The sequence below is a fragment of the Dermochelys coriacea genome, chromosome 3 (assembly GCF_009764565.3).
Source record: "Dermochelys coriacea isolate rDerCor1 chromosome 3, rDerCor1.pri.v4, whole genome shotgun sequence".
NCBI classification, from domain to species: Eukaryota; Metazoa; Chordata; order Testudines; family Dermochelyidae; genus Dermochelys; species Dermochelys coriacea.
The window spans coordinates 195,163,008-195,307,186 of NC_050070.1; the positions used below are offsets into that span (position 1 = coordinate 195,163,008).

Sequence of the window (144,179 nt, forward strand, 5' to 3'; positions counted from 1 at the left end):
TGGTGAACTGATACTGGTCAGTTCCTCCTGTTCTCTGCCTGTGGCATGCAATTGTCTCTTGACAACTGTAATACTGTGGTTTAATTCTGATCCTTAGTCTTGGTGTGAAGGTGGCTGGGTAGAGTTTAGTGGCCTTTGAGATACAGGAGATCAAACTAAATTATCTGTAGATCCTTCCAGCCTTAAGCTGTATTACTTTCTGACCTTGGCAGGGTAGTCATTGAAAAATGTGTTCTGATACCATCTGCTCCGATAGTTAGGCCATTCTGCAATAGATCAATTCTTTTCCATTCTGATACCAGTGGTAGAATGACAAATACCATCCTGGCCACTATGGATGTAGAAGCCCTCTACACCAACATTCCACACAAAGATGGACTACAAGCCGTCAGGAACAGTATCCCCGATAATGTCATGGCTAACTTGGTGGCTGAACTTTGTGACTTTGTCCTCATCCATAACCATTTCACATTTGGGGACAATGTATAACTTCAAGTCAGCGGCACTCCTATGGATACCCGCATGGCCCCCTAGTGTGCCAACGTTTTTATGGCTGACTTAGAACAACACTTCCTCAGCTCTCGTCCCCTAATGCCCCTACTCTACTTGCGCTACATTGATGACATCTTCATCATCTGGACCCCCATGAAAAAGAATCTCTTGAGGAATTCCACCATGATTTCAACAATTTCCATCCCACCATCAACCTCAGCCTGGACCAGTCCACACAAGAGATCCACTTCCTGGACACTACAGTGCTAATAAGCAATGGTCACATAAATACCACCCTGTACCGGAAACCTACTGACTGCTATACTTACCTACATGCCTCCAGCTTTCATCCAGCTCCATTGTCTACAGCCAAGATCTGATACAACCGCATTTGCTCCATTCCCTCAGACAGAGACAAACACCTACAAGATTTCTATCAAGCATTCTTACAACTACAGTACCCACCTGCTGAAGTGAAGAAACAGATTGACAGAGCCAGAAGAGTACCCAGAAGTCACCTACTACAGGACAGGCCCAACAAAGAAAGTAAAAGAACGCAACTAGCTGTCACCTTCAGCCCCCAACTAAAACCTCTCCAGCACATCATCAAGGATCTACAACCTATCCTGAAGGACAATCCCTAACTCTCTCAGATCTTGGGAGACAGGTCAATACTTACTTACAAATTAACCCCCCAACCTGAAGCAAATACTCACCTACAACCACACAACAAAAACACTAACCCAGGAACCTATCCTTGCAACAAAGCCCGTTGCCAACTCTGTCCACATATCTATTCAGGGGACACCATCATAGAACCTAATCACATCAACCACACTATCAGAGGCTCGTTCACCTGTGCATCTACCAATGTGATATATGCCATCATGTGCCAGCAATGCCCCTCTGCCATGTACATTGGTCAAATTGGACAGTCTTTACGTAAAAGAATGAATGGACACAAATCAGACGTCAAGAATTATAACATTCAAAAACCAGTTGGAGAACACTTCAATCTCTCTGGTCACTCGATTACAGACCTAAGAGTGGTTATCCTTCAACAAAAAAGCTTCAAAAACAGACTCCAACGAGAGACTGCTGAATAGGAATTAATTTGCAAACTGGATACAATTAACTTAGGCTTGAATAGAGACTGGGAATGGATGAGTCATTACACAAAGTAAAACTATTTCCCCATGTTATTTCTCCCCCCACCCCACCCCACCCCCCACTGTTCCTCAGATATTCTTGCTAACTGCTGGAAATAGCCTACCTTGCTTGTCACCATGAAAGGTTTTCCTCCTCCCCCCCCCCTTGCTGCTGGTGATGGCTTATCTTAAGTGATCACTCTCCTTACAGTAAAAAGAAAAGGAGTACTTGTGGCACCTTAGAGACTAACAAATTTATTAGAGCATAAGCTTTCGTGAGCTACAGCTCACTTCATCCGATGAAGTGAGCTGTAGCTCACGAAAGCTTATGCTCTAATAAATTTGTTAGTCTCTAAGGTGCCACAAGTACTCCTTTTCTTTTTGCGAATACAGACTAACACGGCTGCTACTCTGAAACCTCTCCTTACGGTGTGTATGATAAACCCATTGTTTCATGTTCTCTGTGTGTGTATATCAATCTCCCCTCTGTATTTTCCACCAAATGCATCCGATGAAGTGAGCTGTAGCTCACGAAAGCTTATGCTCTAATAAATTTGTTAGTCTCTAAGGTGCCACAAGTACTCCTTTTCTTTATCCTTACCTTTTGTTCTCGATGGTCACCATTCCTGCTATGAAAGGCTCATGGAAAGACTTTCTGATGTGGAGTCAGTTTGCTTTTAAAATTCATGAGCTATTGAAAGCCCCCTAAACCACAGCTATTTGGCTTACAAATACCCCACAAGTGTGTCTGCAGAGTTCCTATGTTCCTTGAAGACAAGCTAGATCTTGCACAGATTAGAAGCTCTGAGGACTGTGACAGACGAGCTTGTAAGTTCTGCAAGGCTAATGAAGAATTGTGCCATCTATCAAGAGCTAACCAGCATTATCAGCAGATCACTTCAATAACTCACAATATTCCACCTAATCTTATCATTGTGCACTAGTTCCCTTTGAGACTATTGAATAAATCACATTTAGACTTTTTAAATAGATCAAGCTTTAAAAACAAAAACAAAAAAACAATCCCTAACTTTACAAAATGCGAGGCCTTTTTTCTCCACTGTCTTGCATCTAATGTCAACATTTACGCTGTGCAAAGTGGGTGTAATACACTACCGGATCAGAATGATGATGTCTTACATTCACTCTGCACAGGTCTAAATGACTACACAAGGTGCAAGGCAGTGGCGAACCAGATCTTTTAGCCTTCTCCCAAACCTCCCTTGTCTGATTAACCTCATATATTATCATTACACCTGTTTATTGCATTACGTGTCTTAAAACAAAAAAGCTTTCTTAAAGTACATTTTACAGGGAAACATGTTTTCTTCTAATTCACTGTATCTTGAAAACTATTATAATATTTTTCACACTTGTTAACAGGAAAACATTGTAGACGTGTATTGTAAAAACCATAAGTGATGCTTCTTTACTCCCTTTTCTTTCTCTTGGCAGGTGATATTTGTGCGGTAGTGATAACTACGCATGATTACAAACACTATTATATAACTGCAACCATATTGTGCCTAATCCAGTCCTACCTTTCAGCCTTTGCAACCCCAATAAAGAAAGTCAGGGCAGAACTGACCCATTTTGTCTGCTATATTACCCATATTCCAGAGGATGTGGCAAGCAGTAATTCACGGCATTGTTGTGGGTAGCTCACTAAAGGGAAGAGTTCCAGGAAATATGAGAATATACTTGTCTGTACCTTCATTATTCACTGCCATTATGCCAAGCTCAAACATATTTTCCATAGGAGACAAACCGGGGTGGGGGGAGGGGCGGGGAAGGGAACGACACACGCACGATATTGGATTTAGGCAGTTTGTCTAACAAATTTCTATTAAAATTAAAAAAAATATTTTAATTCTCCCCACCCCCCCAAAAAAAATGTTACAGAGCTAATAACTTAGAAGACACACCACTGGAGAATAAGAATGGTTGCACTTTGGTCTTTATTGTAACTAGACACACATGAAAAGTCACCCAGTACTTTAGACTTCCTCAAACAACTGGGCATGATTCTGAATATGCAGATAGAATGCAGCCTTAGGGTCTGAGCCTGCCAGGAGATCCATGCAGACAACCTCTGGGCCCAGGCCTATCCTCACTGGTTTCAATGGGGTTCTGCCCACCCAGAATTCATTGAAGGGTCAGGTGTTTCACTCTGAATGTCTTTAACCAGTTTATTAGATAGCTAAAACTAAGGTGTTAAAATGTTAACTTTTTTAATTCATAAAAGTATGAAACTGAATTCTCCCATTGCTAATGGAACAGCCATTGCACCACTATGTACACTGGAACTGGCAATGGGCACTTCTGCTGACACAGTGACAGCCTGCTTGACTTTTCTTCACATTGTAACAGCACCTGTACTGACAGCGTAACAGCTGGGAGGAGTGTTAGTGTACGAGGAATTTCCAGTGTAAAACAAAGCAGAAATTGTCATGTATCAAAACTAGGAATTATAATGGTTCCATTTCACTTTTATCACATATGAAGAGTAATTAATACTGACGCCTAGACATTGCAGTTTAGACAGGCTCAATCCTGCCAAGAGCTCTTTATGCACATGTGCCAGTGGAGCAGATGGACTTGCAGGCTAGGGACCCAAGTATCTAATGAAAATAACATGGAACGTTTATTGGATTCCAAAGGGAAGGGTGTTTTCTCCCAGTACACAGCATGAGTCTGTTTTAACTAGAGCTGCATAAATATTAGGGTCTACCCCCAACCATGAGAATTAACATAACCATTTTAGTTCAACAGGGATTATCTCTGAACTATGGAGATCTGGTTTCAAAACAAACTCTGTCCATTACTCAAAAAGAAAAGGAGTACTTGTGGCACCTTTCCTCTTGTCCCCATGTGTCCCTGCACATGCCTCACTTGTCCCCATGCACCCTTCTCCCTCTGGCCTCATGTGTCCTAAACCCCTGCTCAGCCACCCCCTGCTCCCTGTCCTCATCTGTCCCTGCACCCACCTTGCCCATTTCCATGCACCCCCTCCCCATCCCATGTGTCCCTGCCCCTGTTCCCATGTGTCCATGCACCCCCACTCAGCCACCCCCCCGCATCCCTATGTGTCCCTAAAACCCCTGTCCCCATGTGTCCCTGCCCCTCCTAGCCCCCAGAGTCTCTACACTCCCACACAGCTCTCTCCATCCCTATCTGGCCCTTCACTCCAACTGAGCCACCCTGCACTCCCACTCCCATTCAGCCCCAGTCCTGTCTGTTCCCCCAACTAGTCCTTCTGAACCAGCCTATGTGATTTCCCCCCTCTCCCCCAAGTAGCCCTGTGTACACCGCTCTGTCAGTTCTCCCCCATATCTCATGCTTCCTCACCTAGCCCCACAGGCAGGGAGCTGTGAGGAATGCAGCCTCTGCTCTCTCCATATCACTGTGGACTGCTATGGCAGGTGAGCAGTGAGCCAGCTGTCTCTGTTCTGATGCCACAGCAGCCCCTGGTGGGCAAAAGGTGTAACTGCAGAGCCTCTCCAGCAGAATATATTTTCTGCAGAGAAAAGGACACATGAATTCTGCACGTGTGAAGTGGCACAGAATTCCCTTAGGAGTAATAAAGGCATATGGATGACCACATAAATCTTGCCATACTGTCCTCATTATGTTCCCTCTCAAGTGAAATCTCATGTAACCAGTATCAAGTTTAAGTGTTTTTTGTCCCATTGCCATTTAGTTGTTTTAGACTTATATTAGTATATGTTTTAAATTTTAATTTAAAAAGTACTTAAAATGTGGCATAACACAATTCCTGGAAAAAATTTTACATTGTGGAATATAGTACTATCAAATGGCTGGATTATATTTTAAACTAATCTCATGCTTTCAAAATATGACCTTTTTATGTGGTATAAAAATAATCTCATTAGTTAATGAATGTAGGCAATGCGTAAATTATATAGTGATGGTGTCCTATTAAACTGAATTGTGTATTATTTGCTCTTTAAATAGATTTTTTTAAAGCTAAAAGGATAAATAAATTTAGTAAATTATCTAGCTAATTTTTCACCACAATAGCCAGTGAAAACTGCATAGTTAGTCTTTAATTAGTGATGAATTTATAACTGCTAAAATTAGGTATCTATTTTTATTCCTTTTGTTTTCTGTCGTAGGGAGAAGCGGGAGCTGCTTCATCAGTTCCATTTTGATATTGCATGTGGTCTCAGAGGAAGGACTCCATAGAAGAATTAGTGCAACAACCCTACTAGAGATGAAAAAATATTGTAAAAGGTCATTCTTCTGTCATACAAGCCAAATTATGAACTCCTTACTCACAATGGTGAGCAGTTCCATTAGTCCCTTTGACTGTTTGTTTGATTTAACCGAGATGCATACTAAATAATGTATAACCCTTTCTCTGAATTAATTGCTCAAGGATTTAAAATATAGTTACCAACTACAGGTCTATAGGTTATAACTGACTAGTATCAACAAATCAAGGGTAGAATAAAGATGATAGCATTTCACTCTTCTAACAGATTATCCAAAGACTGACTTGTTTTGGGCTTTGTCAGTAGATACAACAAATCTCATGCTTAACAAAAAATCATAATTTAAAAACAAATGCATCTGGTTTTCTGTTGTTAGTTTAATGTAGTATATGACTTTGGCCAAGGTTTAGTCTATCAACTAAGGAAACTACCCAATTATAATTATTGATAAGATAAACCAGTTATACAACCTTCTTTTCAGATCTCACCAAAACTTACAAAAGTTCCAAATCCTACAATGCTCAAGCAAAACTTTTGAGATGAAGGTCATCCATGTGCAGAGGTTCAGTAGAAGGCCTATGCACAACTTAAGTCCTACATTTAGGGCTTAAGTGGGTCATGATAAATAGGCCTTGTGCTGTTTTTCCACACAGGGTTAATTTCATCCCTGAGACAGAAACAGGCCTGAGGAGCTCAGGGAGAGAGAGAGTGAGCAAGAAACACAGGGTTGAGAGAGAAATTTTAGGGGCAGAGATCTGGGGAGGACCAAGGAGTAACAATATAATATAGGGAAAAGCATAGAGGAGACTGAAAGATCAGAATGGGGGAAGTAAAGGGGATAGGAACAAGCTGTATCTTTGAACTAGAGCAGTGTTTCTCATTCTAGAGGTGGGGCCTTGCCAGGGGCTCAGACTAATCCGGTGTAGGGCACAGGAAAGCAATAACGGAGGTGGTAAAAGTTGCATGACCTCAAATGTGTCCTTCCTCAATACAGATGCACTTCAGTAACTGAGTAAAGCAATAAGTGACTCCTTGAAAGCCACCCACCTTCCACCCCACTCCTACAGAACGACTGTACACCTATTACAGAAGAAGGTGATATATACAGAATTTCAGGCACAGGTGTATCCCCAAGATGCAAGATTCTCTCATTTACTCACCTGACACTAACTTAGCTGTATGGGGATGTGTGACTTCATGAAGTGATCAGTGGATGCTCCACTCCAAGCAGGCTCTAGCCTTCTGCTTCATGGGACTGACTGCGGGGGGAGCCACAAAACAAAATAGATGGCAGGGGGGGGAAGGCAACCATTTTGCCAGGCTATAGCGGAAAGGGATGCCCATCTGCCATTCCATCACATGGTGGAGCTTCACCAGAACAAGGATTAGGTCCAATGAGCTAGGCATATCACTCCTGGCAAAGAGGACAGATATTAGCAGAGAAAAGAAACCAAGGGGACATGAGACTGGCAAAGGGGAGGACAACAAAGAATGTGAATATAAAAGGGAGAAAATGAGAGGAAAGGGTACTGCTTTTAAAAGTAAAAAAGCAGGTGGTAAGAAAATAAAGTCAAAAAGGGACAAATAGCATAGAGATGGAAAACGAAAAATAAAGGGATGAAGAAACAGAAGGGACAACACAAGAAAACCATTACATGTTAGTTTGGTGAATTTCATTTGTGCTCCTCTTGGCAGGAGTCCTGTGTTTTGTTTATTTTTAAATGTATTTTGGTGCCCTTTTACAAATACTTTACATTTATAAAAACTATTAGAAAATACCAGCCTCTGATTTTAAGGATTAACCATGCAAACCCCCATTCCAGAGCAACAACATAAAAAAACCCAATTCTTAGTATTATGTGAAAGCAAACTAATTTCAGTGGGTTGACCAAACTAAGTAAAACCCTGTGCCCTGTAGAGAGAAGCAGTCCTCTTGGATAACTATGCTAGAGCATTTAGGGCTTTGTAGGTGATAACCAACCTAATAAAATTGCACTCTGATGCAAATAGATAGCTGGAGAGTAGTGTGCTGGGACCAAATTCTGCCCTCACTCACGTTTTCTGCAACCCCACTAAAGTGCTCAAGGTTGCACACAGTATGAGTCAGGGCAGAATTTGGCCTTGATGTTATGCGCCAATATGGTACCTTGACCCCCAATTAAGAGGCATTTTTCAAAGGTAGCTCCAAGTGCACTGTGTTACAATAGTCCACATTACGGTTTACAAAGGTCTGAGTCACTATGCCAGGGTCTGCATCATAAAGAAAGAGGCACAACCTCTGGACCTATGTTAGATAGAAACAGGCACTGTGTCCAGGACCCTGTATATTCCATGATTCTGCATCCATATAATCTAATCTTTGCTGCAATTTCATGTTTCAGAATTTAAGCTTTCATTTTAAAAAACAAACTAGCTAGATCCTCAGCTGACGTGAATTGGCATAGATGCACTGAAACATGGGCACTATGATAACTTATGCCAGCTGAGCATCCAGCTCAATATTCTCTTTGTCCTCATGGCTGTGAAAACATTGAAAATGTGACCCAAGTGTAACCGATGCAGTGATGTCTGCCTGAATCTGCAGATGATTGTCTGAAAGAAAAGCTCATAGAAGTGTGAACTCATTTGTAGGGGGTAGTATCTCTGAAAACCTAAAGATAGCTTAAAAATCAGCGTTGTTAACTGAACTGAATATCAAACCAAATAACACACTAAGTACTGTACTGGTTGTATTGTTTGCTTTCATACTAATTTCAAGAAAATCTTCCATTTTCAAATTTAAACTGAAGCTGCCACAGAATTTCCAGTCTACTGTTCTACAAAGCCATAGAATCCAGGGAACTTGTTGCAGAATTAGGGTTCAAGTTACTACAGAATACATGGAGCCTTGTCTGTGTCCTAGAGCTGCTACCTGAGAATTTAAGAACTGAGATGGCCCCAATCTCTTGGCAAAAATGAGACATACAGTCCCAAAGGAAAATACACTGAGCACCCTTGCTCGTTCCCCAAGATGATTCACACCACCTATCATCATTAGTTCTGCCTAAAATCAGGATTGAGTCAAAGCCAGTTTGGAGTCTATCCACTTCCCCTGCCCATACACCCCAGCATGCACTGGAAAAGCACAGAATCTGCTGTATCAGGACTTGACAAAAAGGAAATGTAGATCTGAGAGTCATCCACACATTGGTGGCACTGCAGGTCAGAATGTTTCACTATCTTTCAGTGGCCACAAGTGCATATTGAACAGGAGGGGTGACATGATAGAATCATACAAGTCCAGGTCCTTGGAAAGGAATATATATTTGTTATGAATGCATGGCCAGCTGTTTTTAATCTCTGGAGAACTGTGATCACCCTCCCATATAGAATTACCTACAGTCCCTGGCCCACAATGATACATAAAGTTAATATAGTAAGGTCTCCCAAAGATATTGCAAGAAACTGCAATAACTTATCTCAAAGCCCTTGAAAGATTAAAAGCCCTATATTTGTACTAGGTAGCATGGGAGAATTGTGAGCACTTCAATAGTGGCACCATATTAGTAATGTGCTAAAATCAACATTTTTTTTCTGGTTTCAGAGTAGCAGCCGTGTTAGTCTGTATTCGCAAAAAGAAAAGGAGTACTTGTGGCACCTTAGAGACTAACAAATTTATTAGAGCATAAGCTTTCGTGATGTAGCTCACGAAAGCTTATGCTCTAATAAATTTGTTAGTCTCTAAGGTGCCACAAGTACTCCTTTTATTTTTTTTCTGGTATCAATCAAATTTATTGCAGTATTTCAACTAGATTTTATGTATCCAGAAGTAAATTTGTGACCTTCCCCATGGGTGGATTATATGCAGAAAAAAAATAACTATTTTCAGCTACTCTGTTTTTATCTAAAGTGCAGGGAGGAGAGAACATGTTGACATTTTAGGGTATAATCACATTTTCCCATTGCAGCATTAATGTGGGCTGTTTATAATTATGCACTGCTTTTGTCATATGCATGCTGGTTTGGTTACGGTTTTGTTATGAGGAACAATTGTGATTCTTCTTCCTTTTTAGTCAAAAAACGCTACTCAGCAGAGAAAAAAATATTTCAAGTAATAATTTAGAATGTGTTAACAGAGAAAAACATTAAGAGAGCATTCCAGTCACTACATCCATGACAGCACGAGTCCTTTTGTATTGCTAAGAAAATATCTATGCTGATTTAAGAAAAGAGGAGGGAAACTCCAATGCAGATTACTGTTTTTGTCAGGCTAAATTCTGCTCTGATTTACTCCCTGGCAACCACACTGAGTGCAATGGGGTTGCATGGAGCCTATACCTATACCTATACCGATCATATCAATGGGAACTTTACAATACGGGTAGACTCAAACCCAAAGTCCGAGCAGAATTCAGTCTTCAAAAGTTTACAAATAATATTTCCTAAATAGCATAACTGAATCCAAAATAATGAATGGCTCCTTCCTTTGTGACACAGTCATATGAATAAGAGATAGACAAGGCCTCTCAAACCATCCAGTGCTGCTTAGCATCAGACACAAGCTATGAACCCACAGCTCCAGGGGTCATAGCAGGGTATATTGTACATCAATCACCTCTCAGTTCCAGTTTAGGACACAGACAGGTGTCATGAGTTGGTTCACCTGGTTGAACTTATACATAGCTAGGGGACACACTAGCAATAAAGTGACTGTTGAATTTATTAGTTTCACCAGCCAGGAGAGAGATATTACTACTCAAATTATTATTAAAAAGAAAAGGAGTAATTGTGGCACCTTAGAGACTTGCACATTTATTTGAGCATAAGCTTTTGTGAGCTACAGCTCACTTCATCGGATGCATTTTTCTTTTTGCGAATACAGACTAACACGGCTGCTACTCTGAAACCAAATTATTATTATTATTTATTAATAAATTATGTTATTAATTTTTATCATTTTTGTTTGGTTATACAATTCAAATACAAACTTCTCAAATTCTAAAGACATAATTTGTCTGAGATGAAACATCCTCCCTCTTTCCCCCAGCCAATCTCCTACTTCAGATGTAAATTTAATTTGTGTCTTGCGTTTAGTAACTTCTATATAATCACTCTCTGTTATTGTTGGTTTGTCTGTGTGCCTACTCTAAGCTGTCAGGGGCAGAATGTATTATATGTTCGTACCACACCTAGCACAATAGGGCCCAAGATGATTGTGGTCTGTAGCCCATAGAGCTAGCTTACGTTTGAAAATAGGCTCTTCCTACAACTAATAGGTCTTTAAGCACTACTGCAATATAAACATTAAAAGATAATAATTATAACAACAACAATCAGGATACGAGATGGAACCTTTAATTTCAGTGGAGCAATGAAAAAAATGGGAGCACAACCTTGTGTTCTAAATGTTAAAAAGTCCACCTCCAAAATCACTCTCAGTCCGCCAGAGATGAATTTAGCATAAAAACACTACATCTTTTTCTGACTGACAATACAAATCACTGTCTGCTAAACAAGAATTGCACTATGGGACACTCCTGCACATCTCATCACCTACTATATAGTATATGTCTCAAGGGCCATATATGTACATAATATATCGACATTTGTTCCAAGAGGTTATGTGGCTATTACAAGAGTGGATGGGTGAGGTTCTGTGGCCTGCAATGTGCATGAGGTCAGACTAAATTATCATGATGGTCCTTTCTCTCCTTAAAGTCTGTGAGTCTATGAGAATTCAATGATTTACAGGGTTTTATAATAACCATTAAACAAGAGGACTCTATTTCCCTTTTATTATTATATATATATATAAAACTCCCTGACCAGTAATACGGGGGGGAAATCTGGTAAAAAATGTAAACAAATCCAAACCCCTTTCAACTAATGTTCAATATTTTTAATTATTAGTAGTACTTTTTACACTTCTTTATTGATTTTCTAAAAAACCCACCCCAAAATGGCATATAAAAACAAAAGTAAACGGAGAGGTGTCAGATGTATGACCTTCACTAACTTACTGAAACAAAAAGCAACAGGGCAGGGTGCAATTGCAATTCTCATTTGAGACTCAGTCCAGTTTTCATTGCTGTCAATAGAAAAACTTCCTTTGACATCAACAGTAGACTTTGAATAGTCTCAGGAAGTCAGTGTGTCTACTTACATAAATAATAGTTTGCAGGATTGTGAAATTGACTGTATCACTTGTTAATAGCTATGTTATAATTGTTGTGGTCACACAGTTAGTTTGTGGTCTGAAAATGGAAACATTACTGCTTATGTTTTTCCACATGGCAAGTTTCAGTGATCTTGCAATCAACCTGTGGATTATTCTCCCCCTTCTTAGGGCAAGTAGGAAGATAAACTTTGGTCAGCGCATTATACTGTGCCCTTTGTAATGAAATAACATAAGATAATATGTATTTGGTGGGGATTTAAATTCCTGAGCTGATTAAAAGGCGCTGTTAAGACTTGCAAAGCTTAAAAATGTCCTTGTAACAATACTTATGGCACTTTTTTAATGGTTTGTTCCGATGGACAATTTTATAGAAACTAATGCCTCATTTAAAAAAAAAAGGATAAGTATCTAACTGTCAGACATATAACTGGATATTGACTTGGGATTTGTTTTAAGGGTGAGAATAGGGGACTGGGATTCAGGAATCCTGAGTTCTTCCAGTTGTACCACTGACTTACTCTGCAACAGGTTTCAGAGTAGCAGCCGTGTTAGTCTGTATTCGCAAAAAAGAAAAGGAGTACTTGTGGCACCTTAGAGACTAACAAATTGTACTCCTTTTCTTTTTTACTCTGCAACCTGAACCATATTGCTTAACCTCTCCATGTCTCCATTTTCCCAAATGTAAAATGAGTGTAATGAAATGTTCCTTACCACAAAGGAGATTGTGAGGCTTAACTAACTAATACTTTTAAAGTGTTTTGAGGTCCTTTGATAAAAGGTGCTATGACAGTGCAACTTATTATTATTATAAAGAAGAGGTCCCGACTTCTACAACTATGCTGTGCTATCAAACATACTTTAGAGACTGTAATATAGCCAACCATCTACATCATCTCTATTTTGTAGCAAAATATTTTTCCATTTTGAGTTCCAGAATATTTCAATCAGTGGAATTAAATGGGATGTCTTATTTTCCCCCCCAGATGTTACTATTCTATTCCCACTGAGCATGGGCACTCATCAAACATTTATGGCCAATTTTTTAAAAAGTGACTGATTTTGGGTGCTTCAACTTTTTTGGTGCTCAGTTGAATCATCTTAAAGGTGGATGTTCAGCACTGTTTGAAAACAGGATCCCCGTAAAGCAGTGGTCCCCAAACAGTGGTGCGTCCCCGAGGGGGTGCAAAGGAACTTCAGGGTGTGGGGGGTGTGATGGGGTCTGGGCCAGCCCCCAGGGAAGCGAGGATGGAGCACCATCCAACCCTGCTATGCCCTCAGCCACAGCCCTGCCCTCATTCCCTCTCTGCCCCCAGGCCAGCTCTGCCTGTAGCCCCAGCTCTTCCCCCATCCCCAGTTCTGCCCCCAGCTCCACCTGCAGCCCAAGCTCCTCTGCTGATCCAACTGTGCAGGAATGGAGGGGGTGTGTGTGCAGAGTCCATTACTGGTAACAGGGGGTGCAACAGAAAAAGTTTGGGCACCACTGCTTTAAAATGTCTCAAGTTGGGCATCCACAAAACAGACCTGCCAGAAGAGCACTGATATTAGAACCAGCAATGCAGTGTATTCACACTTGCCATGTAGTTTTGGGTAGAGTTTTGCCCCTCATCCACATTTGTACTATATCATCACACTGTTCACTGCTTCCTGGATGCCTACTTCCCATTTCCCAGTACAGCTTCCTGAAGCAGTGATTTGTGGGAGACTTTCAAAGGCCCTTCTGAGAGCCCAGAGGAAGTGTCAGAGTAGTGGTCAAACTCTCATCAGTCTCTGGGAATCTCCCATAAATTCCCAGGAACTGGTGACATTTTCAAGTCCTGTTCTCAAAATGGAGGCCAGGCTGAGCGCTGAGGCCTTGCTTCTTGCTCAGAAAGAAAGGATTCTACTGGAACTTTTGAAAAGCAGTTGTGAGGCAGCTGAGATGGCTGCAGTGTTGCATGTTCTAGTCTGAGTACCTGTGGAGAGTCAGAAACCAAGGGCCACAATTCAGAGTTATTTTTGAAACGGTCTCATAACTCACATTGCTTTGGGAATATGTAGATCTGTGTGGAACTTGAGCAGGATGTTCCCTGTGGGTAGAGCACTGGGTCTGAATCAGACTGAAAAGACAGTTGTTCTCAAGATCTAGGAAAAACACCAGTGGCTGCATATCATCAGAAGGAATAAAATGAAGAGACTTCCCTGTACATGGAGTTAGACTCAACATTGATGAGGAGGAGAGCTCTATTCTCCACAGAAAAGAGAATGGAGATTGATTCTTGGAAGCTAGCTACTCCAGAGAGTTCATGGATAGTTGAGTACCAGTTTCAGGTTGGGAAGACCATGGTGAGTGTTGTTGTCATGGTCATCTTAACGGTGCTACATTGACAGGTTGCTAATGTGGTAGCAATCACTGAGGGATTTAAACAATTGCAGTTCCAAAACTCTGCTGCAGATATTCATGTCACTCTTCTGTGCTGCCGACAGGCTCAGGAGTTCATAAACGGGAAGGGGGACTGCTCAGTGGTGATGCAAGCCTCAGTGGATCATCACAATAGCCTTCTCACTGTCAACAAAATGAAGCACATCACACTAGAATTTTCAAAAATTGTAAATTTTTCTAGAGTGTTCAAAGAACTGTCTTCCCGCAGATCAACACTGGTCTTAATGGTGTGTCTATTCCCACTGTAATTCTGGATGGTCCCCAGACCCATCTTTGCTCATGAAAGAACTCACAGATTCCACAAACCAAAAAAAGATGCTGCTTTTGGGAGATTGAAAGCAAGGTGGAGATGAAAGTTCAGTGACTAATGTAGCAGTTACAATACCTGTATGTTGCATTTTTTTACAATAAATCTGAAAGTAAAGGTAATGTCTTCAGTACACAGTGGAACGAGAAAGCAGTGGGGTGTGTGGCAACTTATGGCCAGACACACAGAAAATGTTTTCCTCCTTACACTAATTACTATAACTGTCTCATTCTACTGTACTGGATCGCAAGTCTCTTTACTATTTCATGGCACTTCTTGTCAGTCTGAGTGTTGCTTATCTCAGCTAGACACATGGACCCCCATTCATAGGCCAATATGTTCAAAATGGTTCAGTTCCACTTGATCTGGATTTTGTTACTACCTTAGGCAGTGAGCAAGTGCTCCCACATGGCTTCTGACCACCTCACAGCATGCTCATTGATAGCATCTTCTGAGACAAGCTAGTGATCGGAATAGAACCAAGGAGACCCATGTAGAAGACGCTGATGCTGGCAAAAAATGGTGTGTTCAATGTTATGTGTACAGGTAAGTGGCTCTGCATCTCAACTTTTGTGAGAACCCAAAGTAGACAGCAGACAGGTGACCTAATCAGTGACCAGTGCATTATGGGACACTAGTGGGCAGACTATTTCCACAGTAGGGACTATTGCCCCAGTGGTTCCCATCCCAGATAACCATGTGCTGGTGGAGTTTGGCACAGAGAAGGACCGTGTGTAGTTGGCCTTGCTCACAACTACAGCAGTCCAAATGGGTGTGTAATTGCCTGGGCACTGCTAGGTGCATTGCTGCATTCAGGTGTGTTCCAGGCTGCCGCTTGCCCACTCTGTTCCCAACTGCTAACCCTATTCCTACCTTTCCCTTGCTGCCCCAATCCCACACTCCCTACCCTGCTCCTCTCTCCTCCCCTCCTCCTGCTGCCCCCTCACTCAGCCTCTCCATTCCAATAGTGCCCACTGCAGCCCCTCTGCTGCCAGGCCCTCCTGCCCCTGCTTCCCCTACCCTCCCTCTGATGCCCTGCTCCCTCCCGCCCCCTCTACCCACCGCTGCCCTGCCCTAGCTCCATCCATTCTACTGCAGCCCCGCCCCGCCCCGCGGCCACGCCCCGCCCCGCCCCGCGGCCACGCCCTCTTCTTTCAGTCCGCTTAGTGAGTCGCCCGAGCTGCCACGTCTCACGGCTGACGTTACCCGGCCGGCTCTCTCTCAGCCAATCCACTGCCTGGACAGCAAAGCAGAGTCAACCGGGGAGAGAAAAGAAAGGCTCGAGACTGCGCATGCGCCGGATAGGGGCGGGTGGTGCCGGGAAGGCGAGTTCCTACCCGTCAAAGGCTCCGGCAGGATGCAGGGGCCGCGCCCGTGGCTGGGAACTCGCTTTCCCAGCGTCCCCCGCCGCTGCCCTCCCACCATGTAAACCCTCCTTGGGGAGAGGTTCCCCTGTTTCCTGGTTCGGGGCTGGCAGCCATTTTGGGTTGAGGAGCTCAGAGCGGAGGCCGCCGCCTGCGAGGGGACGGGGGAGAAGCTGCTGCCTCCGCTGCCCCGTCGGACGCCTGCATCTGCGGAGCTCCCGCTGGGGGGGTCTGGCCGCCGCTGCTCCTCAGAGCGAGCTCGTTCTCCAGAGGCCGCGGGGTCCCCACTGACATGTCCAGCATGAATCCCGAATAGTGAGTCCGGGGGGGGGGGGGGCGGCACTGCACTGCGCGCCCGGTATGGGCGGGGGGGAGGACCCGCTGTGAGGCAGGCGGGGGGGGTGCGAGCCGGGGCAGGGATGAGATGCGGGGGGGGGGGCTGTCTGAGGGCGACGGGGGGCTGGGGGGGAAGAGGAGGGTGTGGGGCCGGGGTGTGAGAGCTGCCGGGGGGGGGGGGGGGGGGGGGGAAACGGGGTGTGAGAGCCAGGTGGCGGCATGCTCCAGCCAGGATGAGTGGCCGCGAGCACCTCTTTGGCCTGCGGGCTTGGCTACAGCACTTTGCGTTTTTGGTTGTTTTTTTTGGGGGGATAGTAAACGTGAGCGGTCTGCCTGCGAGGGGCAGGGCAGCATCTCCTGAGCTTTAACAGAGGGTGTAGGTCACTGGGGCTTGGGGAAGGGGGATGAGAGGGGGACGTGAGGTCACCGGCTAGGCTCTGGGACGCCGCAACTTGCCAGACACCAGGAGCGATTTGTGTACAGCCCTGGCAAACTCGGGTCCGTTTTGATTGGTTATTAACAGGCTGTAAAGCAAACGATCACCTCTTCCAGTCAATGTTACAAGTCGCTTTTGCTCCGTTCAAAATGTCACGGAAAAACACACAAGATGAATGAAAAGAGAAACCGATAAGGGCGTTTATGCTCTTTGGAGACTGGTTTCAGAGTAGCAGCCGTGTTAGTCTGTATCCGCAAAAAGAAAAGGAGGACTTGTGGCACCTTAGAGACCAACAAATTTATTTGAGCATAAGCTTTCGTGAGCTACAGCTCACTTCATCGGATGCGTTTGGTGGAAAATACAGAGGGGAGACTTTGGGTTACACCTGGCAATCCTCACAGATGGGGAGTGAGGAGGTTTCATGATTTGTCATGAAAAGTTAATGGTATTTTCTCCGCTAACCTGAGAAACGGTAGACCAGACGTTCATAGTAAACTTTGGTTTCAGAGTAGCAGCCGTGTTAGTCTGTATTCTGAAGTGAGCTGTAGCTCACGAAAGCTTATGCTCTAATAAATTTGTTAGTCTCTAAGGTGCCACAAGTACTCCTTTTCTTTTATAGTAAACTTTGTTTTTAACTTTTATCCAGGTAACCATTGCAGGAGAAGGAAGAACTTAATTAGATTTTTCAAGTAAATCTCACTGCCATTGTATGCTTAAGACACTACTAAGTCTTGTTTGGTCCCTATAATATTAAGTTTCACCGTGGAGAGGAAGGGGACCAAGGATTTAAAAACCTGGAAAAATCAGTTCTTGTGAAAGTGGATCTTTCTGATCACTTGCTGTTGGCAACTTAACATTCAGAAATCCACCCTTCATTTTAACTGCAAGTCATGTGTGGGTCACATGGCTCTTGCAAAACACATTCTTGCTTATGTAGATTTTGCAATACTGTGGCTTGATAGTGAAATATTCCTATTGGTCAGGGGTTCTCAACCTTTTTCTTGCTGAGGGTGTGGCCCTCTCCCCCCCATATGCTGTAAAAATTTCACAGCCCACCTGTACCACAATAACTGGTTTTCTGCATATAAAAGCCAGGATCTGCATCAGGCCCCCAGAAAACTACGCTACACAAGCTTCGGCTTCGGCCCTGAGTAGTGGGACTCGGGCCCCTGGGCTTCAGCCCCATGGGGTGGGGCTTCATCTTTCTACTCTGGGCCCCAGTGAGTCTAATGCTGGCCTTGCTTGGTGGCCCCCTTGAAACCTGCTCGCAGCCCCCAAAGGGGCCTGGACCCCTGGTTGAGAACCACTGCTACAGGTGATGCTTTGAACTGGAGATGGAGGCATTTATGGATGAAAAATAGTATATACTGGTTAATAATAGCACTGCAACCTAAGTGACAGTTTTTGATCAACTTAAGTGTGTGGTTTTTTAAATTTTAATGGTCACTACTTTGGGAGTAAAAAGAGAAGGAGTACTTGTGGCATCTTAGAGACTGACAAATTGATTTATTTATAAGCTTTTGTGAGCTACAGCTCACTTCATTGGATGCTCACGAAAGCTTATGCTCAAATAAATTTGTTAGTCTCTAAGGTGCCACAAGTACTCCTTTTCTTTTTGCGAATACAGACTAACAGGGCTGCTACTCTGAAACCTACTTTGGGAGTAGAGCTGACTGAGGTCCCTAGTTACTGTTGCCAGGAGGCTGCTGTTAAGAGTAGTGTGACTTTGCCACCTCTAAGAAGTTGGACAATCTTTTTTTGCTCTCTCAATTTGCCAGTGTACAAGAGAACAGAATCAGTGCTTATAATTAAAGAAAATGTGAAAACAAGCTCTATTATTTGTATCTAATACTGTAGTACTGAAGTGAATTTTAAAAATCCTTTATTTTCTTCTGGCATTCTTTGCATTTCAGCTTGGGATAATAAGATAGATTTACCTTTCTGTCCACTATCACAAAATTGCAGTGTTTTGAATATTGGAAAGCAAGGGTGATTCAGTTGTGGACTTAGTTTATTGGCTATGTCTAGATATTTTTTGATAAAATTAAATATCTGTGAATCCAGAAACAAATCTTTTATGATTCTAAAGGTTTGCTTCTACATAGTGTGACTACTTCTCTGTGACAGTGGCTTTTGAATTCCTTGGTTGACATATGATCACAACCTTGTGTTTTTTTTTGTGCTGTCTAATTAGAAGCAGCCTTGAAATGAGAAGCACTTCAGAAATCTCTTGATAAATGGTAAAAACCCTTTAAGGGTACATCATTGTTAAAAGAATTAATTTAACTCCCAAATTCAAGATTAGAATGGTTCTGGGTCAGGTTTAATCTTGGACTTCAAGACAAACCAGGATGTTTGGCTTGTTTCTGTGAAGCTGACTAGCTTTGCTTCTTGATAGGATTATGTAACAAGTTTTAGTGTGATTTCAGCAAAAACACTTCTCAAACAAGGTACTGGTTAAATATGATCAGTGAATATAAAGACTTGCAGATTATCAAAGCATTTTCACAATCATTTGACTTTTTGAAATATTCAGTAATCTGGACAACTACCTACAGCATCTAATAATTAATAGGCTAGAGCAAATGCTATGAGAGCTTGTTAGCCAACTATTGACGAGGCATGTGGGGTTTGTTTTTTTTTTACACTGTTTGTGATAGGTTTCAGAGTAGCAGCTGTGTTGGTCTGTATTCGCAAAAAGAAAAGGAGTACTTGTGGCACCTTAGAGACTTGTGATGTGTTTGGAAGGATGGGAAGTACTTCCACAGATTGGTTTTCAAATAAAACAATTTACACACAAATATTTCATCTTAATATAACTAGTTTTCCAGTGACTAAGGGACTCACTGAAAATTACTAAATTTTACAAGTTGGCAAGTAAACAAAACAAGGAGAAAAAAACATATGGTAATGTTACTTTAGTCCTAATTTTAATTATAAGGTATTTCCTAGAATGAATGCTCTGCATTACTGTGAAACCAGTGGGCAGAAACTCTACATAATGCAAAATCTCTGACTCTGTTAAATGTTTGAGTAGTGTTTTTTTTTTTCAGGGAATTGAGGCGTGTAGGTGTACTAATTTTCATTCTGGTTTTGTTTTGCTTGTGGGAGCAGTTGAGAGACCTGTATGTATCAGTCTGAATGTAAACCTACCCTTTCAGAAGAATAGCATCTCTAAAGAAGAGACCCAAAATGAGCTGTTGCATACTTTATTTTGAAAAACTGGCATTTAATGTTAGGAAAGCTAGCTTCAATATGGAAAAAACTTGTACAAATGCACACTTTAGATTGGATAATGCTGGCTTTTTTGTACTATTCAAAGCTTGAAATCTAAAATGAAGAGGGATGCAAGAGTTCGTTAATATCAATCCTTAGTTTTATTTTTAACACAGAAATTAGTTAACCAGATATCGCACTCTTCACCCCGTCACAGGGTTGGAGGCTGCTATATACTATTCTTTGGAGAATAAAGGATTTCCATTGACTTCCAAAGTGACCAAACAATGCCACTCTTAAATTAGAAAGTAACCAGTCTCTGAATGGAAAAGATTAAAGGGGAAGATAAAGCGCATCCCTTATAGGAAATACAACTTGTATCCAGAGGGTTAAATTCCTTTCTGGACTTCTAGAAAGTGTATATTCTGGAGACTTCACTAATCCATGGCTTAGAAATTCCTTACTCATTACTTTTCTCCTATGAAACTTCTGATACTTTTCAAACTTAGACTGTCTTTTCTTTACTTTTATACTCTTATTAGAATCGTCCATTATAATAATTCTTAGAACTTGCTTAAGGACTCTGTATTACTGAATTTCAGGTACATATAAGCAGGTATTCTTGCAAATAAGAAAAATGCTGTTTTCTCCAGTGTAGGGCAAGTTCGTGTTTAAAGTGTAAATATAGTGGGTTTTTCCACTTACTGTTGGAGTGCAATAAATAACTTTAATCAGTCATAAGTTGACTTGACTCTGCTTTTTATCTTCCTTTTAAATGAGATTTTCATCTTTTCACCTTTATTGTACTTCTAAACAGTGCAACTCTTCTCTTGCTGCCATGGTAGAACTAATGGTACCTCATTTTTCAGAGTAACTATCATGTTTGATCAGTAAAAACTGAGCTTAATGAGACTATATAAAAGAGAACCAACCAATCTCCCCTCCTAGTCAAAGTTTCTGATAGCAGAATAAAGAATTTTAAGAGACTTTTTTTGGGGGGGGGATTGCAGTAGATGTCTATCAAGAACACATCTATTCTTTTTATAACACTGGGTACAAAATCCTAAAGAATACTTTAAATCAGGACACAGATTTCCACTATGTTATCAATTTTGGTGTTGGGATTAGGGAACATGATCCCTTATGCATGTTCTTTCTGCATTAGGGTTAAAACCATGCTAGTAACTGTTATATAATCAGTGTGCCCTTAACTTGTGTAGACAGGAACACTCCTGTTGTGTTGCGAAACTGATCTAGACAAACCATGTAACCCCAAGCCCTCCTTCCCAATTGCCTTGGTCTGTCAGTTTAAGCCTGGAAGGACCAAAGAACCCTACTTCCACACTTTTGATGTGCATGTGCTGGGTGAAAACAGATGTTGGCTGATCAGAAGTCTACAGTCCAGTCTTTGTTGTACCCCATTTGTTGCTATTGAAGCGCATAAAACTCTTGAATGAGCTCCTGAAGGGCATCTGAGTGGGGTGCTGTTTCTCCATATCCCCACTTCATTTTCCCAAGCTCCCGGTCAGCCAATCCCCAAGAATTCCTTATGGCTGGCTAGACCCTCTGATTTCTACAACACTGTGGCAAACGAGAAATCTGGTGGCAGGCTTTTCATGAATCAAATATGAAAAAGTATAACATCAGCATAGTATTATATTTTAGATGCAGTTATGTACCCAAACTTTGTGTTGGCTCTTTTGTAATGTAAATGTATAATGTCATTGAAAGTACTGTCAGAAGTTGGATAGGGACACTTTTTTGAGAGGCAGCCTTGATACCTTTGCTACTGAGGAGGAAACTGAGGTTTTTGGGCACTGGGAGGGTAAGCATCTCCTTCCCCTCACCTCTTTGGCAGAGGGAGATTGGCCATAAACTTACCTTAAAGGAGGATTCAAAAGCCTTTGTTCCCTTCAGCCTAGTAATCCTTTATTGCGGTGGTTCTCATCAGGGGTACATGTATTGTTGGGGGTATGCAGAAGTCTTCCGGGGGATATATCAAGTCAGGAAAATGTTTGCTTAGTTTTACAACGGGCTAGAAAGAACAAGCAAAGTACGTACAAACTAAAATTTCATACAGCCAGTGACTTGTTTATACTGCTATGTACTTTTCAGTGAATAGTATATTCCAACTGATTAATTGTATTATTACATGGTAAAAATGAGAATGCAATTCTTCAATAGTGTTGACACTTTAAAAAAAAAAATTAATTCCTGATTTTGTGAGCATGTAGTTTAAGTCTGGTGTAACTTGGGGGTGTACAAAACAAATCAAACGCCTCAAAGGGGTACTGTAGTATGGAAAGGTTAAGAACCACTGCTTTGTGGCTTGGAGTTGCCCTGCTACGCCTCCCCCTACAACTTGCTATATCCCACAATGGACAGTTACACTAGCTTGTTTATCTAAGGTCCAGCATTGAAATAGTTGATGCTGAATCAAAGTTCACTGTTAACTCCCCATCATAATGACTGGGAGAAGTTCACACTTCCCAGCTGCTTGAGAATGTCTGACATCATTTCATCCACTTACATTCAGTACACTTCATGAAGGTCCTTTTCAACCAAAAGGGCTAGACTTAACTTTTGAAAAAGCTTAAATTACAGAACACAATTATGCAGCACTTACATTCGGGGCAATCATGGCTATCTGCAGCTACATGAATGCATTAAGCACAATTTAGCTAGAGTCCCACATAACCTGTCTAAAAGAAATTCACTGGTAGTGGTAAATGAAGAAACTCCAGCCAGATGCTTTAGCCAAAAATCAAACAAGATCTGGCAACCAAACATTTTATTCTAGCTTGCTAGGATTTAATTGCTGATCTTTTTGTGAATTCTGGAGAAACCGGATTGAAAATGATAAACTGCAGCTGTTCTCCTGTGGCTGTATTTTTCCACCCAGGTGCTCTAAGTGTTAATGGAAACTCTCCCCATTAGCCACATTTGTCATAACAATCATATTAGGCCCTTACTTTAATCCAAGTTCATTCATATAGAGAAACAGTCTTCAATTATTCTGTTCATGGCTTTGTGTCCACCATAGCTATGGATACTGAAGTCACTTGAGGATATCCGTGAACTTTCTTGCCTACATAAAGTGCTACTTTAGAGCACAGGGGCAGACCTCATGTTTACATCACACACCAAATTCCTTCCATATGGGTTGCATCATGATATATCCACCAATGCCATCTTCCTTTTGATAAAGTTTGATACAAGTGTCCAAACCTGGAAAACTTACCCATAAGGAAGCTCTTGGTGCTAGTAACATTGTCACTCTTTCACAGTGATGCTAATTCCTTCAAAGTGTAATGGGGGACACCCTCTTTTTTTATTAAATAATTGAAGTAATGCCTTGAAGCCTCAGTCTGCATCCCTTAGGACGACTTCTTCTCTACTAGGCAAAAACCAACACCAGCCCTGACTCAGTTATTATAAACTAAAGAGAGCAAACACATTATAAAATAGAAGCTATAGCCTGACGAGAGGTTAGATTCCCAACATTACAAAACAAGGAAATGCACAGCAGAAGTTGCCCAAAGAACCTTAGATCTTTCCCATTCCTGATGATTACAGCCCCATGTTTTTCCCAAATACAAAATTAAACACAACTTACAAAGCGAGATAAACTCACCCTGCAGCTGCAGTCCTGTCCCACAGGGCTGGGCCTGGCTCCCTACCCTGGAAGGTGAGACGTCGCATGCAGGGTCACAGCACCACTTGGGTTTGGCCTGGCTCGCTCCATTATGGGGGAGGGATGGTTGCCAGGCCAAATATGAGAGTTGCATTGTGACCTGCAAAAAGCTATTACAAATAATTATAGGGCTCTGTGGCTGATCATGAATGCCAGCATATAAGATGGAGGCGCTTTAAAGGAGTTTTTGATACTGTGTGCAGCCTATCCTGCCCATCTTAATGTGTGGTGACTGACATGAGGAAAGATCCTAGTGACAACCAGGCAGGTTGAGGTATACACTAGAGCAGGGGTTCTCAAACTGGGGGTCGGGACCCCTCAGGGTCATGAGGTTATTACATGGGGGGTCACGAGCTGTGAACCTCCACTCCAAATCCTGCTTTGCCTCCAGCATTTATAATGGTGTTAAATATATAAAGTGGTTTTTAATTTATAAGGGGGGGTCACACTTGGAGGCTTGCTATTTGAAAAGGGGTCACCAGTAAAAAAAAGTTTGAGCCACTGCACTAGAGCTTAGTTTATCTATGCCTGCTAACACATTAATTTTACAGCTGCCTTGTCTTTTGGCATTTAACTTCTTAGCTAACAGGTGCTAAGAACATGCTGTTTTTCTTCCCAGTGAAGACAAGACTATAGTGGATCTTTCAAAATCTTCACTAAGCTATTCTGTGCTCTAAAATGAATGTGTCCCTTCTAAATCTTAGAATTTTTCACAACAGTAATATCAAAGCACTAGCTTGTGTCTTGCTAGAAGCATCTTGCTGGCTTTGTAGAGGAGAGAACTATTGCATAGCTCACTTTACTCTACTGTTCAGTCTAAATTAGAAATGAGCAGAACTACTCCAAAGTTTCTCAATTGAGCTGTTGAGTCAGTCTCAAATTTCACTTACAGTAGCTGTGTCTCTTCTTGGCTTACAGCAAAGCTCTTTGACCTTAGGGACCTGAAGGCCTGACCCTTATGGCCAGAGGACAAATAGTGGGCCACTTGTCATGTACTTTGTCCTCCCCTCATTAAAACTGCCTGCCTTTCTGTTGCTCCAAACCTATTGCTAGTAGCAGCACTTCTCTTGGAACAGCTAGTTCAGGTGGTTGCCTGCCTAATCTTTTTGCGTGCTCCTTTTGTGTTGGTAGAGCATGAGGCAGAATTGTTAAGAAGGCTGGACGGAGAGGCAGAGGCTCAGAACAACAAGATTGATCAAAGTAAACATTGAAACAAACTCATGGACCAGTATGGTTTTCTCTTTAAAATATCGAAGTCTGTGGTTCTCAAACTTTTGTACTGGTGACGCCTTTCACATACCAAGCTTCTGATTGCGGACTCCCCCTTAAATATGTTAAAGCGTTGTTAATTTAAAACACCATTTATAAATGCTGGATGCAAAGCAGGATTTGGGGTGGAGGCTGACTGCTCATGACCCCCACAAGGGGTCCCAACTCCCAGTTTGAGAACCCCTGATCCAAGTCCTTGTCTAGAACAGAATTTAAAGCTGCTGTGACCATTTTGTTTTATGCATGCTAGCCCTAAGCAGTAGCTAATAGTCACATTTCCAGTAATCCAGTCTTTAGAGAAGTCAGATTTAGAAGTTGTAACAAGTTTGTCTGTAAAACTTTAATTATGGAGTATTGGCTTGTCTCCATTTCCAAATTGCTAGGGATTGTATTAAAAATGTTGGGGCAACACTTCTGTAAGCAGGTAAACTTACTTTATTTCTAGCTCTTATGAACACATGACTTGGTGGATGATGTACAAAATGCTGAGAACCCTTGAACTGTAAATTCCTGCTTCTCTTTCCTGATCTAGAAACTTCTATTCTTAAACTTGCATATTTTTACTTTTGATTAAAAACAAATCCTAGATTCTCACAAATCTGTATGTGCTTGGTAAATGTGATAGGTTATAGAAGCTAAACCTTAAAAGGGAAAACACCTCCTTGTACTTCTAACTTGGCTTTAGAATGACTAGCCTTTTTATATTTTAAAAAAAGAGCTGGGTGAAGGCATCATACACTTGCTAGTGCCAAAGTGCTGTCTCTGCCTGTTGCTTAGGAAACAAAAGCGGTGGGGATCTTAGTATTTGAATTTTGCCTACAGCTCTTTCCAGTGTTATGGAGACGGAGGGAATGTTTAAACTTCCTCCAGCTAGTTGGTGCCCAGCTGATGGGCAGTGCTAGGGGAATTCATATAGGTAGTACCAGTCAAGCTAATGGGAAGTTAAGACTACCCTTGACTTGTCCACTTGAGAAGATTCCACATGTCATTTCTATATTGTGAAACTCTTGTGGCTAAGTAAATGAGTGGTCAACTTCAAGTCTGTCTTCCTATCTCTGGCAGCTTACCTTAAACTTAGCATAGCCTCTTGTACATAGAGTAATAACGTGTCTCCTCATGTTGATGGCTCTAAAAGGAAGAACGCTGTAGTCTACCCTTACGAGGGTATAGGGAGCATAACTCAATACTCACCCCTTTTTTGTCTAGAACAGGCTAATTCTATGCTGCAGGACCATTCTAGAGTAGTTGCAGTCTTCAGTCACTTGTAGGTAATCATCCAATAGGCAATTTTAGTTAAAGGGCTATTTGATTCTCTTGTAAGTACTGAAGGACTCCATATCATGTGATTCTTTGCTTGTTGCTCAGCCCTGAGATTACGATCTTATTGTTTGAGGCTTTACTGACATGTAAGCTTTTGGGGAAGAGAGCTGATTATTATCTAATCAGACAAGACAGTTGGTCAAGTGTCTGATCCTGGAATAGAACCCAGGTCTTCTGAGTATCTGTCCATGCCATATCTACTAAACCATGCTGGAGTGGTGGAGGCGGTAAGAGAATACCGTTGTTTCACAACGGGGTCTGACTTTTTTTTTTGGTCTCCCATTGCTCAGGCTGGAATACTAACTTGAAAGCATAATGACATTTAAAATGTCAAGAACTTTTACTGCTTATCCATTCAACAGATGAAATGGAGGTGGGGTGGCAATACAACCCATAAAGATGGGGGGATCTGGGGATACTGGAAGGAAAGAAATGCAGAGGGAAGGTAGACAGAGGAGGAGAGTGGGCAGAAATAGTGGTGCATCTGTTTAAACATGTTTGGAAGGCTGTAATCTTTAAATGAATGCTTGGGTTCTACTGAAGTTGATGGCATTTCCCCCTCAGTGGTCAGGAATATCTTCTGGGCAAGTGGATTGTTCAAATGGTGGTGTGAAGAGTATGACTAAGCTAAATGTCCATTCCACTTAAAATATTGCAGTATAAATACTATCTGGTTCTTTGCAAGTTAAGTGTAGTTTAGGCCAGTGGTTCTCAACCAGGTTACCTCTGGCAGTACACAGAGGTCTTCCATGGGGTACATCAACTCGGGAAGATTTGCCTACTTTTACAACAGGCTACATAAAAAGCACTAGTGAAGTCGGTACAAATTAAAATTTCATACACTATGACCTGTTAATACTGTTCTATATCCTGTACACTGAAATGCAAGTACAATATTTATATTCTAAATGATTTATTCTATAATTGCATGGTAAAAGAAAGTAAGCAATTTTTCAGTAATAGTGTGCTGTTGCACTTCTGTATTTTTGTCTGGCTTTGTAAAGCAAGTAGTTTTTAAGTGAGTCATAACTTGGGGGTCCACAAGAGAAATCAGTTTCCTGAAAGGGGTACAGTAATCTGGAAAGGTTGAGAGCCACTGGTTTAGGCTGCTATAATACATAATGGCAATATGAAGAAAAACTGTATGTGATCACTTAAGTTTGGTATCTTGATGATGATCACTTTTCTCATAAGTAGGTGTTCCAGATTTTAACTTCAGGTTATGCTGTTTGCTGTAATCAACTTTAGTACAAATTTCCTTATACCAGCATCAGATCTGTGTAGCTGAGAAATGTTAATGTTTTAAACAGTTGATAAAATGTTTAATGAGTATAATTGTCATAAGTTCTCTCAATTCTATTTCCCTACACTGTTACATAGTCTCATGAAAAGTAGTAAAATGACTTACAAAAACAGTCTCAAATGGCACCTCCATGTGTCTGGAGAAGAGTAGTTTAGTTTAAAATAATCTCCCTGCCAGAGTATAGGAATGGCCAATGTACAGCTCCAGATCTACCAGAGATGAGCAGGATGTCTTTCTATGCTATCAAACATTTAATCACATAAATAGATATTTGAAAATCACTGACAAATGTGGCCCAAACTATAGTTCAGGGGTGGCTTAATGCCGCTGCCCTATAACCTTCATGATTGTAGGTTTTAAAATAGGGAGTTGTCAATGTAGACTGATGTTCAGGAGAGAACAAAATGCTACTCTTCAGTACAATGCATGTCTCCTACAGAAGCTTTGATCTTTTAGTGTTACACTGCCCTATTTATCTTGAGTTATGACTGACTTATATTTGGATCAGTAGACTTAGGTTGCTAGTATTTAATGAAATAGAATCTTCTTTTCTCTAAGTTGAAGCTTGTTTAAACAAAAGAATGGTATCTTAGACTTTTTTTTTTTTTTTGCCAAAGGGAGGAATCTCAGAACTCAAGGCTTTAACTTTCTTAGTTGGTTGTAACTGGTAGCTGTCTGGTATTCAGTCTTCAGTATAGTAATATTGGCATCATCAATACTGAAGTATTAAATCAATACCTTTTTTAAAATTTACAAGGTGTAGTTAATTTAGTTTCTCAGGTTTGAATCCTTAATATTGCTGGTTTCAAAAGTACAAATGCCTTAGAGCAGTATTGATTCCACATTCCATATTTGTCATTCTGGTGGCTGGGATCTTTAGCTAAAAAATGGTCAGTTCTGACCTGATACACTTAGCTAACAAGGATCAGAGTAAAGATTGGTTGACTACTGTGTGGAGCTTCCTAGAACTAATGTCACATTGGACTCCTTTTGGAGCATGAAAATCTCTGTTCTGGTTTGCCAGTAGCAAACTTTCTCTGCCCAAACTAAAGGCAACGTGAGTGGAATGGAATAGATAATGACTTGCTGTTATCTTTAGCTCATACTCAGCCAAGACTATCAAATACTCTTGTCTTCATTAAGACACTAATACTATCACTTGCATTTCAGTGATGGCTGTTGGCAAATCATTGAGGTGCACACTACACTGTTAGCCTTCCTTCTGAGGCTTAAAGACAAACTTCAGCCAGTTTAAAAAAAAATCCATTAAGATTTGACTAGCAATGTTCAATTTTTTTTATCAAGTGTGTACCTGAGCAAACTTTAGAAGGCACAGATTCTGTTTTGGTACTGAGTAGGTACATTGTACTGATCCAAAAGAGGTGGAATCAAACTTCTTACTTTTTTAATTTAGAAAAGGCAGTCGGTCCCCAGCTTTTCATTCTTCTGCTGTGACCAGGTATTTTGGTGTACACGCTTGCTTGAGTTGGCTCTCAGATCTTAGTGGCAACTGTTAATAATAATCTTTACTGACTTTTTGCTAGTTGACTCAGCCTTAGTACAGTTGGTACTAGGATAATAAATCCTTACTTGTGAGAACTTGTGCTATTTAGAACATGAATATACTGACTGACAATTGTGACAGTAATGTATTTGACTTGAGTGCACAAAGGAGAATAAGGTCTAGTTAAAACAAATCCTGTTTCTGTTACATGACACAATACTACATGAGTACTACAAATGTAAAGAACATACTTCAAACACTGAATCTTCCATTCCAACATGTGAGTGTTTACTTTTATTTAAAGTATACTGTACAAAACAGCAATCTTATTTCCTGACAGTAACAGTAGCTAATTGCTATTTCTCTGAAATTGTATTACACCAAAGTATATGGCCTGAGTAACTCAAGTTCTTCAAATATCTGATTTAAATTTGTGGTATATAAATACTAACATATCTTTTTGTCTTTGCAGTGACTATTTATTCAAGCTACTTCTGATTGGAGACTCTGGTGTTGGGAAGTCTTGCCTTCTACTTAGGTTTGCAGTAAGTTCAGTTATGCTTTCAAAGCTATTTTGTCAATGATGTAAAAAGTTTTATTCAAGCAGTTGTAAGTGAGGAGATAGACTTTCCGGGAGTTGGTATGCCAAGGGAAGATGAGTGGGTCCAAGAGGGTACTTTGCTTATTTTCTTCCCATATTTTACTGATACAGCTAATTGGATTGTTCAGTCACAATGACTTATGAAGGGGTAAGAACTGGTAATTCCCCATTTTCTTAATTAATGAGACCAGGAAAAACTTTCAAAAGTGACTTGGGTACCTAAGTCCCATTGACTTTTAATGAAATCTAGGCTCCCAAATCTGTCAGTGGGACTTAGTTCCATTACTCAAGTAACTTGAGTACCTGTGAGGAAAATTTTCAAAAGCTCCTATTTATATGCTGGTAGTGTTGAAGGGGCCTTGTTCAAGGTCTCATTATGTTAGGCACTGTTCAAACAGGCCCCACCCCAATTAAAACAATGTAGAAGTAGAATGTAGGCATTTTATGAAGCAATGTACAGGACAAGATTGTTTCTTCACCATAGGTATCTGATACTCCTACAGAGATTTAAGATTTCATTGGTTTGTAATCGGTAATTCTTTTCTTTGGTTCTAGGATGACACGTACACAGAAAGCTACATCAGCACAATTGGTGTGGATTTTAAAATCAGGACTATAGAGTTAGATGGGAAAACGATCAAACTTCAAATAGTAAGTATGTCTAACTCTCAGATAATATTCAGAGGCTATTAATAGTAATCTTGTAAATTCTGACTAATCTGTAACTTGGTAGATCTGGCACAGTGCACATTTTTCTGTATGCTTAGTAAAATATTGGGCAGATTTGCTTGTCAAATGTTTCAATAAGCAAGTACGAACTATTGTTTTTGAAAACCAAGTTGCATAGTTATTAGCATGTTGTAAGCAAGCATTTGCTTGAGAGTCAAAAGTAGTACCTCAATCTTAAGATTTCTCACGCAAATACCTCGCTTAGCTCTTGATAGGATTGTCTACCTGCACTTTTTACAATGCTTGTAGACAGTTGTATAGGATGCACAGAGGTGTCTCTGTCTAAGTTGAAAGGTTAAACAGCATCTCAGTTGCAAATTGCTTAAATTATGAACAAAAATGAAGCCTGAGGAAAACACTTGGGCTAAGTCTGATATCAAGATGGTTAAAGAATAGTGGAGGACACCTGTCATTTAACAAATGCAGGTTCAGATACAGATCTTTTAAGACACAAATAGCCTGAAAATCTACCTTGCGTTGTAAGGAACTGCTTTATAGTAACTCTTTGCTCTCTCTGCAAATGGCCGTAACTTCAAACTATTGACTATAAATTGCCCGATACATACACATGCTTTGCTGGTACTCTTAAATGCAGGAAGCTCAACTTGGTTAGTGTTTGGGTAACTGATCCTTAGTCTTTAGTGTACAACTAGGCCTCATAATGAAAGATGTGCACTGGAAAGTTCAACCTGAACACTTGAAGGTAAACACTCTTAACCTACATTGCTAAAATTCTTAATACTAAATTATTTCTGCTAGCAAGAATGTTCAGATTAACCTCACACCTTGAGTTTGCTGAAACACCAACTTGGGGATGTAGTATTAACACTTAGCCTTTACAGGCTTTATCTTTAGATCTCAAAGCCCTTTAAAACTGGGAAACGAATAGTTACGCACATCTGTATAGTGAAGTTAATGTTTAATTTACCAAAGTCAAGTAATAAGTAGGTAGATCCCAGTACCTTCTGTTGCCAGTGGATGTCTACCAAAATAGAACTCACAAGTTTGTATATAGTAGTAGCAGACTAAATATGCTTTTGTGGGAAAAAAACATACTTTACTTTGCACTAAGAGCAAAAATGGTCTCTTTGAAGTGTTAGGGCTTTTGGGGAGGGGGGAAAAAAAAGCTTGCCTAGGAAGCATGGAAACTGCAGACTAGATTGAGGGAACTGCCATCCACCCCTTCTTTGTGGGAAAGACAAGGAGAATGGCTCAGATATTATTGATTCTTCAGGAGAAGAGGGAAGGGGAAAGCAGTGGCCCATGAACTGTATCTCTGTAGAGAGACAGGTGCAGAGGGAGGAGTTGGGAGCTCAACAATCTGCATTTGTTTGGTGCCTGAGGGTGTCCTCAGTATGTGAGCCGCATAAAGAAGCAGTGGGAATTTTTGGCAGGGTGTAGAAGTGAAGGTGTAACAGTGAATTGTATATACCAGGGGTATAGTTATCTTCCACCTGGCCTAATAGGCTTAGTCTTTGTGTGAGGAGGTATTAAACACTTAGACCCCTGCCTTATATCAAGCAATGTGTGTAAATTTCACTTCTTGATTCTGCCAAACTGCAGCTTCTCCACTCTGACTTGGACTTTGCCATAGTTACATTAATCTAGCTAAGGTGAAATCGTATTACTCTCTGCTTGGAACTGAAGGTTCTGGATGTTCTTAAAGGAAAGTTGAGTGCAGATGCAGCAGCCTGTCTCAATTGCATTTTGCCCCTATTGGCATATAGAACATGCTTTGTACTAGCCACTTATTTGAGTAAAATGTGAAGAAATTTTCTTTAAATCCCTGAATGGCTTTTAGCTGCTTACCAGGAAACATGACTTTTCTCTCCTGTTTTTGCAACACTTATAAGCTGCTTTGGTTTTTGGTTCCTAGAATAGACCCAGTTTTCAATAGAAAGCTCTTGCCTACAAAATTTGTTCTCTTGTCCAGTCTAGGACAGGTCAAGGATGACCTGTCTAGCAAGGTATTAATGGCTACCATAACATGGAGTGCATGGGTAGGGCTAATAAATGGTGGTAACTAATTATTTTGGGTGACTTAAGTATTCTGTGTAATGTAAAGTGCCCAGATTCTATAGGGATAGTCTAGTCAACTATGTTGGCTCCTAACATAGTTGGGTTTGGAATTAGCCTAAATCAAGCATTAGCAATAGTCCAGGGCTTGAAATGCATGGACTACCTACGGCATATCTTCCTTGCACTATACTCTCTGCTCTTAGTGCCAATAGACAGGGGACGGTGACTTTCCAATCTGAATTAATATAACTGCATTGAGCTATACTGCAATAAAGGAGAGATTACTACTATGACATGGGCACTCTTAATATTGTTGATCTTAAACTTTGAACCAAAGTATTGCATTAGTACTGAAAATATTATGGGGGAAAAGCTTAAATCTAGAAGCAGCTCTTCTAGTGAGAGTAGGAGCCTGCTAGAAACTCATTCTAGCCACTTAAGGTCAGAAGTTGTCTATAACACTTCAGGCATACTTTAAAATAGAACTACTATTGTAGGTGATAGATTCATAATTTAACTTTTCCCATGCTAAATATACAAAGTTATTGTAGATGGCTCGCTAAAGTTAGCGACTAATACACTTAGACAAATTGATTTGCTTCTTTGAAAACCCTTGTGAGAAAACCAAAAGCTACAATTGTTAAGGCCTCATCTGTACTAGTAAAACTGTTGCTGGAAAGGGACCTTTCTTATCCCTGAGGGGTGCAAGGGCTTACACTTCCCTTTTTTTGGGGACTGGTACATCCTTCTGTGCAGTTTGTCCAGTCTTGCCTTATTGGGGTGCAGGATTGTCTTAGTCTTGTCCCCTCCTTCTCCTGGCCTGATTCTCTCCTTCCCCCTGCCCCTTCCCAGGAGCAGTTGTGGAGCTGTGGGTGTGCCCTCTAAATCAAGGCTATTACCAGGAGGGTTATGGCTGTCTATGAGGGGCTGCTCTTCACCAGCCTAGATGACACTTAAGCATTGTAGCAGAACAATAAATCTAGCCCAAGGGATGTCAGTAATAGCTGATACAGTTGAATCAGACACTTTGACAACGGTTTCTGAAATGATGCTAAACATAGCTTATTTTTTGGGTACACCTGCAGTTCAGCTGCACTTCTGCTGAAACAGCTGACAATAGTTGTCTTTGCTAATGTAGACAAGGATTTAGTGAAGTAGCTTGACATGACTTCAGCTGCCTTCAGTAGCATGCCCTTGACCTGTTATGATAGAAATTGGCTTTAAACTAGCTTCCACCTGCTTTCCAGCCTTGCCTATGCCTCAAAGGCAATCAGTTTTAACATTTTCATATCTTGCATCTGGGAAACAAAAGGCTTGACCAGCCATTTTTGAGTGGGCTGGGATAGGTGTAAGGTACTGCTGCAACTGATCTGTGGCCCTAAAGTTGGATGCCAGTTGAAGGTGATTGCCTTAATTTTCACAGCATCATGTTGGCTTTGGGTGGTGAGTTTTTCTTTTGGCTATCCTTTTATTCAGCTGCTTAGGAGGAAAGAGGATGCCTGGTTAGTAGCATCAAACTGTAGGAAGATGAGTTTTCAATCTACTTGTTATGGACTTACAAGGATCATTTTAGAGTCTTGTTCTGCTGCAGTAATCTTTCTCATATGGGGGAGGCTGCTTCATTGCACTGAAGTTCTAAAATGTGTGACAAGACTGGTGCTCAGTGAACAGTTATTGTGTAGGCTGTCTTGTAAAGCAGTGGTAAGATTGTCTTTTCTGAGGGTGTTCATTGTTAAGGGATGTTTCTACTCCAACTGATTGTGTATAATCAGGGAACTTCAGATGTGCGGCCATTAGATAGTCTCTTAACTGGATTGTAAAAATAAAACTTTAGAGTCTCTGGTACAGTTTTACACCTTTTTTTGTTTAGACCTCTAACAATCTTAATTATCACACTTTGCAGTGGGACACAGCAGGCCAAGAGAGATTTCGAACAATCACCTCTAGTTACTACAGAGGAGCGCATGGCATCATAGTTGTGTATGATGTTACAGACCAGGTAAGGTCTAAATTAGACGCTCATGTAGTGCTTTACACCTTGAGAAACAACTTAGGCCAATAGACATACAAAGTCAGTTCTCTCAGATGTAGATTTCTCTTGAATTATGCTCAGACACCTTATAAGCTACGAATTGGTATTTCTGAATGCTAAAAATCTAGTCATGCTTGCTGAATGTTTTTAACTGAGCAGTTTTCTCCAGACATGCACCAATATTACACACACTTAAGTTAGACACAGCTTCAAACTTCTTAGTTCTGCCAGACTTAGTTTTATGGCTGATTCCTCTGGGCCTCAAGTTGGGAGAGTGTGTCAGGGGGATGGGAAAAACTTTCAACAAAACTTGACAGGCAGCTGAGACGTGGACATGTTAAAATGTACTGGTATTGGCAGCAGGAACAAACACTAGCATGAAAGGGTTAAAACAACTTCTACTTCAAGTTAACTGAAGGAAAACTCCTACTTTCCAAGGGCAAATGCTCCTATTTTATTCCATATGTACTTAAGCTTTGTGTGGCCTAGAGTCAGAATTGCTGTAGTAGGATTTACTATCTGATACTCCCAGGGTGAGACCTGTCATACTATTTTATGTTCCTTCTGAACTGAAAGCTAGTTGAGAATCTTCAGTGACATGGGATTTATTTCCATCTCCTAAATAAATAGGAAACATCTTAACATCAGCAAATTAACTTCCATCACACATGCATGCATTATCTTGGCAAACTGTTATAATAGGCTTTCCTGAAGGCTTCTTTCCTTGTAGATTTGATGAGGGCATCTAACACTATGAAAACAAACCTTCTGTAATATGCTTGTTGCCCTGCTATTTAACTCTCATGAATTCAAGTTACTGCTCACTGATGCATTTTGCAGAATGAGTGCTTCCAGTGGCATGGCTTGTAGGGATTTTTGTTGGGAAGACAACTGAAGATGGATTAGGGCCCCTGGAGCCCAGTTAACTGAACAGCATACGATTGGTTGACCACTCCTCAGTACAGAGTACAAAACCACTTTCTCTAAAGCTTGCCCTAAAGGAACAACTCAAAACTCACTTGTCAATGTGTTTGACTTTAGTTGTCCAATGTCTGCCTTTGTAAAACAAAGGTGGAAAAGGATCCTTTCCTTTAGCTTACACTTGGTATGAGATGGTACTTGGCATATTTCCAGTTTCACTTATGTACTGCTTTGACAGCTCAAACATGTTCCTCAGTTACTTGGAGTCCAGGCTCCTGTGCAGAGCCAGTGGAGGACCTGGGGCAGGAAGCTCATTGGTCCAGTACATGCCCTGGAGGAAACATTTGTGGATGGGTGTACTAGAGACTTCCATAATGCTAGGGATAGAAGATCAGAAGCCCTGGATCTTTCTAGGGCTGAGTGAAGCATTAGGGCCAGGTCAGAGGAACCAGCATACACTAGTGCAGGATTGGGAGAACATAGGATACTCATGAGGAAATTTTGCACCAAATTTTTTTATTAATAAATAAATGTGGAGGTTCCAGTGTGGCAGTGGGGAACACAGGCCACTGGCCGCACAGAGGTGGGAGATCACCCTGCAACCTTCCCCCACCCCAGGGACACTGATTCAGCAGTTAAGCTGCACCCAATCCTGACAGTGCAAAGTCTGAACCTGCCCCAGAAAATCCCCCATGCTAGGCCCACCAGGTGTGGGTGGGCAGACTCAGCCTGGCAGGATCTGTGTGGATCTCTGTGTGGGGCCATCTAGGTGCAGGGTGCTTGTGGGGTGGGGGGATTCAGGTGCAGCTGGTTGGGGCTTGGTGGGGTGGTCCAGGTGCATTGGGGCTGGGTGCAGGGGGTGAGGCTTGGGGGAGGGCTTTGGCAGGGATCTGGATGCAGGAGGGTTGGGGCTTGACAGGGAAGACAGGTGCAAGGGGCTTGGTGGGGGTGTCTGGGTGTGGGGAGTCCAGATGCATGGGGGTTGGGCTGATGGGGGAGCAGCTCCCTGCTGTGACCCTGCCCCATGGCTGGGGGCAATGGCAGCTGGAAGTAGGGGGCAGGTGTGGAACTGGGGGTGGGTCTGACCCAGTCACTCGATGCAGAGGAAGTGTGCTCCTCACCCAGGTGGGACTTGCAGCTGAGCCTGGCGTAGGATAGGAGCCACTGGGTGGGGCTGAGGAGAGCCAGGTGCAGGGGACTCCAGATGCAATGAGTGAGGCTTGGTGGTGATGGAGGAGGAGGGTGGGGGGGTGAGACTTGGCAGGAGCATCTGGGTATAGATTCATGGGGTTGGGCAGACAGGGTGGGTCTGACCCAGCACCAGCTGGGGTGTCCACAGTCCCATTGCCCTCTCTTCCCCCAGCAGTGACTTTCCTCTCTGGGTGATTAAAATGACACGCCATGCTTCTGGGGAGGGGCATGTGGCTGCTCTTGTGGCTTCCCGTTGCTTCCCTGTCAGTGGATGAGAGTTCTGTGCATGTGGAGTGGCACAGAATTTCCACAGGAGTAAAAGCCACACTGGCTCAGACCAGTGGTCCTTCTAGATCCTATACAGTCTTCTGACAGTGGCCAGATGTTTCAGAGGGATTGGACAGAATAGGGCAACTTTGAGTGGTCCAGTCCCAGTTTCTGGCAGTTGGAGGCTCAGGGAAACTCAAAGTGTGGTGTTGCATTTCCCTGACCATCTTGGCTAATAGCCATTGGTGGACCTGTCCTCCATGAGATTATCAAATCCATTTTTTTAACCCAGTTTTACTTTTGGTCATCACAGCCTCCTATGGCGATGAATTCCAAAAGTAGACTGTGTGAAGTTTTCAGTTAGGTGCTAGGGGTCATCGGATGACCACTAATTATGTGTAGGGATAAATAACACTTTCTCCATAGCACTTACGATTTTATAAACCTGGCACATTCCCCCTTATTTAGTTATCTCTTTAAAGACTGGGACTCTTCAGTTTAGAAATCTCGACTCGTATGGAAGCTGTTCCATACCCCTAATAACTTTGGTTGCCTTTCTCTGCAGCTTTTTCAAGTCTAGTATCCTTGACACAGGGTGACCAGAACTGCACACAGTATTCAAAGTGTGGGCGTACTGAGGGTTTATGGCAGCATTATATTTTCTGTCTTATTTTCTATCCATTCCCTAATTGTTCCTAATATTCTGGTCACTCTTGACACTGAGTGGATGTTTTCAGGGAATTATCCATGCTGACTGCACAGTCTGAGTGGTAACAGCTAAATTAGACCCCTTTATTTTGTATGTGTAATCAGCAATATTTTTTTCCAATGTGCATTACTTTGCACTTAACATTGAATTTCATCTGCCATTTCATCACCCCATGCAGGCTGCTTTGGACTTTACTATCAAGTAATTTGTATTGCCTGCAAATTTTGCACCCTCACTGTTCACCCCTTTTCCAAATCACTTATGAATATGCTGAGCAGCCCAGGTGTCAGTTCAGACCTCTGGTGGGAGGGGACTGTGCTATTACCTCTGTCCCTTGTGAAAACTGACCACTTGTTCTTATCCCTTTCCTATCTTTTAACAAATTACTAATCCTTTTTAAGCAAACTTAAGTTGTCATGGATAAGACTTGCCTTTGCTGAGGGACCTCATCATAGACTTTCTGAAAGTCTAAGTACACTATATATTGGCTCCTACCATTTGGAGAGATGTGCTTCTATGCTAGCATTTTTGCTTAACATCAAGGAGATAAATACATGCAAAGCATCTGAAATACAAACTATCACTGGATATGCAGATGATGCATTTTAGAATAGTGCACTTGTGAAGGCTGTCTCAATTTCTGAATAATGATGAATGGTACTGTAATGGCACTGGTTTCTTGGAGAGGAATACTTAAAGTAATCTCTTATCTTCTAGGAGTCCTTCAATAATGTAAAACAGTGGCTGCAAGAAATAGACCGTTATGCCAGTGAAAATGTTAACAAGTTGTTGGTAGGGAACAAATGTGACCTGACTACAAAGAAAGTAGTAGACTATACAACAGCAAAGGTATGTCAACTGGCTTATTAATGATCCAGTCAAATAAATATTGCCAAAACTGAACCTACTTGAATGCATCCTAATTAAGTAAATAACTCACTTCTATTAGTCCTCAAATGTGCTGGTGCTAGAACATGCAAATTCTGGTGTGTCCCTCAAGTGTTATGAAGTGTACATGATCAAATGTAGGGGTTGTGCTGGTGAGGGAGGGAGGGATGATGGTTTGAACCAGTTGTAGTTTTCCTGAACATTCATAAATCCATTTTTAATTTTAAAGTAACTCGGGTGAATCCTGAGCTTTCTAGTAGCAAGTATTAAGACTTACTCTTTGCTATTTCTCAATTCACAGGAATTTGCAGATTCCCTTGGAATTCCATTTTTGGAAACCAGTGCAAAGAATGCAACAAATGTAGAACAGTCTTTCATGACCATGGCTGCAGAGATTAAAAAACGAATGGGTCCTGGAGCTACAGCTGGTGGTGCAGAAAAGTCCAATGTTAAAATTCAGAGCACTCCAGTCAAGCAGTCTAGTGGAGGTTGCTGCTAAAATTTGCCTCCCCCTTTTGTCTCACAACAATGAATTTTGCAATCTGAACCCAAGTGAAAAAAAATTGCCTGAATTGTACTGTATGTAGCTGCACTACAACAGATTCTTACCGTCTCCACAAAGGTCAGAGATTGTAAATGGTCAATACTGACTTTTTTTTATTCCCTTGACTCAAGACAGCTGACTTCATTTTCAGAACTGTTTTAAACCTTTGTGTGCTGGTTTATAAATGTGTGTAATCCTTGTTGCTTTTCCTGATACCAGACTGTTTCCCGTGGTTGGTTAGAATATATTTTTTGTTTTGATGTTTATATTGGCATGTTTTGATGTTGGGTTTAGTCTTCTGAAGATGAAGTTCAGCCATTTTGTATCAAACAGCACAATAGTGTCTGTCACTTTCCATGCATAAAGTTTAGTAAGATGTTATATGTAAGATCTGATTTGCTAGTTCTTTCTTGTAGAGTTATAAATGGAAAGATTACACTATCTGATTAATAGTTTCTTCATACTCTGCATATAATTTGTGGCTGCAGAATATTGTAATTTGTTGCACAATATGTAACTAACAACGAAGAAATGTTTAATAAATATTGTACTTATTGGAAGTAATATCAAACTGTATGGTGATAAATATTGTCTTAATTCTTATGGCTAAGGGGGAAATTAGGCTTGCATTGTGCCCAAAATGTATCATGTGCAGTAATGGCACTTTAGACCCTCTAGTAGACCAAACACCCTTCCCAAAAAATGCAACTAGGAAGACAATTTAAGAGTAATGTTCATGGAAGCATAATGCATTCTGAATGTACAGTATTTTTTCCCCATCTTAGTCTATGAACTTTAATTTATTTCTGAAGGACTTCCTTTAGAAATTCTTGTCTACTTTGCTCTGTAGTAGAGGTGGAAAACATTTTTCCTAACATGTGAATGACTTAAAACTAACAACTCAAGGTGATGTAACTCTGCCAGTATGTCATGTCTTTCTATATACTGTTACTTCCATATTCTTTTAATCAAATACTGTTTTGACTTTATTTAATAAACATAGTGCAACAACTTAGTTATTATTCAATTCTGCACAAGGCATCAGTAGGATGAAACTGAAACGATACTAAAACAGTTGAAAGGTCAGTAAGAAGTCGCCAAGAAATTGTACCTTTTAAAATAAGTAATTAAAGACTTCAAAATTAAGTAGCAGCAAAGTAGCTGAGTCAATTAAAACCAAATGCACATGTGATCTGATCTTTGTACAGAAGAACTAATCAAATCATTAGTGCCTGACACAGGAAGCTAGCCTGGAACACTTCCTATAAAGGTAAAATTATTCAGCTTTATCTAGAACTGCAATTTTCAGTTTACTTTGTAAATATCTCATGTTTAAAATGACCATGCAGACATTCATTCCCTCCTGGGTAAAAATACACTCACTTGTGATTGCAAAATATAACTTGGGTATGTTGTGAGATGCAAACTATAAAACAAATTGGTGCAAATCTGCTTTTGAATATGGGAAACAAATTCTGGGGCAGCAGCTCTTTACAAAATTATTATAAAACTTTTTATTTGTGTCCATTTAACAGGCAATCCTAATACATGGTACCAAAATAAGTGAGTATTGTCATATGACTGAAATGAATTGAACTTCTTTCCACCTGAGAAACTGTCAAGGTGGTATACTTTTGTATTATACATACATGCTTGTTGGATCAATTCAGACTAATGTAAGGTGACCTGCTCTTTTATAAGCAGGAGTGGTGGTGGTATTTGGGTGTTGCTCATTGCTAATGAAATCAGGAAATGGGCAGTATATTCTGAAAGTCTTTGCTGAAGGGGAAAGAAACACTTTCAAATGAGACTGAATTCACTTGTGTGGCATTTATTTCTAAATGTCAAACTGCCTGCTAAATGCAACCCAAAACCCTACTGTTCATATACATATATAGTAATAAAAACCTTGCAAAACCAACTTGGGCTACACCATTAAGTCGTCTTTGGTGTTTTGCTAAATCATGCTGCAGTGAACTTTGTTGTCGTGCGGTGGTGCACCTGTTCATGCTAAAGCTTTAAGGAAAGGGCTGACTATGGAGCTATCTGGGGCAGAGAGAATAGTGAGGAGTGAAGAACAGTAGAATCTATCAGTTCAAATGGTAGGAGTCAACGATTGCTTAGCAGCAGAGGTAGGAAGCAAGCTTCCTCAAAACCAAAGCTACAACTATCCCATACATCACAGGCCCACTGTACTGATTTGTTTTCTAAAATGTGTGGTTTAAACTGATTCTAACACCATGTAAACTTTACATTCTCATACTGCTTACTGCTCCCCTCTTGAAATGCTGGAAGGGATGGAATTCTAATCCCACTGCTACCAGATCCAGCTGAATTAGTTTTCTAACTAGACAAATAGCCTTTTAGATAACACATACAAGAAATCTGAAAGTCTTTATGGGATAGTTTTGGTGGGAGAAGCTGCCTAATGATAAACAGACATGCCTAGCTATTGGACTGTTGAGTTTGACTATTTTTGTAGGCTTTTGGCAGGAGGTACATCACATTAACAGATTATATTTGCTGTCTTCTGACCACCTGCCTCATAAATTGAGAAGATTTTGGAGGCAGGTAGCCTCACTGCAATGATCCACAAGCAAGAGGGCAACTCTTCTTGTCTGTCCTCCATGGTACAAATGAAGCCAAGGCCCTCCTCACAAAAGCAGTGCAAATATGAGGTGTCAGTGGGATGGAGGGAGATGGAATGTTCCAAATGAATCTGACCTCCCTCCACACTGTGGGAGTAAATGATTAGGTCTCAAATCTTATCAAACATTGAAATAGTTTTCCAGAAAGTCACTGGAACAGTTATCTTGAGATGGGAACATAAGAGCTGAGGTTGCAGAGATCAAATTCCTTCTAGTTTCCCCACCCTTAAAGTATGTGTCATAGGCAGCCCTTCTCTTCTGCTCTTGTAGCAGAGATCTGAAACAGGTTCTTCCTTCAACTTTGAAGAGTTGAGTTGTCCTATAAAATGGGACTCTGTTCAAGCCTGTAGCTACTCTCAGTAAATCTGAGAATGAAATAATTGATTGGCCTTGTCAGTAACCAACTTTTTTTTCCTCCAAAAGGCAGGCAGGCAGATTTTTAGGCTGCAGATAACTTTTTGTTAAGCAGGAAGTAATTTAAAAAACATATTTTGGAGGTCAGTGTAGACTTCTTAGTGGCCTCTAGACTTGTAGGTAGAGGATTTGCCCCCTTGTGCTTGTTTCTTTTGCAGAGAAGTTTTCCTTTTTTTTTTTTTTCCTCAAAGCTGGTCTGCCTCTTGGTGCCTCACCTTTTTTCTACCTATTTGTAGAAATCTAGGGCTGCAAGTGACTTGCTTACAACTGCTGAACATTTAAACTTGTATCTTATTTTTGTTTCATTTCCATTCTGAGCTTTGGAGCTACTTAGGTATAGCTAGTTTCTCTATCCTTCTCTACTAGTGTTTACCCCAACACCTAAACAGCCACACTCTGTCCTCTGTATACACTTGAGGAAAAAGCAACTCTAGTGATAAAACTGCTATTCTAGTTGTGTGGTAGCCACCTCCTTAGGCTGTCCCAGAGACCATAAGTAGTAGTGCTCTCCTTTCAGCATTCAGCTGCTCAAACAATAGCTGTGTTGATCAACACAGACCTTGTCCATTGCACTGCCTCCATTTCTATTTATGAAATGCTTAATCTCTAGATTTTTGCTTGATGAGGAAAATGTTCATGGCTTAATTGATTAAACTGACCAGAACTTGACTTTTCTTCTTCCTTCAAAGCCAGGGCAGTTACCTGCTAACTTTACTAAAAATAAGTTCCTTATCCTGAGGGTGCTCCAAGCAGGAGCTCTGCCCCTCTTCTCAGTTTGGGAGAGCTTACTGTAATCTCTGGAGCATACATTAATATACTAACCCACTTTAATATTCACTAAATGCTGTATTTACCTGGCCCAGGGTAAGCATAGATTGTACAAACATCCTCTGCCTCAACCTTTTCACTATCTATTATGTAACTTATTTAAACACAGTGCTACTATTTTTAGGAAACAAATTCTCCAATGTTTTCAAGCATACAGTATTTTCCCCTTCTGCTAATGTATGAGCCAGGATCTTCACAAGAACAGGATGGAGAACTGCTGCAGATTGCTGTTATATAACCATCTTCAGAACCAGTCAGGTTGTTTTAAAGGCAGTTGAACGTCTAGTTAATTTGGTTGCAGCTTGCTTAGATCACTGACAGAAAAATTTCTGTTTTGGAATGGTATCAGTAGTTGAAATACCTTCTGAACACCTTGCTGCACCTGTTAACAAAAGGTTTGTGCAAAAGGAAAAATGGCCTTGTCACTGCTTTATGCATAAAGCAGAGTTGCTTTTTTTTTTTAAAGCATGTTCCCATGCTCTAAATTCAAGTTGTCTAGCTTTCCTCAGAGATGATCAATAGACTGAATAGGTTCAAAACATCTATGGGGGGGGAACATACACATTTGAGGAAGGTTTTTAGTGTACTTGAAAATCTTACCCAAGCACCTGAACAGTTTAGTAGAAAAGACCCTTGTGGTCCTTCTGTTAAGGGCTGAGCACTTCAGTTGTCTGCCTTTCAAAGGTTTTCTCCCACAAGAAGGAAAAAAAAACACTTCATATTTCTAAGACTAAAATGAGGAGAAAAGCCTACTTTGTGGGGAAGAAGGGAGTACCTTTCAGGACTAATTTACTTTTTTTATACCCTCTTTCATAACATTTTGTTCTACTGGTCACCTTTGACATATCAAAATAGCTTGATCAAGTACATTGAGCTCTGAGGGGATTTGTGTGCTTCACAAATGGTCAAGGATGCTTTGTGATAAAGCTCTTTGGGTACCTTTTGCTAATTTTGCAGGTCTTAAGTACTGAAGATGTGGCTCTTGGGCTTCAATACTATAAAAGCCTTTTCTTTTTGAGCTGTAGTTACAGATCTTCAGCTTGAGTGACTAACTTTACCCTTGCCCTTTACCATTCACAGCACAAAGTTTTTCAACTGAGATGATGAAACCTTTACAAAATTATTGCATTCTTGTGGGGTGCTTCTGGGCCTACCTCTACATACTGCACTAGCTGTTTCTCCAGGGCTGTAAGGGGCCAGAGGAAAATTCTCCCAGTACAGGAGCAGCAGGGGGCAGTCAAAGGCTTTACACCACCTTTCCCTGCCAGTGGCAGCAGCCATGGTTAGAGTTCAGCATGTAGGCAGCTACAGGGAGATGGCTAGTTTGAATAGGCCCTGGGGATGCTTTAACTTGTGCTGAAGCATCCTTACCCAGAATCCAGGCAACCCAAAAGCAACTTAAGTCCACCACTCTCTATCCTCCATGCTGCTTGGGCTGTGCCTAAAGGGCACAGCTCAAATTCTATTCTTCAATGTTTAGTGATCTCTGCATTCTCTCATTACTTTAAAAAGATGAAAAAACCATCCTCTTATAGGGAAACTGAAAAGATCTGTTTCACCACATGCCATCCTCTTTACTTCATGCCACTGCTAAGAGTGGCACAAGGATTACTCAATCTTGGTGTCTGCACCTGCTTCTTGTCAATTCCATGTTAGCTCAGTAAAGTTGATAAAAGGGACTACTCTCTGGTACAGTGAACCTAAGCAGCCTCAGAGAAACATTGTTTTTGAATATACATCTGCAGGTAGCTTGGTTCTCAGCAGCCAGTTACAGTGGAAGGAGTAGAAAAGCATCTCTGATCGTGGTGCACTAGAAAAATGTCAGTGTCCTGTAGGGCCTGGGTTCTCCTCCTCACTAGATGAGGTGCAATGAGTCAACTTTTTGTTTACTTCAGTTATCTACCATCAACCATTGCTGTTTTCAAAGAAAAGGAGAGAAAAGCAGCATAAATTACTAAAGGGAAATCAGTGCAATGGTTAAACAGCTGTGACACTGGCCCTCTCTGTCAGGGTGTTTTATAAACATCAATTTGCATTAAGAAGATTAGCAGATCTGGAAGAACTACTGAAAGCTTTTGGCATATTTAACTGTCATTGAGCTAAGGGCTTTTGACCTTTTCGCATCAGACAAACTTCATGCGAATGTACACATAATCTGCTTCAGTGGTGGATGAGAGAAATAGGAACTAGAGTGTTTTAGTATGATCTTAAGAAGCTGAAGAGGGTCCTTCTATCAGTAAATCCCAGTGCCAAATTTTAGAGTAAAAAGTAAAAAAAATAAATGCAACAATAAAATAAACCACACAGCTTTACTTGAAATGAAGTTGTGTATCAGGGCATCACAGCACAAACTATGTGGGTACTGTGTTTAGACTACTCATTTTAAAACATAGTAGTTCCTGACAATTACACACTGTTAAATGGAACAAGCAACTTCTAAAGGAAAAAGCAACTGAAAAGTTTCAGTGAGTGCTTGTTTGAAGAGCACCTGTACACCTGCAACAACAACTTAAACTGCAGGACTAGTTTAAATAAAAAACACCACAGTAACCAACAGCTCTTACTTCACAAACTGATTAAAAGTATCCCGGTATTGCCAAGTAGCACTGTACTTAGTGATCAATTTCACTTTGACATTTCTATAAAAGTTGAAAATGTTATTGCTTAGAGTGCCTTGCTGCATCTCACCCTTCACGCCTCCAAAGATCAGCTGACAAATTCCATCTCTGCTAGAGGTATTACCTGAAATATAAAGAGAGCTAGTTACCACTAGCTGGCTGCAGTCCAGGTAAAGAAAAGCCATGTTTGCGTTGCTTAATAATCTCTGGATACATCTTTGAATAGTAAAATGTTATACTTTTATTGCTTGTTCCTTGCTAAGTCACAGGTGTGGTTCTTGTTCCCTAACCGCTTTCAAGGAAGCAAGTTCCTGTTTGCAACTAAACAAGTTTGAAAAGGAAACAGCAAAAGTAGGTTAGGTTAGATATCTTATAGATTAAAAGCAGAGTTGTCACTAGCTAAAGAAATGCATCTCTTAGCATGACTGTCACCATACGGTGCTGCAAAGAAAACTGCTTGAAGCATGTCACTGAAGGCAAATGATTCAGAGCCATGCATGTGAAATTCAGATATCAATACTATAGTAGTATTACCAAAAAGAAAAGGAGTACTTGTGGCACCTTTCATCAGAGCAGCACCGAGGGTATGTCTAAAATGCATTGTAAACCCAGATCCAGGACCTGGTTTGTGGTTCCCAAGCCAGAACTTGAGTATCCACACTGCATTGTAATCCTGGGTTTACAATTGCTGGATCCAGATCTTACAGTTGTGCTAGCACATCTATACTGTCCACACCAACCTTCTGACTCAGGTCTGCAGCTTGAGCTGTGCCAAACACTGTGAAATGAAAGGGCTTAGATGCAAACCTTAGTGGGAACTACCCCCAAGTAGTTCCAACTGAAATTGTGGCTCCACTGCTAGGCACTGTACAAACACATGGCATGAAACAGTCTCCCCCCCAAAGAATAGGCAAGATAGAGAACCCTCTTTTATGGATGGGGAACTGGGCAAGTGTGACTTGCCCAAGATCCTACAAGAAGTCTCAGGCTAATGCCTTAACCACAAGATGATCCTGACTGTATCCTCTACCGTTTAAGGCTGAGATGTTGATGTACTGAAGAGGCTTGGATTGTTTTAGACAGGTATCACCTACACCACAAAAAGAACCTACCCCAGTTAGAGCCTCATTATTTGAGCCAAATTGGTTCCGAGTGTCACTTTGAACAACAACAAGGGCAGCCTCAGCATCCATTCATCTCCTCTCAGTCCCTTTTCTGTGTCTTTTGCAGGGAGACTCCCTGACCCCTTTGCTCAGGAATTGGAGATGCTGCTCCCTATTACTTTATATATTCTATTGGGGAAAAAATCCCCCTCCCCCCCTGCAACAGAGGAGAACAGCAGAGAAAGAGAACAATATTGACAGATTGCCAAAACATACACAGCCCCGTAATCAATAATTTGCATTATAAGCATATACTCCTACAGTATATTTCAGCAGTGCCACTTCTGTCACAGAGTAACTCAGTAGGTCTGTGAAACTTATTTCCTTCAGCTCACTGTATCGATTAAATCCTCCTGCTCAAAAAACTAATAATAATTTTAGGTGAGAGGCATACACACAGGTCAAATGTTTCAATAGAAATAAAACCACCAAGAAGAGAGCTGATGAAGTAAAGATAAAGAAAGATGAGCAAACATGGCAGGAGGACAGAAAAATAAAGGAGAGAAAAGGGGGCAGCGACAGGAACCTCTCAGTTTCTGCCCACTAAGGACTAATCAAAAATTTCTAGAAAAGTTAGACCAAACCTTTTCATGTTAAGTCTGAGGTCCCTCTTCTCCAAAACATTACTCACCCTTTAGCTGCTAGATAAGCCAAGTCCATGTGTCATGCTTCTATTCCCTGGAGGCAACCTATTCTTCCACCTACATCCATGTCTACCCTACAAACATCTGCTGGTATAGATAGGTCAGTCAGCAGTGTGAAGAATGGGGATCCCTGACTGATAACTGTGCAGGCAAAAGACCCTAAGGGTAGATGTAGATATACCGGTAAAATGACAGGTTTCAGAGTAGCAGCCGTGTTAGTCTGTATTCGCAAAAAGAAAAGGAGTACTTGTGGCACCTTAGAGACTAACAAATTTATTAGAGCATAAGCTTTCGTGCTGTAGCTCACGAAAGCTTATGCTCTAATAAATTTGTTAGTCTCTAAGGTGCCACAAGTACTCCTTTTCTTTATACCGGTAAAGTGTGTCTAGTGTAGACAGGGCCTAAGCTAGGGGTCGGCAACTTATGGCACGCGTGCCAAATACGGCACACGAGCCAATTTTTAATGGCACACTGCTGCCTGCCGGACCCGGGCAGACAGCAGCATGCCACTAAAAATCCCGCCTGGCCCGCTCTTTTCTGTCCCCCCCCACCCTCTCCTTGCAAGGTAGGCAAGCTTCCCCCTCCCACCACCTCTTCCCCCAGCATGCGGGGTTCCTGCCCATCCTCCTCTCCCTCCCTGTGGCCAATCAGCTGATGGCCCTTGCTACAGAGGGAGAGGTAAAAGCAGAGCCACAGCACGCTCTCTGCTCCGGAGACCTTGGGGAAGGCGGGTGGAATCAGGGCATATCCCCTCCAGCCCCCTGCCGAGAGTCGCTCGGCAGGGAGCACCCCCACCCCTCTGCCCTGACCCCTAGCCCTCCCCCCCACACCCCAGCCCCATGCCCTGACCCCTGAACCCCCCCCAACCTCAGCCTTGACCCCTGCACCCCCCCCCACACCCTATGCACTGACTCTTGCACCCCCCACATTCCCCACTCCCACCCCTCGCACCAAACGGGAGCTCCTGCACCCCCCCCATTCCCACCTCCACCCCTCGCACCAAATGGGAGCTGCCCAGGTAAGCATTCCACACCCTAACCTCCTGCCCCAACCCTGAGCCCCCTCCCCCATTCTAGCTCCTAGCCAGACCCTGCACCCCAACCCCCAGCCTGCTCCTTCACCCCCAGCCCTGTGCTCAGCACACTCCCACCCTCAGCTCAGTGCAGAGAGAGGAAGAGAATGGCTAGAACCAGGGAGAAGGTAGGTACCCACTTTATGTGGGCAGGGCCGGGATCCCAGACTGGCAGCAGGCTGAGCAGGGCTGGCAGGAGCCGGCGGACGGAACCCCAGACCGGCAGTGGGCTAAATGGTAGCGGGCTGAGCCTCTCAGCCCACTGCTGGTCTGGGGTCCCGGCCACCAGCCCCGCTCAGCCCACTGCCAGTCTGGGGTTCTGCTTGCCTGCCCCTTGCCAGCCGGGGTCCCAGCTGCAGGCCTCGCTCAGCCTGCTGCCAGCCTAGGTGAACGGAACCCCAGGCTGGCAGCGGGCTGAGTGGGCCGGCGGCATAAGGTCAGCATTTTAATTTAATTTTAAATGAAGCTTCTTAAACATTTTGAAAACCTTGTTTACATATGACAGTAGTTTAGTTATATAATATATAGACTTATAGAGAGAGACCTTCTAAAAAACGTTAAAATGTATTATTGGCACGCGAAACCTTAAATTAAAGTGAATAAATGAAGACTCGGCACACCACTTCTGAAAGGCTGCTGAGCCCTGGCCTAAGCAATATCAGCTGTCTGGCTACAAGAACTATCTAAAGACTCAAGTTTTCCATGAGCTGGAGAGTTTCCAGAAAGTCAGGGTATATCCCAAAACAGAATCCTGTTATTCACACTGGTGCATATAGCTCTGCCCCTACAGTTGGCTGGGCTGGGCATCTGGCATCCACCAGAACTATCCTTCCAAGCTGCCTTCGCTCAACTCCAGTCTTCTGCTACCTTGCGCACCCAGACAATAGGCTCCTCTCTGCCCAGGTAGGAGGCCTGTTCCATGTGGGAGGTACCAGGGCCCAGGCACTCCAGATACCTGGGGAAAAGTGTGTATTGGAGAGGAGAGAGGGGCAACAGAGCGTCCTTATTCTCACTTGATTCCCATGTAACCCCGCTCTGGTAGCTGATACCAACAATGAGTGTGAGGAGTAACTAGGCCTCCTCCTTCCTCCCCTCCAAACTCCACAACACAAGGGCCCTGCGGCATGCTACAGGGATTTCTTTAGGTGGATTAGAACCTCCTCCTGTCCCCCAGCTGTCTCCATCCATCAGAGGCCCACGCTGAGCGATACGGGCCAGGTACCCAAAATGAAATGGCCTTTCTCCATCTTGATCTCCCATTCTGCCCAGGTTTAGCTCAGGCAGACGGAGCAGTCTATTGCCACCTGACACTCCAGGGCTCGGAGACTGGGAAGAGGGGGAGTGAGTGCTTTTGACTGGGTTTGAATTTCCTCTGGCTGGCTGAGCAAAACGATTGTGTAGCCCCAACTGCAGCCAAAAAACAATGAACAGGTTAAGGGGAAGCCTGCTTAGGATCAGAAAACCAAGTGGAGGAAAGTTTCTCCCTGACACTGCATTTCTGCCAGCCCTTTGCTTCCAGCACAGTGCTACCGTTCACCTCACAAAGTAAACACTGCCCCAAGGGAAAACCCACATCTGAATTTTCAGTCATGCTTTAACAATGTAAATTCTAGATTAAATAAGACACAAACGTTTGTACCCTATGCTGCAACATGGTTAAACTGGACTAGCAACAAATGTGTGTGTCCTTCCAGCCCTAGGATAAGCAACTGTGTTAGTGAATACCTCTTAAAACCTGACTAAAAATTCAATTGTAGACGTACCCTGGGAGAAGAGTTGTGTTTGCGGTCATCACTTTTTTACCTCAGAGTCCTAGCAGTGACAGACACTGAAATGCTGAATTCCAAGCACTTACTGAAAGTCACCAGGGAAGGAAGGATTTAATTTAAATCTACTAGGAATTTAATAATATATATTTTAGGACTTCTAGTGTGAGCCCTGCAGGCAATAACTCCACCAGAACACAAGGTGTTTGTTATGCAATATGCAGCAAGCCCCACTTCTAATGCTTCAAGGCTGTTAAAAAGTACACTTGTCAAATTTTAGGGAAGGGTACAATAAATTACCTCCCCTCACTTTAACCCTATTTTGCCCCCTCTGTGGTGTGTAGGAAACTCTCTCGTAGCCATAGAATTTAGTTTGTGGAAATATCATGTGAACTAAAGCAGAAGCAAGCATGGTGTGATGTAGTGGTGGGAGACAAAACGCTGTTTTGGGGATTGCTTGATTCCACCCATTGCAGGGTTATCCTCTTGCAGGCTGATTCAGGAAAGCATTTAAGTGCCAATGAAGTCAAGATGAATGCTCTCCTGAATCAAGGCCACAGAAACTTTTCTCCTGAGTGTGGTCCTTTAAATTGGGCAGAGCCACACAACTGCAGCCCTAACGTGGTCTTTTTACAAGGGGCTACTCCATCCCCCTTCCTCCCAGCTGGCAAATATCCTGCACTTCCGTTATGCTTCTCCCTTCTTATTCCTGAGGAGATGGCACTCCTCACACAAGAACAGTAGAAGGCCACAAAAAATAGCAGGAATTCTGCTCAGACCCACTAGCCTTGTTAAGAACCAGGACCAATAATGAGGGGACAACCTCACCAACCTGCGTGGATGTGGTTAAACAAATGAACTGAATGGCTCTTGGGGCGGGGTGTTTAACACAGTTCTGGCCACACAAGAGCAGGAGTCACAAGGCTACACCCCATACGCTGCTGTGAATGTTTATCCCATTCTGTTAGCATAACGTGGTGATGGAGAAGATGACACATAGGATGTAGGCAAAGGAAGAGTCCCCCCAGGCAAGCTGTGTATTGCTGCCAAGCTGGAGAGCCTATTATCTATTGTTCACATCCCTCTATGCTAGCTGCTAATGTTTCATTTTTAGAAGTCATATCATTTGCTCTGGCTTTGGGTTACGTTCTCCTAGGTAGAAGCATTGGGCAGCTCCCTCTGCTTCACTGCTTTGGCAGCCCGTGTTATTGTAACGGTGAAGTGGCTTAATCCTCTCATTCACTCTGGACCAAATCCTGCAGCCTGACTCAGGCTCAGCTCAGTGCGAGTCTTGGCAGCAAGATTGGACCAGCTTAATCAATAGTTCTCTGAAATCTTGGGCCCTCTTGTCACGCTATATTACAGTAACACAGACGTGTAGCTTGTAAAAGTCAAGATCAGGGCACGTTGCGCTAGACAATGTACAAACACTTAGTAGAGCCAGTCCTTATTCCAAAGAGCTAACTAAGGTGCAGTGATTTGCCCAAGGTCACACAGCAAGTTGTTGTCAGAGCTGGGAATGGAACCAAGCTTTCCTGAGTCCTGGGCCAGCAGTATAACCTGACCCATCCTGCCTGACTCAAGAAACCAATGCATCTTCCAGAAGGAAAAACATACTTCTCAGGACAAGGAGCCACTGACCAGCATCTTTTGCATGCTGCTAAGACCTCAACTTCCCTGCACCCTTGACAGGGTTAATTCTATAAAGATAACCACCTGTTGGACTCCATCTTGGAAGAGGCAAAGAATTTCATAACTACCAGGGAGATGACGGGGAGAAAATACCATGTTCTCTAGCTGTTCCAGAGCGTTTCTGAATGCTAAAGCCTTTGCGGAGGCTCTGAGGTCAATGCCTATGTGTCGTCTCATGCGTTTTTAATGTTTCTGAGGCAAAAGTCTCATGAGTTTAAATTTCAGTGCTCTACCCGCAATTGTCACAGGATAGTCCTTGTTTAAACATCAAGTCCTACAAAACAAGGCTAGCGCACAAGTCTTACAGAGAGAAAATTATATATATGAATGAATCTAAATCCCTCTAAACAAAATACTTCTTGATTGTCCAGCGCTGATCCTTTGGCAATATTGCCCAAGGCGAAAGACCTCAATGTTTCATATCATAAGCTGCTTGCTGGTGGTGAAGTTTTACTTTGCCACCCCAATAGGAAACAGTAGTTTGAAATCCCTTGAGAATCCAACACATTCTCCCCTCTACCGGTGAGGGCCTGTAGCAGCTGCTTTGTAATTCGGCACAGACCAAAACCCATGGTGAAGTCAGGCTTTAATTAAGCCTGTGGAAGTTGGGTAATTCTCAAGGACAAAGCTCAGAGGCCCCACGGCGCCTTCCCCACAAGGAAGGCATGGGCTGTGCCCCCACCACCTACCCCTGTCATGCCTGAGCCTTCCCACCCCAAACTCCAAGGGGTGTCGATGTTGGGAAGGGAGAGCTAATGATCCTGTGAATAGTATTAACTTCTGCTGCCTTTCCCAGCAGATTTTTGGGCAGGTTTGGAAAGGAGCATGCGGAATCTAGCAGCTGCTTTCCTTCACCACCCAAAACTAAACACACCATAGCCCCCCGGAGGATGCCATGTGGCCCCCACTCATGAAGGCCACATGTAGAAACATAGAAATTGCCCTTCCTGCTCAGACCAGCGATCTATTCCGGCAATGACCACTATCCAGTGCTTCAGAGAAAGGTGCAAGAAACCTTGTAGCAGGCAATAACGGAGTAACCTGCCCACAGGTTCCTAGCTCCAATCTGTTAGTTTTTGAATTATGCCTTAAAACGCTGGGTATCAGATCTAATGTAACTATGGATGTTCTCTTTATCCACACAAATGTCTAATGATTTTCTGAAGCTTATCATTGGCCTCTATTATATTCTTGTGGCAATGAGTTCCACAGGTTGGTTATGTGTTATGTGGAATGCTATTTGTTTTTATCACTTTGAAACCTGTCACTTTTCAAGTTAAGAACAAGAGAACATTTAATTGTCGTATGAGGAAGGGCACACAAGAGCGTCTGATTTATTTCTCTAAGCCAGTCGTTATTTTTGGACATTTCTAATACGTCCACTTTTACTGGTCCCTTCTCTAAACAAAAACAATCTCTTCTCGCATAGAAATCTCTCCATGCTTGTAATCAATATTGTCATTTGCCTCTGAACTACTTCTATGTCTGCTGCCAGTATGTTGTTTGAGAAACACAGTATTCTGGTTTAAGGTGGACCATAATTTATAAAAAGAAAAGGAGTACTTGTGGCACCTTAGAGACTAACAAATTTATTAGAGCATAAGCTTTCGTGAGCTATAGCTCACTTCATCGGATGCATGAAGTGAGCTGAAGCTCACGAAAGCTTATGCTCTAATAAATTTGTTAGTCTCCAAGGTGCCACAAGTACTCCTTTTCTTTTTGCGAATACAGACTAACACGGCTGCTACTCTGAAACTTGTCACTAATTTATAGAATGGCATGACAATATTTTCTATCCCATATGTTACACATACTGCCACCGTTTGATTTTTGACCATCATTACACATCAAACAGAGGTTTCATTGAGATGATCTTTTTGCTAAGTCGTTACATTAGCTTAGCTGACATTACTCCTTCCAGCATGAATCACCTTTCATTTGTCAGCAGTGAACTTCATCTGCAGCATTCTGCTGCCCACTCACCTACTTGTTAAATCTTGATCTTGTGTCATTGGCAAGTTTTGCCACCTTTCCCCTCTCATTTACTACATTCCCTTCAGCAAAAGGGTGCAGGACCCTTTGTGATTTCGCACTTAGGAATCCCCTTTAGGACTGGGTCTAAGGTTTTGGAATTTCCAAAAACATGGTCTTTAATCACACAGATAAGTCTGATTTCCAGAATGGGCTAATTCAACTGTTTATCCTGAGTATCACCATGTCACAAGAACCATTGCAGGAAGGGATTCATATTTTAGTCCTTTGCTTACCCACTTGGCTTCTTTTGCTTGGGCAACCGTTTGTTGTGTGTCACTGTCCTTTATCAGGCTGTCACCCCCAATGGTATCCGTAGCTGCCAAAACCGATTCATACAAACGTTCTGCATGGCTTTCAAGTTCTTCTGATTGTTTTGCAATCAATCCAAGGGTGTCCTTTAAAACTAACAAGTAAGAGTATAGAGAGATTTTTATTACCATGGAACTTCTACAACGTTAAGCCAACAGAGAAAGCAGACAGGAGTGTTCCATCTACATTTTATCAGATTTATTTGTAATGCAAATCTAGCCATGTGCTTCTAGAAACGATGCCTCTAGTGCAGTGGTTCACCGCCTTTTCAATACCACAATGCAATGCTATAATAGAAAAAAGTTCGGGGACTCCCAAGTTGAGACCAGGTCTCGAAATACACATGCAGTGACTATGCATGCAGTCAGATCATTTTAAAAACTTAAATCTCTTTGAACAAAGTTCCAGCTAGATTTCATTCCCCCAGGCAGTGGAGGATTTTTCAAAGATCTATTCACATACATGTCTGTGGGCACAGCTGTTAACTCTCTACTCAGTTCCCTCCCCAAACATATTAAAGTTTTAGAAGTGCAAAGTTTTACAAAAACAAAATCAATAGAAAATAGAATCCAAAACCAAAGCTCCTGAAGGCTTACACACCCTGACTTCTATTGCACAGGAAAGCAGATGATGCAGCTACTACTAGTTGCTATAAGGAGGATCTAAGTACCCCCACCCCAACCCTCCCAAGCCTTTGTCTGGATCCAAGATAGCTCCAACACAAGCTGACTTTAAAAAACAAATAGTCTCTCTCTCTGCATATCTAATCAACATGCTATCAAAAAAGCCAGGGTCTTGATCTGGCCCCTGACAGCTCCAGCAGCTTAAAGAATGTGACCTCAGATATGTCTCCCCACCAGGGAAATCCACCTGACACAGAGGTGGTCTCTTGCCACCACAAGCACTAGGCTGCCCTCGTGTGCAGCCCCTAGGGGTGCGCTCCAGCTATTCTGAGCTGGTGGAGTGGCCCACAGGTGTCTATTCAAACAAGTCCTTACTTAGCACAGAAGGGTGCAATGGAAGCTTAAAGCCATCTCTGTCTCCTCCTGCTTGTGCTAAATGGTCCCTTCCCAGCACAAGATTTACACCCCAATCTACAGGGAGTTTACCACATCAGGGTTCTTAAACCCTTAGTACAAAAACCGAAGCATTGAAATGGAAACAGTGGCAGAACCAAAACAATGACTTCTCCTGCTGCTGCTACCATGCATTAGGAGAAGGGCAAAGAGCGCTCCATGCCTGGAGGGGCTCGGCTGCACTACCTGCCAGTGCTATTAGAGGAGAGGAAGGCGCAGAAGCAGTCTAGAGAAGGGAAAAGAGAGCGCCAACCCTGTGATCTTATTACAGAAGAAATCAAGATCTGCTACTGTCTGTTACCAGCAAACTTCACAACCATAACATCTCCAGCTGAGTGATGGCTGGAGGTGAAGTTGGCAAGTAGCGTGTTCGAGAGACAACTATACAGAGGTACAGGAAAGCAGCATAAATATGTGACGCTCCCTTTAAATTTCCAAGAAGTATCTTTGACAAATGCCTTCTTATTTGAGGTGGAGTAGAGGTGGCATGGGGAGGTTATGACACTAGTTTAAAAACTGTAAGCGCTAAACTAGCCTGCGAATGATGGCTTAAATGGAGACAAATAACTAGACTAGTCTTCCATGAATTGGAGTCTGAACTGCAGTTGAGGGGCCAAATTAAGCTCTTGGATTGACTTGCCATGGTTTTCAACAGGACTCTCACCTTCACCTTAGACCTGCATCTTCAAGGGCAGACTTTAGTCCCCAGACTATAAGTAAAAAGCTCTCATTACCCTCCCCCTAGGGCTCACTGATAAACAGCCCTGTTTCAAGTTATCATCAGCCACTTCTCTTTAAAGCTCCCACTAATTTTGACAAGGTTGCTGAATCTCTCCCCCTCACAAAGCATAGCTCAGGACATGAATCTCAGAGTCTGGCTGCAGCTGGATGTTGACCTCTTGCAGGTTTTGTTGTCACACGCAAAGAGACACTCTCCACATCCCGTCCAAAAGAAAGTCCCCTTACCTGGTGAATTCGATGCCATACATTTCAGGAGGGTTTCACCCCTTTGTAACACACTCTCTGTCAGCGTCTGGTGATCAGCTACATCTTTCTTGAATTGCTGCGAAGATAACAAGTTTTGTTTTTACAAGCATTTTGCAGCCCGTATACCAGGATAGAAATGTACCAACCACTAGCTGCTTGCATCATGCTGCCTGGAGGAAGACCCATCATCAAAAGGACCTCAACATTCCTGATCTCCTGGCCTATGGGAAGCAGCCATTTTGGAGGTATGATGTGCTTGATGTTTTGGGTAGAGATGGGCCCAAAGGTGTCCCCTGGATATGAATTTTCCCTTAGGTTTTGGGGGTGCTTGGATCCTGTGGTTTGACTCTGGATCAGACAGAGAAGCCTAAGACTTGGACCTACTCATCCCAGGAAATCTACTCACACAATTTCCATTACATGCAGCCTTATAGATCAGCCCTGCGCATCACTCCTGCTGAGCTATAGGATACCTTACACGTTCCAAGCACTTTAGGCCACGCTGTAATCTTCACAGTCACCCTTGGGCAGCAGATGGGTAAGTATTATCCTCCCCATTTTACAGAGAGAAGAACAGACGGAGCTCAGGTGATGTGCCCCAAGGCCATGCAGCGACTCCTTGGCAGAGCAGAACTAGACTCGAGTTCTGCCACCACCCTGAGAGCTACGCGCTAAACCTGGGAGCACATGGCCTCCCAGAGTCCTGGGCATCTCCCCTGGGGAGGAGAAAATGAACAAGTCCCTCCACAGGTAACCAATGGTAACTAAAAAGGATTACAACTAGTAACGGTCCATTCAATCTACCACTCTGATTTCTCATCACATGCCAACACAAGTGGAATATTGTGTGTAGCATGTGCTCACTGCCCTAAAAAGACACACACAAAAGTTATACTAACTTCTAACTTGTAGAATACCTCGAACACCTGTGCCCCACACAGGTAAGGAAAGAGACACCTAGAGACAGAGAGCATTTAGTGGGCCAGGCCAAGTGGAAGATGAAGCTCAGCTGGGGAAGGAGCTGAGCGAGCACCAAGCCCAGCTGGGGGAGCACAAAGGGAGGAAGCCCCTGCTGAGAAGAAGGCTGCAGGGAGAGAATGCTGCAGTCCCTCTCTGGTTGCTGGAGAGTGGAGGGAAAGCCTTGCGAAGCAGAGGTACAATAAGCCCTGAGCGGGGCTGTGGGAAGGCCAAGGGAGGCAGAAGTCCAGGAAGGCAGTGAGCAGCCTGAGGCAGCAGTGGAACCCAGAGAGGAGCCTGGTTCCCTGACCAGCCACAGGGATGGGTGGTGTGGAAACACCCTGACATAAGGGGGAGGACGACTACCAAGTGTGGAACTGGGCCAACCGGGAGATAGCCCTGGGAGGCATCACTCTGCATGTTAGGAGGACGACAGCCCTGCAGAGCCCAGAAAGGGGTGAAGAGCCTGCAGCAGAATATGGAGAGTTATGTTTATTTGAGTTTAGTTTATTTGTTTAAGGGGTGGGGAGGGAACTAAACGTGACCTGGCAGGAGGGGCATGTCTGAGGAGAGGCAGAGCACCGCAGGGCTGGAGGGGCTCAGCTGTTATCAGGAGGCGCTAAAGAAGAAGAACCTGAGATGCCACCCTCAGCCACGGGGAAGCACGCCAGTGGCAAGTCTAATCTAACACTTGGCTTATTTGGAACGGGTAAAATAGCCTACGCATCACTTAACACGCTCAAACGGACTTGAGGTGAGCTGTGAGGCTGGCCCCACGCCCGGGATGGATATTCTAGGGCTCCGAGTACAGCACATCTCTGGAAGGAGAACAGAATGGTAGTGCAGATACCGTCCCCAAACGGCCAGGGCCCACCTCTTTGTTCAGTAAGATACAGCAGGTAACCAAAGAACGTATCAAGGAGAAGTAACAGAGGATGTTAATAAAATACAACAATGGAAAATAAGGTTCCTTCCCCCAATCACATAGAGAAAGTCTAAATAAAAAGCGTTAGAGCTACGTGACGCTCTCACACTGACCAAGATAACCCCTCGCCCTTGTTTCAAAACACACTACCGAAATATGCTGAGTAGGATTTTCAAAAATGTTCCCAGCACTGGCCTAACTCTTCTCCCATTGAAATCAATAGGTGCAGCCATCTATCTTAGGTACTTACATGGCCTCCACTACTTTGTACCTGAGCACCTCATAATCTTTTATATATTTATCCTCAGAACAGCCCTGTGAGGTAGGGCAGTGGTATTATCCTTATCTGAGAGATGAGGAACTGAGGTACAAAAAGGCTGAGTGACTTTCCCAAGATCACCTAGGAAGTCTGACAGAGCAAAAATTGAACAGAGGTCTCCCAGACTAACATCCAAAAACTGACCCAAGGCCAACACTGAGTCTTTTTGAAAGAAAGAAAGAAAAAAAAAATCACATCCCTTAAGTATTTAGGAAAAAAAAAAGAAAAGTTTTATGCAATATTTCCTACTAAAATACATGTCTGGGGAGAAAATATAATTACCAGGTAACGATGTAGGGAAGTCTTCACACTTTCAACGTCTGGTTCGGGTGGAATCCAGTTGTCTGTAACGTCTGCTACTTTATACAGCCAATGAATTAGCTCTTCTAGCTGACAGCAAAATATCTACTTAGATGAATCACAATAAAAGGCATTACTCATCTCTTTTTCTGTAATAATGACATTAATACATGGCCAAAGGATGCTTCATAGAATGTTTATTCCATGCTGGCTTAGAATCACTGCTCTTAAAGGCCCTTGTTTGAGTGCTGACCTCTTCCTTCTCTTCTCTCCCCTCCGCCCCACAAAAAACCCAAGAAAGCTATTCATTTATTTGGGTTTAACACTCTTGAAACAAAAATTAATGTCTAAAAGCACACTGAACAAAATTAATATTGCGAGTTACATCCTATGCTCTTGCAAGCCATTTTAGGGCACAGATGAGGAGGTAAGGCAGAGACAAATGAAAAATTACCAGCATACCCCAAAACGTATTCAACATGGCTAACAAGTCACTTGTATTATTGACTTGACTTTCAAATGGCTGCTACGAAAGGCCTTTTAGTCAACGGAGTTCTGCACAGGCATGAGGGCATTGCTTGCTCATCTCTCTGCACAGGAGCAGGGCCCCACTTTGTAGAGCACCAGAGTTACTGAATGTTTTTGCCATGAATCTTCTTAAAGGTCTATTTTTAAATTAAGTATTTATGTGAGGGGGGTGTATTTTCAAAGACACAACAGGGCCGTATTTCTGCCGGGTGCTGAGGACTCTCTGTACGAGCCAAGCACCCTCTGCTGCCTTGAAGATAAGGATCTGGCCCTAATTCACCTAACCCTTGTCTACACTAGAAAATTATAGCACTTTAATCATACGAGTAATGTTAAAGCACAACCAACTCCTCCTCCCTACCAAAATAATGCAGTTATATTGGTATAAAGGTGCTTTATACTGGTGTAGCTAGCCTTGTACAGGAAGGGAAATAAGCTATCCTGGTAAAAGGCACCTTTGTACCAATATCTGCATCCACGCTATGGCTTGTTCTGATATAACTATGTCAAAAACACAAACCCACTCCCCTGCCTGAAACAGTTATACAGTTACAACTTGCAAGTTTAGAACAGACCTAATAAGAACTTATGTATTGCAAAGTACAGCCAAACAAACACAAACACAGAGATGAAACTGCCTGTTCGAAATGCTGAGGCTGGGATCGGTGGATCTAATTCTGATCTCACATACTGCAGTGCGTTAGTCCTGTGCCTAAGTACAGCAATCCCTCCCTACCTGTCTCTGTAACTGGCATTAGCAATTAGCAGCATGGTTGCTTATTCAGAATACTGACAAATATGACCAAATAAATGCAGTGCGATACTGGGGACAAAGCCACTACTTAGGAAGGTCTAGACCCAGCTGAAAATAAAGGGAGCAAAAGTCCAACAGGAGGAAAATCAACCCCTGCCCCCCTTTTTGAAATGTCATCAAAATGCAGAATACAACCAGAAAAACAGCAAGTCAAGGGGTGTGTGTGTGTGTGTGTGTGTGTGTGTGTGTGTGTGTGTGTGTGTGTGTGTGTGTGTGTGTGTGTGTGTGTGTGTGTGTGTGTGTAAGTAAAAATCACCAAATCACCAAAAGTTTTCCCTTTCCACCACCAAATTACAAAGCTGGATAAAAATTTTGATCAGTCCTACGAGTTATACTGAAAATTCTGATTTACAGCATATTAAGAAAAAGAGACTTAATAAACTTTCCTGACAAAAATCTACCTGGTTTCAATATGCACTTAAAACAGGAGCCAACTCACTGATAGGCTCACAAACTTTCCAGAAAGCTGGGGTTGAGCTTCAAGCCACGTTGTAGTTTGGGGCAGAAAAGCCAACAATTTCACAGAGCCACTCTTGCTGTGCCTACCCTAGACCGTTCCCCAAAGATTTACCACCAGGGCAGCTTCACGTCAATGGCAGCAAAGGCAAGAGTGCTTGTGTAGACAAGTCACCAGAATCACCAGTGTTTTCACCATCAATATCATCTAACCCTGCTCAGAGAAAGCCTAGGAAAAATGGTGTTAAAAATGCCAGTGCCTTGGCTATACTAGAGCTCTTATTGGTGGAGCTGCACTAGTGGGAAATGTTGTCGGCGAAAGTCCAGCGCAGACACAGCTTCTGAGTTTTTCAGTGTGTTCGAACCTGAAATTTCAACGTGAAACTAAGCAGACACGGAACCACAGTGCCTCACGAAGCTGCAGGGAAAAGCTCCTGTTGCCTGCTGGGATCTGCACTGGAGCCTGGGTGTCAGCGGCAGCAAGAGTTGTGCAGCGTTTTGGAACCCCACGCTGGCAAAGGCGCCCTCCCGCAATCAGAACCAGTCTGCTCCAGTGAAACCTAATGTATAAATTAGTAGCCGCTGCAGGAAATTTAAACGTCATGCAAAAGGAACTGGGAGGAAAACAAAAATACACAGACAACTTCCATTAATTCTGGTTTCAACCCACCTTAATACATTGTGCAAGTGACTCTTTCTGTTGGTCCTTCCCTTTTGTTAGATGCTGCCCTTCACTCTCCAGTGCACATAGGTATCTCCCATCTAGCATGTCCCTGATGGAGGGCATTCCCAATCTTCTTACAGATTCTCTGTGGTCCTGGCTACTCAGGTTAATGGTTTTTGTGGAGGGCTTTTGAGAGTTGCATGCGTGACACAGAACATAATCCTCACTGCCCTGAATTCCATATTTGCTCTTTATGCTGCCTTGATCTTCAACAGAATCAGAGGAAAGCTGCCCTCTGCTGCCACTGTAGCATGGAAGGTCTTGTTGCACCTGGTCATGCCCCGATCTCCCTTTAGTCAGCGAAAGATCAGACAAATATTGAGCCAAACCTTCTAACTCCTTGATTCTGGGAGGCAGGGAAAGAAATTCTTCATCATTCTCGCATGCTTTTTTCAGTGGCAGTATGTGTGTAGTGGATACAAAATGACTGGCACCCCTTTCCTTTACCTGACCCTTTGAAAAGTCGTTATCTCCTCTGTTACCCCAGCTTCCCCCATCTATGTGAGTCAGATCACATGGACTTAGTCCAGCACACTTAGAAGTAAGCAAACTGTTTGCAAACCTTCTAACGGGATCTGCTTTGGTGGCAGTAGCAACACATTCTGCAAAGGACACTTTTGTGATAGGTGAAGGTCCAGAGTAAGGAACTGCTTCTAAATATCCTGGCTTCTTAGATAAGGGAGTTGAAAACCTCTCTGCTGAGATCCCACATTCCTTACTCTGGCTTATGTTGCTCCCTGAAGCATGTTGATTTTGACCGGGTGCACTGACACACTTCAAAGTGCTCTCAGGTGAAACAGAAAAGCTGTCAAGATCTATACCAGAGTCATGGAAGAAGGGATCAGGCATCACAGACTTGGGGTTCTTTGCAAGCTTGTATTTTGGCTTCAAGGGGTAAGTGTAATCAAGCAAGTCCTCATACTCTTTATTAGGGTTCCAGTGTGGAGACTGCCGGTCCGGAGACGGGGGTAAAGAATCAGGTATTGCACATACCCAGTAATCAGCTTGAAAGGGCGACCTCTTTTTTTCCCGTTCCACAGCTATGCAGTCATCAAAGAGAGGATTTAACCGCCTGCGTGTGCTGAGCATGGGATCTTCTACTGGAGTAGAGCCACGGTTCAGATACCGAGAGGGGAAGACTTCAGATGAAGGAAAAACCCTTCGAGCTGGTAAGCTTCTTGACCTTATCTCCTGCTGTTCAAAGTCGTTGTCTTCTGAAGGTGGCGTGGAAAGGCTTGATCTGGAAAACGTTGGGATTACTGTCTCAAAACTGGGGAGTGTTCTGTTAGGCAAAGACTTCAAAGTGACTGAAGAAAGGGAAAGTGAGGTCTGGCTCCCATGGTCAGCATTTAGGGCAGGAAGGGGCTCAGAACTGGAGAGGTAAACTTTGGCGTCCATTGCTGAGCTCTGAAGTGTTGGCTGATGCTCAGGAGCATTCAGAAGGTGCCCCTTGCAGCCCAGACATTCCACCATTTTCATCTGCTTGAAACATTGGAGGGGGGGGGGGGGGGAACACACAGAATGAAGCAATCGTAGTTCACACATTAAAGGCCTGTACTTCGTATACGGCTTTGACAAGGTTATAAATGTGTTTCACCAATGGGGAGAACTCTAGCAAACAGAAACGAGAAAACAAATTTCTAACTCATAGGGAATTCTTTGAACAACACAAGTAGCAGAAGTGAAGATAAAAGCCCAATTGTGTTTTCAGCAGGGCAGGAATATGGCGATTCAGAGCCTAATCCAGGCCAGGTGTAAGCAAATACTCACATGTCAACTCCATTGCCTTCAGGGCAGTTGTACCCATTTACACCAGGTCTGAAATGGGCTGGTACTGTCGCCGTATTTGCGGTGAGGCAAACCAGGTACTTGGAGGCTGTATGACATCTGTCAGCACAAGGCATCATTCATGATAAAGCATGTGTTGTGGGGAAAAGGGATGTGAAGTGTCATCACGCTACATTTATTTATTCAGAGTGTTTAAATACAACACACACCAATCCAGTGATCTGAGCCTCTATCCCATAAACTAACCATCACAACAAAAACAAAGGCCTGCACAGAAGTGTAGTCAATCCTCACCCTCTTTAACAAGGAGGAGAAAGGATGGGCTTTGCAGCATGCCCACAATGTTAACAAGTCTGGCTTTTCACGGACAAAAGGAGTCCACAACTGAAGGCCCCTCAGAACGCACCACTGGCTGCTCCCTCTCGTTTCTAGTGAGGGAGTTCAAGCGTCTCTGCCGATCTGAACGGCGGCAGTGTGTCGCAGGGAGAGGTAATCTCGCAGGTAACCAGGTCTCACACTGTTTGTGGCTTTCATAGGTTAAAACCAACACTTTGAATTCCACCCAGAAGCTTATTGGAAGCCAACGCAGACCACCAAGCACTGGTCTGATGTGCTCCCAATGTGCAGCACACTAGGCTGCATCTGCTCGTGTTAGAGTATGTGCCACACACAGTTGACAAAGGAGTTAACTGGAAACAGAAAGCAACTAGTACATAGGATTGCACCTGGAGGCTGGGCCAGGCCTAACTGATGATGAAGCCCATCTGGAGGAGGTGCTGGTTGGAGAGCATAGAGGGAGGAAGCCCTTGATGAGAAGATGGCTGCAGGGAGAGAGAGGAAGGACTCTGCAGTCCCTCCCCGGCTACTAGAAAGTGGAGGAAAAGACTTGAGAGAAGCAAATGTACAGTAAGCCCCGGAAGGGGCTGTGGGAAAGGACCTGAAGGAAGGAAAACGAGTCCAGGCAGGCAGAGAGAAGTCTGAGGGAGCAGACCCTAACTGCTTGCCACAGGGTGCCTGGACTGGAACCCAAGGAGAGGGAGGACCTGGGTTTCCTAACCAGCCACTGGAAAAGATGGTGCAGATACACCGTGACACAAGGGGGGAAAAAGGACAATGGAGTTTGGAACTGGGACTCTAGGGAGAAAGCCCTGGGGAGGCATCCACCTGTCCAAGAGTGAGAGGCCAACCTCACAAAACCTGGGAAGGGTGAAGAATCCATGGAGGAGTGAGCCTGAGTTGAGGCAATGAGTTACATTTATCTGAGTTTAATTTATTGGACTCTGTTTACTCCAGAAGAGGTGGGACTAAATGTGATCTGGCTGAAGGGCTAATTCACGAGAAGAGGCAAACCATCACAGGGCTGGAGGAGCTACCGACACGGGGTGCTAGAGGTGGAGAACCTGATACCTTCTGCCCAGCCCCGAGAGGGCAAGTCAGTGGTGAGTCCATTCTAACATTGATCTAATATAGTGTTTAGATGCATATCACTGGCCAGGTCAAGCAAAAGAGACTACTTGCAATAATCTGGAGGAAGGCTCCAGATAAATGCTCCGAGTGGCTTACCAGGCACAGAAGGATTTACCAAAAAATGAATTAATCTGAAATGCTTTGGTAAAATCTTTCCATTAGCCAGGCTGAGGGAGGGGGATGTCTGCACTGAACCTCATTCCCAACATGTCTACCTCAAAGGCCAACATTTACAAACTTGGGGGTTCAAAGTCAGGCTCCTAAATAAGCGATATGGGGGCTTGGCACAAGTGAAAAATCAAGCCTGGTGTAACAGATCTCCAACCTCATCTGGGGGTCTTTTGCTGAAAATGTAATAAATAAAATAATAAGTGAAATCTTCTCACCTGCTGCCCTCCATGGTGTAAAAGAGTGCTGCTAAAACGATGGGGTACATAGAACCATTCATGGTAGCAATCAGTTAATGGCTGTCTTTCCACAAATGTTGCTTTGGCTCTGGAAAACCTGGAAGAAGGTGTTAAAGATACTTTACAAAGGCTGGGCTTTCTCTGGGAGACACCAGTTACTCTGTGGCCTGTTCCATCCATTGCCACATCCTCCGTTCCTTTTGGGGATGACTTCACTTCCTCTGCTTCTAAAAGCTGACGCACACTGCTAACTAGCTCAGGGCAGTCGGTCTCTAGTTCTGTGTAGTTCCACCTACCATAGACCTTGGCCTTCACATTCAGTGAGGCTTCAGAACCTGATTTTCCCACATCCAAGGCCATTCATGCAGAACTTCTTCCCTTCACAGACCATGTACTCGTAGTCTTGAGCTCTCTGAAAGAAACAACAAAGTGACCCTCTTTCCCCATTTCCACACAACTAAAACAACATGGATTTGCATTACCCTGCGTCTAAGTAAGGAAAAACACTTTAGCCTGTCCTGAGCAAAAATCATAAAAGATCACATCATCTTTGTGCATCTTTAATCACACAAAACAGCAAGTTTGCTTTCATTCTTTTCCAGCACTTTTCTGACTTCACATTACAAGTTATTATGCTAAAATCAGTTTCGCTCTTTGGAGAGTCACTTTTACTCTAGTGGTACATTCGGAACAAATGTAGGTTTTGTACCCTGCTCTGACAGGTCTATGGTTGCTAACTAAGGACCATGATCCTGAGAGCACTTTTGCACATGAATAAAATTACTGTGTCCAAATGAACAGCCATTCTTTTCAATAGCAGTTGTGTATCTAGAGTTGCTAGAGAATCAAGCCCTAAAGAACTTCTGGGACAGGCAATTTCTTTACTGGGATACATGGGGATTTGTCTACAGGTCAACTTCTCTGAAACTGAGACATTAAAGAAAAGGAAATAAAGCAATCATCTCAGGGCCTGATTGTGTAATGTCTATCTTGATGAGTGATTGATTACTCATGACTAATTGCTCATTGATAGGAGGGTCAGGAAGTGGGTGTGCCAGTCATCACAACTTTGCTGGTATAGAAACAAAGAGCAGTTGCAGCGACAGGGTGGCATAGGTTACTTCCACGCTGGAGCAAGGAGCAAATTGCGATTGAAGACTGATCTAACTTAACATTTTAGGTCAACCTAGGTACACTGCTCATGAACGCTGAAAATCCACCATCCCTGAACAATTCAGTTAAGCCAACCCAACCTCCAGTGCAAATGCCACTAGATTGATGGAAGAGTTCTTCAGTTGACCCAGTTACCACCTTTGAGAAGTCTATTAATTACAGTGATGGAAAAAACCCTTTTGTCGTTCCGGGAAGCATCTACACTATAGTGCTATAGCGGCACAACTGCAGCGCCGTACCTCTGCCATTGCAGTGCCTGTAGCATAGACATAGCCAGAGTTGCAATTCACTCCCTGATTTGCTCCTGGGGCATTGCAGGTACATGCTGCCTGTTACTCAGGGCTTGTGGAAACTCCATGATCAAGCCCTAAGGGAATAAGTTCCCGCAGTCCCTTAATTAGATTCCACTCACTCTGGAGGAGATGCTCCTCCTTTACACCAGTATGACACAGCTCAGAATCTGCCCTGCTCTACCCAAATTGCCTTTTATACATCTATAGGGTCTTGCCACAAAATCCTATGCACGCACACACACACACACACACACACACACACACCATTAAATTCAATCAATCATTCTTAGAAAGTAAAGATTGTACCAATACAACCTGACAGTACAATTCACAATGCCAGTTATTTTTACACTATCCCACTCAAGGGTTCAGACCCAAAAGCAGCTCCATGATTTGGGTAAGTTTCAGAAAGTTATAGAAAATTTCATTTTCTGATATCCCAAGAAGTCTTGTAAACAAATTACAGATCCCTATTAGCAAGAATGTTCATATAGAGCTTTAAACCTAACTTCTGATCTTTCAGAAAAACACTGTTCAATGACTACAAGGAACTTTTTTACCTATGCACTTTGAACCATAGTCAGTACAGGTGCATCCCAACTGTGCAAACACAAATCCAGTAACGACCAGTGTGGTAAAATAACGTCAGCCCTTACTGTTGTTCAGTTTCTTTTAATATGTCGAAGAACACACCTGACAAACATTTTAGCTCAAGATCCTGTGTACTTTAAAATCTAATAAAAAGATCATGTTATCTACCTTGTCCACAAGTATGTTACTAAATAGATCCTTGGGCATCCATGGCAGCAATTCTCTATAATCCCCCAGGTAGAAAGTCATGACAAAGGCTTGTGGATGACAAGGCTAATTTAAATTAACAAAAATAAAAGGAGTACTTGTGGCACCTTAGAGACTAACAAATTTATTAGAGCATAAGCTTTCGTGAGCTACAGCTCACTTCATCGGATGCATTTGGTGGAAAAAACAGAGCTCTGTTTTTTCCACCAAATGCATCCGATGAAGTGAGCTGTAGCTCACGAAAGCTTATGCTCTAATAAATTTGTTAGTCTCTAAGGTGCCACAAGTACTCTTTATTTTTGCAAATACAGACTAACACGGCTGCTACTCTGAAACCTTAAATTAACAAGTATGTGGAAAGCTTTAAACAGCTACTAATTAGTTTAGCTGGATCTGAGGTGATCCAGGAAGACCACCACTGTGAGGAACAAACACCCGTAGAATTTTTCAAACCAACTGAAGGATTTTGTTTTTTTAAAAGAACACATGGAAATTTTAATATACATGAGCTCAGACAATCAACAATGCTGTGCTCAGGTTATTGCACTTGGCTTCTGAGAGAAGCCCATTATAATTAGAACGGGTCAAGTAATATTAATCAAATACAAAATCTGGCTAATCTTGGCTTCACCAAGCATTCACAAACCAATGCTGTTATTTGCTAATTTATTAGGTAGCCAAAAATATTTATAGAATATTACAAATGGCATATTTTTGGAGTTTTTGAAATACCGAATGTTGGTATTTGAGCTACCAAGTTGATGTTGCCAATATTCTGGTGAATAGAGCACACCTTACTGTGACAAATACATGTACTCACCAGTCTCAAAGCTTCATGAATACAAAAACACTTCAGCTAGGTCAAACTGATCTGATGCCCCAGTATTACCTGAATATTAGTGGAATAGGCTTTTTTGCTAATCAATAAGCTCGAGCTAAAATAGTAATACACGAAAGGAGGCCATCCAGGGCAAATCAGTCGCAAATTCAAAAGGTGGGACACAATTAACAGCCTTTTAAAATTTGTTAATTAACAAACATCCTAACTCAGTTTCAGAGTAGCAGCTGTGTTAGTCTGTATTCGCAAAAAGAAAAGGAGTACTTGTGGCACCTTAGAGACTAACGAATTTATTTGATCATAAGCTTTCGTGAGCTACAGCTCACTTCATCAGATGCATCCGATGAAGTGAGCTGTAGCTCACGAAAGCTTATGCTCAAATAAATTTGTTAGTCTCTAAGGTGCCACAAGTACTCCTTTTCTTTTATCCTAACTCAATGGTTCTCAAACTGTGGGTTGGGACCCTGTTTTAATGGAATCGCCAGGGCTGGCATTAGACTTGCTGGGGTCCAGGGCTCAAGCCGAAGTCAGAGCACCGCCGCCCAGGGCTGAAGCCGAAACCCGAGGGCTTCGGCCCTGGGCGGCAGGGCTCAGGTTACAGTCCCCCAGTCCAGGGCTGAAGCCCTCAAGCTTTGGCTTTGGGCCTCCCCGACCTGGGCGGTGGGACTCAGACTTAGGATTTGGCCCCCCTGCCCAGGGCAGCAGAGCTCAGGCTTCGGTCCCCCTGCCCGGGGTTGTGTAGTAATATTTGTCGTCAGAAGGAGTCAGGAGGCAATGAAGTTTTAGAAACCCTGTCCTAGCTGGTTTTGCCTGCAGCAACCACAATCGTGACTCGTCCCTGTGAGACAAATCGGGCATGACAGAATCAACATTCAGCCATGGAACATTCGTCAGATGAGAGAAATTCTTTGCAACATTTCATAAATTTACCAGGTTTCAGAGTAGCAGCCGTGTTAGTCTGTATTCGCAAAAAGAAAAGGAGTACTTGTGGCACTCTAAGATGCCACAAGTACTCCTTTTCTTTTTTTATAAATTTACCAAACATCCTTAAAGAAGCAAACTGGTGTCAGACCACTTTGCTCTGCAAGTTCCTTTTAGCTACATAAGGAGTTGCAAGGATGGAGGGACACATTTCTGCTGATATCACAGACTGTGGGGAAACCTGATTCCCCATTCTGCAAGAGGTTTTTGAGAGTTTTAAATTTGTTCCTCTCCTAAAATGGGATGAATGGTCAATCTTGAAATTTTTCTCAAAACTGATAATATTTTTTTTTAAAGTAAGATCTGGTAAATCAAAACATTTTAATTTTGACTTTTTAAAAAGTTTTTTAGTATAAACTAACAAATTTCAAACCCTCCCCCCCAAAAAAAAATTGGGGGAGATTTGTTCAAACTGACCCTTTCCCCAGGAACAATTTTTCATTCGAAAACTCCTTACCAGCTGTGGTCACCTCTCCTGTGCCGGACATCCCAGTTTTAACTATTTGTCTTCTAACTATGCTCCTCCAGCTCAGCCTCTGTATACTTTAAAAAAAAAAAAAAAAAAAAAAAAAAAGTCAGATTGTGGGTCTGCCCCTGTTCTAATGGCAAGTGTGTAGTGGAGGGCAAAAGTGCAGAGTTCTTCCCCAAACATACACTCCACAGTGCTGCACAGGCACTCTAAGGCAATACAAGACATTCTAAGGCAGGGGTTCTCAAACTTGGGGTTGGGACCCCTCAAGGGGTTGCGAGCTGTCAGCCTCCACCCCAAATCCCACTTTGCCGCCAGCATTTGTAATGGTGTTAAATAAATTTAAATTTATAAGGGAGGTCGCACTCAGAGGCTTCCTGTGTGAAAGGGGTCACCAGTACAAAAGTTTGAGAACCACTGTTCTAAGGCCTTGGCCATACTATTGTTGCAGTGATGTCACAGCAGCAATTCTCAGCCTTTTCCAGACAAAGATCCCATGTTAGTGGATACATGTGAGTGAGATCTGGCTGTTCATGGGCAAAGCAATCCTACATTCCACATATTCTCTTCACCCTACTCAATTGTGATGTTTTTGCTTAACGGCAGACCTGATTTATTTATTTTTCCCTTTAATTCATAATCTTAACTCTGACCAAAATAAATACTATTATTGAATCAGGAGGATTACCCCATACAAGAGAAGAGATAGGCTTTCCTGCCACTCTTCTTCCCAGCTACTGACTATCAAAAGAAAAGAGGTGAAGCCACATGCAGAATGAAGAGGTGAAGCCTTAGAGCTGCTCTAACTCAGTGCAAGGAGGAGCAGTCCTGCATGCAGATGCAGCAGGATTGGGGTGTCAAATATGGGCTTTAAGCCATCTCTGCGCACACACCTCTCCCTGAATTGTGCAGTTCATCCATAGCAGAATAGATAGTCTTACATGACAGAGATAATTCATCCTCAAATGCAAGTTTATCTACATATTTTTACCATAAACGTATTAGACACTTTTCCTAATAAATTACATCTACCGAACTATTCACTGGAAACAGCAGTTGGAACTACTTTAGGAAAAAAAGATCCACTGTCAATTAAACATAGCAACTATGAAAACCCATTTATCTGTAAAAATATTTAGACACCAAAATTGAATAAGCACAAATAATACAAAAACCACCCCAAAAATCTATGGGTCAGAGTCCAGATTGTTGTGTTGTAAGAAAATCTGTCTTCCCCCCTCCCCCCACTTGATAAGAAGAATGTATTTGTTTAGCTTGTAGGCAACTTAAGATTTATGTTCTCTTCATCTATTCACTTTCTTGCTTTTAATTGCAGAGGTTTTATAAATGATGCGCTAGGTAGCTGAACTTTAGTCACAAAGGATATGTCTATGTTGCAAAAAGACCCCAAACAAAACTCATGACAGCAAGTCTCGAAGCTCAAGTCAGCTTACTTGGACTTGTGCTGTGGGGCTAAAAATAGCAGTGTAGATGTTCCCACTAAGGCTCTGAGATCCACACCCATTGCCAGGTTTCACAGCCTGAGCGGGAATGTCTACACTGCTATTTTTAGTCCTCTAGTGTAAGCCTGAGTCAGTTGACCCCATGCTCTGAGGTGGCTGTTGGGTCTGATGTTTGTTTGTTTTGCAGTGTAGACGTACTCTCAGTGACCTTACCAGACTTCTTTAATAGTGTTTTGGATTTTGAATTAACTATAATATTGAACATTTACACAACTGAACATTAGTAAGCTAAATACCAATAGTTTAAACCTTAGCTGTAGGTGATTCAACACAATCTTCAAAGAGATGCCCTTGTCTGGATGGAATGCCTGAGAAATGACTTTGCCTCTATGCCACCTCTAGCTAGAGTCCTTCAGTTCCAACGGGAACCATCTATTGTGCAAAACCAGCCCATGGTCATAAACCTTCAAAAGATATTCCAGGCAAATCTAAGGGTACCACATATTAAATTCCAATACTGATTCTAGAGCTTACAGGTCAGCAATTCGCCTGTTACATTACACAGTCCCCTGCTCATATATTTTGTTCACTCCTTCAGCGATAAAATCCTTCAGGATTTAACTATGGAACCCAAAATATATCAAAGATACTAAACAGGCATCTACTAGACAGTTCCATTCTCTCCTTGTTGTTTTCACCCTTCCAGTACTATAGCCCCCTCCCTTGATTGTCACTAATGCAAAGGTGTATACAGGTCAGATTCAGACCTGGTGTAAACAATGCAACTCCACTAGTTGCACCTGCTAATACCTGTCTAGCTCCTTAATAATTTTTATCATGCTTTCTTGAATTCCTTCTGATTTGTCAGCATCTTTCTGATACTAAGTTGTCCTCACACTGAATGTGCATTATTCTAGGTGTGTGTTATCTCCCTGGTCCATAACATGATCCCTCTGCGTATGCAGCCCCCTGTCAAAGCTAAAAGGAAAAGGGGACTGTTAATAGCATAAGAAGTAAAGGGAAGGTATCCATTTAGCTGTAATCTATGCAAGGAACAGCTTGAATCTCCAATGTTTGAAATTTAAGTCAGTTCCTTCCTTGTGTCTTAACACATCTGAAATACATGCGCGCGCGCACACACACACACACACACACACACAGAGTGTTCTTGCATTTCTTTAACCACAGGCTTTGAACTCTTCAATTTAAAACATTATCACCACTAACTTCAATATAAGCTTTTTTTTGTGTGTGTGTGGGGGGGGAGGGAGGCTGTCACTGTGCAAATCCTAAGAGATAATGATCCCCTCCACAGCTCCCACTGAACTCAACAGGCCTGATCCAGGTCCCATCAGGATGAAGAAAAATCAAAGATTTTAAAACAAATTTAAAATCAGAATCTTTACATTCACTTTTCTTTGTAAAAATAAACCTGTTTATAATTAACTTTAAAATTATGATGACCCCTATAAAGGCCCAAACTGACTGTAATATTTTTAAAAACAATAAATAAAAATTTGGTGCATCAGTGAGTCCTCCCCACATTGGCAAGTTAAGGGGTGCTGCTTTTTAATTAATTATATACTCTATTGCGGGGAAAACATCTTTAAACTTCTGAGGTCGCCTCATACTTATAAACATGTCACAATCAAATATTGCACTGGGTAAATATCTATATTATTTTCAGTCTTTACAATGGCGTGAAAACTGGTATTTGCACTTCTAATGTAAGTACTTCTCAGTTTCTGCTGTTCAGAGAAGATTTGGTCTTAATGTACATAGTTAAACTGAAACTAGCAGGTGAAGAGAGAAATTAAGAGAATATTCTTTGGACCACTTCATTCAAAACTGAGAAAACAATTGGAAGCTGAAAAAACAAGAAAGCTGATGAGATCAGTTTCTGAAAATGTGAAAGGTCACGGGGCCTGATTTTCAAAGGTATTTAGGCACCTAAAGACGTAGGTGCCCAGTGAGACTTTCAGAAGTCTAAAAACCACTTTCGGAAGTCTAAATACCACAGTCAGTTCACTAACTATATTTAATACTTCCTTTGTTTAATAAATCAGTTAGTTTTAAATTAAAAAAGTTTATCAAACATGTTCTTTTGTATCCAACACATTTTAAGCTCATTTTAGTTAACGGGTAAACAATTTTCAAATGCTGTTTTGACGTATTTTTAATTGAATTCCAATTTCCATCCAAATGAAACTTGACAGAAATCACAAGTAAAAATAATCTAGTAAAGTAGAAAATGGTGAGTGATGCATTTCTTAACACAAAAAACAGAAAATGAAGAATCTGATTAAATCTATGTTTAGCTGTATAATTGTGTAAATAAGTGTGTATAAATACAGTGTATTCTCCTGGTAACAAAAAGTTACCACCAAATATAGTCTTGATATTTTGACAATCAGCATGTTTTAATGCTTATACCAGCCAGAGAGAAAGTTTCTTTAGGGAAATAACTCAAGTACAAATACAACACGAGATTAAAATCAATGATTTAAACCAAGGTTTCCCGATTGCTGATTTAACTCATGATTAAAATCAACAATTTAAGTCATTTTGATTTAAACCTCCCATTAGCCTTGTTTACATACAATTTTTGTTCTCCAAAATTTCCCACTACAGCAGGAACACTAGTATCAACTGGCACATCAGCTACTGTTGTCTAGACCTTCTATTCAGGGCTGGCTCCAGGCACCAGCTTTCCAAGCAGGTGCTTGGGGCGGCAATGAGAATGGGCCAGCAGTACGTGTCCCGCGGCGGCAATTCGGCGGCAGCTCTGCTGCTCTTCTGGGGGCAGAGGCAATTCGGCAGCGACTGCTTGGGGTGGCAAAATTGGTAGAGCCGCCCCTGCTTCTATTAGCACTGGACAATTCCATAAAAAGTCAGTGGGCTCAGGGTCTTGTCTACACTAGTGTTCTTAACGTTGCGTGTGGCACCTGAGTTTTGTAGGGGAGATCTACTCACCCTAGTCCCAGACGGAGCTCTTAATTGCAACAGCTTGATTGTGACATGTGATGAGTTCGGAAGCTGGGAGCAGCACAGCCTTTGCAGCAGGGAGTTTGTTTATAAACTGCAGCAGGGTGATTAAATAACAAAAGGCCTATCATTAAAGTAAATTAAGGATTGTTAGATGATCCTGAAAGCACTGCCAGGAACTTCAGTTAAAAGATAGGTTTCAGAGTAGCAGTCCTGTTAGTCTGTATCCTCAAAAAGAAAAGCAGTACTTGTGGCATCTTAGAGACTAACACATTTATTTGAGCATAAGCTTTCGTGAGCTACAGCTCACTTCATCGGATGCATCCGATGAAGTGAGCTGTAGCTCACGAAAGCTTATGCTCAAATAAATGTGTTAGTCTCCAAGGTGCCACAAGTACTGCTTTTCTTTTTGTGGTTAAAAAGATAGGAAATGAAGGGTAGGAATAAGAGGTGAGAATGGGAAGAAGTAAATAGTGATGATCATCCGGGGTCTGTACTGGGACCAGTCCTATTCAACATATTCATAAATGATCTGGAAAAAAGGGGTACGCAGTGAGATGGTAAAATTTGCAGATGATACAAAATTACTCAAGATAGTTAAGTCCAAAACAGACTGCGAGGAGTTACAAAATGATCTCACAAAACTGGGTGACTGGGCAACACAACGGCTGAAGAAATTCAGTGTTGATAAATGCAAAGTAATGCACTTGGCAAAAATATAATCCCAACTATACATACAAAATGATGGGGTCTAAATTAGCTGAACCCGAAGAGATCTTGAAGTCATTTGTGGATAGTTCTCTGAAAACATCTGCTCAATATGCAGTGGCAATTAAAAAAAGCTAACAGAATACTGGGAATCATTAGGAAAGGGACAGATAATAAGAGAAAAATATCTTATTGCCTCTATATAAATCCACGGTATGCCAACATATTGAATAGTGCATGCAGATTTGGTCACCCTATCTCCAAAAAGATATATCCGATTTGGAAAAGGTACAAAGAAGGGCAACAGAAATGTATGAGGAGACATTAAAAAGATTGGGACTTTTAAGCTTGGAAAAGAGATGACTAAGGGGGAGATATGACAGAGGTCTATAAAATCATGACTACTGTGGAGAAAGTGAATAAGGAGGTGTTATTTACTCCTTCCCATAACATAATAACTAGGGGTCACCAAATGAAATAGGCATCGGATTTAAAACAAAACAAAAGTATTTCTTCCCAGTCAACATGTCGAACTCTGCCAGATGATGTTGTGAAGGCCGAAACTATAACATGATTCCAATAAGAACTAGATAAGTTCATGGAGGATAGGTCCAGCAATGGCTAATAGCCAGGGATCTAACATCATGTTCTGCATGTCCCTCACCTCTGTTTGCCAGAAGCTGGGAGTGGGCAACAGGGCAACTTGAAGACTATCTGTTCCGTTCATTCCCCCTGGGGCACCTGGCACTGGCCACTGTCGGAAGACAGGATACTAGGTTAGACAGACCATTGGTCCTACCCAGTATGGCCATTCTGATGTTCTTATATAGAACCCAGATGTATCTGCTCCCCGCTGTAACCCACTAGACCCTGCTCTCTTCCCAGAGCTGGGATAGAACCCAGGAGTCCTGACAGTCTCTCTCTCTCTCTCTCCCCCCCACAGAGTTAGTAATAAAGTAAGAATATATATTAACATTTTAAACCTAACCAGTGTCCCTTAAGTGACTTGCCACAAGATGTCAGAACATGTTGTTATGAGAGCTGAGTGGGTCCAATATTGATTTAATTTTCTTTCTTTTATAAAGGAATTAGATACAGGGCTCCTGTCAGTTAACTGCTAAGTTATCTGCCAAAAAGCTAGAGTTTTCAAGTGCCTAAGTATCCCAGGCATCACAAAGTTGTCCCCCGCTGCCAAAAATTGAAATGTGCCCCTGGCGTTGCTCCCAATGATAGAGCTGAAGTGGAGGTAGCAATTCGTGGCATATTTTTAGGAAAAGGCTAGCAGAAACAATGGAAATCTGCCCACCACAAGGGAGTAGGGGCAGGCCCAATAGAAGTTGTGGGACATCAGTATCTCTCCCCCCAAACACTCAAAATCTGCCACTGAATGGTGTTAAAAAACCCTATTTGACAAGCAGTTTCTTTTTGGCTTATGTCTAGATAGAATAGAGAAAAACAGCTTTATCTAAACAAACTGTGTCCTAGCTCCAGCTAAGTGCAATTGGCTCACTGTAGACTTCAAACACCGTTACTAGGCACTGGCACTTCCTGACACTCCATACAGACTCTAAACAGCGTTAAAATTAACATTAAAAATGAGACCGCGAGTGCCACCAGGCAAGGATTTAACTTCTTGGTCCCTGAGCTGAATCCACTGTAGAGCACTATTTATAGCAACAAGGCTGCATTAATAATAATAACCAGCCAAAATGAGAAACCAAGGCACATTTGCACTTAATATTCTCTAAGTACCTAGCATGCTGTGGGTGATAGATGAGGTCAAGAATAATAGCACAGGCAGCATTAGTAACAGCCATTTAATAAGACCACAGAAAGATGACGATTCCCCCCTCCCCTCCCCCAAGTCAATCCCAAAATGCTTTTGCCATGGAGGAGAACGGATCGCTGCTCAGCCAGCAAAGGCAACAGTTCCGGTGCTTTACGTTGATCACAAAAAAAAAAAAAAAAAAAAGCAGCGCCAAGGCTGGATACAATTTTTGCAAGCTCCTAGGGCTTGCCACAGAAGCCACCGATTTCTGGTTTTCCCCCCCGAGCACCAGTCCTAGCCTCAGCAGAGCCTGAAGCTCAACCCCGACACGCACAGGCTGGCACTAATTCTACGCTCCCTTGCAGCAGGCCAGTTTCAGGCTGGTGGGACTCCATGGGAGTCGCTCCGGATTGACGCCTGTTGGAAAGCAGAGCAGGATCCAGCCCACGCCCAGGGCTCTCTCGGAGCGCTCCCCTTACCCCAGAGACTGGCTCCTACCTGCCAGGCGGAGGGGACAGCAGCGGCCCTGGGCTCCCCCGCGAGCGCCGCCGCGGCTACGCTTCCCCCGCCCCAACGCAGACACCTCCCTTCGCCGCTGCCAATCCGACCCCCGCCCGCCCAGACGGCCGCGCTCCGGCGCCTGGGCCCGGCCAATGGGAGCCTCCCGCGCCGCCCCTTGGAATGCGAGCCCGGCGCGGCGCGAGGCGGGGCCCCTGCCGAGGGACGGAGCGATCGCCCGCCTGTGGATCCGTCGCATCGGGGCGCATGGGAGACGCACGTTTGCAGGCCGCAAACGAGCAGTTACTTGTACGCATAAATGCCTTCCTGCATGACCTTTTTTAAATTGATTTGCTTGTGGACATGCGTGGGACGGAAGGTGACCACACAGCTGTGAGTTTGCATCCGATGAAGTGAGCTGGAGCTCACGAAAGCTTATGCTCAAATAAATTTGTTAGTCTCTAAGGTGCCACAAGTCCTCCTTTTCTTTCTGTGAATTTAGGTAAGTCCAGGCTTGACAAATCTCACTGATCTGTCTTCTTTGGGAGCTCACAGAATTATGCTTAGCTTAAATAGTATTTTTCTAAAGCCTCGTGGTTCAGTATTTCTGAAACAGATGATTCACGGTGAGTGTGCCTGGGAAGATGCAAAAAGAAAAGGAGGACTTGTGGCACCTTAGAGACTAACAAATTTATTAGAGCATAAGCTTTCGTGAGCTACAGCTCACTTCATCGGATGCATTTGGTGGGAAAAAAAAGTTGTTTTTTTTCGATGAAGTGAGCTGTAGCTCACGAAAGCTTATGCTCTAATAAATTTGTTAGTCTCTAAGGTGCCACAAGTCCTCCTTTTCTTTTTGCGAATACAGACTAACACGGCTGCTACTCTGAAACATGGGAAGATGGTAATTGTGAGACTAAATCTGGTATACGGCTAATGGTACTGAGTGACAGATTAGAAGAATATGGGTGCCGTTAAATATGGATAACTAGCCGTGTGTTAATATCTGATGAAGAAATAAGATTTTCTTCCCAGGAAATTAAAATTCTAGCAGCTGTATTTTTGGCATGGATTTTTATGTCTTGGCCAGTGGCCGTACATTTCTCTGAGGATTGAAACCTAGCCTGCCAGGTCATTTAGCGGAGGAGTGAATTTTTTTTAGACCTCTCAGTTTGAGCAGCACATATTATGTGAGATAGTCAACTGCCATGTTCAAAAATTAAAAAGCTTGTTTTCCTGTAATAGACCTTCGTGATTGGGTGATATTTGACCTCCTCTGTGACAGGACTGGGAGTTCATCCAGTCAGCAAGGTGACATATGGTAATTGCCTACAATTTGGCTACAGGGAGTCCCCGGTATTAATCTCCCTCTTATCCGTTGTTTCAAATATCCGTCGCTCATCACTAGGGGAACATGTTCCGATTTACGTTGGTCCTAATCTACATAGCCGTCGTTTGCACAGATCGGGACCGACATGAATTGGAACATGTTCCCCTATTGTACAATACTGTACTTGCATCTGCTGGCCATGTTCAAGGCTTATTACCTATGGAGGACATTCTCCATCCTGATTAAGGAGACAGCAGGTGAAGGAAAGCTCAGTGTAAAGGAGTTTTGGAAGTCGTACAACATCTTGAACGACATGGAAAACAACACGTTGTGGGAAGAGGTCACTTTGCACTGTATGAATGGCATTTGGCACCGTGCATGGCCAGATGCTGTCCAAAGCTTCATGAGATTTGATGCCGTTCCTGCTCTCGTGCAAGAAATTGTCAAGTTGGCGAAGGATGTTGGCTTCGAGGAGGATGTACAGGGGTTGTTGGAGTCTCACACTGAGCAACTGACAAATGAGGAACTGATTGAGCTGGACCAACAACGGGTATCCGAAGAAAGCAAGGAGGATGATGACATAGGGCAGGAAGCCAGGAGTCTGACAATAAAGAATCTCCCATTTTTTTGGATTGCTGGATGAGATGACGGAAATCATACAGGGTGGTGATCCTTTTCATGAAGGGTCTGCCAAAGTCTCCAGGGCTCTCAATGATGCAGTGGCTTGCTACAGAGAGATCTGTTGTTCAAAGATTCATGCAGGAGAGCAGACATCAATAAAATCCTTTTTAAAGACTTCTGCAACCAAAGATCCAGCCACAGAAAAGCCAGCCCAAGAAAACCTAGCCACCACCCCACCTAAGTTTAGCATAATTGACAGTGTTTTATACTGTATTACTGTACTGTATTTACTGTATTAAAATGTTCTATGTTTTGGAACAGTGTTAGGAGGGTTCTACATTATTTTATTCAATGTTCTATGTATAAAATGTGTACCATATGGCCTGTCATTGTAAAAAGGTACACTGTTTAGGTGAAAGGAGCATTGTCATAGGCGAGTGTGTTGAAATTGTGAACGCATCTCCCCCCACATCCTCCACCCCCATCCATTATTTCTTATGGGAAAAAATTCCCCGGTATATGTCGTTTCAGTATCCATTGCCCTTTTCAAGAATGCAGCCCCAATGTGTACATGAGACCCCCTGTATTTTATCTGACAAATTTTGTTGAACTAACCCCACCTCTGACATACCCCCAACCCCCAGCCCAGCCTCTATACAAAACTTTAGAAGCTAGAGGAGTGAACTAGCAAGGAAAAATAAACCTTGTTCGGTCTGCAGTCATCTTCTCAAGGCATTGTGTTTGTTACAAGAAAGTAGAATAAATTAAACAGAATAACTCTCCAGTCTGAGGCCTGGTCTACCCTAAAAGTTAGGTTGGCTCAGCTACATCACTCAGGAGTGTGCAAAATCCATACTGCAGTGAGTGATGTAGTTCAGCCAATCTAACCCCTGGTGTAAACAATGCGAGGTCTCTCGGGGAGGTGGATTACCTATGTTGACAGGGGAACCCCTCCCGTCGGTGTAGGTAGTGTCTACACTGAAGCGCTACGGCTGTGCCACTGGAACGTTTCAAGTGTAGACAAGCCTTGAGGATCATGCCAGCCCTATGACACATAGGTGTGGCACTGCCTACCTTTCCAAGCAGCCACTCTTACCATCCTTTCCCTGAGTAAGGCAAGAGACCCTTGAGAGTCCTTGGGCTCGTACTAAAAAGTTTGCAGAACCACAGCTCTCTAGTTAGGCTCAGGGTAGCCCTGTAACCGCATGGCTGCTGGTTTTCTGGTTTGAGGTATGTTTAACGAGTAACAATAACCAGAATTCAGTCAAACACAGCAGGGAGCAAATTATTGGACCAGACGTTTGACAGGCATATATCTTAAAGATGTGACAATCCCTCTTCCATTGTTAAGATGCAGACATTAAACTGTCGTTCTCTCCTTTGGATAGTCACGGGAACAGGTCCAGCGGATCAGCAATTACATAGCCGTGTATTCCCTGCAATAGTTTGTTCTAGCATTAAGGTATTTCCTTTCTGCTTTTTCATATTTATTTTTCCTAGTTGCCACATTCTTCCATCTGTCTTCAACCTCCTCCTTAACCCATCTGTAGGCTCAACCTGCCTAGTCTCTGATGAGATTCTTTTCTAGTCTCTTATCCCGCATCTAATACTGTGGTATCTGAGTGCCTTCCAGATTACAACACATACAAGATGAATTACACTGAAAATTTAAAGTTTCTTCTCCACTTTCTATCTCTCCCCGTCCATTGTGGAGAGTAAATTGCATAATAGCAAATATGTTCCAGTACTCCAAATGAAATAGAGGGGTTTGCCAACAGCTTTAGCTTCGTCTAGCAGCTCCTTTGGGGTGTTTTCTTAGCAGGAATATTGCTTTGTGGATAACATGGTGTGTTTATACATTTCTGGCACCATAGCATGTCTGTCTTCTTGGGAAATAACTATTCCCAAGAGCGAGAGTTGGTTAGTATGATTCCAATGTCCTGCAATGACATGTCTTTCTAATGTCTGACCCTCCATGCACTAAGAAAAGAAGTACTTGTGGCACCTTAGAGACTAACAAATTGTCTTTTCTTTTTGCAAATACAGACTAACACGGCTGCTACTCTGAAACCTCCATGCACTGTTACTCATGTAAGACTTTCTTTAGTTCATCCTTTTTGGTTGTCTCAGTTTCTGTTGTTTTGTGATTGCTTGCTGGAAGATACTGGCGTGCAATGTGTGTCCATTTCTTCATCAGTGTTATCAGTACCTGCTACATCTCTTCTGGTATAATATCAATGGGGATATTATATGCCAGATTCTCAGCAGGTATAAACTGGTGTTGTTTCATTGACCTCTGTAGTGTGAGCAGTTCTTCAGGACTGCTTCAAGTGGGTCAGCTGTAACACTGCAGCCAGACACAAGCCATATACATGGGAACAGTGGGGGCAAAAGACATATCTGGCTTCAAGACTAAACTTGATAAGTTTATGGAAGGGATGGTATGATGGGATAGCCTAATTTTTGGCAATTAATTGGTCTTTGACTATTAGTGGTAAATTTGCCCAATGCCCTGTGATGGGATGTTTGTTAGATGGGGTGGGATCTGAGTTACTACAGAGAATTCTTTCCTGGGTGTCTGGCTGGTGAGTCTTGCCCACATGCTCAGGGTTTAGCCGATCGCATATTTGGGGTCGGGAAGGAATTTTCATCCAGGGCAGATTGGCAGAGGCCCTGGGGGCTTTTCGCCTTCCTCTGCAGTATGGGGCACGGGGCACTTGCTGGAGGATTCTCTGCACCTTGAAGTCTTTAAACCACGATTTGAGGACTTCAGTAGCTCAGACATAGGTTAGAGGTTTATTAAAGGAGTGGGTGGGTGAGATTCTGTGGCCTGCGTTGTGCAGGAGGTCAGAGTAGACCAGGGATCTCAAACTCAAATGACCACGAGGGCTGCATGAGGAATAGTACATTGGCCCGAGGGCTGCATCACTGACACTCCCCCCCCACGCTGCTCCCAGCCCCATCCCCACTCCACCCCTTCCATGAGGCCCCGCCCATGCCCCGCCTCTTCCCACCCATTCCCCAAAGTCTCCACCCAACTCTGCCCCTTCCCTGCCCCATTCCAACCCCTTCCCCAAATCCCTGTCCCTGGCCTGCCTCTTCTCTGCCTCCTCCCCTGAGCGCGTGGCTCCCCGCTCCCACCTGGAAAATGCTAAGCACCGCCAAACAGCTGTTTGGTGGTGGGAAGCACTTGGAGGTAGGCAGAGGAATGGGGACGTGGTGCGCTGGGGGGGAGGGGCGGCGATGGGAAAGGGGAGCTTGGCGGCCGCAGGAAATAACTCGGGGAGCTTGGCAGGCCGCAGCAAATAAGTCCGGGCTGCGTGTTTGAGACCCCTGGACTAGACAATCAAAACTGTTGAAAGCTCTTTGTGGAATTGCAAGTCCTAGTTTTCTGAGGTGAGTTGTTGTGTTCCTTTGTCATGCGACCTCTAGTAGGATGTCATAAAGGACCGCTCTAACTCCATTAACTCTTTCATATCTCATCAGCCTAGTCGTGTGCTGAGAGGAACCCAATGGTAGGCAAAATAGGCTTGGCCAGATCTTCAGCTGGTGTATTGACTGTTGACTTCTGTGGACCTATGCCAATTTACACCAGCTAGGACCTGTCCCTCTTTATTTGCCAAAAGTGCTGCTGAAAATTTTAAATTGATTATGACTCTTCAGAGAGTTCAGCTGCCCAAAATCTTGCCCTAACACAGAGTTTCTCAACCTTCCCAGACTACTGTACCCCTTCCAGAAGTCTGATTTGTCTTGTGTACCCCAAGTTTCACCTCACTTAAAAACTACTTGCTTACAGAATCAGACATAAAAATACAAAAGTGTCACAGCACACTATTACCGAAAAATTGCTTACTTCCTCATTTTTACCAGAGAATTATAAAATAAATCAATTGGAATATAAATATTGTACTTACATTTGAGAGTCGAGTATACAGAGCAGTATAAGCAAGTCATTATCTCTGAAATTTTAGTTTGTACTGACTTTGCTTGTGCTTTTTTAGGTAGCCAGTTGTAAAACTAGGCAAATATCTAGATGAGTCGATGCACCCCCTGGAAGACCTCTGCGTACCCCCAGGAGTTCACGTACCCCTGGGTGGGAACCACTTGCCCTAACTTGTAGGATTCTGATACAGTGAGCATGGGTACACCTTCGAGCCCTGCCTGAATGTACGGTCTCCAAGGATTGGCACAGGGTAATTGTGACCGAATGTACTGTGTCCTCACTCTACATCCTGTTGTATTGTAAAGTACACCTTGTGAGATAGCATTTAAAAACTCATCGTTTGCTGATCAATAATATCATGACAAAAAGAACATATGTGAAGTTAAACAAACATAAGCTGAGATCATGACTAAAAGCATGTTTTCAAGTGAAGTCTGGGGAGTGAGTGGCCAAACAAGTTCCTTGCAGACAAAGGGCAAGCTGATGCCTCAGCCAGGTGTAAACAAGACTGCTGGATCATTCTTTGGCAGGAAAAGGAGCAGGGGAAAAACAATCTACATCTTAGCAAAGAAACAGCATGGAATTCCCTTCCTAGCTGGAAATGCTTCTCAAAGGGGGCACAGGACTATAAAAAGAAGGGGCACACACCCCAAGGCACCCCTCCTCCTCCCTGTCTCTCACCATTGATTCACTGCATGAGAAGAGACAAAGGAAGCAGCCATTAAACAGAAGAAGGGATCCAGGCCTAAGAAGTTGAGAGCATATGCTGAGAGAAACTTTGCTTTGAATCTAACATAGTTTAAGTTAGGCATTAGTTGCATTTTATATTTATTTTTCTTGTAACCATTTCTGACTTTTATTCCTCATTACCTGTACAGTAAAAGCTGTGTTATCCAGTGCTGTACCAACTGGAAAGCTCTGTAAACCGGCATTTCTAATCTAATAGAAAGTCTGGTTGGTGCGAGGCCGGCAGGCTCCCTCCCTGGCTCCGCGTGGCTCCCTGGAAGTGGCAACATGTCCCTGCTGCTCATAGGCAGAGGAATGGACACGAGGGGTTTGGAGTGCGGGAGGAGGTGTGGGGTTGGGGCACAGGGTGTGGGCTCTGGGAGGGAGTTTGGGTGCGGGAGGGGGCCTGGGGCAGGGGGTTTGGGTGTGGGAGCAGTTTTGGGGTGCTGGATCCGGGCGGCACTCACCTTGGGCAGCTCCATGGAAGAGGCGACCTGTCCCTGCGGCTCCTAGGTGAAGGTGTGGCTAGGCAGCTCTGTGCTCTGCCTCCGCCCACAGGTGCCACCCCAGCAGCTCCCACTGGCCATGGTTCCTGGCCAATGGTAGCTGAGGAGTCAGTGCTCAGGGTGGGGACAGCATGCAGAGCCACCTAACCATGCCTCCGCCTAGGACCAGCAGGGACAGGTCACCTCTTCCAGTGAGTTGCCCAAGGTGAGCACTGCCCGGATCCAGCACCCCGACCCCCCTCCCATGCTCTGAGCCCCCTCCTGCAACCAAACTCCCAAAGCCCATGCTCTGCACCCTCTCCTGCGCCCCAGCCCCCAGCTCCGCACCCTCTCCCACATCCAAACTCCCTCCCTTTTAGTTAACCGGACTTTTTCACTTACCAGCACCCCCCAGCATGCCAGCTAAAAAAAGCTTTTACTATAATCACTTAAAATCCCTCTTTGTAGTTAGTCCACGTGTTCTACTGTTTTATCTAATCCAGTGTGTTTAAATTGAAGTGTCTGGGATACTCCATTTGAGGTAACAAAGTGTGCATATTATTTCTGTTAAAGAAATATGGACTTTATATGAATTTGTATTGTCCAGGAGAGGGCTGGGCAGTACAGGACATACATTTCCTGGGGGAAAATCTAAGTCTGTGGGTATGATGTGGTTACCCTGCAGTATAACCAAGTCTGGTAGGAGCCAAGGTACGGCTGGCTGGCTGCAGCGTGCACAGACATAGGTGGGAGTGACTTGCATGCTGGAGGCTGTCTGTAAGCAATCCTCCAGACTAGAGGCTACAGCAGCAAAGCAGAGTAAAGGGCACCCCAGGTTAGAGGGCAGGGGTGATGTAACTACCTATTAGTCTTCATTGTGTCCTGGCTATGTCACAGTAATATAGCTGTCTTATTGCTTGATTTTAGATCCATATAGACTGAGTTTTCCTTCTTGAGGCTTCTCTATAATTAATGTGTTAACACAATCTGCAGATTAGGTCACTTTAACTTCTAAGCTTTTGGATGCGCCAAGTTCCCAGCAAGGTAAGCCTCCCTATGTGCTTGCATAGCAACCCCTATTGGCCTCATCAAAACCCTAGAAATTATCCCATGCCCTAGTTAAAACTCCCTGAGAGCTGGTCTGAGGTGTATGTAAAACACCATTACTGCATCCTGAGACTTGTTTATATGACACTATCATGACTCGTAGACTTTAAAAGTCAGAAGGGATCATCATCATCATCTAGTCTGACCTCCTGCACATTGCAGTCCACAGAATTTCACCCATCCACTCCTGTAATAGACCCCTTACCTCTGGTGGAGTTACTGAAGTTCTCAAATCATGTTTAAAGACTTCAAGTTACAGAGAATTCACGATTTACACTAGTTTAAACCTGCAATTGACTCATGCCCGATGCTGCAGAGGAAGGCGAAAACCCCCTAGGGTCTCTGCCAGTTTGACCCCAGGGAAAATCCTTCTCGACCTCAAATATGGCAGTGAGTTAGACCCTGAGCATGTGGGCAAGACCCACCAGCCAGAAACCTCTGAAAGAATTTTCTATAGTAACTGAGAGCCCTCCCCATCTAGTGTCTCTTCACTAGGCACTGGAGATATTTGCTTCTAGCAATCAAAGATTGGCTACATGCAATTGTAGGCAATCTCATCATACCATTCTCTCATGAATTTATCAAGCTCAGTCTTGAAGCCAGTTAGGTTTTTTGCCACCACTATTCCCCTTTGAAGGCTGTTTCAGAACTTCACTCCTCTGATCATTAGAAACCTTTGCCTAATTTCAAGCCTAAACTTGTTGCTTGCCAATTTATATCCATTTGTTCTTGTGTCAACATTGGCACTTAACTTAAACTCCTCTCCCTCTTTGGTACTTATTCCTCTGATGTATTTACAGAGAGCAATCATATCTCCCCTCAGCCTTCTTTTGGTTAGGCTAAACAAGCCAAGCTCTTTGAGTCTCTTCTCATAAGATTGGGTTTCCATTCCTCAGATAATCTTAGTAGCTCTTCTCTGCACCTGTTCCAGTTTAAATTAGTCTTTGTTGAACATGGGAGACCAGAATTGCATACAGTATTCCAGATGAGGTCTTATCAGTGCCTTGTGTAATAGTATTAACACTTCCCTCTCTCTCCTGGAAATACCTCATCTGATGCATCCTAAGATTGGATTATTCTTTTTCACAGCCTTATTACATTGGTGGCTCATAGTCATCCTATGATCAACCAATACACCCATGTCTTTCTCCTCCTCTGTCACTTCCAACTGATATATCCCCATCTTTATAGTAAACATTCTTGTTGTTAGTTCCTAAATGCATGACTTTTCACTGTTAAATTTCATCCCATTTCTATTATTCCAGTTTACAAGGTTGTCCAGATCTTCCTGTATGATATTCCGGTCCTCCTCCATATTGACAATACCTCCCAACTTTGTGTCATCCGCAAATTTTATTAGCATGCTCCCACTTTTTGTGCTAAGGTCAGTAATAAAAATGTTAAATAAGATTGGTCCCAAGATTGATCCCTGAGGAACTCCACTAGTAACCACCCTATAGCTTGTCATTCACCTTTCAGTAAGACCCATCGTTGTCTCCCCTTTAAACAGTTCCTTATCCACCTTTCAGTTCTCATCTCAATCCTATCTTCTTCAATTTAACTAATAATTTCCCATGTGGAACTGTATCAAATGTTTTACAGAAATCCAGATAGATTAGATTTACTGCATTTCCGTTGTCTAAAAGATCAGTTATCTTCTCAAAGAAGATCAGGTTGGTCTGGTATGATCTACCTTTTGTAAAACCATGTTGTATCCCTATTACCGTTAACTTCTATGTCCTTAACTACTTTCTCTTTCAAAATTTGTTGCAAGACCTTGCATGCAATCAAGCTCAAACTAACAGGCCTGTAGATTGCTGCATCACTTCCCCCCATTTCTTAAAAATAGAAAGTCAGAGGGTATGACCCACAAGTTTACAGATTCATTAAAAATCCTTGCTATTGGTCTTGCAATTTCATGTGCCAGTTCCTTTAATAGTCTTGGCTGGAGATTATCTGGGGCCCCGATTTAGTCCTATTAAGATGTTTGAGTTTGACTTCCACCTCCAGTGTGGTAATTTCTACCTCCATATCCTTGTTCCCATTAGCCACCCTGCCACTACCCCTAAGATCTTCATTAGCCTTATTAAAAACTGAAGCAAAGTATTTGTTTAGGTGCTGGGCCATACCTAGATTATCTTTAATCTCCACCCCCTCCTCAATGTTTAGCAGTCCCACTTCTTTTTTCCTTGGTTCTGTAGCCATATACATGAGAAAAAAACTTTTACTATTGGTTTTCATTCCCTTTGCAAGGTCCAACACTGCTTGGCTTTTGGCTGTTCTCATTTTCCCCCTCCAATTTCTGACCTCCAAGAAGTAGCTTTCCTTGCTGATCCCTCTCATCTTCCATTTCTTGTGGGCTTTCTGCTTTCTCTTCATCATCTGTTTGAGATGCTTGCTCATCCAGCGTGGTCTCCAACCCTTCCCTATGAATGTTTTCCCCTTCTTGGGGTGCAGGCTTCTGATACTTTCTGCAACTTTGACTTAAGTAATTCCAAGCCTCTTCCACATTCAGATCCTTGAGGTCCAGTCCACTTCCCTAACTAATTCCCTTAATTTTTTGTAAGTTCACCCTTTTGAAATCAGGGACCCTAGTTACAGATCTATTTTTGTTTATCCTTCTATTTAGTTTAAACTGAATTAGCTCATGTTTACTTGAACCAAGGTTGTCCTCTACAGCCAGTTCTTCTATGAGGTCCTCACTATTCACCAAAAAGAAAAGGAGTACTTGTGGCACCTTAGAGACTAACAAATTTATTAGAGCATAAGCTTTCGTGAGCTACAGCTCACTTCATCGGATGCATTAAGTGAGCTGTAGCTCACGAAAGCTTATGCTCTAATAAATTTGTTAGTCTCTAAGGTGCCACAAGTACTCCTTTTCTTTTTGCGAATACAGACTAACACGGCTGCTACTCTGATCACTATTCACCAACACTAAATCTAAAATGGCGTCACCTTTTGTTGGTTCAGCAAATATTTGGTGAAGAAAACTGTCAGCTACCACATCCAGGAAAATTTCTGAGTGCTGCTACTATTAGTAGTTAAAGTTAAAATCTCCCATAATCACACAATTGCCAGTAGTATGAATTTCTGTAAAAACATTAAAGAGGTCTCTATCCAAATCCAAATTGGATCCTAGTAGTCTGTACTATCCCAGGGGAACCTCTAATAGCCTTCTGCCCCAAAGTGATTTTGGCTCAAACAGACTTTGCCTTATCCATTCCCTCACTTTTAATTTCTTTAATGATGAGGTAGACTTATATACAATGGTACTCCATCACCTTTGCCTTTATTTCTGTCTTTCCTGAACAGCACATACCCTTCAATACCTGTACTCCAGTCAGGACAACTATTCCACCATATGTCAGTTATCCCTATAATATCTGGCTTCATTTCGTACACCAGTAGTTCTAGTTCCTCCATTTTGTTACCCAGGCTCCTTACATTGGTGTACAAACATCTTAGTTGTTGCTTCTTGGCTTCACCAACTTCCCTCGCCCAATTGGGTATAGTCATTCTACTGCCAGTATCACCTATCTGATTGGCATCAGCACTGTCTTTCCTCTTAAAGTCCATTCTCCTATCCATTACTGTTCCTTTCCCCATTGCTGTATCCTTTCTTACTTGATTTCCCTCCCTGTCAATATTAGAATCAGGTGTGGAGATTACATGAGCATCTCCTCCGAGTTCCTAGTTTTAAAGCTCTTTTAATCAGTTGTGCCAACCTCCTTCCCAGAAGCTTATTTCCCTCCCTACTCAAGTGGAGTCCATCCCATGAGAACAGTCCTCTGTCCATGAACACCTCCCAGTGGTCAAACATCCCAAAGCCCTTCTTATAACACCACTGCCTGAGCCATCTGTTGGTCATCATAACCTTGTCTCGCCTTCATTCTCCTCCTCTAGGAACAGGCAGAATCCCACTGAAGATCACCTGAGCCTCCATTTTCTTAAGCATCTTCCCCAGCCTGGCATGACTCCTGTGATACGTTCCAGAAAGAATTTAGCTGTATCATTTGTTTCCACATGAAGGACAATCAACGGATTCTATCAGGATCCTCTCCAGCCTCAGGTCCACATCCCGTATTTTAGCTCCTGGCAGACAGCACACCCTTCTATTTTATAGATCAGCTCTGGTGACAGGCCTGTCTGTTCTTCTTAGTAGGGAGTCCACAATCACGTAGACCTGCCTTTTCCTGATGATGGTGTGATTCCCTGGCCTTCCTCCTGTTCTTTCTGGCTGCAAGTCCTCTTGTCTTTTATTCTCTCTTGCAATCATCCTGTATCACCCAGAGTTCAGAACCCCAGGATACCTCCATTGGCTCTCCTCTTCGTATAGGACTAGCTGCTCTTCTCTTCTACCTTGCCCTCCCACATTCAGTTACTGCCTGCTGTGACCCTCCTTCATTTTCCAACTCATCAAACTTGTTCCTGAGCTCTATTTCTCCTGCACTAGCCAGTCTTTTCCTCTACTTGGTTCTTGTAGTCACATACTTTCCTCACCCAGCAGTCTCCCCTCAGAGTTCTTCTGTCCAGCTTGCTTCTGCAAGTCTTGACTTTTCCCTCCAGCCTCCTCTTGCCCTCCCTCCATCATCTGCTTGAACCCCCTTCAGGGCCTCCCAGAGGATTCAGGGGGCCTGGGGCAAAGCAATTTAGGAGGCCCCTTCCCTGTCTCAGACCTCAGACTTCAGACATTCTCGTGGGGGCCCCTGTGGGGCTCGGGGCCTGGGGCAAATTGCCCCACTTGCCTTTCCCCCGGGCGGCTCTGACCCCCTTCGAAACTCAACCATAGTTTCCATCTGCATCTCCAAGCCTCGGATCTTCTCTTCCATCAGCCCTGTCAGGCAGCACTTCATACAAACGAAGCTCTTCTCAGGTACCCGCTCCAGGATAACGTAAATCCTGCAGCTTCCACATCTTCATTGTCTCTTCCACTGCTTAGATCACTTCCGCTGCTGCCTCTCTATCTGTCAGAGCCTTCCCGCCTAAAGTCCTGTCCAGGAAAAACAAAAACTAACCCCGAACCCCACACACTCCCTTCCCCAAACTCCCATTTACAGCTGTTTGCTGGCACCTGTGCCGCTTGCTGACTCTGGCTGCCTTGATCGGGCAGGGCTCTGTTCCCCTCGCAGCACATAACTCAGGGTTGTCACACTCATTTGGTGGACAGGGCTAAATTGCATTTTGTATTAACGTCTGTGGGCTGGCGCGATGAACGTAGGAGCTGCCACTAGGGACAAAGGCACAAAGGTCAGGAGCTGCTGGTTACTACAGCTGAGCTGGGGAGGCAGCATGCAGATGCTGTTTAGATTAATGCTCGTGTCTGGAGTTCATCTTTGGATTACGGATTTAATGGTAAACTGCTCTTAGTGTCCTTTTCTCCCAATTACCCCGTCTGGGCTTCACTCCCACCCCCTCCCCGGTCTCACCCTTACTTCACTGCAGGCCCCAAAGAGTAATTCTCCACAAAGAGGCCCTGCTCCTGGGAAACCGTAGTTACTGGAGTCAGAAGATACCAACCCTTGCTCCATGACAGCGGTATAATCTTGTGCAAGCGTGAGCCGTGTCAGAGAGCAGGAGCTGAAGAGCAGTCTCCTACCAGCGCTCTCCTGTGTATCGTACCTTTCTTCTTCTTCCCATCCCCAGCCCCCTGAGCATCATGAGGGCTGCTCCTCCTCTCCCCACTGCTGCCTGTGCAGTGTGTCTTCCTCCCCAGCCCCTCTCTGCCCTAGCCCCGTGTTCTGCCTGGAAGCAGCTGGCAGTGAGAGGGGAAGAGGCTGCTTCTGGCTGCTATTTGGAAACCAAACCAGTCATAGAATCACAGAATATGAGGGTTGGAAGGGACCTCAGGAGGTCATCTAGTCCAACCCCTCCTCAAAGCAGGACCAATCCCCAATTTTTGCCCCAGATCTCTAAATGTGCCCCCTCAAGGATTGAACTCACAACCCTGGTTTAGCAGGCCAATGCTCAAACCATTGAGCTATCCCTCCCCCCTTTAATCTTCCGGCCCTCCTTTCCTAGATGGGGAGCGGGGAACCTAAAGCTGTCTCATTTCTCCCTTCCTCTCCTCTGCTAACTTCTCTCCTCACACCTGCTCTTAGGCACAGTTTCAGTCAGCAGGTGGGCTTAGACACTGAAGGGTCAGAGAAAAGAGCACTTCAGGCTTCCAACACCTACAACAGCTTACTTTTCTAAATCGATGTGATGGGTGGCCAGCGTGACCCCAAAATCTACCACCATCCATCAGTAATGGGAACCCTAGAAATAGCTGTGAGAAAGAGAGTGCTTCTCCATTACCATATCATCACCAAAGCTAGCAGCCAGATACTTCTGCTAAAATGATCAGGAATTAATTTACCATTGGAATTATCATTGATAGGCCTCAGAGTTAACAGCCCTGTGTAGACAAAAGGGAGCAGTTCACACATCCCTCAGAGCCATTGTTTTAGTTCATCTGTCAGCAGATTCAAAAAGACAGCCCTACATCAGTTCACATTCATAAGTCTATCTTTGCAACCATAGGATCTAGAAATGTAACTTTTACAAATGAAATCTTAAATTCTGCATAATCCCAATATGTTGCATGAGCTGGATGTAAACATCAAGCAGGTGGGCATTGGCCTACTGACAGGGTTGCCAGTTCTTGTGATTATCATGAGTCTCAAGATAATTTGGTGTCTTTCTTAAACCCCCAGCTCCTACAGTCAAGTGATTGGTGGGAATCTCAGCTCTTTTTGTTGTTTTTTTGCCTTTAAAAAAAAAGTTTCTAGCCTTCCTGGTGATCATGTTTTCAAACTTTTCATCCAAAGTGCATCCTAAAAGCACAGAAACTAGAAGACCAATAAAAAGAACCAACAATTAGTGGCAAGAAAATTCCAGTTTTTCCCCATTCAACTCCTCAGCTGGAGGGAGAGGACAAGAATGAGCTAAAGAAAAGGGGAATAAAGAGATTTCACTTCCCTTGTCTGGCCACATGGTGTACCCCTTGCTCCAAAGGCTGCTTGGTCGCCTAGGAGATTAAACACAGAGTTTGGATGTCTGGTTTAGAGTTTTCCTTTTGTTATTGCTAACTGCTTCCCTTTTGAGTTGTGTTTTAAAATTCCCAAATAAACGGATCCAGACAGGGCCAGCATTGACATATGAGGACCTCTGGTAGTTACAGAGCAGGAATAGATGATACACTACGTACCAGTATAGATGAGATTGACACACACTTGTGAAATGAAGGGATCAAATCAGGGGGAAGTGGCAGCTTTAATCTATGTGAATGTTAATAGACATGGGATTGGTATTTACAATTAAAGGCTTGGATAATAAGTGACATTTTAATTTTTTTGAAGGGGCAAAGCCACAAGGTTGGGTTTGTTTGTTTTTTTTAGCGACACCACCTTGACAATGTGTATTGGTCAGGAAAGTCATTTGCATTCGATTTTGGACCTTACGTGCTTTTTTGGCTAGAGCTGAAGAAAAGGAAGAGGCCCTGAAAAAGAAGAATTTGTATTCTAAAAAACAAAGCTTCACTAACAAAATACAAGGCCAAAGAGAACAAAACCAGAATCTGTGGGAAGCGTACTCAGCTGAATTATTTTGATTAAAGAGGCACTAGCAGGAAAACAATGCTGATTCATCATGCATGACCTAGATCAACCAGTTTTTGATATGCAATGTACAAATTTTATAGGCCTCTCTCTGAATCTGGTGCCTCCAGTCTCCTTCATCTAATTATAGTGCATTACACCATAGCAGAGCAATGGATATAATGCTTCATGATTGTATATACTGTATTTGTGTGACCTTCAGCACTTCTGATCACCCTTCTCCAGAGAAGCATTAATCCTATTATGGCTGTGGGGGCTTAAGGCAATGTAGAGGGCCCTGGATTCTGGAGCCAGCTTGTAAAATCAGCCTGGTCCCTGGCATAAATTGCAGCAGCCTAGACTGGCATAATTATGACAATAACATTCAAAGAGTGAATCAAATGTAAACCAAGGCAGTGATGGCTGCTGGTGCCTGCAGCTGCCAGGCTGAAACAATGGGTGTTCCCATGCATCTCAGAGTTAGGTCAAACAGTGGTGATTTAATGATAACCATTGTTAACTATTTTCCTAAAGATCAAAGCACGCAAAACAAAGGGGACAATTATATTATGCAAAAGGAAAAGGAGTACTTGTGGCACCTTAGAGACTAACAAATTTATTTGAGCATAAGCTTTCATGAGCTACAGCTCACTTCAAGCTTTCGTGAGCTACAGCTCACTTCATCGGATGAAGTGAGCTGTAGCTCACGAAAGCTTATGCTCAAATAAATTTGTTAGTCTCTAAGGTGCCACAAGTACTCCTTTTCCTTTTGCGAATACAGACTAACACGGCTGCTACTCTGAAACCTGTAATTATATTATGAAGAGTTGTATGATTTACTATGAGTCGCATCCCATCTGCAAAATCTGGGAGTACTGTGTTAGCACTTTTTTTAAAAAAAATCTGAATTCTGGTGAAAAAATACCCCAGGCCCATGTTGTTTAATAGGTTGGTGTAAATCAGAGCAGCTCTGTTGAAGTCTATGGAGTTACATTGATTTACACCTGTGTAGAATCTGGCCCAAGAATGCGTTATGTGACTCCCAGCTGCTGCCCAAGGAAAGGAATGTTAAGCAGTGGTAGAGATCCTTCTACCTTGTCACACCCATCCTCCTTCTGCTCCAATTCTCTCCATCTCTCTGCCACACACACTATCTTGGACATTAAGATAAAGTGCATCCATTTGTTTTCTGTATTGGAGAACTAGTGCTTAAAAAAAAAGAAGGTGGGGGAAAAGGGAAACTCTCAAAGGGCATCTGTCCTTTCAGGAAGATAAACTGTTGTCACATAAGCCAGACAGCATTATAAATCCACTACTACAGCTCTTCCTTAATAAAAAGACTTGAAAAATAAACACAGATGCTAGCAAAAGAAAAATAAAATTCCGCCCCTGCTTTGTATTTTTAGTAGAAAAGCAACAACTTCTATTGTCTGTAACTTTCATGATTCCATAACTAACAGCAGAATTATACCTAACCCCTTTTTAGAACCCAGCCATTCACTTGGTAGCAACATATAGAAGAAAAAATATGGCATGTTTCTATTGCAGCCATTTAACCCACCAACACAGGAGCTTCATAGAGATCTGAGCTGAAAAAAGACTGGTCTATCACCCTATCGAACCCAGATATGGCCTTTTTAGAACAACAACTTGAGCTGGTTAGGAAGAATAGAAAAAAAAGTTACAAATATTTTCTCAAAACTTTTTTCCTTTGTACTCACATTTAGAAAAAAAAATCACAAAATTTCATTAAAATCTTTTCAATATTTTTTGTTTTAAAATTTTTACAAAAGCATCTCTTTGATTCCACACTGGTCAGTGTCTCTGAAAGCCTGTCCTCCTCCCCACATCATCGAACAGTGGCTGTCCCAAGAAGCCCCCTTAAAGAAGGTTTCTTGCTGCAGTGGGATGTGCAGAAATGTAATGCAGCTTCGGGCTGCCCAGAGATATGTGTAGCCAACGGTGGGCGGAATTATGTGCAGCTATCATCACTGATGTATGTCTGAACTATGTAGGAGCAAAGGTTTGGGACCTGAGAGCAGCTAAATCCCAAGATCCCTTCTTAGTTTTCACTCTGTCCTTAGGAATACTCTCAATGAAGTCAATAGCAATTTGCTAGAGTAGAGATATTAGGACGGGACTTTGGGGGTTCAAACCCACAGTCCCCTGGAGAGGCCTTCTGGGAGTTTTGTCTGATCAAGATCTCGGATTAGGAACGTAGGCCCGGTAATGTGTTATGTTTTCTACATACAAAGAGCAAACTGTGTCGAGATTACTTTTATTTCAGATTAAGGAAACCACCAAAGAAAGAACAAATAATAATGTTCAATGAGAGAGTAAGCACAATGTCACTGCCTCTGTCACAACCATCTTGCTGTGACCTGCAGCGCTACCTTCCCCATTAGACAGGTAGGGGGACTTTTTTACATTTAAAGGTGCAGTACACAGAAAACAGAATCATAGCTACCCAAAACTCACTGAGTTACCTATACAACAATAAGGTCCTTTATGCATGTGCGCGCACGCATACAAATCTGAGCTAGATGGATAATAACTAGACTTTTAGGGAGTCATCAGGGTCAAACCAGAGAATATCTTTAAAATACTATTATTTACAGACATTCACAAAGTGCACACAACAGCACTAGATAGATAGATCGATAGCTAAAGATATATACATATATATTGAATGGAGTAGTTATTATAAGTACAAGCGACATTAGTTTTGGTCTCAAGGCAGATACTTGTATCTGAGGGATATTAGTTCAGTCACCATTGAAAAGCTCTAGTACGGATGTTGGAGTTTTTTGTGTTTTATTAAAGGAATTAATCAAATTAATTAACATATAAAATATAAGACCTGTCCCTCCTAAAGAGGGACAGTTTGTGCCTATGAAAAAAACAAAACCCACACACGCAAAGGCAGAAATATTAATAGTGAGGAGTTGAGAGGGTAAAGACACTCACTTTTCCCCTCTCCTTGAATCAGGTTCCACTTTGATGCCAGCTTGTCACATACTCCTTTTTATCTCCATTGTCAACTGAGTCACTTACCTGTGGGTGCATAGTTATAGTCAACACCCAGACAGTGAACAGGGAATCAGGCCAAAGCACCTTAAACACAATAAGGCCGGTTTCATAGCTCTTGTTTAGAATTAGACTCTTCATACTGCATAGATGTATCCGGTGCCTCTGAGTCTAGCCTGTTGGTCAACCCCACAAAGTATGAGTGGGTCATGATCAGTTTCCCCTAAACACGAGGGGCTCCAGAGAAACAGAAATACCTTCCATTAACATATCACAGATGAGAATTGGGTTCCTCATGTCTGCAACTAGTCAGGCTCTCCGTAAGACATGATTCATATTTGTATGTACAAGCCATACAAAGGTGTTACAGAGATCATCAAGATACGTGTTAAATAGCGTAAATAAAGTGTTCAATGGAAAGTAACGTGAAATAGGTAATGAGATAGGGCCAGCTTGTGAGCCCGTTTCTTCCACTCATGAGCCATTGTGCAGGTCCAAAGGTGGTATTGGTAACATAGGGCCTGCTGTGAGTCACAGTGAGGAGCTGGCCAGAACTTAGCTAGCTTGATTGGGACTATTAACCATGAAACCCTGCTTAGCTCCCAAGGGTGAAAGGCTCTTCAGGTCTGGTCACGTCATCTCTGGGCAGCTGTTCAGCCCAGCCCCTCCCCCAGAGTTGGAATCCATGGCTCCAGCTCCCTGCAGCAGGCCATACGATGCTCCAGCACTGGCGAGCCAAGTCAGGGGAGACAGTGGTAACTTTACTAACAATGCACTAAAGGGACCTGGTCCTCGTTCTGATCTCTTCTACTACAGCAGGAGTCAGCTCTGCAGCCAGAATACAGAGTGGGGAAATGAATCCAAGGAATTAGGGCCACCTTCTTGGGGATCAGGGCTGATTCATCTCCAGAACTAGTTATCTTTGAGTGGATCCAGTTTACATGGTTACTTGGCTAATGATAACAGGTTTCAGAGTAGTAGCCGTGTTAGTCTGTATTCACAAAAAAGAAAAGGAGTACTTGTGGCACCTTAGAGACTAACAAATTTATTTGAGCATAAGCTTTCGTGAGCTACAGCTCACCTCACGAAAGCTTATAATAAGCTAAAATAAATTTGTTAGTCTCTAAGGTGCCACAAGTACTCCTTTTCTTTTTTGGCTAATGATGGCCCCATGATGAAGATGCCTCTCGGTACGTCCCACAATCTTTGAAAATTTGCACCCCTTTCCTCTTTATTACACGATGGGCATTCTCATGAACAGTAGCTTCTTAAAATGAAAACAATATTGGGACAGATTCTCAGCTGGTGTAAATTGAGGTAGCACCACTGAAGTCAAGTCCATCAAAATTAATGGTGACTTATGCCAGATGAGGATCTGGCCCAGCAATTCAAGTTTCTGTTAGTACTGATGTAAACTCCAGTGTGTACTAGCTAATATTTGGGGCTATTTTCAAGGTTATACAATATGAATACTGTTCTCTCTGTGGGAATGTGTTTAATACCCAGGGGTTTTTGGCAATGTGTATACAATTTCCTTGGAGCAAAGCATTCTGGAAAGATCTCATATTTAATTCTGCAATTTGTATTTCAGTTAGCATAGGTTTTATGTACATATAGTTTGTCTTTGTTTATAAAGTAAATATTGGCTAAATAGTATGTTGCAGTGATCAGCCTTATGGGCCCATGTGATGAAAGACCTTGTCATAATGCAGTTGCAGCCATCTTCTGTGGCCTTTTGGGAACTTGCCTACCTGGAAAAGCCTACTGTGCGTTTTTGATGAGTGAGGCACATGGGGTCTCATCCTCTGAAGTGCTGAGGATCCTCAGCTCTCACTGAAGTCAGTGGTAAAATATGAATTACACCCGCTGTTGTTTGAGGATTCTCAGAACCTCAGAATCAGGCTTGTTGGGAGGTGTCAAATAAATGAGACCCTCATTTCATGTTTCTTAGCTTGTGAGAACTCCATCTCAAAGGAAAGATGAACCTTTACATGTTAACTCTTTTTTCCACCCAGTATAAACCAGAGTCTGTGACATCTTTCCTCAACCTCAAACAGCAATATTCCCTGCCCAATTTATTAACCCCAGAATGATGTTCTGCATCCACTACATATTCATTATTTTGAGGGGAAGGTAATGCACCGGACTGGAAGTCAGGAGATCTGAGTTCTATTCCTAGCTCTGTCTCAGACTGTCTGGGGGACCTTTGGCAAGTCAGTTCACATTGCTGTGCATTCATTTCTGCACCGTAAAATGGGACGATAGTACTTGCCCATCACAAATGTCGTAGATATCTGTGTGGGGGCGGCACAATGGACACGTGAAAAATTAATATCAGTGTGAGTTGTATAACTTCTTCAGGGGGAAAGATGGAGTTATTGTAGCTAGACAAATTCTGAGCCATTTTCATCACGTGGAATAGATAGAATGGAAGCTCCTTCAATGTGCTGTCCAACGTTTGGAAAGGTCTTGGAATCATTTCCCTTGTTGCCTTCTCTCCTCCATGAAAATGAAGTGGTAACTGAACATGGTTCTCATCAATACACTCAACAAACTCCATTTTCTGTTTATATAAAAGCTGTTGTGCATTATACTGAGAAGCTTTTGCCTCAGCCATTCAGCATATAGAAAAGTGGGACAGTCAGTGAACCAGAATTGTACTGTTATTTCTCCATGTTAATGGCTAATAGCCAGTAGCGGTTTATCAGAGGCCTTGAATCAGCATACTCTGTATGCTTATTTCTCAATAATTGTACACCAGAGAAATCTCTGCACTCTGCCTGGCCTCCCACAAATCTTTGCCAGAGTGGAATATGCAAATTCCTGCAATCTTTTACACTATAGCCCATACAAGTCCCTGTCCATTTGCCCATAGCAAACATGGCCACCTTTGCTTCTCAGCCCATTCCTTTCTCTATCAACCCCCACATTCCTCTCAATCTCTTCCTACCCCCAGCTCCTCCTCCTTCCTCACAAGCAGAGTGTCCCCTCCTGCATATCTCAGATGAATGGATTCCTTTATTACCTTCACAGTTGTAAAGCTTCTACTCTAGCCTTTGTCTAACATCTCATCACCTCTTCGGCCTTGGGAGTTTGTTTAGCATACGGTGGCTATTGCCTAGTACGCAGAAAGTTCCCTCAATGTTTCATCTAATGTTTCCCTCCAATGATGTCACTGCTCATCCATATGTAATTAAAATGATGAGGAGACACATGAGAGCAGGATTAGATTTATCCCTAGCTTTCAGAAAGTGTTTATATAACTTAAACCATCCAGCCACTGCCCTAAATCCCTATCCTCCTTCACCAGTGTTAAGGTGTGCATGGGGACCCTTATATTAGCAGATATAGAATAGAATCATAGACTATCAGGGTTGGAAGGGACTTCAGGAGGTCATCTAATCCAACCCCCTGCTCAAAGCAGGACCCAAGATATATGTGGGGAAATACATTTTCCCAGTACTTACTCTGCCTTGTGGCTCTAAATGAGCAGTAGTTATTCCACTTGATTTGGCCTTCATGTAATCCAGCATCAGGATGGATGGCTGTGATTTCACAGGGCATTGCACTCCCTTGTTTGATCAAACCACACCGCTTTTGGCATGCAAGCAAATCTGAAATTGCCCCACAAGCATCCATTGAACTAGCACAGTGAATCTAACCTGTAAGAGATCGATTCCTTTATCTGTCCAATAAAGAACACACTGCACCTTGTACACTGCACCAGTGACTTGAATTGTTGCACAACAGATTGATAATGTTTAGTCTTTGGTTAATTATTATGTTTTATTAATTAGTATTAATATTTAGGGCTTAGCATCTTCAGAGCACTTCATAGACATTTTAACTCCTTGCTCCTCACACTACCCCATCAGGTAAGTATTGTTATTCCTATTTTACAGATAAAGAAACTGAGTGCTGGAGGATTTCAGTGATTTGCCCAGCTCCACACAGTGAATCAGTGGCAGGATTAGAATTTAGGGGGCAGACCTTCCGCAGGTGTAAAGTGGCAGGGCCCTGCTGAAGTAAATGGATCTCAGGCGATTTACACCAGCTGAGGATCTGTCCCTAAGTTTCCCGACTCCCAGTCCTGTGCTTGTTCCTCACTCCTTTGAGGGGAGTTATAAGGGTGGCACCTGTCGAGACTGAGAGGCAAAGGATGGATCCCAACATCAAGAACGTTGTCAGTGGGCTGTGCCATACAGAACGGGGGGCTGTGCTTGTGGAATGCTATGAATAGAGATTCAGCCCCAGAGCATTCTCAAACTTGACTCTCTCTGCAAAAGGTACCTCATGTTTCTGTGCCTCAGAAGTTTGGTATGTAACACAAGGAAAGGACACAGAGCCCAGTGCTCTATAATTTTGGATTTGGTGTGTGGTCTGCCTGACAGATGAAGCTCTTTCTTCAATAGCTGCCTAATGCTTCATCCTTATTTGTTTCCTGTGGCATACAACATACGTTTTCATAAGAAAAAGTGATTTACCAGATAAGCAACCATGCCATAGGAGCCGAATTATCCAGCAAGAAGGTGGCAGGGCTTTGTTTTTATCAGTTGATTTGGTCATGGCTAGCATCCCTTGTTTTTATTCTTTCTTGAGGGCCAACACTGTGCACAGTGTTGTACAATATACAACTGTAAACACAGCCCCTGCTTCCTGGAGCTTTCCGTCCAAAACTATTGAGCACCGTTCAACCTCCGTCTAAGCTTGCGTCTATCAGGCAGGCATAGCCATTCTCACCAACCGTGAGGGACATCCCAGGAGGATCTTAAGTACTCACAATTACTGCGTTTCATGCAGCCTGATGGCACCATTACAACTCAACTACTAACAATAAACGACTTTATTCAAATGTTTCACCCCGTGAGAAATATATTGACACTTCCTCTGCTTAAAACAGAAGCTTGTTAGGCAACCCCCCGTCACACCAGCAGGGGGAAAAGTCCCCTTTCCCAGGCTAACACGGGTATGACTGAGCATTTCCAAAACACAGCACTTGCTCAAATTACTGCCCAGACAGTAACTAACTAACCCTCACAATGCCCCTGTGAGGTAGGTAGGTATTATTAGCATATGGCTGGAAACAGACTGTCCAAAATCCCGTGCTGACTGATTGGTGGGGCTTTCTTTGCCTATATCGCACTCACGCACCAACATCCACCTGTGCACAGCTGGGCATTAACCACTGATAAATACATGGGTGGGAGGCATTTGGAGGTGTAGGGGGAATGTGAGCATGAAGAGGGACAGCTGCCAAGGGAAGTGAAGGTGTCAAGCTGCCAATTTGGTAGCAGTTTGGGGACTCCAGCCCCTTCTGTTACATTATTATAACATTCTAGGGACTAGGAGCCAGGACCGCAGTGTGTTTGGTACTGTACAACCCAGACAGAAAGACTTGGAACCCCCTTTCTACTGGAAACTCAACAACCTTCTACCTTTAGCATTTATATCACAGCAGCCTTGGAGCCAAACTCTTGCTCCAGGAAACATTTTTAAAAAGAGCATATACGCAAATTGTGTGTGTGTGTGGTGTTTATAACCACTTTGCTTCTCTTTCCTCTAGTCTTCTTCTAGGAACTATTTTTCACAGAACCAGGAGGATATGTGGCACACCCCATTCTAAAGAAAGGCCATTGAAGATGACTGAGCCGTACTCTAACAGCGCCAAGCCTTGGCAGACTGTGCATCAGGAGGCTCCTGGAGCACTTCATGCGTTGAAATTATGTTTCAGGCTCACTCCTTGCAATGCTTCCGAGGCACAATGCACCAACGGCAATTAACACACAAAAGTGTGGCTTAGTACTATGCTGTCTCCATTTACAGAGGGAAAGAGGAGAGAGGGATAGATTCTCTTTTTTACCCTAAGGCCTCTTACACCATCCTCGCAGTTTAAACAGACATTGAAGTCCCAGTGTCAAACTGTTGTAAAGGAGTCTTAGGACAGGTCTGCACTACCTCCTGAGTCGATGTCACTTATGTCACTCAGGGGTGTGAAAAAGACCCCCCCCACACACTGAGTAATGCAAATTAGAGCAACCTAAGCGCTGACGCTCTCCCTCCAACATAGCTTCCGCCTCTCACAGAAGTGGAGTAATTGTGCCGATGGGAGAGCGCTCTCCCATTGGCATAGAGCGTCTTCACCAGACATACTGTAGTGGAGCAGATGCAACAGTGAAGTTGCGCTAATGTAGAGCTTCTAGTGTCAACCTGCCCTATGTGTAAATGAGAATCTGGGTCAGCAAAGTTAAGTGACTTGAGTCAGTGGCAGAACTGGGACTAGACCTTAGGGGTTCCTGGCCACCAATCCCATACTTATCTCTAGCCCACACTGCCTCTCATAGGCTGTGTCGCTGAACTGGAAGCATTCCCTCCCATAGTACATCCCACCACTGAATCACAGCACACTGACAAATTGGGAAAAGGGCCACATCACGTCATAATAAAAACGGCAGCACTTTGGAACTGCAATATAAAGATTGCTCCTCACACTGACAGCCTGAGTGACGTTCAAAGTACCAGAGTGAAACCAATGGGTTCCGATATGCTGACCCCTGCTATCCTAAGAACTAGAATACTCCTGTTTGTATGACTTCTTGGACTGTTCGAACTAGGAAACTTTAGATATCTCCCATTAGCCTCCTACCCAAAGCAAAGGCAGGTTCCTTGAAGTCTCCAAAGACCCTCTACCCGCTGAACAATGTGGCACTCTCTTCTCCGATGTCAAACTCAGAAGTGCCAGCCACCTCTGCAATCAGTATTTGCATGAGTGTTGCTGGCTGGAATAGGCTGGGTGACTGGCATAGTGGGGTGATCCCGTTGAAATATCATTTTGTGGAATAACATTTCCAGGAGTGATGTCAAGAAAACAATGGTCTTGTGCCAGAGAAACCCACCACTAAACCAGAGTCTGAGATATCTGTGGATAACCTGGTAGATCTTCTAATCCCACCTGCGCTCCCTCTCTGCCTCCCCTCTCACTGGTATAAATCAGTAGTAACCTTAATGAAATCCACACAGCTGCACCAGTGCTAAATAGGGTTAAGTGAGGGCCTTAGCACCTAAACTATGCTGTTATGATCCTGGCCCCTGGCTCCCACCCCTTAGACAGTGCAACCACAGGAAAGGGAGGGCACAACCTCAGAAGATGCCATGGCATCCTGGAGTCTGTTGGGGAGGGCTATCTTTCAACCCCTGTGAAGTACACTGGCTCCAGGGAGAAGGGACAGGAATGACCCCTTCTGATTCAAAGGCCAAAAAAATACTTATTTCATATAAGGGAACTGGTATATTAATGGAAGGAAAATCAATTGACTCAACATGTTTCCAGCCTGCAGACAAATCACGGAAGGGATCAGTGAAATTGTACAACTCAATTATACACGTTAATGCAAAGGAATTTGAATTGTTTACAGATTGTATCAATATTACAATGAAATCCTGGTGATCTATGCTGGCAGCAGTACAGATGTGATTGGCTTTACTGGCCGGGCTGCTGAGCACACAACAGCTGCTTTGTCTGCCGGCATGCAGTCCCTTTGCCACAGATTCTGTAAAGTGTTCTGAAATATGGTGTTCTTTATGTAATACGGTCTGGTGCATCATAAGTACTATAGCCGAATACCAGGACCTTTTATATAATATTTTTTGTAATGACGTTATTTTAAGGACCCGATTTAATGCCAAGTGAAGTAAACAGAAAGTTTCTCATCAACTTCATTGGGTTTTGGATCAGGCCCCATGTTATAACAGGGACAGATGCTAAAATGTCCAGTGTCATTCGCATAAAAGATACTATAACCTTGGATCCATTACAATTTTGCATAGTACATGCAACTCAAAGACTACAAACAAAAGGAACACCCAAATAGAAATGACAAAGTCATCATATAGGACTGCACAGTGTTTAAGGCAAGTAACATCATGTATAAGAGCAGACAATGAGAAATATTACTTATGACAAGGATTATCAAAAGAAATATGTAGTTTGACTGGCACTGAGAAAGTGATTTTCCAGGGCATCTCTTAGTTATCTCTTGCTACATTAGAATAATGAAAGGACTGGCTCATTTGACAAGCTTAAAATACAGTTTTGCTACCTGCAAGATTCCAGATTTCTTGAACATTAAGAAGAATGGTCCTGAACAATCTTGTGGTCCATATAAATCCTCTGGCACATTTTTGCACGAGCAGGAGTGTTAGCCTTGGTTAAATTCCAACTCCAGTAATTAGCCTAGCTCCGTAACTTTAACTAATGCAATGCACTTTATATGAGGCTCCATCTAAAATCTATCCAGAAACTGAAGCTGGTGCAGAATTCCGCAGCTCGTTTGTTACAAGGTACACCCTTTGGGGAACACATGATGCCTGTGCTTTTGGATCAGCACTGGCAACCTATCAGGTACAGTGTAGAATCTGAACTATGAGCTTTGCCCTACAAGGCTCTCAATGGCCTGGAACCTAACGAACACACTATGCTGCCACAGTTGGGACTGTGGGATAGGGACATCTGGGTTGGAACCTCAGAGGGAGGGGGCAGGGTATTCTGTCAGGGGCCCTCCAATCTAAGGGTCATACCCCACCTTGGTCCAAAATATCACTAGCATATTGACCTTCAGGACAGGTGGTAAAGCCCCTTTTGTGTTCCTGAGCTGAGAGGAATAGGGAGGAATCTTATGGGGGATTGTAAGATTGTGACATTACTGTCAGGTGCTGGGTGGTGAGCACATGTTAATTACTGGGCAAAGGGGAGTCCTGCAAGGAGCCTCTTTATACCACTGTATTTTTAAAACGAGTCAAGGAGTGTCGTGTGCTCTTTTTTATGAACATGGGTTTAAATGAAAAGAATAAATTCTACGTGCAGTTTCAGAGCTGACTGATTCATTCGTCACTTTCTATCTTAAGCATGTGTGTAGCATTGCTGTGCACAATTAAGCATGTGCTGCATTTCACCTCACAGGTGGCTGCGTTTCATTGGTGGAGGCTGTGATCCTTGTGTACACCTTGTGTATCCGTTTGTAAAGGAAGACTAAGGGAGAGAATTGCTGCTTTTTACCTAGGGTAAACGTTCATTGCTGAGACAAGCCAACAATAACACAACGGCTCCCCGCTGTTCCACAAGCAATAATCATGCTAAACACGCTTGGGAGGCTCACACAGAAAGGAGCCGGGGTTATGCATTGCATTGACTTATGGGGAAAGGGAAGCCCCACCATTTGAACTGTGTTCATTCTGAGGCCCTATCTCCATGGCAGTCCCTGGCCATTGATTTCAATGAGCTGTCGCTCTGACCCTGTAGGGGCAGTGTAGAAATCAGGGAGCAGCTGGCTCAGTTTCAGGCAGAATACCCTGTAGGAATTAAAACTTGCACCATTAAGTCCTGGCCTATGGTTTCTTCCATCTCCTGTGGTAAGAACAGACATGATAAGAGTGAACTGCTGCAGACAAGAGGCCTAACAGCAGCACATTCACCAAGCTGGCTATGCTTCTTGAAGGGACAGGGACACCAGGGCAGCATACAAAGAGGGGCAGGCACAGCTGTCCCAAGAGCCAGGAGGATTACCAGGAATCACTGGACTATACACTCCTTCCCCCTCTCATGCCATCAGTAGCCCCTACTCTGAACATCCAGGGGATAATGCTTTGGATTTTTCATCAGTTTAAACATTGAGTTTTTATATTATTTTCTTGTCTGAGAAATGTTGCTTGGAAAAGGATGTGTTCCAATATGTCTGACTTTAGCCATGAAAGAAACATGAAGAGTTTCTAGTGGCAGTAGATGCATGTGTGCGTTTAGGTGCGTAGAGCTGAATTCTTTGTTACTCAGTGTTGTTATAGACAATTCTCTTGTAGACACAGTTATACTGTAACTTGCTATAGAAGTTCTCAGCCCAAGTGTAATTACTTTGCCAAAACTGGATTAAAATTGGTTTGTCAGTTTTAAATACAGAGTAAAGCAGATCTTTTGTCTGCATCCATTCTTTGTTATTTTAGAGTTTAAAGTTGCGGGGTTGATTTCTATCACCGAAAGCTAGGAGAATAGAGAGCGAATGCTGCCACAATGTCTGCTTCCTGGGGATGTTTTGATAAAGTTGCATGGCAATGGAATGAGGATCAGACTCTCTTGAGCTATTAAATTGGATTTTAAATTTCTGGTCTTCAGCATTTATTTGCGGTAATGTGTGCACAAAGGACAAGGGGGGCAGTGTGTTAGAAATACACTTTCTATTTTCCCGCTAGATACTATTAAATAGGTGTTTCTGACAAAGTGTTGGTACCTGCATAACATTACCCTGCCATCTGGGATCCCCTAGCTCTCAGACCTGTTTGTGGTGCAAATTTCATCTACAACCAGGATGCGCTCTCTGTTTAGCCTCTCCCCCCCGCCCCAGACTTTTACTAATATATATCTTTTTAACCCAAAAAAGAATCCTTATTGGTACTGTTGTCATATACATGTATGCATGTACGCACACCACACACATACATGGGTTGTAGGAAACATCATAACATCATTATGAATTGATTGCTCTCTCCAGGGAGAGACAGACAGACAGACACACGCCTAACAAGCCTTTAGCTTTAAATTCATTGCCATTGAAACTCAAAAGATGAACACACAGCCAGTCCCTAACAGCAGTGCAAATGGTCTAGCATGTTAACAAGTCAGCAGTCCACCTGTTTGCAAGCTTTCCCCGAGTTCACAGTACTGATTCTTTTGACTCTGGCTCCGCAGTGCTGGCTGGGGTGGGGACTTGGTTCGTGTGTGTTACCAGAGGTGATGTTTCCCCTTCAGATTTGCAGTTGGGAATTGCTTCTACATTGACTTCATTTAGCTCCTGCTCTTTTGCCTTCATTTCTTTTTGATTCAGATAATGAAGGATACCTGCTCCCAGGGCATCTCCTTCAATGTTCACAACAGTGGTGGTTCGATCCCTGGTCAATGGCAAAAGCACATAGGTACCCTTTTAACGCAAGCAATACAATTCCATATATGGGGCCAAATTCATCCCTGGTGTAACACCACTGAAGTCAATGGAGACAGAAGGAATTCTCGTGGATAGACAGTGGCATTAGATGTTCTCTATAGATATCATCACAGTTTTAATATAGAAATGTACAGTGCTGCCAGTGTAATACTTCCCCTCGAGACAGGGGAGCACACACAAGTGATCTCCCCTGAGACAGATGTGCTTTCTCCACTATCCCACTGCTTCCACTTGCCTCCCTCCACAGCTGTCTCCACCAGCACAGGAAGAGAGAGCCCTGAATCCATTCCTGAACTTCAGTCCCCTGCACAATGAGAACGAAGTGGGTGGGGGTGAGGTGGAAGGAAGAATGATTGTTGCCCTCTTCCCTTGACTTGTGCATCCAACAATAACCTGGCCCAAGGATTTGCCTCAATAGCCTTCTCCGGCCAATGGTCTTGACTGCAGACTAGGTCAGTGCACTGTAAACATGTTATTTCATTAGCACTGCAGTGTCAGTGGTAAAGTACTTTAATGTTAGGCTTTCTGGGTTATTAAGATTGATTGATAAATTTTCTGGCCATCGGGGCAGGGAGGGATTAAGAGTCAGCAGGTGAAACATTGCTGTAGCTAGGCATACCAATTGGTGGGAGCTCACAGGCGGACAGCAATGATTAAAGTGTGTAAGGGATTGGTTGAACGAAGTGTAAGAGCCCCATTTTGGGTAGCTCAGTTAAAGTGACAGGAGAGCTATCTACGTCTCTCAGGTACTCGCAGATGGTTCCCATGTCACTAAGCTGAGCTACACAAATGGAGTCTTTTAACCTTTCCCCCTGGGAGAGGAGATATTTAGGGCAGTACAAGAGGGTAAATCTAGGAGTCATGAGAAGAAAGTTAGTCTGAATAGCAGGATAAGACTCTTTACACTGGGATCTATTAGGCTGGTTTCAGAAGGGAGATTTGTCTTGGTAAGAACTGAGCAGAACTGAATAAGAATGTCAGAATTTGGGCCTTATGTCGCTCTTTCCAACAGCAAAGAAAGCAGAGGTGCAAAAATAGCTAACTAAATCCTGATGAACATTGCACCTGCCCCATAACATGTTCAGGCAGCAGTATTAGCTCTGTTTTATGATCACTGGCTGTCCCCTGACTCCACACTTCTGCCAATGTAGGATTGTTCCCTACAGTATATTCCCCAGTCCTTTGTCTAACCTAGTTTTAAATGTCCGAAGTAATAGGATGTGTACTGCTTTCCCCAAGAGACCATCACACTGCCTAATGAAGCCATTGCTCAGGAAGCTTTTCCCCATTATTCAGCCTCAGTTCTCTTTTTCTTCTATCTAATTTATAACAATACCCTCTTGTACAGCTCTAAATAATTCCTCTTCAGGGAACTATAGTCAATGGGAATTTCATCTCAACAAAGATTAAGTAAAATTTGAATAAGTACTTTAGGATCTGCCCCACAGTTCTTATTTAATTGAAACAGAATTATGTTATTCTTGGCCTTTTCTGGTGAAGAGAGAGAGAAAGAGTGTGTGCGCAAACTCGAAATACAACTGTGTGAGTTGAGTTTTTATTTTCAAGACTATTACTTTTGTTCCCCCAGTGCTGTGCTTCCAATTTCATATGCCGCAGCAGATAATATATATTATACAGTACTTACACAATCCAGTCCACTGCTAAGATCAAGGATAGATCGTTGGTGGGAAGTCCAATGGCCTCCAGGATAATAGCAATGGTCAGAACGCCTCCAGCTGGGACTCCAGCCGCTCCAACGCTGGCTGCAGTGGCAGTCACACTGAGAACGTTTTCAAACATGAGTTAGTGCAAATTCAGTAACACACTCATTCAATGGTTACAGTGCATATTTTCCTACAGGGGCAATTTTAACCAAAGCAAAAGGAGGGGGGCAAATGTAACTTCTTTGTCTACAGATTCTTCCGTATTGGGCCATGCGTTCTGCTGATGTACAATAATGGAAATGAATAGTGTTGGGTACTGAGTGCCGTTATTCTGCAAGAATCAAAACTAGCTATCCAAGTAATGACTCTGCTGCTAATACTACCAGTGTATTTTCAGATGAGCAACGTGCACCAGAGTTTTTCTGTGCCATGTACATGAAAAATGATAACAGCAATCAAAGTATGCTGAATGCTTTGCAGTCAGAATTAGACCTGTTCCTGCCCAGAGGAGTGTAAGTGATCCAAATGGACAACATGCAAGCAAAAGAGCAAGGAAGGGAAGCAAATAACAGGAATAGGAATGGCTGGGAGGAAGGGGAGTACCCACAATATGTCCCAGGGATGTCTGCGGGATGCAGGATGTTGGTGTCTTCGGGATGTTAAAAATTACTTGTGGGATCACTGAGGAATTTTGGAGGGTCTTGGGGAGGGAGCTGAAGGAGGAAAAGGACGGCTCATGGTATATAGACTATTTCAGGTGTGGAAGGGAGAGCCCAGCATGAGGGTGCTTGAGGGAGAAGGTGTTTGATTAACACAGGGATGGGTGCAGTATTGATAGACAAATAGGAGGGCAAAAAAGGGACATGCAAAAGGATAGGCGGAGTACCGGCTCTGAACAGGGCAGTCATGGAAAGCTAGGGATGGGACATAAGCCAGGGCAGAGGCACATGGCACGTGAGGGTAAGGCATATGAAACGGATGCGGAAAGTGATGGCGAGGGCAGCATTCTGGATAGACGGGAGGGCAGCAGCATGGGCACAGGAAAAGCCAGAGAAAGGGAAGTTACTGTAGACAAGGGAGGAAATTATCAAGGCAGGAAGGAACACAGCTATGAGCAGTGAGGAGGGGAAGGAAAGGACAGGGTTTGGATTGGTTGTAAAGAAAGAAGACTTATTGGCATCCAAACACAAGAGGTAAAGGAGAACAAGGGGTTAAGGAGGATATGGCAGGCAGGGGCATAGGAAAGGCCATGGAATTACCTAGCTTGTTGGCCAGGGGATGGGGAAAGGGGAGCTTGAGATGGAGAGAAGAATTCTGCACAAATGGCGTTTTTGAGATGCTCAGTATCCATTTAAGATTCAGATCTAGCCCTTAATCTCCAAATTTATCAAACCTCCCTAAATTCCACTACACGTCAAAACGAGGTTTATAAAGCTTGAAAGACTCCTGTTGTATTGTTGAATAATATGTTCCACAGCAATGTACATACAACTGCAGTTCAGAGGTCTGGTTTGGGTTGTCCTGGAGTCTCCAGGAATCAAAGATTATGCCATGTGATGAAATCTTCAGGAATACATCCAACCAAAACTGGCAACTGTAGGTCTGGAATTTGAACTGCTAGGTATTAAAAAATGATTTGTGTTTAAAAACAGAAAGACCCCAGGCTTAGCATGGTGTTTGGGGGCCAGGGAGATGTGGTTTGAATTACAAGCAACTTACAGAATAGTAAAGATCTGTCCAGCATTGAGGTCAACATTGTTCAGCTGAGCAATAAACACAGTTGCCACGCACTGGAATATAGCGGCTCCATCCATGTTCACGGTGGCCCCAATAGGAAGGATGAACCTACTGATCCTCTTGTCGACTCCATTGTTTTCTTCAATACACTTGATCATTGATGGGAGAGTAGCTGAGCTAGAAACAGACAGGAAATAAGACAATCATGGAGCAGTACAGTCCCGTCCAACCCAGTGCATAAGCTGTCAGTTTATTATCATTCTTAGTATTTCCCTAGTACTGCTACATAGAATTCTAGGCCAAGATTTTCAACGCTGACTAGTGACTTTGGGTGCCTGATATGAGAGGTCTTAAAAGGGCCTGATTTTCAAATGGCAGGTGTGGGGTCAGAACTTTTTGAAAATCTGGGACCTTTTATAATGCCTCAAATGGGGCACCCCAGATCACTAGTCCCTTTTGAAAAGCCTGGCCAAGAGCAATGTATAACTATTCTCAGCAAAAGCACAGCTTGTTTGCAAAGTGGTGTTGCCTTCTTCCTTGGTTATGGTTAGGAAAGAGATTTTCTTTAAATGGAAAAGCAAACAGATTCCCCAGTTCCACACACTGTGTTTGTTGAAGTTGTTGAGATATGGGCTGTACATCATTGCTAATAATGGCATCAATATTGCAAAAGGTTATGCCCGGATGTAGAGATATCCCTCCTGGTGTCCCACCGACATCAGTGGGAACCTGTAAGGGGGATACCATATGCCTAACCACAGTCCTTTGCAGAATCAGGGCCAATATTTGCATCTGAAACTTGTTCAAATTAAAATGTGAATTTAGCATACCATTATTCCATTTCAGAAACAAGCACAATAGCACACCTTGAACAAGTGGCAAAGGCTGTTGCCAATGGCGTTATAAGTCCTAAGAGAAAGCTGAAAGGATTTTTGCGTGTGAATGCAAAATACACAAGCGGCAAAATGATTCCTCCATGGATGACGTGACCCAGAATTGAGGCAAAGATGTATTTTCCCAGGCTAGTTACCAGAAGGACAATATCTTCCATTTCCACAATCTTGCTTCCAACAAGGAACGTAATGCCAATAGGCACATACCTATATAAAGAAAAAAAAGGGTTGTCTTTGATTAATATAAAGCAAGAGGAACAAGCCTTAAAAAGACACATGCCACTTTCATTTTTAGGGACCAAATTCTTCCCGCCAGGAAACTTCCACTCTGCCCTTACTGAAGGGGTGAAATCTGCAGTGAATTCCATGCCTCCAGAACCACAGACTACACGGGGCCATGCGCTTTATACGCTTACACTAAACAAATTTACAATGAACTGTGCTCTCTCTTCGTTACTCAAGGAGATGTTGTCAAGCTGGATAAGCTGTCATCGGCCCTTGGCCTGAAAGTAACATCCAGGAAGGTGTAAAGTGGCACTGCCAGGAGTGGAGATGGTATGGGAATGTTGGCAGAAGCTATCAGGGAGATTGCATGCCCATAGGAGAGAGTGCAGGAGATGTCTATTGTGGAGTTTTATTCCATCAGCAAGGATGCCAGGTTACTTCCTGAAGCTCAGAAGGCAAAGGGCCAGCCCAGGGAAGGCATTTAACTCTAGTATTTGTCTACAACTGCGCGTCTGGAGTCTCACTCAGGCCTACAGGTCTATACACACACCCATCTATTGGCACACCAAATCTTCGGACATCAATAATTTGTTTGGGGTTTCCTTTGTCATCAACAGTTTTCAGTCCTCAAAGGGAGCTCCTTGGGAGCTGCATTTAGGCCCCAAACATGTCTCCAGCCCAAGGAGCCTGGCTGTGTGCTGGGGAATTCCCTGGAGATAAAAAGAGAAGAAATTCTCACCACAGCACAGCAGCTGCTACTCCAGTTTCCAGGCTTACTCCAGTCCCTGGGTCCCCAAAGCAATAGCTGGTGGATCAAAATAAGAGTAGATCCACTGACATGTCCCTTCCTCTTCCATCCCTCAATCTGCCTCTGCCCTCAAGAGAGAACCAATGTCACCTCTTGTACAGTACCCCAGTCCTTGCCCTGGCCTGTGTGAGCTGCAGCTCCCCCTCCTTGGCTGGTATGATGAAGGCTTCCCATCTTATTTCAATTTACTTTAACCACTGGCTGACAACAGCCCTTAAAAGTTTGATGGTTGGGTTTGGTTCACAGAAGGGGAGGAGATTCCAGACACTTATCTTGTAAGAACAGTTTTGCCCATCCCTAACTGTTACTTGAAAAGTGTGAGAGATTTTGGATAAATATCAGGAGGATATCGATAGCCTTAGAGAAGGAAGGAGAAGTGAGAATTACTGTACATTGCCATGTCAGGCTCAGAAGCATTCCAATAATTCACAAAGAAAAGGATTACACATGGCTGATTAATGTGGAGAGTTAGCTTCATTAATGAGCTGAGTACAAGAACCTCCCCCTATCAGTTTTTGATAGCCTAGGAATTACACTCCAGAGTGAAAGCTTTAAGCTGCTTTGAGACTTTTAAATTTAAACCCCTAATGACAGAAATGAACAGAAATGTATTTATAAGGTCAGATATTTTGTTTAATTCATTCCATTTCTTGGGGAAAAAATAGCAGTTCAAGTGAAAAAAAAAAAGCACCCGTCAGGATGTATATACATGGAGTTAGAAAAGGACAGAGCATAATTTGAGAGACTTCCTGAATGGTTGTGGTTCTTCTGGGTGCAGTGTCAGCACCTAAAGTAAGATGCTATTGGCTAAGCATTATTTGATTGGCAGAATGATATTCCCATAGACAGTTTAACAGTTTGGATCTCTTACATAAGATGTAACCTCAAGCCATTCAGTATACAGTACGTAATGACTGGCAGGCATGAATCTGGGGCTCTGACTGGGATTTCACTTAAACTGGTGTAAAATGAGTAACTCTTCTAGCAGAGTGATTTTAGAAACATGCTTTGAAACTGCAAGACTTTTCAGAGGTCTTTGATGAGTATGACGTTGCTCACTGTGAAAAGTCATAACCAACCTATCCATATGGACATTGAGTGTTTCAGCTAGCAAATCTGATCTAAAATTAACACCTTCTCTTACCCCATCAATAATTACACCTTAGATTAGTAAACCTGGATGAGTGTTTAAAATTCCACTTTCTTCTTTCCGCTGTTTCTTTACTTCTTGTTTTGCTCTCAGCTTAGACAATGAAAAACAAATCAATGGATTCACTTTTATTTTCCTTTATAGTCTTAATGTTGCACAGGTCAAGTTGCAACTACCACACAGGAATATTTACTTTTTAAAAACTGAAATTAAAAAAAAATACCATTGGATTAAAATATATATATATAATCTTGGAAACATTTATGATTGACCTTAGCTTTTGTAAAATGTTGGGACAAATGAGTTCCAGCTATCTTTTACTGCAATTGTACTTATGGTTTTTCATTTCTATACTTTGGATAGTAGGCTAGTTAGTTCTCCTCATACTTTAGCAGAGATCTAAAACTCTCATGGCAAATGTCACACAGAAATGTATGCATGACTGGTCTCTGAGTGTTCATTGACTGGAAATGGCTGGACTCCAGAGAAGTGGGTGAAGGGGAGGTCCCGCTATTACCATTCTGCAGAAGGAGATAAAATAAACTATCATCAGAGGTTCAGCCTCCTTAGAAAATACATAGACATCCAGCAGATGTGGGAAGAGGGCTATGAAGGGCTCTCTGGGAGATTAGGAATGTTAATGAGATGTTGGTTTGTAGGTAGGGTTGCCAACCCTCCAGGATTGTCCAGGAGTCTCCAGGAATTAAAGATTAATCTTTAACTAAAGATTATGTCATGTGTTGAAACCTCCAGGAATATGTCCAACTAAAATTGGCAATCCTATCTGTATGTTGAAAGTATTGGCTCCCACATTCCCTTCCCACCCAGGAACACGAAAGAGGTCTTTCCTATATAAATGAGACTTAAGTAAGGAGAAATCCTGGCTCCATTGAAGTCAATGCCAAACCTCCTGTTGACTTCAACAGGGTCAAGATTTTCACCTATTTTGTCACTCTAATGGGAACTAACTACTCTTCTTATATGAAGGGACCAAGGTTTTCAGTTGGTGTTTTGTCAGTTCTGTACCCAAGCACTTCTTCAAAAGTGGACGTTCCTTAGAATCCAAGTAATGTTGTGTTATAGTTAAACATATTCTGTTTTTCGAGTGTATTGCTATATCTTAGTTTTTATTCAGAGCCTGAATTTCAAATAATCATAAAATAAAGAAATGAATTAAAATATGTGATCACAACTGTGCACCTAGTTTGCACATGCAATTATTACAACTGTGCAAACAAATAGGGGTTTTGCATGTACAAATTCCCAACTTGCTTGTGCAGTCACAGTAACGTTGCATAAAAATTGGGCATGTAATTATGTACTCACCCAGGCTTCTGGTGCTTAGAAAAAATAGGGCTTGATTTTCAAAGTAATCAAAATTGAGTCCTGCAGCTGATTCTTGGAGGACTGCCTGTCATTCTCAAGAGACAGCCTACAATGCGAGCGACCTTCTGGATACTGCTCATGTGCAAAGAAAGAGGCTGCATTCTTTATTTTCAAGAGGCAACACAGATAAACATGGGAGGAAATATAGTGGGCAAAACGGCCATAAAGTACTAGACTCATTCCACCGATGCCATGCCACTCACTCTTTACTTTGGTGATGAATGTGGCATCAAAAACCCAGCTAGGTAGGTAAAGACAGACATTCTTAAACCAGGTTTCAGAATAGCAGCCGTGTTAGTCTGTATTCGCAAAAAGAAAAGGAGTACTTGTGGCACCTTAGAGACTAACAAATTTATTTGAGCATAAGCTTTCGTGAGCTACAGCTCACTTCATTGGATGAAGTGAGCTGTAACTCACGAAAGCTTATGCTCAAATAAATTTGTTAGTCTCTAAGGTGCCACAAGTACTCCTATTCCTAAACCAGAAAGCACTGCTGTCATGGTAATGTATTTACAACCACACTTACCACATAATCCAAGACACCAAGACCATAGTTGCCTCATTGAATGCGTTAAAGAAACGAATCAGTTCTTCTCCTTCTGGGCCAAGCTTTTTCAAAGCTATTCCCAAAACCAGAGCAAACAAAACCAGTCCCAGAATATTCATCCCTTCGATCTCTGTGCCAATAGGGATCTGTGGTATCAAAATAAACAGCATGTTTGTTAGGCATGATACTGTTATGGAATTGAATAAAAATGAACCTTTTGTTATTTTGCTGTCTGATAAGTCTGAAATCAGCATGGCAGAACCTCCCAAGGAATGGAAAGGGACATTATGCAAAGCAACCCAACAACACTGCAGAGGAAGTAAAAGGGAATGTGCTGCTGTTTCAGTATTCACGGGAACTAGTTAAGGTCAGATCCTGCAGTCCTTATGCATACAAACTTCCCCATTGACTCCAGCAGTAGTTATGCAGGCATCAGGGCAGAAGGACTGGTACAGGTCAAAATGGTGACAAATCACTCATGGTCAGGACAGAACTGGGGCACTAGTTAAAGGTTAGAAAGTCTATTCTCTGTAGCCCTGGGAGGGAGCATGTTCTGTAAGATATTTCAGGTATCAAAGCTACTCCTATATTTTTGTAAAGCAGGTATCAGCCATAGCTAATTACCCATCTTTACTGATAATACATAGCATTATTTAGTGGGAGGAACCAAAACCTATTCACGCTTATTCCACCTCCTATAATAACTCATTTATGCAAACAGCCTCCTGCATTCTAGACTCATGGTTTGCTATTGGTTAGCTACGGATACATTCTACAGGCGTCATTTAGAAAAAAGGTAGGAAATAGTGAAAAGTTTTTAATCCATCTTTCTCCGTCAGCACCATCAGACTTAGGCGGTGCAAATGAAAACATGCTTCATGTTCTCAGAAATAGTTTGGCTAATTGGTGCAAGTAAGAGGATAATAAAACTGATCTAGCTTTTCACAAAAACGAGCTCACGATGTGCTGACAAGTGCTCTCTGCCAGTCCTTTTGAACTCACTTCCCTAGAAGTACTGTGGACTTGTTTGGCGTAATAACAAAATAGGATCTGACTGAATGCTCTCATGGCTTAATAAAAATATAATCGTTTTGACAAACCATTTTTTCCCATTGACAACACATGCTTCTTAATATCCCAGGTTGTTTTATTAGCTCATCTAAGCACAATAAAAGATTAGATCAGTGACTTACAGAAGGTTTAGACTTCTGGCTAGTTGAAGTATCTGCTCAACACCAGAAAGATAAATATATTCCCAGATAAAAGTTTAAAATGTAGAATAAATGTTGACAAAAATTCAGAACACTGATGCACTTCAAATAAAACCAGCAATTTTAAGAGAGAGAATCCTTGTTTGAAAAGTGGCGGGGGTTAGGTGCAGGGGTGTCTGGGTGCACAAGGGTTGGGCAGACAGGGGGAGCAGCTCCCTGTACATTGACCCCTTCCCCAACCCGTGCACTCAAAACCCACCCCTCACTGAGCCCCCTCCACATCAGGAGCCCCCCACACCCAGAACCCCACCAAGAACTCCCTAAACCCTCATTCCGCCGAGTCTCACCCTGTGCATCAGGCGCCCCCCACACCCAGTGCTTCCAGTGCTTGCAGGCACTAAGGAAAAGGAGTGTCAGTAGAACTGCTAACATTTTTTTCTAACTGAACATTTTTTCCATCAGAAAATTCCCTTTTGTTGAACTTGAAACTTTTCATGGGAATGTGTTCATTTTGATGAATTTTCATTTGGGAAAAAAGTTTTAAAAAAATCATTTTAATAAGGTCAAAATGACCTTATCAGAACATTTTGATTATTCACTTTGAAATGATTTTTTGTTTTGAAATCTTAATATAAAAATTTCAAACATTAAAATCAGAACAAAATGTTTCATTTTTTAAATTTTCATTTTGCAAGAAATGTTGAAGTTTTCTCTACTCTACATGAAAGGATTTATTTAAGTATATTTACTTATGTATGCTTATTTACACAAACAGTGGAGTTACCCCTAATTTACACTGGTTCAAATGAGAGAAGAATTTTCATTACCAGTGCACCAGGCCAAATTTTGCCAGGAGTTGACACCCCAGTGAGCTGCATGGACTCAGGCCCACTGTACTTATCTGACTGGGATTTAGCTGCCAAGCACGCTTTGGGATGCAGTTTGAAAACCCTGTTTCTGTCTCTTTTTCTCAGAAGATTTGAATGTGACTTTTGGCAGCTTAAAGGTGGCATTCTTTTCTATTCTCTTCTCTTTTAAATTTTTACACCTTGCAGGGCTCTTTTTCGATGGAGTGCTGTGTTTCCTGGAACACCATCAAGTATTCATAGTCTGACATTAATATCTGGCTGTTATAGCCAGTGATGTTGTGTAAAGATTTTTCCCAATCACGTATAGTAAGTTTTTTTCAAACACTGGAATTATGCCAGGGTGGAGCCTCTTTAATTCCACTGGGAGTGGTCCTAGTGCCTCTAGCGAAGGGTGGTCAGACAAAAGGAAACTAAAAGCATCATTCAGCAGCTGCATTTCAACTCTGCTGTCATGTTACCTATGGATGGATGAAAGTTACATTTGGACAGGGACTTTTTTTTTTTAAACAATACATAGCATCAGTATTAAGATGGGCTCCAGACTAGATCTGAATATGCTAGGTGCCTTATAGCAGTATTCTTCATCAAGATACAAAGTATTCAATTTAACATCGGGCAATGTTTTTCCTTCTCCTTTTCGTGCATCTGATGTTAATTATATTATGGGCCTGATCCAAAGCCCACTGAAGTCACTGGAAAGCCTCTCTTTGATTTGAATGGCTACTGGATCAGGCCCTGTAGTATCGGTGAATTATGCTAGAGGGGAGTTATATTTTTGCTCAGCTATGTTCATTTTATTATCTCATGCTCCCACTCAACTCCACCCCATCTATCTGTTTTGTACTGCTGTTGCATCCTCTCTGTCACTTTCTGGGGCAGGGACTATCACCTTTATTACTTGTCTACATATTGCCTACCACAAAGGAGCCCTGGACTGAGCTTCACAGATGCTCCTGTGATATAGATAATACTAATAATCTTTTAATTGTTATATTCCTTTTTTTATGTTAACTACATATTGAAATAGGATGGTCTATATCTTAGCAGACCCTTTCTGGGATATAGATTTCATTCAGTGTGCTAAAAAATAAACAAATAGTAGGCTCTTCAGAGAGTTTTGAGGAACAGAACAGTGATCAATAATGTTTCTGCTAAACGCCTAAATTAAGGCAACAAGATGTGTGTCCTGTCTGACAAAGCTGTCATGAAAGCTATTTTTGTTTTGTGTCCATAATGCTGCTTTACTTGGCAGTTTTTTAGGGGTGATACACTCTAATGTTAGAACAGAAAAGGCTTTTCAGCGTCAGGCAGTTTTAGAGACTAGAATTAAAAGGATCTTCCTCCAAGAGTTTATCAGTGGGTGTTTTTCATTTCCCCATCTTTTCAAGGTGTAGTGAAAGACTCTAAATACTGCAGATTACTCAGTGGGAGCAAACTCCTGGAGTAAGGTGCTAGGACTTCTTCATGACAACTGGCAAGGGGATTACAAGGATAATCCTGATCCTGGTATGTGCATTCTGGTTTACCAAAGAATGTCATGTGAGGTCTCAAATGAAAGCCAGGATCACACTGGTCCTTGACATCATTGTGAAATATGTGTACAGATATCATGTAAGGAGTTATGTTTATATATTGAAATGTGTTCTTATGTTCTGTATCACAACAGAGATGGAGACACAGGCTTTCTGTCAAACAAAAGATGTCTGTTCACCTGTCTCTGTTGAGATGTTAATTAAGCATTGTAAGCGAACACAATGGTTGTCCATTTACATAGAAGTTATCAAAGAGAGGTAAAGCCAACAGGGCAGCAGAAACATAGGAAAACAATTCATGGGGGTTATGCTGTCTCTGAAACATACATGAACTTTGGGGATATAAGCAGAAGGCAAAGACACCTCTGGATCCTGTGCCTAGGAAATAAATGGGCAGCGTCTTTACAGTCATGGAAATGGGATGAAACCTTGGATGAAATGATGCAGAGGACTTTGGGTGAGATAAGCTTCTTTAGGCAAGATAACAACTTGTTAAGTCTAGTCTAGTCTCTAGGAAGTGTGTTATAATTTTGTTTTCCATATAACCTTTTGTTTCCAGTTTCCTTACTCACTATCACTTGACTCTTTTATAATAAACTTATTGTTATTTTCTCTATAAATATAGTTCAGTGCTGTGATCTTAAGCAACGTGCTGATCCTGAGTTGAAACATAAAAGCTGGTGTGTACACTGTCCATTTGGGGACACCAGACTGGGTATTTCTGTGAGTGTTCCACAGATAAGAGGCTGAACACTACAAGGGGACACTTCAAAGGGACACAGGGACTGAAGTACACCTACTGCAGGGCAAAGTCAGGGCTGACATAGCTTGGAGGAGAGTGGCTACTAGGCTGGTGAAGACTCTCGGTCCTGGGTACCCTGAGAACTGTCACAATGAGTACCTGCAACTTCCACTGCAGCCAGTGGGGGGAAGGGTTTGATCTCTCAGGGGTCAGCATTGCTCAGGATTTGACCCAATGGGACAAAAGTGATCTGGGAGGGGGCCGACAAGAAAATGGGGATGAGGGAAGCAGTTGACAAGCTTGTAGCTGCCATGCACAGATCCCACTGTGGACGAAGCACTCTTCTCCTTGCCTCCAAGAACCCAGTGAGAGACTGAGAATCCCAAATGCCAGCAGGCTGCAGACCCAAGGGGCCAGCCAGGATGAGAACCAGCAGAAGAGGGCAAGCGACAGCTGCTGCTCTGCTGGAGCACGTTAGAATCATGAATCCAGGCACAGAAGAAATGCGGTGGGGATTCCCACTCTCATTATCCTGGTGGGTTGAAAAATAGACTGGCCAATGCACCTTCAAGCCAGCATAGGTTGTGAGAAAATGCTGCTGCCACAGCTACAGCAAAGGGAGAAGGAAGTGCTGAAAACCTGAGGGAGAGGCAGGCCGGGACTCTGTCTCTGCAGCACAAACAGGATCCAGCTCCTATCTCCTCTCCTCCACTGCCTTCCCCAGTCCCTATTGCCAGCAGTGAGCAAGAGCAAATGTGGGCAACCCCCCTGTACCCGTGGCTATGAATTAGGCTGGAGGTGCTGCTGCTGGTGGAGGCTGTGAGAGTCTAGACCTGAACTGGAAATGCATGCAGGGGCCCGTTAAACTCCAATTCAAGCTAAACATTAACTGATTAAAAAATTCAGTGTGATAAACAACCCCGCTCCCCCCCACAATCACCAGAATGGGCTGAAAGTCCTGTTATGCTTGGGAAAGTGACCATGAAAAATATTATCCTGGAATCCTGTGCTGGTCTCTAAATAACTTCCAGGTCAAATATAGTAAGTTTACAAGACTAACAATAGGCATGTTTGAAAATCTCACCCTATGGGCAAGATTCCCCTGAGTGGGAGCAAAGGTAGGCCAATGCTGACCACTTCTGGAAATGACACCGAAAGTCTCCACAGGCCATACTTTTGGAAATAAAGATGGCGGCCATCTGCAGCACCTGCAAATCAGATATAGTTTTCCAGCTACTTGCAGATATGCCTCTGTTCTGCTTAATTTGTCATGTTCATCCCCTTGAACCAACTGTTGCTGCCTTGAATCAGTGATTAAATAAAATAAAGATGCAATGAAGCTGTAACTAGAAACAATCTCAACCAACCTAATAGTTTAAAGAATGCAAGGAGGAAAGGAGTCATGTCTGCGCTTCTCTTATACTTGTTTATCAAGAATAAGGACTAAGAAACTAAGGGCTACGGATTAGTCCTCCAGCAAGTAGGGCACTAACCTCGGACTCTGGAGCTGTGATTTCAATTCCCTTCTCCTCCACAGACTTCCTGTGTGACCCTGGGCAAGTCACTTGGCTTCTCTGTACCTCAGCTCCTCATCTATAAAATGGGAGTAATAACACTTCCCTACTTCTCACGGATGTTGTGAGGTAAAGACATTAAAGACTGTGAAACATTCAGATACTACAGTAACACGGGCCATATAAGTACGAGAGAGAGAGAGAGAGAGAGAGAGAGAGAGAGAGAGAGAGAGAGAGAGAGAGAGAGAGAAACTGCCTTACCTTCTCAAATGTAACATTTCCAACGGAGATGTTTCTTACTATTATCTTATAATCCGTTACATACTGTGGATACAAGAAACAACACATTTTCTGTCCATCAGATTATCACTGTGACCCTATCTGTGTTAGTACGACATTTCATCACTGTAAGGTTACCAGTATTCTTTCACCAGACTGTTTTGATCTGGGCCCAGGCTATAGATCAGGATAAAAAAGGATCTCTACAAACTAAGCTAAACTTGCATACAGAGAGGGGACACTAGTGAGAATCAGAAATAATTCTACTGGTAATGGATAAATGGTGTTATTCCTAATTTATACCAGTGCAATAGAAATCAGAATCAGGCCCATTAACCCAACTTGACTTTGACCCTTCTTGCATAAGAGGAGGGAGCAATTAGGTATGCAGTTCCCTCCCTGTGTGGAGATACCAGAGCACAATCGTCCACTGCACAGATTTAAAGTGACAGTGTTCCTTTAAGTTGCCCAATAGCTGTAACCTCCCCACTACAGTACACTGGTATTTCAGAAATAGATATTTATAGACAAACAGTTTTAAACTAAAAGTCATGACTTACATTTTCAAAACTGAAGAGTATTTTGGGATTGGCATGTATTTTTGGTATGTAGTGTTGTTGTAGTTGTGTTGGTCCCAGGATAGTAGAGAGACGAGGTGGGTGAGGTAATAATTTTTATTGGACCAACTTCTGTTGAGAGGGACGAGCTTTTGAGCCTCGTCTCTCAAATATATTTTTGGCAGCTTTTCAGACAAATATACTGACTTCAATTAGTATTCTTTGAAAAACAAACAGCAAATGGCCCAGAGAATTAAGGTAAATGAAGTCACTATCTGAAAAGCTCTAGCCAGCTGAAATCCACCCTGATGCAGAGGACAAGCACAAGGCCTATGCAACACCTACATCCTATTTTGAGGGCTTAAGTGGAATGTATATGGTGCATATATTGGCCACCGCCACAAATGTAAGTGTCACCCTTAAAACTTACCTGTAAGTTAGATTGGGATATCAAGAATATTAATTAACACACACAAAAACAAGGCCATAAATTTACTTTGATGATTAAATTAAACACATCCCAGGAGCAAGGCTCTTGATTTATATTTTTTAAAATAGGGAAACAAAGAATTTGAATAATTGTGAATTGTGTCAATGACAGTGTAAAGAAATGCAGAATCTCCCCACTTAAATCTTATTACAGAATACCATTACACCAAGGAATACTGTGGCTATATTTCTCACTTTTATTTCATATTGGACTTTGACCTGCACTATTTTATAGTTTTATATGAAAACTGATTTTGGAGTTTGATCTTGCTTTGAAGAAAAGAGCACAATGGAGCTAACAATTGTTATTTTTCAGCTCGGCTATCTGAAAGAATTACCCTGTTTTATAGTAATACAGTATCTTCAGCAATAAGTATCTTTTACATACATCTAAAATTAGAAATGGGCCCAAACCAACATCTTCTTCAAACTTTACAGCTCAGGCTCATCTAGTTTAAATGAGTTCATACATTCTGGTGCCAGCTAGTGTACTACCATGCTTAGCTCATAGCACTGTATGTCAGATGAGAAATGAGACTGAACTGGGGACAAGTGATGTAATGAATAATATTAGGCAGCAAAAGGAAAGCTCTTTGCTGTATTCCAGTGGACCTTTGGTGTTTTAGCTTTGTTCATTCCAGACTTAATTCCACACCATTGTCTATAGGCCATACGAATAGCTGGTCAGTGGATGTATGTTAGCCATATTGCAGACCCATCAATACACCACCACTGTGTGGGATTTTCAAGAGAGCCTAATGTAGCCAGGCACCTAACTCATACTGGCTTTTAAAGGGAGCTAGATGCCAAGTTACCGCAGGTGCTTTTGAAAATGCCCCCAAACAGTGAATTATTGTGGTGGGGTTTTTTTGTTTGTTTGTTTTACAATTTACCACATCTGCAGTCATTTATGAAAAGCCAGCATTCCTTTGACCTGCCTGCTTAGTGCAGCTCATTTCTGAAAGCTACATAGGCCTTACCGTTCGAAAAGCGGCAACAACCAGGTTGGAAGGAAACAGATTTCTGTAAAAACAAAACAAAAACAAAATAAAATATTTCCTGTCTAAAGAATAAAATGAGTGTATCATGGCTTTTTACTTTGGAGAAACACCAAACCTATAGCAAGGGCAAATATTTTGGCATTAAAATGCTGTATATTTAATTAACTTCCATCAGTTTTATGCTTAAGTGAAGCTATTACTTTCCTCATTACTGAATAGCATGTAATTGAATTACAGTTAAATTAATACCCATTCTTTCTCCTAATTCTCATGTGATTTTTTTTCTCATAGCCAGAATATCATTATAATCAGCAAAATCTATTTCAGGGGACCATTTAACCCTTTAATATTGCAAGGGCCATTGAGTAGATCCAGGAAATCTGCTTCCCTAAATACCCAGTATAGAACCTGACAATAACACAGACAGCTGCTGCCTGCAGCACTGAAGTGGTTAAAAATCCTAGGTTTAAGAAAGTGCAATCCCATGGAAACCTGTAGTCTAAAATCAACGTTGGTTTAAAATAGAAGTATAAACTGCACATCAGGCATAAGAGTCCTGAAAATGAGTATGAAGTGCAAAGTAATAACTCATTTAAATTTAGCATTTTGTGTGTGTGTGTGTGTGTGTGTGTAAAAAAGGGTAAAACAAGCTTAACAGGAAAAACAAATAGTTGGTGGTTATAAGATAAAGCTGCACCCCCTATTTTATTTTGCTCCCCATCAGTTGTTTTTACTGCTACACTTCATTTCTGTTCTCTCAGTAGGTAAATTACACTTGTTTTGCACACCAATAGACTTTCAGATCTATGCAAGTTTCATAACATGAACCCATTTTACAATCATTAGTTCAATAGCTCTCTTTTTTTGGAATGTGCTGCCTTTTAATTTCACTGAATGCCACTTTGTTCTTGTGTTATGGAAGCTCGTAATCTACCTTCTTGAGACCATTCATTACTTTATATACTTTTATCTTGTCTCTTCTGATTTGTTTCCTTTTTCTCAGGTAAACAATCCCAACCTTTTCAATCTCTCTTCATGTGAATTTTTTTCACAAGAATGTAAAAAGGGCCATACTGGGTCAGACCAATGGCATCTACTCCAGCATCTTGTGTCTAACAGTGGCCAATGCCAGATGCTTCAGAAGGAATGAACAGAAGAGGGCAAAATTTATCAAGCAATCCATCCCCTGCCGTCCAGTCCCAGCTTCTGGCAATTGGAGGTTTAGCGAGAGCTGGAAATGGGGTTGCCTCCCTGACCATCTTGGCCAAGACTTCCCTATTCACTTTCTCCAGGCCATTCATGGATTTATAGACCAATAGCATATCCCCCCTTAGTCATCTCTTTTCTAAGATGAACAGTCCCAGTTCTTTTAACCTCAAGTCATATGGCAGCCGTTCCATCCCCCTCTTCATTTTTGTTGCACTTCTCTGCCTTTTCCAATTCGAATACATCTTTTTTGAAATGAGGTGAACAGAACTGCACACAGCATTCAAAGTGTGGGCGTACCATGGATTTCTATAGTGGCATTATGATATTTTCTGTTTTATTATCTATCCCTTTCCTAATGGTTCCTAACATTGCTAGTTTTTTTGACTGCCGCTGTACATTGAGCAGATGGTTTCAGAGAACTATCCACGATGACTCAAATATCTTTCTTGAGTGGCAACAGCTAATTTAGACCCCATCATTTTGTATGTATAGTTTGGATTATGTATTCCAATGTACTTAGTTTGCACCGGTCAACATTGAATTGCGTCTGCCATTTTGTTGCCCAGTCACCCAGTGTTGTGAGATCCCTTTGTAAACTCTTTGCAGTCAGATTTAGACTTAACTATCTCGAATAATTTTGTATCATCTGCAAACTTTGCCACCTCACTGTTTACCACTTTTTCCAGATCATTTATGAATATGTTGAACAGCACTGGACTAATTACAGCTCCTTCAGGGACCCTGCTATTTACCTCTCTCCACTGTGACCATTTATTCCTACCCTTTGTTTCCTCTCTTTTAACCAGTTACCATCCCAGCTAATACTTAACAATCCTGTACTTTTAAAACTGTAACATAGGATGTTAAGGTTTCTATTACATCTCCTACCTTTGTATTAACTGATGCTTAACAAGCCTGTACCCGCTGCCTGTGTGTAATATTCATCTGTACGCTATGTATGTAAAAGCATATGTAGCGAGTTACCCGCATTTCTAATTGTAGGCTTGATCTTTCATCTATCTGTAAATTACCTTTTTGAGAAAGAGAAAAAGCTTTAAAGAGAAGTGTCTACTCTATTTGGATATGTTAAAGACGTCCTGCCAGCTGGCATGATTCTGAAGGGAGGTTCCTGAGGCAGCTACCACACAGTATGCATGATATGCTGTTTCTTTACCTTGGGTCTTGAGGTGAGATGGGGAATGGTCAGGCTCATCACTTAGAACATGACAGGAATCGGAGGATAAAGTTTGTGGTGAAAATACTGCCAAAAGGTACGTCTTAGGCCAAGCCTCCACTTAAAAGTTTTGCTGGCATAGGATGTCAGTTAGGGGTGTGCCTTTTTTTTTTTTTTAAACAGAACTATGTCACCAGTTATATTGCCTAAAAAGTGCTTTTGCCAGCACAGTTTATTTCACTCACCAAATCACTATAAGCTATACCAGCAAAAACACAGTCTTGTCAGCATAACTGTATCTATGCTAGGAGGATATAGCTATAACATCAGTAGACCTGATCAGTCTACACTATAAAGGTTAGCTTTACAGCAAAACTTTTAAGCGTAGTTGAGGCCTTAGGGTAGGGAAGAAATGGAAGGTAGTAAATCCAGGGAGTGGCAAAGGGAAAGTAAGCGGAGAAGTTACGTCTTTGAAAGGAAAGAGAAGCTAGTTGAAGGTAAGGGTATGTCTACACTAGCACTTTTGTCGGTCTGGGTGTGGAAAAAAAAAAAAACACCCTTGACCAATATAAGTTTCACCAATAGAAGCAGGGGCATCAACAGTGCTATGTCATTGGGAGATGTTCTCCCATGAACATAGTTACCACCATTCATTGGGGGTGGTTTAATTATGCCGATGGGCAAGCTCTCACCCAGGCAGTCAGCACAGAGCAGCTACAGGGGAGAACTTACAGCGGCACAGCTGCAGCCGTAGACATAACCTAACATATGCTATCAACTCAGCTGATACCCTGTTTGGTGTTCTCGTATTCATAGCTCCTTTATCCAATCACACAGTATGGACTTTCCCACAACCTTGATAATACTACAAAGTACACAGACTTTCACAAAACAACTGGTTGTTAACACTCACAGCCTTTTTTCCTGTTGCTTTTGTCAGCAGCATTGAAAGCATGATAGGACTAATTTGGGGCTTATTGAGTCAGATCGCATTGTAGCTGAGAAATATGATTTTATTTAATAGAAATTCACAATATAAATGTTTTGCTGAGCTATTAAAAAAGAGAAAAGAAAAGAAACGAAAAGAAACGAAAAGAAATTCAAGCAGGCTCCAGTACTGCAAACCGTTATGCACATGATTAACTTGATGCATGTGAGTTGTGCCATTGACCTCCATGGAACAACTCATATGCATCAAGTTAAGTGCACATGTAACGGTTTGTAGGATCAGAGCATTAGGCCTAGTACTTAAGCACATACTTAAATTTAAGCATATGCTTAAATCCCATTGGGTTTTAGAAGATGGCTTAGCGTGGCTGAAAGCCGCAATTCAGCAAAGCAAGCGGCAATTTTTGGCTCCAACTGCTAGATAATGCTTCAAGGCCATTCTGAACATTGGTGAATGCAGTGCACACAAATGTGACTGTACTTTCCCAATCACCTGACCTGATTTTGACCTTAAAGACAGCAAACAACATTTTAGGTTACACAAGGATATAATTATGGGCCAAATTAATTAACACAGAAAGATCAAAAGGAACCCCATTACATTGGATGTTTTGTCTGCTCAAAATAATAAAGTCACTTTAGACTATAGATTCATGGAAGTATCTAATTTAATGTGTTATTCTTATTTGTTGTGCAATCTACTATTTAGGAAAAAACATTTTAAGTCATAAAAGCTTATTATCAAATAAATGGTTTAATCAGCTATACACTAAGATGCGATTTTACACACAGTAGAGTCATAATTCATTAAGACAAGTCATCATGTGAATTAAATCAGCCTTTGAGGACAGACAGGCCAGTGTGAAAGTGCACAGGCTTTCAACTTCATCAGAGGATGAATCTGTGCAAACACTCCCACATAAAGTACAGTACATAGTTCAATCGAATGTGTTCCATAGGAAAATGTCACCCCACAACTGACTGGCTGATTGGGCTGATCATACGCTCACATCACAGGCAGTGTTTATCATGCGCAGTGAAGCAAAACTAAGAGACCTTGGAAAGCCAGCCCCAGTTCTGTCAGTACGAGTCTGTGTTCATTATGTCCCCAATTCAAAATGGAAAATTCACACAGAGAAGCACAAACATACTTCCTGTCCATGTGTGCCACCATAAAGGAAGGACGGCATTTAGGCGAATGTGTAATTGCACATGAAAATCAGATACAGCCACTGGACAACATTTTTTCTCAATACACCATTTTACACCTGGAATTTACATAGGTTCCTATGAAACAAAATAATAAATAATTATATAGAGCACCACAGATCTTTTACACTTTACAAAGGAGATCAGTATCATCATCCCCACTTTACAGAAGGGTAACGTGAGGCACGGTGAAAGGAAGTGACTTGCCAAAGGTGACCTGCCCAGGCCAGTGGCGGCAACAGAACCCAGGTCTCCTGAGTCACAGTCCAGTGCTCTATCCACTAGGATCCACTGCTTCCCTATAATTTTTGTTTTTGAGGCGGGGAGGGGGAAGAGAGAGAGGATAGAAGTAATTCAGGTGAGACAAAAAAATAATTGCCAGGATCACCACAAAAACACACACACACACACACGCAGTCTCACACACATTTACTGGTCCCCCATATCTAATGCTCTTTTCCTAGCCTACCTTCTGCCATGAAGGCTAGACAGCTTCCCACAGTATGCTGCTCCAATTAGAGCTTGTCTAGATAGGAAAGTTGTTCTTCAGAAGTGGATTATGTTAAACAGGAACATGGCACTCTTATTCTGGAATACGAGTGTCCACACGGGGAGATACTCCTGAACAGCTATTGCACTTTAAATTCTCACCCTTCCTTAATCTGAATTAATTTTCAAATGTTGACAATCCTCCTTTCTGGAATTAAGAGTGTCCACATAGGAAGTTATTCTAGAATAGCAATTTCCGTAGGCAGACAAGCCCTTAGAAACCTGGGAAAAAGGGAAAATCCAAACTCAGAAAGGGAACCACAAGGGAATGGTCCAGAAGTCCACAGTAGTTGTGGATAAGGGGTGTGATGAGCTTGGGGAGTAGGGTTAGATTAATGGGTTATTTGAATGTGTAACATTAAAAGTTTAGGAGTACTTGTGGCACCTTAGAGACTAACAAATTTATTAGAGCATAAGCTTTCGTGAGCTACAGCTCATGAAGTGAGCTGTAGCTCACGAAAGCTTATGCTCTAATAAATTTGTTAGTCTCTAAGGTGCCACAAGTACTCCTTTTCTTTTTGCGAATACAGACTAACACGGCTGCTACTCTGAAACCTGTGATTAAAAGTTTAGTTTGTTCTAAAAAGACCCCAAACCCTGAAGTACCTGTTACATTTTACTAAAGCACAAGAGTGTTATCACTATACCAGCCACCCTTGAGCAAACATTGGGGTTGTCTGATACTGAGTATGCTGGTTATCCTGCCAGCATGTGGTTCAGTGATAGTACAGTCCTTGCTACCATTACCGAGGTGGTAAAACTGAATGCTGTCAGTGCTGGGAAGGAAGAGAGTTACATAATTTATATGGTGCATGTCAACATGCCTGAGTTAGAGATGCATTTCATTCCTGTTTAACTCAGAGGATCTGCTACAGATCCTCCCCAGGAAAGGGGACTGCCTTACACATAGGAGCAACTTTAGCCTCAGGGGTGTGGTAGCAAATGCAGACCACATCTGTGCTCTGAAGAGGAGGAATGCTTCCCACTGTGCCTCTCCTCAGTGCCCAGGCCAGCGACGATGGCTGCGAGCTGGGCAGAGAACTCTCCACTTGTCACAACATAGTGTATATTTTGCAAAAAGAAACACAGCCACCACACACAGGGGGCATCATTCAGCTTGAATAGACAGCACTGCCTCAAGGTCTGGGGCACTGGCAAAGCTCAGTGAGGAAGCTTGCAAAATACCCGCCCTATACCTGATGCAAGACAGCACTGTCACCCAAATTAATTTAATCATTTTAAAAGGAACCTAGATAAGGAGATAACTACTGTTAGAGGAGATTAGACTGGGGTCTTCTCTGTTAAAGATATACACTCATTTGGAAGCTTTTATCCTGTTCACAAATGCACAACCTTGTAAAAACAGCTACTGTTCCATTCCCTAATAATTACAAAGAATCAGTTCCACCAATAATGTAGGGGATGTTAGTTTCTGAATCAGAACACGGCAAAAAGCAAGTGCAGACTCTACAATTCTGTTTAAGTTACAACATTCCCTTTTTCATAATGTATGCAACAATCATGAGGTTTCAGAAATGGACATAGCCTGTTGCCAATACATGACACTCTGTGTTTAGCATTTCTTGAAAATACACAGTTCAAGCAACTCTATAATTGTAACTACTAACCCATCATTCCCTATCCCACATCATGGTCATTACAATGCAAGACTTTTATCCCTTTTGGTCTCAGAGTAGAGTGTTGCTATTTACTGATATTCTCATTTTTATAACTCTTTCAAAAACAGATTGAAAGTTTGTCGCTGATTGTTTCTAAGGCCTATTGCCTTACAGTTGCCTAGGGCTAGCCATTGGGATCTGTGAAACCCATACCTATCCATCCCTCAATTTACAGGGCTAATCCATGACTGTGAGATTAGTGCCACTAGATTGTTGATTTAAGGCCATCTTTTAGAAATAATCCAGAGGTTATAGTCCAGTGTCCATGTTCAGGGTGACTCCAGTCAGTGACTGGGGATCTCAATCCTTAAGGCTGAAGGTTTCCCCTTCTTGAAACCCAAAGGCAGAGTATTCTCTGCAAGCTTAGCTGAGAATGGGACTAAGAGCAAAAGTACTCCTGCATTCTGAGCCTGGCTCTGATACTGACTCCTGGGCTCTCGATCCAGTCTGTTTCAGTTTCTCCATCTATAACATGGGGATGATAATTTTTCACTCCCTCCCAAGGGTGTTACAACTAGAGCTAGCCAAAAATTGGAATTTCCACCCTGCAGAAAATGCCGAGATTTTGAAATATGGTTTCACTTCAGCTGGGAGGAAAATATTCTCTTTTGTTTTGTCCTTCAATAAATATTTCATTTTCATAAGGTTAAAACATTTCATTTAGACTTTTATATTAAAGTATACAATACATAAAAGTCAAAATCATGAAGTAAAAATGAAATGTTTGACCTTATTGAAATGAAACTTTTTGATAATTTCTCATAGAAAATGTTAGTGAAATCAACGTTGCTACAAAACATTTCAATTTGATCAAATCAGTATTTTCCAAAGGAAAACTGCTCGGGCAGAAATTTTTTAACCAGCTCTAGTTTATGACATGTTAATTTGTATCTGTAGAGTGCTGTATAAATTCTAAAATTCACCAGAACACAGTGAACCCTGTATCTGGATGCAGTAATTGTCTTTCCAGAACTTTTCTATATGGCTGGCAGTTATGTCTGGATCCCAGCACCATCAGCTAGCCTCTGCTTCCGCAGCAGGAGGCTTGCAAAGACCTGAAAATCCATGCTTTAATTTCTGATTTAAAAAAAAATATAAAACAAGTCAGTTGAATTTGAGGTGCCCCAAAGAATCACTCACTAGCCTTCCTCAAAACTGCAGTGTGAAACTAGATCAGCGAACTCAGGACCAGATATCATTTTATATGCCAGCCCAAGTAAATTTAATGGCAGTATAGGAGAATCAAGGATACAAGAAAGGGCAAAGTGGATACAAAGCATCCTCTAAACCTGTATTTCTCAGAAGGTACCTCTGTATTTTTGATGGAGGCCTCTGTATTTGTTCAGATGTAACCCCATCTCTTTTTCTCGCTTTGAACCTATCCACTCAATAGTCAGCTTGCTGTTAAACCACAGGAGGAACTACTTCTGCAGGAGCTGTGTATATGTGTCGCCTCTTCAGAGATCTGGCCTAGTGAATGAGTGATCAGTGGCCAAGCCTGGGAACAGAGCCAAACCCCAGCCTCCCATGGAACAATGCAAAGCACTACCTCTGGCCACCAAGCAATAGACCTTTAAAAAAACAGAACTGCATATCCTGATAAAAGACAGCTTTTCTAATCTCCAGAGAATCCATGTTAAATATTGACTCTCCAGGCTGGGTCCCAGTTCCCATTCACTATTTCCACCCAGGGGAAGGTTTACACTAGGTTTCAAAAAGAAAAGGAGTACTTGTGGCACCTTAGAGACTAACAAATTTATTAGAGCATAAGCTTTCGTGAGCTACAGCTCACTTCATCGGATGCATTTGGTGGAAAATGCATGTGAAAAATGTTTTTCCACCAAATGCATCCGATGAAGTGAGCTGTAGCTCACGAAAGCTCATGCTCTAATAAATTTGTTAGTCTCTAAGGTGCCACAAATACTCCTTTTCTTTTTGCGAATACAGACTAACACGGCTGCTACTCTGAAACTAGGTTTCAAGTCTGTGTTGTGCCTAAAAAGTGCACTAAGAGTGTTAGTGCCACTTATGATGCCATTAATAATCACCTCATGGTCCAATTCACAGATATATGGCTTGTCAGGCCAGAAGGAACCATTATGATCCTCTAGTCTGAACTCTTGCATAAAACAGGCTAGAGCATTTCACTGTTCCACTAACTCCTGCCTCAAGCCCATAACCTCTGGTTGAGCTAGAGTGTATCTTTCAGAGAGACTATCCCGTCTTGATGTTCAGGTGTGTCACTGCCAGCTGTTTTTCACAAGCTAATTATGAACTGTCTTGATACCACTGAAAATGTTTTAATTGATTTTTGACTGAATATAATTGTGACCAGCCTACATATTTTGGCATTTACTGTTGCCCCAATTTGAACTGAACTGCGTAGCAGAATCTCAAAGGATGTTTCCAGATACCACAGATAACCGCCAAAAAAATCAAAGACACGTGTCCTTGTGTTTAACTGAAGTGTTTCATATTAAAAAAAAATCATAGGGCAGCAGTGTTATGTGCTTTCAGTGTGAAAGTGATTTGCACTGGCTGCCAGTTCGATTCCAGGCACAGTTCAGTCTTGATTTGAACCTGTAAAGCCCTAAATGGTTTGAAGTTTTGCCAGTTTAAAGACCTCCTCTCCTGTAGCATTCTGCCACAGCTGAGATCAGCAGAAACATTTTACAAAGCAATACCAGAGAGAGAGGGAAATAACCAGTGGGATGTTTTCCATACAAATCCCTCACTTGCTCTGCCCCCGGTCGGCCAGAACCTGGATTTGTTAACCTTCTGGACACAGTGCAAAGCTCTTTAAAAAACAAAAACAAAACAGGTGCTTGGGGAAGGGACAGAGCAACAGTCTAGGGATGGGTTTCAGAGTAGCAGCCATGTTAGTCTGTATTCGCAAAAAGAAAAGGAGTACTTGTGGCACCTTAGAGACTAACAAATTTATTTGAGCATAAGCTTTCGTGAGCTACAGCTCACTTCATCGGATGCATTTGGTAGAAAATACAGTGGGGAGATTTATATACACACACAGAGAATATGAAACAATAGGTTTTATCATACACACTGTAAGGAGAGTGATCACTTAAGATGAGCCATCACCAGCAGCAGGGTGGGGAAAGGAGGAAAACCTTTCATGGTGACAAGCAAGGTAGGCCATTTCCAGCAGTTAACAAGAACATCTGAGGAACAGTGGGGGGTGGGGGGTGAGAAATAACATGGGGAAATAACAGGTTTCAGAGTAGCAGCCCTGTTAGTCTGTATTCGCAAAAAGAAAAGGAGTACTTGTGGCACCTTAGAGACTAACAAATTTATTAGAGATCCGATGAAGTGAGCTGTAGCTCACGAAAGCTTATGCTCTAATAAATTTGTTAGTCTCTAAGGTGCCACAAGTACTCCTTTTCTTCATGGGGAAATAGTTTTACTTTGTGTAATGACTCATCCATTCCCAGTCTCTATTCAAGCCTAAGTTAATTGTATCCAGTTTGCAAATTAATTCCAATTCAGCAGTCTCTCGTTGGAGTCTGTTTTTGAAGTCTAGGGATGGTGTTTCCAGGTTTCAGTGTGGGATTCTGTGTTAAGCGGGCCAGTGTGTTGGAGGTGATACATGGAGGAGGGCGGCGATGGTGTGTTGGAACAATCCATTTCATCTGATATTTTCAAATTGGATTTTGTCCCATTATCGTAGTGGCCCCCTAGTGTGTTTTAGAGGGGTGCTTATTGCTAGGGATTGATTACTTGAGAACCAGCACAATACCCCGTATCAGACCCCTGACTCTGAGCTCTATCTACATCATTTAAACTCAGCATTTGCATTTAGATGATGCTGGAGGGATCTGTCTATTGCTCCCAAGTTTAGGCGGAACTTCAGAAATCCTGCCAAGCACACTTGAAAGTGCCTGGCCCCCGTCCATCCTTTATGCATTCAGAACACTCAGAACTCCAGGATGATATATCAACACCACACCACACACATGCCCAGCATCCTATGAATGTGCAACGTACAGCTTGGATCGTTATCATGGTCTTCTAGACTTTCAGAGCTTAGCAGTGACAGGTAGATTCTTTCTACATTTTAAACAATTGTTTTTCTTTTTCTTAGATTGGTTTCCTCCCAGCCCATCAATTCCAATTCATCTCAGTGGACATTCTATAGCCCTCAACAATAACAAAATGTATATTTAAAAAAAAAAAGAAAAAAAACAACTAAACCTTTGAACTAACATGTTTGTTAAACATAAGTGCTCGGTCACTTTGCTTTTATATTGTAACTCTTCTCCCCAGTCCAAAAATAGACAAAATATAAAAAAGAAACTATCAATTCTTATAAAAGGGAATTTATCTCCATACATTCACACCCATTATACTATAACAATTTCCCTCAGTATATTTTTATTTGAAGACACTGCACTCCAACTTGCAGGTTCTCATTCATTCTGCCACTTTTTTCAGATTATGTAGTAATTTTCTCATTGATTAACCTCCGCAATGGGACTACTCACAGAGTAAAGCATTACTCAGCGTGAGTAAGATGACACTATCAGGTCCTGAATACTATTAATATATTGTGTGTTACACTTTGAAAGTGTTGAACAAAGATTAATCATTGAATAAGAGATTGCAGTTGGAAATAATTATGAGAATATTAAGAGTCTCTCCCTTTGATGATGAAAATATTGGCTCTGTGTGTTTCACTAAAATGTGTCTTTTAAAAAAAACAAATCTCTCTTATTCAGATTGTCCCAGCATCTGCACACTAAAAATAGTGAACCGTAGAAGTGTTACTGCAGACCCGGACCCCCGCCCCAGCACCTATTTAAAATGAAATAACAACACCTACTATGCAATAAGACAAAATAAGAATAACTGCTATGTAATTAGAAATGGGAGCCTTGCCTTTGAAGGAAGTTCCCATGGGGCTGGCTCCCTTTCTCTACAATAGGTGGAAGGAACCTACCAAATGTCAGGATGAAAAAGGAATGGGGTGGAAGAGAATACAAAACATATTAAATACAATCATGCCACTCTATAAGTCGATGGGATAGCCTTAATTGTAATACTGTGACCAGTTTTCATCACCCCATCTCAAAAAGGATTAGAGGGAGTTCAGAGATATGCAACAAGAATGATTTGGGGGCAGGAAAAACTTTTATATGAAGAGAAATTGAGAAGACTGGGATTGTTTGCCTTTGACAGGGAAATCTTGAGTAGGAGTAGAGAGACTATTTTAATTCTGTGTTTGGCACTGATGCAACAGCTGCTGGAATACTGTGTCCAGTTCTGGCACCCACAATTCAAGAAGGATGTTGGTATATTGGAGATGGTTCAAAGAAGAACCACAAGAATGATTAAATAATTAAAAAATATGCCTTATCGTGACAGACTCCAAGAACTTAATCTAGTTAATTTAACAAAGGTTAAAGGGTCACTTAATTACGGTCTACAAGTACCTACACGGGGAACAAATATTTAATAATGGGCTGTTCAATCTAGCAGAGAAAGATATAGCATGATCCAATGGCTGGAAGTTGAAGCAGGACAAACTCAGACTCACCCATGGGTGGTAATATGTGCAGAAAAACCAATACGGCATTACATTTTTAATGGTGAAAGTAATTAATCATTGGAACACTTTACCTGGTAGATTCTCCCTCATTGACAATTTTTAAATCAATACTGGATGTTTTTCTAAAAGATATGCTCTAGGAATTATTTTGGGGATGTCCCATTGTTGCCTGTGCTATGTAGGAGACCAGACAGATGATCACAATGGCCCCTTCTGATCTATGACGGAGAGGGGACATGATAAAAGCATGCAGAATAATGAATGGTCTACGCACCTTGTATTCACCCAAGAACCCGGGGGAGGGGGCTTTTAATGAAACCAAAAGGAGCCAAATTCAAAACTGAACGAAGGAAATAACTTTCTCACACAAGGCATAACTAACCGATGGAACTCACTACGACAAGATATGACTGAGGCCAAGAGCTGAGCAGGATTCAAAGTGGGAATTTACACTTCTACGGGTGGAATTATAACAGTAAAAAAAAAAAAAAAAAGTCTAGAAACCCTCCCGCTTCAGGGCATAAACCAACCTCTAATTAGGGGGCGTGGGAGAAAACTTTCCCTGGGGGCAGGTTACTGCCCATCCTTCCTCTGAAGCATCTAGGGCTAGCCACTGTCAGTGCCAGGGCCCAGCTGCGGCTGATACCGTAACAGGTGGTTCCTAGGCTCCAGCAGCAGACCCCCAGGTGTGGGGCCAGCTCCCGCCTTAGCACGGGTACAGGGGGCAGGCAGGTACCTGGCCAGGTCCAGGAAGGAGTCCACCGTCTCTTTGCTGCTGGGCAGGGCGCCGGCCAGCCCCAGGGCGTTGGTGTTCAGCGCCTGGGCCCCAGCCCCGGGTCGGATGATGAAGGCCAAGGCTACGGCCAGCGCGGAGGCCACCAGGGTGGTGCCCATGAAGTAGGCGACGGCGATGCCCCCCAGCTTGCCCAGGGCCCGGGTGTCCAGGCTGGCGGCCCCGGAGACCAGGCTGCAGACCACCAGCGGCAGGATGACCATCCGCAGCATGCGGAGCAGCAGCTCCCCGGGGAAGGCCAGGGCGGCCACCTGCGCCCGGCTCAGGTGGGCGCCGCGGACGGCCGCGCCCAGGGCCACCCCGAGCAGCACGCCGGCCACGGTCAGGATGACCAGGCAGTGCTTCCTCAGGCAGCGGCCCCAGCCCCGCCGCCGGGCCGGCTCCGCGGGCAGCGCCCGGCCCGCCGTCGCCGGCCGCCCGGCCAGGGCGCCGCTCCGCACGTGGCCGTTCCAGCTCCGGCTCGGCCTCTCCATGCCGCCGGCCGGGCCGCCCGCTGCCGCTGCTGCTGCTGCTGCAGCCCCGGCTAGGCAAGGCGCCCGCGCCGCCGCGGCAGCCCGGCGGGGATGATGCAAGGCTGGCCCTGCCCCCTCCGAGCACGGGGGGCTCCCTCCCCGCCTCCCCCGGGCGCTGCTGGGGCGGTCGCAGCGGCGGGGAGGGCGGCCGCGTTGGCCGGGGGGAGCCGGGCCAAAGGCGAGGCGGGGCGGGGGGGGTGTCGCCATCCCGGCTGAGGTTGATTTAGGGCCAGCGCCTCCTCCGCCCCTTGCTTCCCGGTTCTTCCCATAAAGGGTCAGGCAGCCGCCGGGAGAGGTGCTCCCAGCGGCGCATCACGCCGCAGAGCCAGCCTCCCGCTCGCAGCCCATTGCACCGGGCAGGCTCCTTGCTCTGGGTGTCTAGACAGCGACCGGGCTCAGGGGTGATTGTGTTCCTACAGCACATCAGCCCAGTGAAACCCTCCTGCTGTCCGGGGATGCTAGGCTACACTCTACCTTAGCATACACAGTGACAGAAACCAATAACCATCATCACTGTGGACCCAGGCAACAGCGAAGGGGGATGACATTTCCTACTGCCTGCTTGGAGTCGTACAAAGCAGGCAGATTTACAGTCTCCATCCACAAAGAAAAGGAGTACTTGTGGCACCTTAGAGACTAACACATTTATTAGCTTTCAGCTTATGCTCAAATAAATTTGTTAGTCTCTAAGGTGCCACAAGTACTCCTTTTCTTTTTGCGAATACAGACTAACACGGCTGCTAAAGTCTCCATCCAGGCTACTAACACTAACCTCGCTGTGCGGACTGAAAACGGCTCCAAAGGACCATTGAAACAGATGGAAAGAAGTGCTCCAGTCAATGAAAATTAAAACTGGCGGAAATGAAGTTGAGCATGCATATCTTTTCCCATGAATCAAGGACAATTTGTTTATCCTTCCCACCCTTTTGGTTTGTTCTCCTATACTGGACTTTACAAAAATGATGGTGAACATGTCTAGAACAGTGGTTCTGCTGCATTATTTTTATTGCAACATCACCCAGGGAGCCTACGCAGGATCAGGGCCCCATTGTTCTAGGAATTGTCTTCAAACATACAAAGACAAAGAAAGGAAGGATGGTTCAGTGGACTGGGTGCTACCTTAGGTGTTAGGAGACCCAGCTGCAATTCCCTGCAGTGCCACAGACTTCCTGTGTGACCCTGGGCAAATCACTGTGGTTTAGCAAAAAATAGACACCTAATTTTTAGAAAGAAAGCAATTGTTGCCTTATTAAATATTATCAGTTAAAATATACTTGTAGATCTGTGGGCAAGATATATGACAAGGCAAAAGTTGCATACATTGGCTAAAATTTGCAAAAACAACTAGACCCAAGACAGCTGATTTTTATAAAGTGCTGAACGCTTGCTATCTGAATATTAGGCCTCTTTAAGATGTTTCAAGGTGGGCACCCAAGGACTGAAGCACCTAAAATAACTAGTCACTTTTGAAAATACTGGCCATTATCCATTCTGTGACTTACATGCTTTATATATCCTTTCTATGTCAGACAAATGTCTCATTTGAAATGGAAATCTAATGGAATGGATCCCACAGATGTGTTCTAAATAAATTATGTCAGTTCTTAGGGTGAATGTAACAGATGGTACATCTACACACTGATTAAAAACCCTGTCGCTGACCTGGGTCAGCTGACTTGGGCTCCAGGCTAAAAAATTGCCGTGTAGATGTTCAGTTCTCGGGCTGGAGCCTAAGCTCTGGGACCATGTGAAGGTGGAGGGTCTCCGAACTTGGGCTCCAGCCTGAGCCTGAATGTCTACACAGCAATTTTTAGTCTCACAGCCCAGACCCCATGAGCCTGAGTCCACTGACCCAGGCCAGCCACAGCCATGCTACAGGTCTTTTATCCCTGTGTAGACATACCCAGGTTGGCTTGCCTTGAGCTACACACACCTGAGAGGACTCGGGTGATTCTAATATAGAAGTCAGGAGGAAGCTGCAGAGAGTAGTTGAGGCTGTTAGAGACAGGAGGCCTGCCAAGAAGCTGGGGTCACTCAGGAAATGGTTGAAAGACTGCAGAGAGTGTGAAAGACTTTGGTAGGGAAGACCCTGTAATTAAGGGAGCTGCGACAGAGAGGAGCTGCAGTAAGCAGGAGGTTATTGTTAGAGACCCTGACTGAGAGAAGGGTTTGTCCCTGAAAGCCAGAACCAGAGGGCCAAGCTTCAGCTGGGTAAAGCCTGTGAGACACCTTGCATTGGGACTTAGCTCTGGGAAGAAGGGCTGAGGGAGTGATTGAACTGGCCTTGGGCCCTTGAGGGGGCTGTTGTAATTACTTATGGACTGTGAGGTTAACGGGCCTAAAGTGAGGAGAAATTGGTAGCAGGGCCACTGTGCTACAGTGATAGACAAGCTTCCATTGTCATTCTGGCTTGCCATGTTTTAGAGAAGGAGGGTTCTGTAGCTAAGGTAGAGGAATGTGAGTATAGAGACCTGGGTTTAATTTCCAACTCATCTATGGCTGTCCTGTGTAACCTTGAGAAAATCTCTCACTACCTTTCTTCTTTAAAATGGAAGTACTAACACAGTGCTTCCCTTCTTCACATCTTTACATGGTGGGTGTAAGGTTAAACTAATGTCTGGAATGTGCTTTGAGAGCCTCAGAAGAATGGTATCAGGGAACAGAGTACTATCGATATTAGTGTTGACATATTGAAGTGATGGAGTCACCTTCTTACATGTAAAACGAACACATGTATATAGCCCAAAGAGGTAATCTATTTTAAGGTTTTCTATAGGGCCTGTTAGTGTAGTATCTAAGATGTGACCAAGTAAATAAGATTCACATTTCAAGGTCACAGAGGACTTCATGGAGCTTTCAGTTGCTCCAAGTCCCTAGGTTCTAGAAAGTTCTTCGTGGGGGCTTCTTAGAACACCAGTTATGATGGGAATGCTTTATCATGATCCTCCTCCCAGATAGCTGGTCTTCTCTATGATGATGCAACTTACAAAACTCAGCATGAAATATTGTGTCAGATAAAATGGTCTTAGGTGAGGGAGCTTGACTGAGGAACAAACTGCCAGAGGAAACCAGACTAAGCCAACGTCGGATCATTTTTAAAGCAGGGCTGTAAATATGCATCTTTTTGATGAATCGTTCCCATCAGAACTAGAATACATATAGATAAATCAGGTATATGCTCCTTCTTTCTTGTGTGTGTTCAGTTGTGTAAGTATATTGATATATAGTATCACTATATATGTGGAGTCCAAACATACTGAAAATCAATTCCAGAAGTCAATGCAAGTTTTGTATGTAGACAAGACTATATGCATAACAGAAACTGGGGGGGGGGGGGGAATTCAACCTATAACAATTCCCAAATGCAGCCCTAGGCATGTAGTGAGGGCAAAGGAAGATCTTGTTTATAGATACACACCTGCAAGGTACTAAGTGGGTGCACCCTTTATTCTCAGGAGTTGGCTGTAGATCAGTAAAGTGAACAGATACATAAGTGATTTCCCCATATTTTAATTTGTTGATACAAAAACTAGCACATTGCTAAGCTCTGTTAGAGCATGGCTGGACAGGGGAGTCCATAAAAAGCAGAGTGGAAAGGATCTGCATCAAAATCCTTTCCATTCTCATCCTATTTCTGATGTGATCAGTTAAGAGATTGAAAGAAAGAGGCCTGAGATTCTCTGCTATGCTAAACTTCAGTGATGGGGACGCTGTCGGGCAGCTGTTTCAGGCTCCCTGATTCTCAGAGTAGATCTGTCCCGCCCTGGCATAGGTTAGAGCAGTCTTGGGTCTGCTCTGATCTATGCTGGTTGTCTAACTCCCTAAGGTGCTGTATGCCAGCTGTACATACTTGGGGAGAGGAGTGCTACAGCCATGCCATTGTGCCATTTGGGAGTTTTCCTACACTGGCAGCTGTGTGTGGATCTGGCTTCTTTCTGGCCCCTCTGCACTGCTGAGGCACAGCTATGGTTCTGATCCTCTATTATGAACAAACCTGTCTGTGTCGTGAGCTTGCTGTCAGCATTCCTCAGTATTCCTTTAGGAATCTGAAGTTATTGGAAGGTTGACCCCTTTACAATTTTTTTTTTTGAAAGACAGTTTGAATGGTTGAGAACAGTGTCCTGAAGGGGCCCTCCCAGAGGGTGACACTCTTCTGAGGAGAATATCCACAGACCATGCAAAAAGGGGTTATCTCCAAATTGAACTCTCCAGCCAAGCCATAGCATAGTGACCTAGTGAGATCTGGGGAAGACACAGAGCACTTCTTTGAAGTGCAGACTATACCTGGGCAAAAAGATAATATTATGCCTAGGGTGCCAAACTACTTGGATGGTTTCCTACCATGAATTGTTCCTACCAAGGGCATCTCCCTAGATAGAAGGGGGACTGTTGCAAAAGGGACCTCTCTGCAATCATTTTTCCAGAGCCCTTGTAGGGCCGGTCTCATTGTAAACTCTTTGCAGAGTATATCCTCCCCCACACAGTGATCTGGGCTATTTGAATAAGGGTGGTTCCAAGTTATATGAAAACAAGGACCTGTAACCCCTGCTAATGTGAGGTCCCAAGAATATTGCTAATGTCCTACTACATGAAGAATTACTACTAACAATAAAAAAAACCCTCCAGTGTAATCCTGTCCATGTCAATCCACCTTCTTTTCAGTCTTTTTATGTTCTCACACACAATGGAAAAAATTCTGATTAAACACACGCATGCACCTGCACATTTTCAGGTGGCAAAAGCACACAGTAGCTTTGCAAATATCACTTGATTGCCCAAACTCCAACTAAATATAAACTTGACAGATAGGGCTGGTTGATCTAGGGTGAATATTTAACTTTATTCCCAAAAGCCAGGCAGTTTTACCAGGGAGAAAATGACAATAAAAACTCTACGGGTGTCATTCTCATTTACACGAAGGCCCCTTTCCAGTGCTTTGACACTGTAAAGGGGACTTGAGGTGGGTGTAGATTACAGTCACAACGCAGCTTAAATTTCCTTTTACACTGCCAGAATGGTGCAAAGGGGCCTTAGGGTAAATGAGAATCAGGCTTTAGGAGAGTACTGAAAAGCAAAGTAGACAAGACTGTTCCCCTGTGTAGAAAAGCCAGTGTGGGGAACAGAGTCCTCCTCTGTGGGGTCTTCAAGGAGTGTTCTTTGGGGGGCAAGGAAAGGGGACAGTGGGAAAAAGGAAGGAAGAGGAACAAGCAGGAGGTATAGTTCCCCCCGAACAGGGAAACATACCACAGTAAGAGATAGGAGATGTGAGTCTCTCCATAATGTTAGGTATGCGGTATCCAGCATGTGGTGGGTATCGAGTGCCGGGCTTAGCCTTTTCAAAACAAACTGGTCTTAAAGGCAATGTAGTTAGCTCTCTTAAGCTGCGTGGCAGGACATCCTCAAGCTCTGGTTGGAGAGAGGAGGAGAGAGAAAGGTACAGAGGAACAACTTCAAATGATGCTGGAACCATTTGAGTTTTAATAGTTTGAATGAAGAGCTCATGTGTGTATCAAAAGTGGAGAGTGTCGATTTCTTCTTCGGTTGTATGAGTGTTTGATAATGTGCACTCCCAGTGGTAGGATGTTACTATTGCATTTAGTTTCCTAGGGGTTGTGCTTTATCTGATATTCTTGTTTTTTACTTAGACTCACTTTAGCAAATAGAGAAGAGGGCCATTATCACAGAAGGAAAAACTAGCAGACCCTGAGCTGGCATATGTCAGCTACGCTCTATTACAGTCAGTAGAATTATGTTGAATTACACTAGCTGAGGAGCTGGCCCTAGGCATCCAAATTAATACCCAAGCTAAATATAACTTGGAAAAGTGTAGTATCAACCTGATTTGCATAAAATGAATAGAACATTCAGTAAAAAGTCACCTTATGGAGAACAATAGTATGAACTGTTTTAAAACTATTTAGTGTTGACTTAGTACAGTGGTTTTCAATTTGTGGTCAACCCAAGGGTCCCCTGGACTAAGTCTAAGGTGTCCGTGGAAGTTTGTTGTTACCAGAGAATAGTGTTTTTCAACCTGTGATCCGTGAACACCCTGGGGGTCCACTGACTATGTCTAAGATTCCAAAAGGTCTGCACCTCTATTCGAAATTTTTTAGGAGTCCACAAATGAAAAAAGGTTGAAAACCATTGACTTAGTAGATGTAAGTAGCAAACACAATATTTATTCTTACATATTTTATTCCTGACTCTGGTACGTGGTAAAGCAGGCGTGTGTACTGTGCATCCCTAGGAGCAACCCACACATGTAGTACTTCCAGGCTTATTCTGTAGAACAAAGCCCACCCTACATCACATGATGGCCTGTGTAGTACTCCCTTAAGTACTCCCTCTTGCACTCGTGGCCAGCTCCAGGGGTGGAAGAGACAGTGGGCATGTGAGGGATTGAGAGGGGGTGGATCAAATGGTCATGCAGGCATCTTGAGAAGGTGGCCAGCTCTCAGCTGTAGGAAGCCACTAGCCAATGCAGGAGGAACAGTGGCAGGTCAGCAAATGACACATGCCAACTCCTCTTTCTCTCTCTCTCTCCCCTGCCAGACATCGGTCCAGCAATGTGACCACTGGACAGAAGATCACAGAGACAGCTGGACACTGGGGTTATGCAGGCATCCAATCATGTCCTTGTGTGTTTTGTTTCACTTCCCAACTGCAATTATGTGCTATGATGCATTGCTATATGTATGACATGGAGCTTTGGCAGCTTGTACATCGTGTGTGTAAGGGTAAGGGTTGCCTTGGGGGCTTTTTCTGCTTATCTTAGTCAAGCTATGAATATCACCGATGATTGACCTTGCTTTGGCAGACTCACTGCCAGTGTCATCAATTTTTGAAGAAGGGATTGGTAAGCAGCCTTTACTGCAGCAAGGATGGATAATTGGCTCAATGAGCAAGATCCCACATACCTCCACTTCAGATAGATCGTTGATCCCTGCCTTAGACCGAGAGGTAGGCACACGCCAGCACTCGGCAGAGGTACAGAAAGTGATTCTTCCTTTATTTCCTTGCCCAGGGTTCCCTCTGTACCAAGGAGTAACTCTCTTTGTGCAAACACGGTAACTTGGCTCCATTCAGGTATAGGCTTATAAAGTGGCTCAGCATTATAAGACTCAACTGTTGTCCTT

At 42.8% G+C, this 144,179-nt stretch overlaps 3 protein-coding genes and 1 long non-coding RNA gene across 11 annotated transcripts in view; 2 read left to right on the top strand and 2 right to left on the bottom strand.

The window, feature by feature from the left end:
- The window catches only part of LOC122459570, a 40,971-nt gene extending 34,832 nt beyond the window's left edge, over nucleotides 1-6,139 (top strand). The window contains exon 2 of the long non-coding RNA XR_006280355.1: nucleotides 5,777-6,139. This is a non-coding gene — a long non-coding RNA (uncharacterized LOC122459570). The remainder of the gene's footprint in view (nucleotides 1-5,776) is intronic.
- Nucleotides 6,140-16,042: 9,903 nt separating this feature from the next.
- On the top strand, nucleotides 16,043-40,112 carry RAB1A (RAB1A, member RAS oncogene family). The gene is made up of 6 exons (XM_038393661.2): nucleotides 16,043-16,437; nucleotides 29,673-29,745; nucleotides 30,357-30,452; nucleotides 34,453-34,548; nucleotides 38,387-38,518; nucleotides 38,859-40,112. Exons 1-6 carry the CDS (start codon nucleotides 16,415-16,417, stop codon nucleotides 39,054-39,056), a joined length of 618 nt encoding a protein of 205 aa, XP_038249589.1. The 5' UTR covers nucleotides 16,043-16,414; the 3' UTR covers nucleotides 39,057-40,112.
- A 5,175-nt stretch (nucleotides 40,113-45,287) lies between these two features.
- Nucleotides 45,288-77,107, bottom strand: CEP68 (centrosomal protein 68). 6 transcript variants are annotated; one of them, XM_038393659.2, is made up of 10 exons: nucleotides 77,012-77,107; nucleotides 69,578-69,663; nucleotides 65,334-65,449; nucleotides 65,017-65,134; nucleotides 63,146-63,262; nucleotides 61,322-62,615; nucleotides 58,836-58,958; nucleotides 56,332-56,428; nucleotides 54,214-54,383; nucleotides 45,288-45,733 (listed from the first exon to the last, which is right to left on the bottom strand). In XM_038393659.2, exons 4-10 carry the CDS (start codon nucleotides 65,076-65,078, stop codon nucleotides 45,698-45,700), a joined length of 1,899 nt encoding a protein of 632 aa, XP_038249587.1. In that variant the 5' UTR covers nucleotides 65,079-65,134; nucleotides 65,334-65,449; nucleotides 69,578-69,663; nucleotides 77,012-77,107; the 3' UTR covers nucleotides 45,288-45,697. The 6 variants fall into 6 exon arrangements, with proteins under 6 accessions (XP_038249587.1, XP_038249580.1, XP_038249577.1 ...); XM_038393652.2 differs by lacking the exon at nucleotides 63,146-63,262 and having other exon boundaries at nucleotides 61,322-62,854; XM_038393649.2 differs by lacking the exon at nucleotides 63,146-63,262 and having other exon boundaries at nucleotides 61,322-62,854; nucleotides 65,017-65,449.
- Nucleotides 77,108-103,708: 26,601 nt separating this feature from the next.
- On the bottom strand, nucleotides 103,709-137,265 carry SLC1A4 (solute carrier family 1 member 4). Of its 3 annotated transcripts, XM_043512017.1 has the most exons (9): nucleotides 136,475-137,265; nucleotides 123,390-123,432; nucleotides 121,346-121,408; nucleotides 119,156-119,206; nucleotides 115,196-115,362; nucleotides 111,074-111,307; nucleotides 110,190-110,384; nucleotides 108,452-108,586; nucleotides 103,709-106,753 (listed from the first exon to the last, which is right to left on the bottom strand). In XM_043512017.1, exons 1-9 carry the CDS (start codon nucleotides 137,248-137,250, stop codon nucleotides 106,519-106,521), a joined length of 1,899 nt encoding a protein of 632 aa, XP_043367952.1. In that variant the 5' UTR covers nucleotides 137,251-137,265; the 3' UTR covers nucleotides 103,709-106,518. The 3 variants fall into 3 exon arrangements, with proteins under 3 accessions (XP_043367952.1, XP_038249646.1, XP_043367953.1); XM_038393718.2 differs by lacking the exon at nucleotides 119,156-119,206; XM_043512018.1 differs by lacking the exons at nucleotides 119,156-119,206; nucleotides 121,346-121,408; nucleotides 123,390-123,432; nucleotides 136,475-137,265 and adding an exon at nucleotides 121,064-121,137.
- Nucleotides 137,266-144,179: the final 6,914 nt, after the last annotated feature.

Bases quoted from the DNA above. Each gene is read 5' to 3' on its own strand.
- RAB1A (XM_038393661.2), top strand. From the start codon at position 16,415: ATGTCCAGCATGAATCCCGAATA. The intron at 30,453-34,452 runs GTAAGTATGTCT...CACACTTTGCAG, and splicing joins AAACGATCAAACTTCAAATA to TGGGACACAGCAGGCCAAGA. The intron at 34,549-38,386 runs GTAAGGTCTAAA...CTTATCTTCTAG, and splicing joins TGTATGATGTTACAGACCAG to GAGTCCTTCAATAATGTAAA.
- CEP68 (XM_038393646.2), bottom strand. From the start codon at position 65,397: ATGGCCTTGGATGTGGGAAAATCAGGTTCTGAAGCCTCACTGAATGTG. The intron at 56,429-58,835 runs GTAATTATATTT...TTATCTTCGCAG, and splicing joins CTTCCCTACATCGTTACCTG to CAATTCAAGAAAGATGTAGC. The intron at 45,734-54,213 runs GTAAGCAAAGGA...TTTATATTTCAG, and splicing joins AAGCAAAAGAAGCCAAGTGG to GTAATACCTCTAGCAGAGAT.
- SLC1A4 (XM_043512017.1), bottom strand. From the start codon at position 137,250: ATGGCGACACCCCCCCCGCCCCGCCTCGCCTTTGGCCCGGCTCCCCCC. The intron at 121,409-123,389 runs GTAAGGCCTATG...TTGTATCCACAG, and splicing joins TTGTTGCCGCTTTTCGAACG to TATGTAACGGATTATAAGAT. The intron at 115,363-119,155 runs GTATGTTTCAGA...TTGATACCACAG, and splicing joins CTTATATCCCCAAAGTTCAT to ATCCCTATTGGCACAGAGAT.